Source organism: Papio anubis, chromosome 8 (assembly GCF_008728515.1).
Source record: "Papio anubis isolate 15944 chromosome 8, Panubis1.0, whole genome shotgun sequence".
In the NCBI taxonomy this organism is placed as follows: Eukaryota; Metazoa; Chordata; class Mammalia; order Primates; family Cercopithecidae; genus Papio; species Papio anubis.
In genome coordinates this window covers 121,272,972-121,417,150 of record NC_044983.1, presented here as the reverse complement: position 1 = coordinate 121,417,150, position 144,179 = coordinate 121,272,972, and the positions used below count along the sequence as shown (strand labels likewise).

General features: G+C 37.8%; 4 long non-coding RNA genes, 1 other non-coding gene and 2 pseudogenes across 7 annotated transcripts; 2 read left to right on the top strand and 5 right to left on the bottom strand.

Moving 5' to 3' along the window:
* Nucleotides 1–24,647: 24,647 nt before the first annotated feature.
* Nucleotides 24,648–47,688, bottom strand: LOC110744010. The gene is made up of 3 exons (XR_002523980.2): nucleotides 47,232–47,688; nucleotides 45,663–45,812; nucleotides 24,648–25,062 (listed from the first exon to the last, which is right to left on the bottom strand). It is a non-coding gene; the product is annotated as an uncharacterized LOC110744010 (long non-coding RNA).
* Nucleotides 47,689–49,316: 1,628 nt separating this feature from the next.
* Nucleotides 49,317–53,019, bottom strand: LOC108587363. Its single transcript, XR_002523979.2, has 2 exons — nucleotides 52,691–53,019; nucleotides 49,317–50,342 (listed from the first exon to the last, which is right to left on the bottom strand). It is a non-coding gene; the product is annotated as an uncharacterized LOC108587363 (long non-coding RNA).
* A 112-nt stretch (nucleotides 53,020–53,131) lies between these two features.
* Nucleotides 53,132–109,916, top strand: LOC103887109 (annotated as a pseudogene). Its single transcript, XR_002523975.2, has 6 exons — nucleotides 53,132–53,177; nucleotides 72,633–74,070; nucleotides 78,416–79,246; nucleotides 84,002–89,053; nucleotides 104,822–105,033; nucleotides 106,139–109,916. The product of XR_002523975.2 is annotated as a superoxide dismutase [Cu-Zn]-like (transcript).
* Nucleotides 63,814–70,743, bottom strand: LOC108587362. 2 transcript variants are annotated; one of them, XR_004185926.1, is made up of 4 exons: nucleotides 69,955–70,743; nucleotides 69,361–69,521; nucleotides 67,370–67,634; nucleotides 63,814–66,670 (listed from the first exon to the last, which is right to left on the bottom strand). It is a non-coding gene; the product is annotated as an uncharacterized LOC108587362 (long non-coding RNA). The 2 variants fall into 2 exon arrangements; XR_002523976.2 differs by having other exon boundaries at nucleotides 63,814–66,609.
* A 2,021-nt stretch (nucleotides 109,917–111,937) lies between the features above and the next one.
* LOC116276406 lies at nucleotides 111,938–112,330 on the bottom strand (annotated as a pseudogene).
* Nucleotides 112,331–116,152: 3,822 nt separating this feature from the next.
* Nucleotides 116,153–118,485, top strand: LOC110744009. The gene is made up of 2 exons (XR_002523978.2): nucleotides 116,153–116,445; nucleotides 117,485–118,485. It is a non-coding gene; the product is annotated as an uncharacterized LOC110744009 (long non-coding RNA).
* A 9,772-nt stretch (nucleotides 118,486–128,257) lies between these two features.
* On the bottom strand, nucleotides 128,258–128,360 carry LOC116268691. The gene has a single exon (XR_004175864.1). It is a non-coding gene; the product is annotated as a U6 spliceosomal RNA (small nuclear RNA).
* Nucleotides 128,361–144,179: the final 15,819 nt, after the last annotated feature.

Sequence of the window (144,179 nt, the reverse complement as noted above, 5' to 3'; positions counted from 1 at the left end):
CATCACTGGTCATTAGGGAAATGCAAATCAAAACCACAATGAGATACCATCTCACTCCAGTTAGAATGTCGATCATTAAAAAGTCAGGGAACAAGTGCTGGAGAGGATGTGGAGAAATAAGAATGCTTTAACACTGTTGATGGGAGTATAAATTAGTTCCACTATTGTGGAAGACAGGTTTTTCACTTAAAATTCTCTTTTACAGCAGGAACAAAGTTTAACTCCCCATTCCTGACACTAGAAACAATTTTATCTTCTTCTGGCCAAAAACAACTCCCCTCCTGCCTGGGCTTTGCTACTTATTTGAGTTTCAGTGTTCTTAACTATACAGGTTGGGGGAGGGTGATAGAATTGACTTCACAGTGTCATTGTGAGACCTATTTTACATGAATATATAGAAAACTACTTATGTATATTACATACTCAGTATGGATTCTCTCCCTTACCTACCTTATCTCTCACAAGAAAATCTGCCTGTGAGGCCTCTGTACTGTGCCTTGTCAATCATTCATGCCTCAGAATAAGTAAATGCAACATTCATGTCAATTAGACTGTCCTGCAATATCAAGGGTAATACTGTGGTCAAGGATGTGGAGAAATTTCCCACCAGGTATTGGTTGAAGTCTCATGGATTAATGGAAATTAATAAGGCAGAAAAGAGGAAGAACAATCTACATTTTATAGAGAAAGAGGTAGATACTTGGAACTAAGGAGAAAAAAATGTGGAAAAAAAATATTAAGGCATGCCTAGGACCTGAGTGAATGAACAGAAAATGGAAATGAGAAAAATTAAGATAGATTCCTCTCATCATGGTTTTTATTTATGACCTCTTACCCCAGGACTTGCTTACTCTAAATATATTCAACTCTCTAAGTGACTCTCCATTACCTAGGTCAATCAAAAAGGGGAAAAAGCATACACTTTTTTTTTTTTTTGAGACAGAGTTTCACTCTTTTTGCCCAGGCTGGAGTGCAGTGGCGTGATCTCAGCTCACTGCAACCTCTGCCTCCTAGGTTCAAGCCATTCTCCTGCCTCAGCCTCCTGAGTAGCTGAGATTACAAGTGCCCACCACCACGCCCGGCTAATTTTTTGTATTTTTAGTAGAGGTGGGGTTTCATTGTGTTGGCCAGGCTGGTCTCGAACTCCTGACCTCAGGTGATCCACTCGCCTTGGCCTTCCAAAGTGCAGGGATTACAGGCGTGAGCCACCGCGCCCGGCCAGCATATGATTTTAAGACAGAAATCCATCTTACTAAATTTTCTAAAGCAAGCTCTATTCTGAGAAGCATGATTAAATACTGGTTGGGAATTCTTTCGGGGCCTTTATGGGGCAGCCAAGTTGTCAAAATTCTGAAGATACTGCATCATTCTTAGACTGTGACCTTCAAGAAAATTAATTGTCACTCCTATTTATCCTTACTTGAAGACCTTCCAAGCCTGCAGGTTTTGTGGAGTTTTTGGATGCATCTACCTAAATTTTTAGGCTGCTAAATCGTACTTGAAGAATTTCAATGTGAAATGAGATTTATACCAGTCTGTCTAACAGGCCTGACACCCAGCTCAAATATTATTCCAACCTGGGTGCTCTCACATCCACCCAGCTGAAAATTAAGTACTAGTGATTCAAACTGAGCATTTTCAAGGCAAAATTTTCCTCAACTCCCATTCTCCCTCTCTATGTCTTCCATGATTAAATAATAAGCATCATGCTGAGAGAGAACATTTAAAATTCTAGGTAATGGTGTGCATAATGCAAAAACAAAGGGAGAATCATCAGATGTGTCATATCAGTCATTTTTATATTTCTACAATGCTCTTCTCTATACTGCTGTTCTCTTCAAAGCTGAAGTGACAATCCCTTAAAAAATAAATTCATGAGGCACATGCTAAGGTGCCAGGTACTTTGTTCAGTTTTGATAGTAACCCAGGATAAAAGCAGATATGATTCCTACTCTCAAAGTGGTATAACTAACAACTTAAGGTAACAATGGAAGACATTTGTCAGGGCAATATAGGAGTTATTATCAAAAGAAAGTAACAACAATAAATGCTCTAAATAGCCTGGGAAATGAGTGGCTGTAACATTCCTGGTCATGAAGGAGGGCTCTTTGTAAAAAAGGTGAACTTTTTCTCAGGCAGCAAAAGATAAGTCTCTATTTCTGTGTGACTATTATACTTATTATTTAATAGGCTTCAATTGATAAGAATGGTATTACATACATTATTGGGTTTCTTTGTTAGGTATTTTAGCCTTTTTGCTACCAGAAAGTCTTGACCCATTGTTAAGCTAGTTATATAACATCAGATAAGTCATTGAAACTCAGCTTATTTATGTATATAATGGCAACAATAACATAACCTTTTAAGGTAATTGTGTGATCTAACTTAAATAAGGTAACATCAGAAAAACTCTGCACAATGCCTGGCATATGGTAAATGCTCAGCTATCTCCAGGTTAACTCTGTGGCTTTGATTTTGCACTTACAGTCTTCATCACCACGTTTTTCTTTAGAGTGCAAAAAATGAGAATGATAATTTTAATCAGTCATTCCCTACAAAAGATCCCTCCATTCTGTTAGGCAAGGATAACTGTGATAGACTTTACTATTGTTCCCCTCAGGGTCTGAGCATGACTCAGTTTGGCCAATGAAATGTAAGCAAAAGTGGTAAGTGGCATTTCCATATGGAAACATCTGGTTGTTGATACTTAAACCTCTAGCTCATCCCACTCAGTTGAAGTGATTGTGAAAGTGTGGCTTGATATGGGGTTGAAATGCTGAGCCACAGCATGAAAAACAGCGCCCCTGGACAGGGGCCCAAACCTGTAGCAGACATTGCACAAATAAGAATTACGACACTGAGATTACCATAATTAACCCCCAAATATATTACATTAGCTTCTCTTTGGTATTCAGTTTTCAGAAGCAGTTAACAAGATTTATCTAATATTATTAATAAAGGGCTTCATGCTCAAGCTAAATTAAGGGAAAATATCTGGGTGATATCTGGAAACTCTAATACATTATTCTCCCAAGCATGAGAATAAATGCATAAAAACTCACACAGTGAACACTGATCATCTGAATTCTGTAATGAAATGCAAACTCCCTCTCTGATTGCAAAATTTAGATTGTAGTACCCCATTCTTGCCAAGGATGCCATCTGGCTTGGTGAATTAATTCTTGGGTGAGAAACTCATGGAATTTCCAAGATAAACTTCTTGGAAACGTTTGGCAACCAGGAAGTATCCTTGGCCAAAACTCAGGGCTCTGAGAAACTGCTCTAACAAACAATGTAACTTTCAATGTCAGTGCAATGGAGTGGCTCTGTGGCTTGGTCAAACCACTTTTCACTTCTCTGGGCTTTAGTTTCCCAGAAGAAAGTGTTGGATTAATGATATTCAAGGTCTCTTCTAACATCTTATTAATGTATAATAATGTAGTTTCAAATGAGAAAATTAAATTGCAATCCCCATAAACTAGAATTGTTACTCTGAAGAAGCTAAAACTCACGACAAAATCTCAAAATATTTCTCAATGTAATACTAACCAATAGCAAAGAAGTACTATGAATTAGCATTATTGTATAAGAAGTAAAAGTGTAAAAATACCCTCTTACATGTGACCATCTTGAAAACAAGTTCTGCTCCTTTCTCATCTTTGTAGGTCCATGAAAAATGGTATCTGGCATACGTAGTGGGCACCCAGAAATTACTCGTTGAATTGATAGATGTATTGATAAATTCATGGATGATTAAATGGAATGGATGAATAATGAAGATTTTTCTTGGCATTCTTTACCTTACGTATGTATAAGTGAGTGTGTAAAATTGCTCTTTGTGAGAAAAAACCTTTATGGTATAAATTTAAAATGCTTAAATAAGTAGCATACAAAGTGGACAGAAGTAGAAGTCAAAAGACCATAGTTGTAGAGCTGATGCATCATTCATTAGCGGTATGACTTTGAAGGAACCACTTCACCATGAACCTCAATGTTCTCATCAATAAAACGTCTATGAAAAATGTCTCATATCTCTTAAGTAAGAGTTGCTATGAAAGTAAGATGGTATGAGACATAAAGAGGCTTTGAAAAATGAAAATACATGTAGGATAATTGGTAACTAGGCAATGAAGAGCAGTTTATATTTATGATAGTGAAGGTTCTCAGAATGAACGATCCCAAGCACTTTCATTGGGCTGGAAATTTTTTATTCCCACAGTACCTTGAAACTTGCTTTTTACTGAGTCCTAGGTTTCCTGTCCTTTCTTAGAAAAAAATGTTTTTTAAATATCTCTGTCCTCAAAGTTGACACTTGTTTTATCTTTTATACCAATAATTTTTTTCTACCCTGAAATTCTTTGATCAGACTTGTCTTCCCTTTCCAAGCTCTAGATGTCCAGGTCCAATACATAGGCTTTTTCTCTATATAAACCCTCTCTCTAAATGAAGTCTTCCAGACCTATTACTGCAATAAGCTTATTACTCCTAACTTTAGGTCCATCCTCTACCTTTCCTTGAAATCTAGACTCTAATTTCCATCTGCTTGCTCAACATTTCCAGTTGTATCTTTAAGAGGTATCTCAAACTCAGCAAACTCTCAAATCCATCTGCCACTCTATGCCTTTTCTCATCTCTGTGGAAAGACTCCAGGCACCTATCTATGGCCCAAAACATTGGAATAAACATTGATCCTTCTTCTCTCTTATTGCACATCCAATCCAACCAAAAGATTTTGTCTACTTGCTCAGCTCCTCTTTCTTTTCTCCCTGACTATTGCAAGAGCCACCTAACTGGCCTTCCTGCTTGCACTTTCACTGCACCATGAAACTATTTTGGACATAATTAATAGCATAATATTTTAAATATATGAGTCAGATCAGAGACTGGACCTGCTGAACATCCTCCAATCACTCGCCGTCAGACTTAGAACAACACCTAAAGCCCCTTTGCTCAGTGCACTCCAACTCAGTGGCTTCCGAGTCAATTTCTAACATGCCAAGGCTGATGTCTGTCGTTGAGAGTTTCGCATACCATTCTTCCATTCTCACAGTTTACTTCTTCACTTCTTTCCAGAGATTCTCAAAAGTCATCACTTTGGAGAAGCCTTCTATGACCTCCATCTTCGGAATTCCTCTCCTTGTTATCTGTATCTTCTCACCCTGCTTTATTCTTCTTCATTGTACTATCACTATCAGTTTTTACTTTTATTTCATTTTTAGTTTGTTTTTTCTCGGTTAACCTAATAATATACAGACATTGTTTTTATATAAAGAAAAATGATAAACTTTAAGAAATCATAACAATTGAGATGTGGGTTATTCACTCTGAGGCTCATTCACAAAGCACTGAAGCTTAGGAAGTGAACAAGAAGAATAAGACAACCAGGCTCATAATTCCCTCTTATTGAATTAGAAAAACTAACACATTGGGTTGAAGACCTGAGAATTTCAGAACTAGAAGAAACTCTATTTAATTTTTTTTCAATTTAAATTTCTTAGTTGACAAAATAGAGATTTTATATATTTATCACATATAACATGTTGTTTTGAAATATGTATATATTGTACAATGGCTAAATAGAGCAAATTAACGTATGTTGTACCTCACATACAATTTTTTTTTTTTTTTTGCCTGATGAGAATACTTAAAATCTACTCTCTTAGCATCTTTTAAAAACTAGTTAATTTGTTTGTATGAAAAGAGAGAGAAAGAATTTTCACATTTTACAGAGGGAAAACCTCGGGGTGAAAAACGAAAGAAGGGATCTTATTTAGTGACGTTCAGTCAGTGAGATACAGTGTGTGGAGAGTGGGAAGGGTGTCTCTTGATGCTCTGTAACATTTCTTTACTCTACACAGCTGAATATCCATTACAATCAGTGTTTTTAATAATAATTAAAGATCACTGCAGTTCTAGAAGGAAGAGAAAAGAGAGGTGTCAAAATAAGCCTACTTTTCAGTTCGGGTTAAATTAGGCTTTATGGATAATTCTGAATAACAATGTTTTAAAATATTCTAAAATACCATCTAAATGCCGAGGCTACTGGTATTTTACAGTTTTGTTAAACTCTATAGAATGAATGATGTAGTCTAAAATGGTAAGAGTTAAAACAAATCTAGACTTGATTTTATTTATGGTTTCCTTTCTGTCTGAAATTCTTATTCAGTGAAATTTGCAATGGCATTAATAAAGAAAAGCCATTAGTTGTGTCAAATTTTTTAAGCAACATTTTGAGTTTAAATTTTAAGAAAACTCTGAAACTCTGATTTTCTGATAGATGGCCATTGTATCCACTAAATACTATATAAAGCAATGTTATTGAAAATTAACAGCTTTTAGTTTCCCTGCTATGGGCACTAATGCTCATATTTCTTACATTCATATTATTCTACTAATTCCATTAGACCTTTTATGCATAGCATGGGCCTGCTCTGCTATCATTTACATTTTTAATTTCTCATTGAGTTACTTCATATATTTCAATTGCTTATAATTGCAACTGTGATAATTTATAAAATACTAGTCAATCATATGGTCTTTAGTCAGCACACTTCTGTTCCTTTTATTAGAACTTGCAGTGGAGAGTCTGACTCCATTTTGATGTTTGACTGCTGACAGCTTGCCTTCTGCCCCACATCTGGGAAAGATGTCAAGAAATCCAATTCTCCCTCCTTTAGCACCAGTCTGAAAATCACATAAGCTCCAGCCTGTGGTGCACAGGAACCCCCTCTCCTACCACATTTAACTATTATAAACACCCTAAGCCAGCCTCTTTTCCAGCTTTCTCAAGCTATTTTTGGACGAGGTTTGGGAGCCTGCCTTGCTATCCTCAGAAAGCCTCAATATGTAAGGAATAAACTTTTCATGCTGTATTAGCCTGCTCTCACACTGCTAATAAAAACATACCTGAGACTGGGTAATTTATAAAAGAAATAGGTCTAATTGACTCCCAGTTCCACATGGCCAGGAAGGCCTCACAATCATGGCAGAAGGTAAAGGAGGAACAAAATCACTTCTTACATGGTGGCAGGCAGAGACCGTGTGTGTAGGGGAACTTCCCTTTCTAAAATCATCAGATCTCATGAGACTTATTCACTGTTATGAGAAGAGCATGGGAAAGACCCACCCCCACGATTCAATTACCTCTTACTAGGTCCCTCGCTTAACATGTGGGAATTATGAGAGCCACAATTCAAGATGAGATTTGGGTGGGAACACAGCCAAACCATATTATATATCCACTAGGTGTGTATGTGGTATCCTCATTCTCAACATCTGAACCAAACTTTGGGTTCAAATTTTGGGGTCCATCCTTATGCAGAGGGAATAAAAGAACTCTTCATTTTTGTATTTTACACATTATTTAACAATTACATCGATAATTTACCTACCTAGAAGAAAAGATCTCAATTGGTCTGAATCACTTTACCGAAGGAAAAAAAAAAACGGTATTGTGTTTAGACAAGTTAGATAGAGCAACCTTTTCATCTTATTTGCTTTAATGAGCAAGGAACTAAGCTAGACCAGGTGATATAAGTTTCCTTTTACCTGAATATGAGGAGGGCTTAAATAATTTATAACAATAAGTATGATTGGCACATGTTTTTACAGCTAAAATGAGCAAATTCTAATATAACTATCCACCCCAACATACACATTCTGTAGAATAAGAAATGGTACTTATTTAAGGAGGTTATATTTCTGGTAGATTAAAATTACCTTTGCATTTATTATTGAGTGAAAATAGAGACAAATAAGATCTTTTCTATACTTTCTAAAGTTCTTGACATAATAGAGTTATTTCCTCCCACATTTTTATAGGTTATCTTGTCCAACTATGATTTATATTTCTCAAATAATGTACCCAAATTGTCTATTTTGATTATTTATTCACTGATTAATTTATTTCCATCCCCATGTCCGAATTCAGTTGGCAGTTCTCAGACGTGACTGGCACAGAATCATTGTTGGTCTGTGTCTGGTTTCTTTCCTTCCTTCCTTCCTTCCTTCCTTCCTTCCTTCCTTCCTTCCTTCCTTCCTTCCTTCCTTCCTTCCTTTTCATTCCTTCCTTCCTTCTTCCTTCAGCCCATACCCTTCCTTCCTTCCTTCCTTCCTTCCTTCTTTTCTACTTTGTCATTCTTTCTTTTCGTACAACAACAACTTTTCCTTCTTCCTTTCTTCTTTCTTTTTTTTCACTCTTTCTTTTATATGTTATTGTTTCTCTCCACATTAGAGTTTCCAGATAAAATATGGAATGGCCACTTAAATTTGAATTTTAGATTAATAACATATTTTGTAAAAATATGACCACATATTTAGTATAGGTATATGCCATGCAATAGTTTGGACTCAAACAAACAAACAAACGAAACAACTACTGCTGCTTTTCCTTGTAAATCCTCTTGGGCTGGTCAAGGTTGAAATGGTGGCCCTCTCAAATGGTAGTCTTTTTAATCCAATATTATTTGATTACAATTAACTATTATTTGTTGTTCATCTAAATTTAAATTTAACAGCATGCCTTTCTCCTTATCCCCTGAACTTAATTCACACTTATATAAGCTCCTAGTCTTGTATATTTAGTATGTAAATATTTTCATTTATGTTTAATTATATATATTCATAAAGTATTATGTATGCATGTATATATTTAAAATTTAAGTAATTATTTGACTTCAAATCACATTCTGCTTTCTCTTTTAGCATGACTATTTTTATATTCTATCCAGTAGGCTAATACATAGTATTCTACCTAGGCATGGACTACAATTCACTCATAGTTTCCCCTAAGGCTAATACCTATGATGTTTTGGTTTTTTGCAAAAAGCAATGCTGAAATTATATTCTTGTACATGTACTCTTCTGTCCCTGTATTGAAATTTCTATGACATACACACAAGAGTGAAATCACTGACTTGGATATGCATTTGTTCTTCATTTAAAAATAAACTTCCAGATGGTTCTCTTAACAGTTACTTCAGTTTACACTCTCAACAAAAGCACATGAGATTTTCTTTCTCTTCGTCTTCTTCAGCAATTAATATCATTAAATTTTCCTTTTTTGTCAAAGTATAACATTTTAAACTATACTTTTAATTTTTACTTCTCTGATTACTAATGAGATTAAGCATTATAATATCGTACTTTTCTAGTACATCACATTTTTGTGCTTCTCTTTGTGTGTTGGGTAATTTTGGACTCTTTCCTGTACACTTTGAATGTTATGTTTGGGGCCTTTGCAATCAAAGACCCCTTTTTCCCCAAAGGAGTGTTATAGTCATGTGTTTGTTGCTTGGTTAAATACACTGTCCTACAAAATGCATTAGCTCAGATCTCTGTGCAATTGATGACATTTAGATTTTTTACTTAGCTAAGGTATTTACTCTCCATCCTGTTTATGTGTAGTTCAGTAATCAGACGGAGACTAGACAAAGTTTACACATACAACCTGAGTGGGGTCCACTTTCTCTGCCCCTCTTCCCTCACACATTGTTCTCTCACTATTGGGCATTTATGGTCATGACCCCAGCTTTTTTCTTTCTTGTGCAAGAAAGATGACATGTTTTCTCCCGGCGCTTCAGCCACCTACAAAATGTCATGACCAGGGCCCACTCTCAAGCTAAATCTACGAAGGTGGGGAACTCCCCCATTCCCATCTCTTCTTCTGAGTTTCAGTTTATCTCCAAAGTCTGAGTTTGGTAGTTGCCTTTTAAATTTTGTTCAGAGTTTATAGTTGTTTTCTGTAGGTGGATTGATCTACCATGAAGTTACTCTGTCACATGGAAGCAGAACTCCTCACTCACGAAGTTTTATACTGCATTATTTATCTATTTCACTTTTACAATTTTCATTTGGTCTATTGCAATTTTTTTCTGGTCACTGGAAAAATATTCTCTTGTTCCTTGTATATTTTGTAATATAATCTGTTCCATTTACTTTGTATGTGGTAATTCAAATATCTGATGTCTTTGAGGGTTTCACTCTTGTTTGCAGTTTCTACTGCTTTCTCTCTTCTTGTTTTCATGTGTTTTTTTGTAAATGTTTTTTCATTGTAAGCTCATAATTGGCTCAATGTAGTCTATGAGAATCTGAAGGGTCATAAATTGAGCCTGCTTTTCTCAAGATAAGACTTTTTATTTGCTTCTGCCGTATGTTTGGTCTTTCAAACATGCCACAAACATGGAACAGCTTTCTTTTTTTTTATTTTGTTTTAACCTAGTGATAACCTAATGAGAGGACAGTCAGTGCAGACGTTATGGGTGGCCGGACCTGTGTGGGCACACAGAGCCTTGAACTCAGAAAGGCATCACACTTGGTGTGATGCTCTGCTGTGGCCATTTACAAATTCTTAATAACAATTTTTAAACAAAGGTTCTCACAGTTTCATTTCACACTGGCCCCACCACAGCTGATCTTGAGGAGCGTATACCTGAGTTCACTGAACGAATATTCCTATAGCCATAAATTCTATGGAAATACTATTTTCTTGTTATTGTTGAAAGTATTTCCATGGTATAGTGAATAAATGAACTCTCTGTTGCTTCCATTTATAGGCAGCTAGACGTTCTTCTGTCTACACTTATACAGAAGTTGTATTTCTTTGAATGCCAAAGTTTTATTAAGATACTCCACTTCTGCTCCCCAACCGTAGCAGACAATGCTAGTGATGACACAGATGCCCTCCAATCCATTTCAAGCTAAATATCTTCAGAGAGCCTCCCTTAAGCTACTAGAGCCATTGTACTGGATCTGCACAGAAACTAGAAGTTCCTAGGAGTTTCTCCCTTCAACCTCCCCATATATACGGTTAGCCAATTACTATTAGGTGCAGGTGTGTGAAAACTCAGGATTTTTTTAGGACTGAATAAATAACATTACTATATAATATTATAGTAATCTATCATTATAATAATTACCTGCCAATATTTTAGTAATAGAATATATAATTTATGATAACATATATAATAATACCTCATAATGATAATAAACTATAATAACTAAATAACAACATTACATTCTGCCTGTGAGATCAGGTGATAATTACTTTAACAAGATTTCCCCTGAAAGTATAGCTTTGGTTGGCTTCTTATACGGTTTGGCTGTGTCCCTACTCAATTCTCAACTTGAATTGTATCTCCCAGAATTCCCCCATGTTGTGGGAGGGACCCAGGGGGAGGTAATTGAATCATGGGGGCTGGTCTTTCCCGTGCTATTCTCGTGATAGTGAATAAGCCTCACAAGACCCTGTGGGTTTATCAGGGTTACCTCTTTTGCTGCTTCTTCATTTTTCTCTTGCTGCCGCCAGGTAAGAAGTGCCTTTCACTTCCCGCCGTGATTCTGAGGCCTCCCCAGCCATGTGGAACTGTAAGTCCACTTAAAGTCTATTTTTCTTCCCAGTCTTGGATATGTCTTTATCAGCAGCATGAAAACAGACTAATACAGCATCTTTCCTTTCTTTCCTACTTCCTCCTCTTTTTATTGGTTTTATGGGTTTCCTGTGGTAGTACTTCCTTAAATGCCTGCACAAGAATTTTTATTTTTGGATCTGCTTCTAAAGAACCTATTGACTTGGCATCGTCTTAAAACCTTATTTGTATTCTTTCACATTGGACTAATACCTCAAATTCTGAGTTCCTGATAGTGGCTTAGGTCCTAGGGTATTATCTCTATAGTTTCAGACCTCTCTCTCTCCACAGAGGATTTCCCATACATTTGTTAATGAGTTCAGCAATGTATTTAAAATAAATGTGTTGTAAATTATTCAGAATGTGGATGTTTAAGGCAGCTGAGCTATTTTTAGAACACCTGGAAGGCCATACTCCTGGAAGTATATAATGTTTTGCTTTTTTCTTGTTTGTGTTGAATGCTTAGCTCATGTTTCAGTCTATTTTTTTCTAATCAGTGGATTAAAAGCTATATATACTTCTCTAAGAATTGTTTTATTCACACATATTTTGTTATTCCTTGCTTTCATTGTCATTTAGCTCAAAGTATTTTGTCATTTACTGTACTTTTTTTTTTAACACAGGCGTTTTCCATAAGTACATTTTTTAGCTTAAATTCATAAGTAATTTAACAACCTATTCTTTTGGAGTTTCATTTCTAACTTTATATTTTTGTGTGTCCAAGAGATGGTACAACGTTAATTCTTTTTTTTAACGGTACTATATTGATATCTGTTTAAAGATACGTTTGTAGCCTAGTACATGATACATTTTTGTGACTATTTTACTTGTTACAGAAAGTTCTCTATGTATCTCTGAATGACAGTCATTTATCACTACATACAAATCTATATCTTGCTTATTTTTGTCTGCTTGTTCTATCAATTTCTGAGAGTGATGTGTTAAAATCTCCAATTATAAGATTAATTGCTACATTAATCTGTCACTTTCTGCTTTAATATATTTTGAACTTATATATATTTACATGCATATATTTGGCTGGTTGTTCTATCTTCCAGATCTATTACTGCTTTTCATAGTAAGTAGCATTTCTCTCTGTCACTGATTATGCTTTTGCCGTAAAATCTATCTTGTGCTCTACTAAATTGCTACTCTGTATTTCTTCTGGTGTACATTTGCCTTACATTTTTATATTAACTTTGTTTTTAACTCTTGTGTATCCATTTAGAATAATTCTTACATCTGCTGGTTTTGTCATTGTGATGTAATACAATCTGACAAAATACAAAAGTATTGCTGTATTTTGACCAATGAGTTGAAATAGTTTTTATTTTAATTTAATTTAATTTTATTCTAAGTTCCAGGATACATGTGCAGGACATGCAGGTTTGTTACAAAGGTAACTGAGTGCCATGGTGGTTTGCAACACCAATCAACCCGTCACCTAGGTATTAAGCCCTGCATGCATTAGCTATTTTTCCTAACACTCTCCCTCCTTCTGCCTCCGATGCAGGCCCCAGTGTGTGCTGTTCCTGTCCTCCTCCCTGTGTCCATGTGTTCTCATTATTCAGCTCTCACTTATATGTGAGAATGTGCGGTATTTGGTTTTCTGTTCCTGTGTTGTTTGTTGAGGATAATGACTTCCAGCTCCATCCATGTCCTTGCAAATGATGTGATCTCGTTCCTTTATATGGCTGCATGGTATTCCATGGTATATATGTACCACATTTTCTTTATCCAGTCTATCACTGATGGGCATTTGGGTTGATTCCATGTCTTTACTACTGTCAATAGTGCTGCAATGAACATACGCATACATGTATCTTTATATTAGAAGGATTTGTATTCCTTTGGGTATGTACCCAGTAATGTGATTGCTGAGTCAAATGGTATTTCTGGCTCTGGGTCTTTGAGGAATCACCACACTGTCTTTCACAATGGTTAAACTAATTTACACTCCCATCAACAGTATAAAAGCATTCTTATGAAATTGTTTTTATTTATTAAAAATGATTTTATATTAAATGCACAGTACATAATATATATGTGTGTGAGTAAATATTATCCTTTATTTTTATCAATTAATTTTGTTTTATGATTACTAAGCTCTTTTTAATTTTTGATTTTCCTTCTTCTTTCTACTTTCCATTACAGAGATTGAATCTTGATTTAGTAATATCCACACTTAAATTTACTTTACGCTCTCGATACCTAAAAGTTTAGTAATATATATATTTCCCCCAAAGCAAGACAAGAATCTTAGCATTCTTATCTCCCACCATTGCTCTCAAATTTCTACATTATTAAAATATATGTTTATATATTACTCCTTATTTAGGATATAATATAGCTTACAAAAAAAGTTTGCTTATTATATTTCATGTACTTTATCATTAACTCTGAGATTTATCCTACCAGGGTATACCCAGCAAGAGATTTTTAAAAGAGGCTTTAGTTGAGTAAAATGTCTGAGACACTTTGCATGCACAGGAATATTATCATTGTATCCTCATTTTTAGATGATTAGTTAGTTGAATATAAAATTCTAAATCCAAAATTATTTTTTTCAACACTTTGAAGATACTAATCCACTGATGATTGCTAAAGCTTTGATGTTGAAAAATCAGGTATCATTCAAGAAATTAATTTATCTGGGCTTTCAAATTCTGTATTTGTCAAAGGAAAAGTCTTTAGTAGAGTGTGCTTTTGCATTAGTTAAAAATGAACCTGGCTATGACAGGCAAAAAAAAAAGCTTTATTAAATTGGTTAATAAATACACAGGAATTTATTTGTCCCATGTGAAAAGAAGTCATGAGGCAGACAACTCGGAATTAGCTCAACAAAACCATCAGGAACCCAGAGTTCTCTAATTGCTAGTTTTAAAGGAAAGTTTCAATTTCCCTGTCTTTAAAATAAAGGGATTTTGCTAGATGACTATTAAGATCTCTTCTAGCCACAACATTCTGTTATTCTGCAAACAATAATATCACACAATACAATCAGAGGTGCTCACAATAATGACCTTGAGTTTTTAAGAAATTAATATATCATGCAGCTTGATTGAGACTTTAATAAAACTGAAGGGCTTTTTTTTTTTTTTTTTTTTGCCTGACAAAGGCTGACAGATCATCCAGGCTAGTATACATAGTAGATGAAGTCTTTTGAAGGTTTATGTATTTCAAGATCTAATTTTTCATGTTCATTTTAAATAAAACTGTTAATATACCTAAGGGTAATCTGGCTCTTAGATATTGGCTTCTGTCACTGCATTCATGTGAGACTGACATATAAATACTACAATAATAATGTATTCAACTGTAGCAAAAATAAATAATCTAGTGAAATACTTGCCCAAAACTTCTGCTCACTGCATTCTCTTACTATAGATAATTTAACAAAGATAGTCATTTTTTTAAGGATGTAGCTTGATGAGCATGATAACAGAGCGAGGATATCAAGGTATGCATCCATTTATGTGTGCATTCATTCAAACGTACTGATTTAGAGCATACCATGTGGTAAAAACTTCGGAGAAATTTAAATCATGGTAAGGCTTTTATAATTTTAAGAAAAAATTACATACAGTATAATGAACAAACATTAATCATTTAACTCAATGAATATTTAAAGTTTGTTCCTGTGTACCTTCCATATCAGCATACAGTATTTCCAACAACTCAGAAAGTTTTCTGAAGAGATATCAGAAACAGCAGACTTTCAAGACTGGGTTATAGGCATGCTCTTATCTTCCCACAACTACTTGACCTTGTTGTGACTTCTATAATCGTAGTTATGTGGACCTGTTCTTGAACTTCATCTTCATGAAATTATGTACTCTATTTTTTGTGTCTGTCTTCTTTTGACCAAGCACATATTTTAAACACTCATTCAATACTGTTATGTATACCAGTAGTTTATTCCTTTTAATTTCTGAATAATATTCTATTGTATTGCATGAATATACCACAAAAATTTGCTTATTCTTCTCTTCAGACACATTTAATCTGTTTCCATTTTCTTAGATAAGTAATAAAGCTGCTATAAGTCATCTTATATACTTATTTTTATGGAGATATATATATATATATATTCATTTCTCTTTGATGTATACCTAGGAGTGTAATTTCTTGGTCACAGGGTAGGTACATCTTGAATTTCATTAGCAGTGTCTAAAAAGTTTTCCAAAGTGGTTTTGCTATTATAAATTCCCACAAGCAATGTATAAGAATTCCAGTTGCTCTATTTCATCTTCGAAACTGATGTTTCTCCACCAAAGGTTTAAGTCTGCAGGTTTAGGGAATTCAAACTCTGTACATTCCAAAAAGTCAACCAGTTCGTGATCTGCTCCTGAGAGATAACCTTTGAATCCTTGAAATATCCTGCATGATAACAGTGAATTTGTAAATGCGGGGCCTTCGACTAGGCCAAATAGTTTATGCTAACCGTATGATTTGTGGTGGGGAACTTGAGCCATGTTGTCAGTTTGACATTCAGAGGGGCTGAGTGCTAAAGAAACTAAGGTTGGCCACATGGCAGTTCATGCCTATGTAACTGAAGTCTAATAGAATCTCTAGACAACAAACAACTTGGGTGAGCTTCCCTGGTTGATAATATTCCACATTTTTCTGAAAGAATTGACATTGTTTACACAGCTTCACTAGGAGCGCACAACTGAAAATTTGCCTCTGGTCTTGCTGATTTTAACCTGTATCTCTTCACTGTAACAAACCATAACCATGAATATAGCAGGTTTTCTGAGTTCTGTGAGTCCTTCTAGAAAATCATTAAACCTGAGTGGTATTGGGGACACCTAGCACAACGCTGTCGGACTTTAAAAATTTAGTTATCTCGTAGTGTTGGGGAGGTTGCGTATTTCTCTAAAAACTAACCATGTTGCGTATCTTTCTATGTGCTTATTGGCCATTGTGATGTTTTCTTTTATGAGGTTTCTGTTTAAATTATTCACCATTTATTTTTTAAAACTGGGTGTTTGTCTAATTCCTTTTGATTGATGGAGGTTCTTTATACTGCAGATGAGTTATTTGTAAAATATATGTATTTCAAGTATCTTTCCCAAGGTTGTGTCTTGTATTTTTACATACTTAATAGTGCATTTTGATGAGAAGATTTTAATTTCATTAAGTCCAATTTATCAAAGCAATAAATAAATTTTTAAATTTTTTTCAAGAAACTTAACATTCACATTTAGATATGTATCCTAATTTAATGTTTACATATAGTGCAAGAAAGAGGTTAAATTTTACTTTTCAATATGGCTAGCCAATTGCTTCAAAACCACATATTAGAAAGACCTCCCCTTCTCCCATTGAATTCCTTTGGCACGTTGTTGAAAATCAATTAAACATATATGTGATTGTCTACTTTGGGGCTCTTCTTTTTTTCATGTGTATTTATTTTTATGCCAATACCAGGCAGTCTTAATTAGGGTAGCATAATAGTGAGTCCTAAAATCTGATAGTTTAGGTACCCCAACCTCTTTTTTAGACTTTGACATTGTCAGGTAGCCTAAGTTTTCCAACTATGTTCTTCCTTTTCAATATTGTTTAGGTTATAGGCATGATCATATCTACTTTAAAAGCAGCTTGTCCATAACTTTTTAAGTTTCCTGTCATTTGACTTTAATATCACAATTCTTGTAGGATTGTATTCAATCTATGAGTCAATAAAGAATAGTCATCTGATATAATTTGGATGTTTGTCCCTTCCAAATCTCATGTTGAAATGTGATTCTCAATGATAGAAATGGAGCCTGGTGGGAGGTGCTTTGGTCATGAGGGCAGAACCCTCATGAATGGCTTGGTGCTGTCCTCACAGTAATAAGTCAATTCTACTCTATGAGTCCCTGCAAGATCTGGTTGTTTAAAAGAGCCTGGCACCTTCTCCCTCTCTCTCTAGCTCCCTCTCTCACTATGTGACACACTGGCTCCTTTTGCCTTCTGCCATGATTGTAAGCTTCTTGAAGCCCTCATGAAAAGCAGAAGCTGGCACGATGATTCAGCCTGCAGAACCATGAGCCAAATAAACCACTTTTCTTTATAAATTACCCAACCTCATGTACTTCTTTATAGCAATGCAAAATTGACTAATACATCATCTTAAACATATTTTGTCTTTCAATCCATAAACATAATGTATTTCTAATTAATTAAATATTATTTCAGTATTTGAGGGGTTACTTTTTAGTACAAACATCTTTCATTTAATTTATTAATTATTAAATATTAATAATTTTATTAATAATAATTTTTATTAATTTTTAAATAATATTTACAAATATTTACTAAATATTTGATATGATATTTGATATGATGCTATTTTACATACTTTATTATGTTTTCCAAATGTCTGCTGCTAGTATATAGAAGTGTGATAGATTTTGTATACAGATTTTGTAACCAATTATTTTGACATGGTTTGTAAATTCCTTTGCATACTGTATGTATACACTCACATCATCTTTGATTGAAAACAAATATACATATTTTTCCAATATTTATGCATTTTGTTTCTTTTCCTAGTCTCATTCTACTCGTTAGAACCTCCAAGTTAATACTGAATTGAAACTGTGAGAGTGGACATCATTGCCTTGTGTATTAGTCTTCTCAGGCTGCCGCAACCAATACCATAAACTGGGGAATTTAAACAGAAATTTATTTCTTATAGTTCTGGAGACTGGGAAGTCCCAATCCAGGTGCCAGCAAATTCAGCTCCCCAGTGAGAGCTCTATTCCTGGCTTATGATGGCCACTTTCTCACTATGTCTTCACATGTCAGAGAGAGAGCTCTGATGTCTCCTCCTCTTGTGACATAAGAGTCCCACCATGAGTGCTCTACCAGCTTGACCTTATCTAAACTTAATCGTCTTGTAAGATCTCATCTGAGCATCTCATCACATTGAGGGCTTTCAGCATATGAATTTATGTTGGGGAGGATGGAGGAACACAATTCAATCCATACCACTTTGCTTCAAATCTTAGAGGGAAGACATTTAGTCTTCTATCATTAAATATGATAATATCTATAAAACCATATAAACTCTTAATCAGTCTGAAAAAGTTTCCTTTTATTTATAGACTGTTGAATTTGTTTTGTTTTTATCATGAAATAATGCATATATATGTATTTTTTCTCTCTCTCTAACTAAATTTTACAATTTACCTTTTTTCTCCTTTCCAAGGGTTTTGGCCAAGACTATAAACACAAAGATATAAGATAAGAGCAGTAATGTATACTAATGTATGTTAAGGACCTAGAATAGTGCCTAAATTACAGTAGACATCTAATATGAATATTTATTAAGTGAATGAATGAACTATGGCAAATGAAACAGATGTTATACAAGTACAGTGTTTCCCAATAAGAATTATAGAAAATAGTAGACACCCTAGGCACATGCCTGAGTAACTCCTCCTTTCCTTCTAAATTGGAAAAATATAAGCTAAAACAATAGGGCCTTCCTGGTTTAGTTACAGGCTTAAGTGCACAAAGCAGAGGCAGTTAACTACATGGAATCAAGACCCAAAGAACATAGTCCTTGAGAGAGAGGAGGAGGGAAAAAAGAAATAAAGAAACACAAAGGCATAGAGACAGACAGAAACAGAGACAGACAGAGAAAAATTGAGTCAGAGAAATCTGTTTCTGAGACCCCACTTATAACATGGATAAGTCAAAATTACCATTCATTCTTTTTAGGAGAAGAGCAAGTAAAATGGTGAACAAGAAGACAGAAGTGTATTTTTGCAATTCCTGTATGAAGGCAGGAGTATTTGCAGAGGGGAGAATGTGGAAGAAATAGAGAATAGTTATCTCTTACCAAATGTAATGGCTTTTCTTGTGTTTTTTCTTTTCTAATAAAATAGTGTTAGCTGCCCTTTTTGTTTCTGTTTGTCTGTCAAATATTTTCCTGTCATTTTCAAGTTATTTTTTATTTATAATTTTAAGTATTTTGTAAACCACTTGTGATGTGATTTGGTGTTTTAAACCTTATCCAAGCCTTTGTCATTTACTAAAATAACCCATTTACTCGTTTTATCATATAGAAGTCTACCTTTTAACTGACACTTTAAGTGATAGAAGAGTGGTTATTATAACTTAGGGTACAAATGATTTTTAACAATGTAGTAATGGCTAAATTACAAAGCAAAGACTCACTACTACAGAGCTCAGTTGAAAAACAAAATCACTCTACCATTGGTTCTTTCACATATTGAAAATATCATCAATCAAAAAAATAAACATCATATCAGACGGAACCAGAGACACTCAAGAAGAATAAACTGCAAGGAAAATTTGACCAACAAATTATAGCAACAGCAAGAGTTTAATACTTGGGATCTTTTTTTTTCTATTGAGAATATGTTGTGACCTTTCTGGGCTTCTGAAAATGATGTTATAATAGGTTTAGCTAAGAATAATAAGAGTTAACATTGAGTGGCTGTTTTGTGGGAGTCACTGTGCTAACAGTTTTACGTTTATTAACTTTTGTAATCCTCACAAAGATACTAAAAGGTCCTATAAGGCTCCTTACTATTAGATAATATGCACCCAGTATTGCCATAACCCTCAGAGAAATAGCAAAACCCTTTTGGGTTTTTCTGTAACATATTAGTAACCACTTTGCTATGTACCCTGTGTGTATATTTTGAAAATAAAAGAAAATATACTCTGATATATGTATTAAAATGGCAATACTGGTGAATATTATCTAATAGTAAAGAGCAACTCTTTAATTATTGAGACCACAAGTCACCAAATAATGTCACCTGGCAGTGGTCAGAGACAGATGATGGGGTCTAAGAGTGGTGCTGGCTCATAGGAAGAAAGACCTTGGTGACTGTTGAGGAAACTAAGGCTACAGAGAGGCCGTGGTGGCAAGAGCATATGCAGTGCCTACTGGCTGCTCCTGGAAAGCCCAGCACTGGCAGGGGCATCTGTCCAGGCGGCAGGACAGGTGGTATTCACAGCAGCATTGTCAGCATGAACCAAGGTTAAAGCAATAGAGTATGTATTCGCATCTAAATGAATACTTGGCTATGCCTTATAAGCAATGTGTCCAGCACCTTCTGGCTGCAACAAAACACCAGACATCCAGCCACCTTCTGGTTGCAATAAAGCACTAGACACCCAGTACCTAATGATAATGAGTTAAATGGGAATGTTGGAACATTTTGATGTGGTTCCTATGTCAAGCCATGACTCATCAGGGGTAAAATCGCAATAAACACTTTTCAGACTTAACAGGTGATTTGTGAATAAAATGATGTGATAAGGAGTTTTCTCTGTAACCACATTACTTCGTAACCACTTTGTTATGTACCCTGTGTATATATTTAGAAACGAAAAGAAAATGTATTTTAATATAAGTATTTATTTAAGTAATAATTTATATTACTATACCAGTGGCTGAGTATGTTGAATATTGCATCTGAGACCTATTTTCATTCCCTATTTTTCAGATGAAGAAACTAGACACAGAATAGTTAAGCAGCTTGTCCAACGTTATAAATATCAGCTCTGAGTAAATATCAGAGCTGAGATTCAAAAAGAGACCAGTTCTGGAGTTTATGAGCTTAAACACCATGTTTTACTGCCTGTCAAATTATTGCTCTGATAAATGATTTTTCCACCACTTTTTATTTAACACAACATTTTAAGATTATTGCCAGATGCTAAATTACCTTTTTTAGGAGAATTAGTGCACATTTGAAGTTCTGTTTTGTTGTAAAAATTGATAAGAAACTGCATTTATGTTCTTTTACAACTAAAATTGTTTTGGATTTTTTTTTTGTCCTATATTCAATCTAAAAGAAAAGCAATAACAGATACCTAACACATTCTCAAATTAACTACAAGATTATACTTGGTAACATGAAACCTTAACTTTGTTTTCCTTTTTAGATTCTAAATTTATTCTATGCCATATCTACTACAACACATTTTGAGGTTAAGATATCCAAACTCTAGAAAAAAATATTTTATCCAAAACAGGTCAGGTACTATATATTTCAGTTAAATTAGTTTCTATATCAACTGCTGTGAACGATATTTCTACTATTACTCTTTCATGCTTTCTTGTTTTTCTGCCTTACTGTTCTTTTATGTCATTTTCTATAAGTACGAAGTTTAATTTGCTTATATCTTCCCAGAGTTGTGGAAAGTTCATATGTCTTGTTTTTGTAACTATACATAGAGAAATTGCCAAGTTTTTCAAAAGCACCTTTTAAGCTCTTTTTCTAATTATCAGTGGCAAAGAAAGGCTACAATTTGTTTGTAAAATATAAACTATTAAAGAGTCAGTACATTTTTTTCCCTTTCACCATTATGCCATCCCTTATTATTCATACTTCAGAATGTTTGTAAAAGTAATCTGAAATTGTAAATTGGCATTATTAATGTCATAGTCTTATGTATTATTATATTAAGTACCTTGTGCTTACAAATAATATAAACAATAAGATCTCCAATGTGCCCATCCCCCAAGTTTATGAAATAAAGCTTAATGAAGACAAATTAAGGTTTTTCTATGACCACCAACATTAACTTCTATCCTGAATTTAGTATTTATCTTTCTGTGCATTAAAAAAAAGTTACTACATATTTAAATATCTCTACATTTTAAAAATGTTACTACATATATACCTTACTATATATGTATATTTATATAATATATAATTTGTAACCATGTATACAGTTTAGAACTATATATTACATTGTTTTGCCTGCTTAGGCTTTATGAATAGTACACATTCCATGAGCTATTCCGCAACTGGCTTATTTCATTCAATAGTATATTTTTGTGATTACTACATTGATATGTACAGCTTCATTAAATAATTTAAATGTGGTATTAAATAGATTGTAACCAAACTGATTAGTCTCCTGTAAGTGGACACTTTAAGTTCTTTCCAACTTCCTACTGCAGGCAAAATGGCTGTGAAGATTCTTATGCATGTATTTTTGTGAAAGGTTCTCCAGGATCCAAACCTCAGAGTGGAATTAGTAAGCCGTAGATCTGACTTTACATAGACTTTGGCTTTACTAGATATTGCCAAGTCCTTCCCAAATCAACTGCAGCAATTTACACTCCCACAGGCAATTAGAGTTTCCAACTCCATTCACATCCTTGCTAATGTGATTTTGTCAGAATTTTTTATCTATACCAGTCTGTTGCATGTAAAGTGTATCTCATTATGGGTCCTATTTTTACTTCCTTCGTTACTAGGGAGGTGGAGCATCTTTTCATTTGTTTACTGGCCATTAAGGTTTTCTTTTATCTGTACCTATTTTTTTTTTCTTTTTGATTGCCTTTTTCTTATGGATTAGTAGAAGTTATTCTCCTCTTTATTATGGACAGAAAGTGTCTTATCAGTTTTATGTGTTACTAAAATCTTCTCCCAGTCTACTGCTTGTCATTTTTATAATGTCATTTTCTGCAAAGAGGCAGAAAATTTTAAAATAGTGCATCCAATTTTTCTTTCATGATTTGGGCTTGGGGACATCTTATTTAAAATATTTGTTCCTTCCCAAGGTCATAATATTATCTTCAAAGGTTTTTGAAGTTTTACTTTACACATTAAGACTTTAATCCAGTTATAATATATTTTTGTGTATTATATGAGGTGGAATTATTATTATTACCTTTATATGTGGATAACAAATTATTCAAGCAAAATTATTAAATAGTCTACTCTTTTCCCATTGGCTTTAATGCTTCCTCTGTCATGCATCACATTTTCATGCCTTTGTATGGCTTTTTCTGGGTTCTTTACTATATTTCATTGCTATAGGCATATGGCTAAATTCTTGTAACAATATTTCACTTGATTATTATTACATGTCATAATATATTTTGATATTTGATAATGAGGCTTATCATAAGACTTACTATATAAGTTATTACATAACTTTGTAATTCAATAAATTAGAGGTATTCTTTGGCCAGGATTTTTACCAGACACTTTAAATCTGAATACCAAGTGGAAAAGTTTGTATCAGAAGAATTTCCTTCAATTAAGTTTTTGATTATTATGAGAAACAAACTTACCCATCCAAACCAAAGAATGAACTCAGAGCCCAGAGGACGGCAAAAAAGTGAGACTTTTAATGATGGTCTTGCAAGATTGGGGATCTGATGGGCAGGTACACGCAGCACAGTTACAACAAGCAATTTATTCCCTAGTGAGCAGGTCCTTCCCCTGGTTCCTCTTAGGCTGAGTACTATGGGGTCACAGTCTTCCTGGATGTCACCTATCAATAGCTGGGTAGGGGCTGTAGGTGCTTTCTTTAGGGTTGTCTGTCTGCATTTTGTTGCAGCCCACAATGCATTGCAATCCTAGTCAGCTCAGGGGTTTTTCAAGTATTTGACTTATGGCCTAAGTAGCTAGGCAGGCTGATAAGAACAGACAAAGCGAGATATTTTGGAGGCTTTCATCTTGGACGGAACTTCTTTGGTTCAGGTGAGGGCAACTAAGGGGTGGGGGTGGGGGCCTAAAAAGCAGGCATTGAACATCCAAGCAGGGGCCTACTATATCCTATTTTTTATGTAGCTTGCTGACCTAAACCAATTCAAGGCACTTTGTCTTGGAAATGGACCACTGTATACATTATTTCCTTCAATTCTGTCCTCTTTTTCTTTTTACTCCTTTTGCTCCCATTTCCACATTTATTTTTGTGTCCTTTGGTCCTCAAATCATTTCAAGAACTGTTGACTTTCTTGATTATAAGAAAGTAGATCTGATTTGATTTCTAGTAATAGTTGGTATGTTATGGGCATTTGTTGATGGCTGTTTCGATTAATTTTGGGGTTAACCCTCTAACACAGGCGATAATGCAACACCCTACAGCTGTTAGGATCTCAGCCACTATGATAAGGGAGATTAAAATAGAGGCTACCATTCCTTTCCATTTCCCAAACCAACTCTCTAGCCAATCAGTAAATGGGGCATCAATTCTGACATTTTCCACCAATTCATTGGCTAAAGTTGTTCACCCTTGGGATGCCTTTGTGATGTTTCCATCTGGGGCAATATTGTTAGGAATGAAGGTGCAACACTTTCCACCCAGCATGATGCATATGCTCCATTTTTCTGCTAAGATTATGTTTAGTGCCAAGTTTGTTCTCCCAGGCCATTTGGCTGGTGGCATCTAACTGACTAACCACTCCTTTGAGAGCTTTTTGAGTATACTTGATGAATCTTTGTTGATTACAAAAGATGTAATTAATTTAATTCACATTTTTATTAATAGTCGACCACCAGAAGAGTGCTGGTTTAAACCCAGTAGCTATTCAGTTTCAGGCCTTAAATTTATTAGGTATTCCTTTAGGGACTTCTATTGAGTCAATATAAATGTTGGGATTAAAATAATTTGTTAGATCTCTCTGACATCGGTGGCCATGTGGATTCTTGGGGATTTTATGGAATGCCAGGGTGAATCAAATGGCCGATTGAAGTAAGGTACAAGTCCCGGTCGAATTGAACAGTAACAAGTCACGGAGGTTCCTCTTTCCACGATACCACCAGACATTAGCTCAGGGTATATGAAGAGCCGAGTACTTGCCTTTGTTTGACTCACCAGTAATGTTTCAGATACGGGTACAAGTTGAGAGTTCTCCCATGGGCTTATTGAACTCTGCCCCCTGACAAGAGAGAAAAGAGGAGTGGTTCATATTCCCTATAAAGAATGAGGGGATTGCTCTAGGGTCTGATCTCTGCAAGGTGGGAAACAGCAATGATAGACTTTGCAAGCCTCATTTCCCCATGCATCCCTGTTCTGGTATAGGGCCAACCTGCAACTCATTCTATTGGGATTGGTATCCCATCCTAGGGGAAATGGAACCACCTGTGCCTGAGGCTGCGCAGCAGAGCATGCGTAACAGTTGCTCTTATTAAGAGCTAGTACTGAAAATTTGACCCGTTCAACCCAGGCATTTACATCCCCCAATCCAGTCTCAATTTCTAAAATCTGCCTCAAGTGAATTACCTTAATTATTTTTACTCTCTTAGGGTCATTGTCTGGTGGGTTAAAGGACAAAATGGGACCGGGAGTTATAGTAACCTGGGGTGGGCTCAGGGTGGAGTTGGTGACTAGCCTAAAAGCCAACTCTCCCACAGGATCCCTTCCTGAGACATTTATTCCTAATCCATGCCTCCAAGGTTCCTGGTCTAGAGTAGCTGGGTTGTTTATGGTAATTGATATAGGATTGCATTCTAAATTTCTACAGTTAGGTGGCATGGGGCCCTTATACAAATGTATTTTATTCTGTAAGGGTTTGTTTTTGGAAGAACGGCTCACCCAGCCTCCAAATTGAGTGGTCCACAAGACCTCATTCCAGCTAGAATGGGGCTTGCCCCAATGACAACCTGTTTCAGGATAGATATTTGTTTGCTTGTGACAGCTGTCTTTGGTTCCCTAAATTCCTGAAATGTAAGACTTGGCAGGCATTGAACTTTGTGGTCTGGGGGGTGGGGGTTCTAGTTATGTTGACTATTACTTTGACTGGATGTTATTCTTCTACCGGGCTCCATCCAATCATTGTGAACCCTCTCACCCCTGGTAGTAGGATTAATCCTAACTACATCCACCCCCAGTGACAGAGCCTGCTCATAGCTTCCTTCTAGGTTTTCCTTAGAGTTAGCTTTAAGGGTTTCTTAAGTGATCTATACACTTCCCATTCACACATTTCTCTTCTTTCTAGGGATTCTTTTACCAGTCACCTGACCTGAGTGTAATGTGTCCACCCCCATTCACCTGTTCCTACAGCTGTCTCAGAGATCAGGAGCACTTGATAGGGACCTTCCCAGCTTGGGCGAAGCTTGTCTTCTTTCCAAGTCTTAATTAGCACCTAGTCGCCATGCTGGAAGAGGTAAACCATGAACTCAAGAGGCAGGGTTTGAGTGAGAAGTCCTTTCAACCTAAGGGATGACAGGGTGGAGGATACGGCCAGTATATAATTTCTAACAAAGTGGTCTTTGGTTTCCATAGTAGGAAAGTCAATAGTCCTACCTAAATCCAGGAGTCCATATAATAACTCATGAGACAGTCCCACGTCTTTCCTTGGGGCTATCCTAATCCTAAGCAGTGCTATTGGGAGACATTTGGTCCAAGGCATTTCAGTTTCTAAGATTCGTTTAGTAATACACTTTTTGAGAGTCTGATTCATTCTTTCTACTTTTCCAGAGGAGGAGGGATACCAAGGGGTGTGGTAATCCCATCTAACGTGTTAACCTTCCATAATTCCCCTTAGCACCCTTGAGGTAAAGTGGCTCCCGTTGTCTGAATCAATATTTTCTACCAGGCCAAATCTGGGTATAATTTGTTCTAAGATTATTTTGATCACATTCCCGGGGGTGGCAGTTGGGAGGGAGAAGGTCTCCACCCAGCGGAGAGGTGGTTTACCACTGCCAGTAGTCTCCCTATTTGGGGCATTTCTGTAAAATCTACCTGAATGCTTTGAAATGGCTTTAACCTAGGAGGTTTTCCTCTGGTAGTCTGTTTTTTTAACTACATTTTTGTTTATTTTCTGGCAGCTCGCATACCCCCCCCCCCCACATTTGTTTAGCAAGGGTATAAATCTCTACACACTGATAATTCTTAAGCATTGTATTACACATCAGCTAGGGACCCCGATGATTTTCCCTATGCAGTATGGACATTAGTTTTCTCATTATGGGTTCATTTATCATTTCTCTCCCATCAGGGAGCACCCTCAGTTTGAGTGTCCCCTATCTTGCCCAGCTCTTCCTCCTCCTCTTTAGAAAACTGGGGTTTTAATGCCACCTCAGGGATACCTAGGATTGGTCCAAACAGTTTAATTTTTTCCTCCAGGGAGACTCGCTTAGCATTATTTGCAAGCCTATTTTCTACAGCTTCTATACTGTTTCCTTTCTGATGGCCATTTACATGAACTATGGCTACCTCTGCAGGAAGCAGGAGGTTTTCCAAAACTTGTTTGACTAGTTCCTCATGTACCAATTCTTTCCGCCTGCTATTTATTAGGACCTGCTCTGTCCATATTTTTCCAAAGGTGTGTACTACTCCATAGGCATATTTGGAATCAGTATATATAATGCCTTATTGGCCTTCTAGGAGCTTTAGGGCCTAGTTAAGAGCATATAATTCACAGGTTTGGGCTGGCCAGTTATTGGGCAATCTACCTTTTTCGTATAAGGATTGTTTGTTTCCATCAGTGACAGCAAAGCCATTATGTCTTTTACTGTTTATCACTTGGAATGACCCCTCCACAAACAGCCTTATCCCATCACATAGTGGAGTTCCTCTAAGGTCTGGTCTAACTTTGGTTTGATATTTTATGATATCTAAATAGTTATGATCTGATGCCTCCTCATTCTCCTCTCCTGTCCATAAGAAACTGACTGGATTCAAGCAAGTATCTGTTGTTAAGACCAAATTATCTTTTTCTAGTAATACGGTTTCATGTTTTAAAATCCGGGAATCAGTCAACCATCTCCCAGCTCTTTGATTTAATATATTCCTGACCCAATGCGGGGTGCTTACCACCAGGGCCCTGCCAAAGGTCAGCTTCTGACTCTCCTCTACCAGCAGGGCCGTGGCAGCTACTGCTTACTTGAGCTTTTGTCTCTGTCTCCCGTCTTTCATGGACTCTCTCTCTCTCTCTCGCTTCCTCTTGTACTTTTACTTCCTCTTACATTATCTTTCTTTTCAGTCTCACCTTCTGTGCCTCTCTTTGATCTCTGTCTTTCCCAGTCTCTCTCTCGCTCATTTTCTTCTTCTATCTCTTTGTCATCCCATTGTCCTTCTCCCTCATCCTCATTTCTTCCTCTTTCTCTCTCTCTCTGGCCCTCTACTTTTGCTGTTTCCTCTCCTTTATCTTTCCGATTTCCTTTCTTACTTTTTTCTTTTCCTCCCTTTCCCAGTTTCTCTTTTCTTTTTCTTTTTTTTTTTGACAAAAACCTTTGAGCTTCCCTCAGTAGTCCTTTAATCCATTTTTACTTCATCCATGAATCTTTTGCAGTTTCTTAGTAATATCAGGACAGCTTTTAGTCACAAAATTAACATTTAAAAGACTTTGCCCTGCTGGGTTCTCTGGATCTAACCTTGAATATTTTCTCATTTGATCCCTGAGCCTCTGCAGAAACAGAGAAGGAGACTCCTTTTGTTGTTGCTGTTGTCGTCGTTGTTGTTGTATCTCAAATGCTTTGGAGACATTTTGTGTCCCAGGAGTGGACTTTTTAATCTGTTTAATTATTAGTTCCCTTAGGTCCTGCATTTGGGTCCGATCTCTGGGGTTATTGTTATCCCATCTGGGATTTGCATTTGGGAATTTCTGCTCAGCTGACAGGACTCCTTGCCTGGGAGGATGCTGTCTCTCCCAAATGTTCATGGCTGCCCTTCTAGTCATTCCCCTGTCTTCCTCAGTAAACAGAATATTTATGATTGACAGCATCTCAGCCCAAGTGTAAAAACTGAATCCTAAAAAATTGATTTAGCTGCTCTGCTAAACCTAGGGGATCTTCCAAGAGTGGCATCATTTCCTTTTTAAAATTCTTAACCTCAGTACTTGTTAGAGGTGCACTCACAAATCCAACTCCTCCCTGTCCCATAGGGACTTCTCTAAGAGGGTACATGTTAGACATCTGCTGTTTAGAGGAGATAGGGAAATTCTCAATGTCCTTCTTACTTTGTTCTAATTCTTTCCTCAAGTTTGGATAAGAATTTAAGAGAGCATTGGGTTTACCTCCTTCATGACCCCCAGATTCCTCTTCCTCTGGTCTTCCTGTTACCCTCCGATCTCCATGTCTACTTGGTGAGATGTATGGGGGTGGGGTCAAGCGTGTTAGGGGATCCCAGGGCTTTTCATTGAGTGAGAGCTCTTTACTATGCTCTTTTTTTTTTTTTCCTTTCTCTTCTTTAAGGGGGAACATGGGAATTAATTCACCGATCCAACGAAGGCCATAACCCATCTCCCCTTGTGAGGATGGGGTTTTATCATTCACAGAGAGAATTAAAGCTTGGCACACTCAGTCCTCATCTGAGCCAAACTTAGGCCAAAAGACCAAGGACTGATGAATGGGCTCTTTGGGCCAGATAAAACAGCAATACTTTATCATCTTTTGTTTTTCCTTGTTACTGGCTCGAGGGTTATCCCTCCAAACCTGTAGCATTCTCCCCAGTGGACTATTTGGGGGAATTTCAGAGAGAGTTTCTTTAGTTCCCTCTTTCCTTTGTTCCCTAGGCCTAGAATTCTTATTTTCCATTTTTAGTTAGTCTCTGTGTCTGAGTGTTTCCCTGTATACTCACTGCCATGCCACTGGAGGTTTCTTGCACACTCAAGAATCACTTCATCCATCTCCAGCCGTTTCCCTTATGGGAGTAGGGAACCATGGATTGGGACTCCGCACTTGTTTTGTATCTTAGATACGTCTCAGTCACACACAGTCGACCCCCGAAAATGCCCAACCACGAAGGCAGTGCTTACAGTCCAATTTTCCTACCTTGGCTCATGCACAAGGTTACCTGGTTGCTGCAGTGCCTGCTTTTCTCCCTGTGTCACTTTCATTGTCTCCTGAATAACAGTCTCAGGTTTGTCTATGGCTTCTGTGGGGAGCTGGGACACCAGGACAGAGTGGGCCACCTAAATCAAGTGGGACGAGTCTCCCCTTTCAGCCAGAGTCCCACTGCATGCAGGCACAGAGCTCCCCATACCGGCCACCAAGTTGTGAGAAACAAACTCACCCATCCAAACCCAAAGAATAGACTCAGAGGCCAGGCGTGGTGGCTGACGCCTGTAATCCCAGCACTTTGGGAGGCCAAGGCAGGCAGATCGCGAGGTCAGAGGGTTGAGACCAGCCTGACCAACATGGTGAAACCCCTCTCTATTAAAAATACAAAAATTAACTGGGCGTAGTGGCATGTGGCTGTAATCCCAGCTACTTAGGAGGCTGAGGCAGAAGAATTGCTTGAACTCAGGAGGGAGAGGTTGCAGTGAGCCAAGATTGCACCACTGAACTCCAGCCTGGGTGACAGGGTGAGTCTCTGTCTAAAAACAAACAAACAAACAAACAAACAAACAAAAACAGGACTCAGAGAACAGCAAAAGTGAGACTTTTAAAGATGGTCTTGCAAGATCGGATGTCTGATGGGCAGGCACATGCAACACGGTTACAACAAGCAATTTATCCTCTAGTGCACAGGTCCCTCCCCAGATTCCTCATAGGCTGAGTACTGTGGGATCACAGTCTTCCCAGACATCACGTATCAGTTTTTGGCTAGGGGCTTTATGTGTTTTCTTTAGGGTTGTCTTGCTGCATTTTGTTGCAGCCCACAATGCATTACAATCCTACTCAGCTCAGGGGCTCTTCTAGTATTTGACTTATGACCTAAGTAATTGGGTAGGCTGATAAGCACAGACAAAGTGAGATATTTTGCAGGCTAGTAAACTTTTATCTTAGACTAAATTTCTTTGGTTTGGGTAAGGGCAACTAAGCAACAGGGGAGGGGAGTTGACAAGCAGGTGTCGGCTATCCAAACAGGGACCTAGTATATCCTATTTTTTTCTGTAGCTTGCTGACTTAAACCAATTCAAGGCACTTTGCCTTGGAAAAGGACCACCATATACATTATTTCCTCCAATTATTAATGATTCAGAATATCTATCAAGCTCAATCTCCAAAGTCTAATGTACTTTGTTTTCATCTATTTGTCTTTTTCGCACACATTTCTGGAAAGCAAATAATTTTATCCTTCACATTTCTGATCTGATATATTGTACTTTAAAATTGGCTTTCATTTTCTCCATGGTAGATTTTTAACCCCATCTCATTTGTATTTCCTGTGCCCTTCTTTACCCCTTCTACCTCCACTTTGCAATGTCTTCTCTTATAGTTTCCAATCAGCCTATTCTCTCCTAAAGCAAATAAAAGAAAAAAATTACCAATTTATAAATTCTGGGAATAAATTGCAGGAGACAAGCATGGTTTTTAATTTGAGGATTAAAATTCAACCTGAGATTTAGGTGGGGACAAATATCCATACTATATCACTGTCTATCATCTATCTATCTATCTATTGACATCTATTGATGCACACATCATATACATAATTAAAAATAAAAAAGTAAAGTAAAATTAAACATAAGAATAGGCTGAACTCTTTTATAAAAAGAAAAAACATGTTCACAATGCCTAATTGGATAAATCAAACCTATACTGAGCATAGTTCAGTATCACAACAAAATCAAGTAGAATGAAAAATTATTAAAGTTGTACGAGGACTAAACAACAAAATCAATAAAGTAGAATTGCCTAGTTATACATGAAGAGATACAGTTACACCTTAGAGAAATTGCAAGTTTGGTTTCAGACCACCAGATAAAGCAAGTATCACAATAAAGTATGTAACTTTTTGGTTTTCCAATGTGCATAAAAGTTATGTGCATACTATATTATAGTTTATTAAGTGTGCAATAGCATCATGGCTTAAAAAGTGCACACCTTAATTAAAAATACTTTATTTCTTAAAAAAAAGAGAGAGACAGAGAGAGAGAAACCTGCCAAGCCTTTCATTCTCAGTCATTAGTGAGTCATGATCACTTTGCTGGTGGAGTGTCTTGTCTCAATGTTCATGGCTGCTGACTGATCAGGGTAGTGGTTACTGGGGTTCGGAGTGGCTGTGGCAATTTCTTTACATAAAACAATGATGAAGTTTGCCACATTGATTAAATCTTCCTTTAATGAAAGATTTTTCTGTAGTATGCAGTGCTTTTGACAGCATTTCATCTAGAGTAGAACTTTGAAAATTATAGTCAATCTTCTCAAACTCTGCAGTTGCTTGATCAACTAAGTAGATGTAATATTCTAAATCCTTTGTCATTTCAACAATGTTTCCAGCATCTTCACCAAGAGTAGATTCCATCTCAAGAAACTGCTTTCTTTGCTCATTCATAAGAAACAACTCCTCATCCACCCAAGTTTTATCATGAGATTGCAGGAATTGAATCACATCTTCAGCCTCCACTCCTAATTCTAGTTCTCTTGCTATTTTCACTACATCTGCAGTGACTTCCTCCACTGATATCCTCAACCCCTCAAAAGCATATATGAAGGTTGGAATCAACTTCTTCCAGCCTCCTGATAACATTGCTTTTTGACCTTCTCTCATGAATTACAAATGTTTTTATTGGCATCTAGAATGGTGAATTCTTTCCAGAAGGCTTTCGATATACTTTGCCCAGATCCATCAGAGAAATCAATGTCTATGGCAGCTATAGCTTTATGAAATGTATTTCTAAAATAATAAGATTTTGAAAGTTGAAATTATTTATTCTTGGATCCATGGACTACAGAATGGATGTTGCATTAGCAGAATTGAAAATATTGATTTCCTTGTACATCCCCATTAGAACTCTTGGTTAACCAAGTTCATTGTCAATGAGCAGAAATATTTTGAAAGGAATCTTTTGAGCAGCAGTTCTCAACAGTGGGTTTAAAATACGGTTAGTAAACCATGCTGTTAACAGATGTGATCTCACCCAGACTTTGTTGTTCCATTTAGGGCATATGCAGAGTAAATTCAGTGTAATCCTAGAAATTTTGAAATGGCAAATGATCATTGGCTTCAATTTAAAGTCACCAACTAAAGTAGCCCTATCCTTTGAAGCTGGGCTTCAGAGAGGGTCAGCCTATTCTTTCAGAAAGGCAGCATGTCCTTTGAAACTTTGAAGCCAAGCCTGAACTTTTCTCTAGTTATGAAACTCCTAGGAACCATCTTCTCCCAATGTCAAGTGGTTTCATCTACACTGAAAATTTGTTGTTGGAGTAGCCATTTTCATCAATTATCTTAACTAGATGTTCTGGAAAACTTGCTGCAGCTTCTACCTAAGCACTTACTGCTTCACTTTGCACTTTCATGTTATGGAGATGGCTTCTTTTCTTAAACCTCATGAACTGACCTCTGCTAGCTTAAAACTTTTGTAGCTTCCTCACCTGTCTTAGCCTTCACAGAATTTAAAAGAGTTAGGACATTGCTCTGGATTAGACTTTGACTTAAAAAAAAAAAAAAAAAAATGTTGTGTCTGGTTTGATCTTCTGTCCTGGCCCCTAAAACTTTTTCCATATCAGCAATAAGGCTGTTTCGCTTCTTATCATCATGTGTTTTCCTTGCCTATTGGAGGAGCAATTTTGATTTTCTTCAAGAGTTTTGTCTGCATTCACAATTTGGTTAATTTTTTGGTGCAGGAGGCCTCGTTTTCAAGTTTTTCTTTTGTTATGCCTTTCTCACTAAGCTTAATCCTTTCTATCTTTCAATTTAAACTGAGAGACATGCAACTCTTCCATTTGCTTGAACAGTTAGAGGTCATTGTGAGGTTATTAATTAGCCTAATTTCATTACTACTGTCTCAGGGAATACAGAGGCTAGAGGAGGGAGAGAGAGATGAGGGAATGGCAGGTCAGTGGAACAGGAAGAACACACACATTTATCGGTTAAATTCCCTGTTTCATTTGGATGTGGTTTATCGCTACCAAAAGCAATTATAATATTAACATCGAAGATCACCGATCCCAAATTAACATAATAACGAAAAAGTCTGAAATACTGTGAGAGTTTCAAAATGTGACACAAAGCTACAAATTAAGCACATACTGTTGGAAAAATGGCACCAAATGTGGTCGATGCAGGGTTGCCACAAACCTTCAATTTGTAAAGAAAAAAAAAAAAATCTGTAGCACAATATTTACAATTGTACAATTGTATATGAAGCACAGTAAAATCAAGTGCAATAAAAATGAGTTATGCCTATATCTATATATAAAATCAACCCTACTAATCAAGAATATCTATTTTTAAATGCATATGAATCAGTCATGAAAATTGGCATTCCTTGATCTACCAAAAAAAACTCAATAAATTCCAGGCACTAGAAACAATACAAATACTATTTTCTGACATTATGCAATAAAATCAAAAGTTAGTTAAAATAAAAAGGTATTTTATATGAAAAAAATTTAGAACTCAAATTTTTTAAAAAAATTAAAAACTTTTGAAAGGGATGTCTAGGCCGGGCACAGTGGCTCACACCTGTAATCCTAGTACTTTGGGGGGCCAAGGCAGGCAGATCACTTGAGTCCAGGAGTTCAAGACCAGCATTGGCAACATGGCAAAACCCCATCTACACAAAATACAAAACTTAGCCAGGCATAGTGGCAGTCACCTGTAGTCCCTGCTACTCAGGAGGCTGAGGTGGGAAGATCACCTGGGCCCGGGCTGCAGTGAGCTGTGATTGTGCCACTGCACTCCAGCTTGGGTAACAGAGTGAGACGCTGTCAAAAAAAAAAAAAAAAAAAAAAGAGGGATTGTCTATTTAAAAACTCAGGACAAAGTTTATTTAAAAAAAATATTGGGCACTTTCTCAAAATCAATGATAATGGAAACAGTATATCCAGATGTGTGGAATATGACTAAAAGATCTATAAGGTGAAAATGTCTATTAAATACCTTTATTAAAAAATAGAAATAAAAGTAAATTAATCAAACTTACCACAGAGAAAGCTAAGTATGCAAAATAACAAATATTAATAGATCTAAATATTTTTTCTGTAAAGATAATAGCTAATTTAATAAACTAGAAAACAAAAAAAACTAGAATAAACAAATATATTCAAAAAGAATTTTTTTTTAAATCTACAAAATTAAAAAAAAAAAAAATACTGCCTAACCTGTTTCAACAGAAAAGGAGAAAGTCAAATACACATTTTGGAAATGACAGGTAAAAATAGCCATAAAAAACAGAAACTGAATACATCAAAAAACTACTTTACCTAGTTTTATATAATTTTTTTTTTATTTCAGTAGCTTTAGAAGTACAAATGGTGTTTGGTTACATGGATGAATTGTACAGTGGTAAAGTCTGAGATTTTAGTGCACCCATGACCTGAGTAGTGTACATGGTATCCAATAGGTACTTTTTCATCCTTATCCCTGCTACCCCTTCCCCACTTCTGAGTCTCCAGTGTCCATTACACCACTCTGTATGTTTTTGTGTACCCAAAGCTTAGCTCTCACTTATGAGTGAGAACATGTGGTATTTGGTTTTCCATTCCTAAATTACTTCTTTTAGAATACTGGTCTCCAGTTCTATCCAAGTTGCTGCAAAAGACATTATATCATCACTTTTTACGGCTAAGTAGTATTCCATGGTGTATGTATACCACGTTTTCTTTATCAGCTCATTGGTTGATAGGCACTTAGGTTGATTCCATATCTTTGCAATTGTGAATTGTGCTGTAATAAATGTACACATGCAGGTGCCCTTTTTCTAGAGTGATGTCTCTTCTTTTAGCTAGATACTCAGCAGTAGAATTGCTAGATTGAATGGTACATCTACTTTTAGTTCTTTGAGAATCCCCATGCTGTTTTCCATAGAGGCTGTACTAATTTACATTCCTACCAGCAGTGTCTAAGCACTCCCTTTTCACCACATCCATGCCAATATTTACTGTTTTTTGACTTTTTAGTAATGGCCATTCTGGCTGGGGTAAGGTACCAGCTCTTTGTGGTTTTAACTGTCTTAGCAAATAAATTTAAAAGCCTAAGTCAAAAGGATAATTTTTTTGAAAAATGTGACTTACTAAAATTGACCCCAGTAGAGACAAGACTAACTAAGCTAATTACTGCACCTCAGGGGGGAAAAAAATCAGAAAGTACAGTAGCTAATAACGCCTCCACAAAAATAAATGAATAAGCACCAGGTCCATAATTTTTAGAGACAGATCATTCTGAAGCTCTGTGAACTATTTCAAAGTATAGAAAAAGGATTTGTTGATGAGACAGGTATAACTTTCATCCCAAAATCTAAAAATGATAATGTTAAACAAAGAAAACTAAAGACCACTCCTACACATGAATGAGTATAGAAATTTCAAATAAAATACTAACAATGAGAATTCAATCAAATTTTTTAGAACTTTTGATCATGTGAATGCAAGGGAGTGTCAACATTTAGAAATCAGTAAATATAGCTGGGCATGGTCGCTCACACCTGTAATCCCAGCACTTTGGGAGGCTGAAGTGAGCAGATCACGAGGTCAGGAGTTCAAGACCAGCCTGGCCAACATGGTGAAATCCCATTCTACTAAAAATACAAAAATTAGCCAGGCGTAGTGGCAGGTGCCTGTAGTCCCAGCTACTTGGGAGGCTGAGGCAGGAGAATTGCTTGAAACTGGAAGGCAGAGGTTGTATTGAGCCGAGATTATGCCACTGAACTCCATCCTAGGTGAAACAGTGAAATGATCAGAAAGAAAGAGAGAAAGAGAGAAAGAGAGAAAAAAATTGGTAAATGTAACCCATCATATTTGTAGAGCTATGCAGAAAAATTATGTAACATATCCGTTGATGTTACTAGGTTGGTGCAAAAGTAATTGCAGCTTTTGCCATTAAAAGTAATGGCAAAACCTAATATATATATTTAGCACCAACCTAATATATGGAAATATATTGTATAAAATTCAACACCTATTTATAATAAAACATTAAATACAATATAAACTGATGAATAAATCTTTAACATAATAATATTTACCTTAGTCCCCAAACCAGCATCTTAATAGGAAACATTATAGGGTGCATAATTTTTCCTCTGAAATTAGAGAAAAGATAAGGATACTTACACTCTCCCCTATTACTTAACATGACAGTGAAGGCATCATTAGCCAAATAAATGTGACAAAAGGAAGCAATTGGGAGAATAAGTTTTGGAAAGTAATATGTAAATCAATCACTATTTACTAATGACATAGCTATAAATTAGGAAAATTCTCCTTGTCTCCTTTCCAGCCTCTGCTGCTCCTGTCCAGTGCCGCCAGCACACCCAAGCTCCACTTTAGGTTTTAAAGCAGACTCTCTGGATTTGGCTTAGCAGTGACAAGATAAAAGGAGCAAGAGCCCCAACTTGGCTGTGAAGCCCTAACTGCCTGCCAGAACTTAAATTTGTTCTCCTAAATTATAGGAGATCAGGCATTTCCCTGATTGTATAATCTGGCAATTAACCCTTACAAGTATAAATTTTCCAGTCAATGTAAAGGAAGGAATGGTGAGTGGTAGGATTTCTGGATCTTCACCCAGAAAACTTAGTCCCAAGTACATCACAATTAGCTCTCAGAGCTAATTGTATAGCTGCTGTAACAAACTGCCACAAACTCAATGGCCTAAAACAACATACATTTATCATCTTACAGTTCTGGTGGACAGAATCCTGTAAAGAAAAGCCTGGGCTAAAATCAAGGTGTAGGCAAGGCCATATTCCTTCTGGAGGCTCTGAGAGAGAATCCCTTTCTTTGCCTTTCACTGCCCAGATTCCATGACTTGTGGTTTCTTCCTCCATCTTCAAAGTCAGCAAAGGTGGGCGGGTCATTCTCACAAGGCCATCTCTCTGGTTCTTTCTCTCTTCTGCCTTCCTTTTCTGCTTATACGAACCCCTGTGGTTACACTGTGTCTACCTGGATCATCTAGGCTAGTCTCCACATCTCACGGTCAGCTGCTTAGCAACTGTAATTCCACCTGCAACCTTAATTTGCCTTTCCATGTAACCTGACACTCACAAATTTCAGGGATTGAGATGTGGACATCTTTGGGTGACCATTATTCTACTTACAGCAAGCTTTTAGAGGAGAGAGCCATAATTTTACAAATCAGGAATCTGAGATCAATAAAAGTAAAATGATCCACCTAAAATCACACAGTTAGCTCTAATCTTGGTTGAATATAGATTAGAATCAAATATTCCTATCTTTTAAACCAGAATAATATTCCCATAGAAGACTCAATACACATTAGATACTACAGCCCTCCTGCAATACAAAAATATACTACTCCATTTACAGTATATAGAACATTTTAAAAGTTTAACACACAAGCAGATATTTGACATACACTTAGTTTTTAAATTGAAAATGTAATGCCTCATTAGTGTTTTCAGTATACTAGGTGACAGTGAAGATGACAGCAACACAAATTACGGAATTGGGATTGTAATGAATATTCCTGCTAGCAAAACTTGAAAACCCGAGCCCTGATATAGAAAGGAAGTTGTTCTTTTATTAAACATACATTGAATTTGTGCATCTAAAGGGACTTTCTATCACAGCACTGAAATTCAATGTTTGATCTTTAGGCTCAAACTTAAGTTATTATACACTGCACTTACACATACACACACTTGCTTCTTCTACGTGAATAAATGTCTAGCCTTCTTTTTCTTGGAAAGGTCAGCATTTTTCACTTTGGGAATGTCATTAGAGACACCTCTCCCTTTTGCAGTGAGGTGGCAGGGAATATTAGTTCTTGGAACCACAGAAATTAAAGAGCAAGGGGGACCAGGGAGGTCATACATTCATATTCATCTTCATGACACTCAAGGACTGCCTTTTACAGACCTCTTCAGTGAATTGTTCCCTTCTATTTTGACTGCAGAAAAGAAAGGGTGCTGTAAACCTCATTTAGAAGGTTATTTCACGTTTCTACGTGTTAGGTGCTCTTTTCTCTCGATGTCTTCCTTCTTTTATTATAACCCCATGCTCTTGGCGATTACCTTTCACTCTCATTCATGCATTGCCTCATGAGATTGTCTGTGTAATTTTCATCCATGAAGAGAACCAATTAGCTCTGTGTTCTATAAAGAGGTCTTTGGCCTCTTTGAAGAAAGACAAGGCTGGCAGAGAAAGGGAATTAGACTGACTCCATGGCTGAGTTTGGGGCCTGAGACTAAGAATCAATGATATTGTTCTCTCAAGAACAAACTGTTCTTTCCTGCTCTGGTGTTGACTGAGGTTGGATACCTACACATCTCTGAAAATTTCAGGCTCTCTGAGCTCTGGACATTATCCAGGGAAAAAAACACTGTGAATACGAAGGAGTGAAAAAGACTCTATGGGCGACCAGGAAAAAATTCAACATAATTCTACTGCAGATCATGAGGTACTTTTCTAAGCTCTGAAAGGACACCTTTAAGTTTAGAAGAAACAAAGGAAAGAACACATTAGTTCCAACATGAGTAAGAGGAAGAGATGAGCAGGTGAGACGCTTCGTGAAGGAGCAAAGTTCTTTAAGGGTAGCCACGGGTTTTTCATCATAATACCAGCACCACAGAGGGTTGCAGAGCCTTGAGTTTTGTAAGCCTAGGAAGTTTGATTCCCTCTCCCCCATCTCCATCTGTGGAGAGAGTAGGTTTAATACAAGGAAAAAGGACTTTGTAGTTATTTAAACCTTGGCTCGAAAATCACTCTAACACTCACAAGCTGGGGGATCTCAAAAGAAATTTAACCCTCCTTAGTCTCAGTTCTCTCATTAAAAACAGCAGCAGGCAGAGGTGTCCCACTTCCAGCTTGTTTTTCTGATGAGAAAATATGCAGGCACTTGGAATCGCCACACATGAAATCATGCAAATCTTAGGATTTCAATTTTAAAAAATAGTAATTCTATTTCTTGCTCTCTTTCTGCTTCCTTTGATTCTCCCCCCCTTCATAACAGGTCATTATTAAAGGTAATAGAGTTAATGGAAGCATAGTTAAGACGATAATATCCTGTAGACTACTGTGGAACCTTCCTAACTCTTGCTACTGCCTCTGTTCATTCAGTTTCCATCAAGATTGTCCACTGCTACTTCCCACACTTAACTTTATATTCCACATTACCATATCAAACTTGATAAAAATGTTTCTCAGCTCAAAATAAAAGCTCTTCAGCATGAAATTCAAATCCATCTACAATCTGGTCCCTGTCTACTTCTCCAGCTCAGAGATAACAAGGTTATTTATTTTTTCATTCATTCAACAAATATTTATAGGCTACCTAGTATGAGCAAGGTACTATAGCAGGTGTTAGGCAATTAAATTTGAAGATGTTGACAGAAAAAGAGAGATGAAATGTAATTTTACAGATTTAAATTTCCATTATGCTCAGCTTATTTTCTAAAATAAGTATGTATCACTGATATAACTATTTTTAAAAGCCATATCAGGTCTATAACATCTCTGTTTTATTAATGAGAGCATCAAGACTCTGAAAAATTAAGTGAATTTTCCAAAATAAAACAGCATTAAAAAGCCAAGTAGAATTTGAATTATATAATTTTAAATTCTGCCATTTTTGTTTGTGTGGTCCTTTGGCCTTTAACTTACTTTAAAAATGCTTCTCATCTGTATCTGCTCTCATGAATTTTAACAAAGACTTTCATGTTTTCAGAAATAATTTCTTTTAAGTGACAATGAATCAAACATTTAAAGATGCTTTTTCCTACCTTCTGTATCCCAGTAAAGGAATTTCCTACCTTAGCCAGAAACCATAGAATGACAGAATTGAGCAATGCAATTCTTGCATCTTTACAACTATTTTCTGGCCTAGAGTTCTTTTATCCTTGGGAGATTCAGAAGCATTATTTATATATGACATTTTGAGGTTGGTAACCCTCTTCAGAAATTTTCTTTCCTTCCAATGCAAAGGAAATGAAACTCTCTTTGCATACATTTTTCACCTCAAAAACTCTCAGGCTTGTAATCAATTTTGACCCATTTGGGGACCGCTACATACAGTGGAAAAAAATATGGCCTCAATGATCTTGGTAACAATTGCCATATTTTTCGACCAAAACCAATGAAGGTTTTAGGGATTTGAATCTCTTGTCAGAATGTTATCACTTATTACGTTGGCCAGGCTGGACAGTGACCAAATTGTTACAGAGTTTGTTTTGTTTTGATTTGTGTTCTTTGCCTCCTCGGGTTTTAGGGTAGGGTAAGAATGTCATTCTCTTGCCAAGCAAAGATGCAAATGACAAATCATAGGATAGCACTGTGACCTAAGATATTTTAAGGAGACTGCCTTTCTCTTCTAGTAGTCTTTCTACTTGGGGACATATTTTCATAATTCTCTCTCTAGAGGACAACATCTGACTAACACCCAAGGCTGCTAAATCTTCTGAGCTCAAGTTCGTCTTCTGCCTTCCTCTGGTGTTGGTTTTCCTTGGATGTTTAGCTGTTCCATGTTGTGTGTTCAGTTTTTGGATTGGTGCTTCCTGTCAGACTACCTGATACATCTCCGCAGTGTCAGCTTGAAGGTAACCACAGAAGGTGCTGCTGAGGCTGTCCTCACTGGGAAGGCGAGGCATCTGGGGATGGCGGCCCACCATTTTCTCCCAAAGGGACCAGCCATCTAGGATACAGTCTTTTATATCCAATCCAAGCTCCCACAACCTCTGCATCCACCTAGAAATGCACATCGAAGTGAGGATACATGAATATACAGTCAAGTGCTGAGCTATTCCTAGTGGCAAAACCAACGAATCACTTTGCTGGTTGTCACAGAGTTGTTTTCTGCTCTGAATATAGGCCATTCCCAGGGTGCAAGCATTTTTCTGCCAACTTCAATTTTGTTTTCACACCTTTTAGGGTAGTTTTAGGCTGTGGTTGCAGTCTTCAACTCTATGTCTTTCATGGATTTCACACAGTTCCTGGTCCATAGAATGACTCTTTTGTGTGCATCATGTACATGGATTTATTTATTTATTTACATGCCATTTTTATCATTTTGTATTTGGAGCAAGAGTGGGATGCTAGAGCCTATTTCAGTCTACCATCCTCAACAAATGAATTGAACATATGCTTTCAGCTGTGGTGGGTTGAATATGGATTGAATGGTTTTTTTTTTTCCTCCAAAACCCATGTTGACATTTAATCCCCAATGCAACAATGTTGGGAAGTGGGGTCTAGTGGGAGGTGTTTTGATCATGAGGGCTCTGGCCCATTAATGGATTAATGCCATTTTAAAGGGCTTGAGGGAGGGAGTTTGCTCTCTCTTGCTCTCTTGGCCTTCCACCCTTCACCATGGAATGACAAAGCAAGAGGGCCCTTGCCAGATGCTGGCTTCTTCATTTTCAACTTCCCAGCCTCCAGAACTATAAGATATAGATTTCTGTTCTTCATAAATTACCCAGTCTGCAGTACTTTGTTATAGCAGCACAAAATAGACCAAGGCAATAGTGTCCCCTAAAAGCTCACGTTCACCCAGAGCCTCATGATATCACTTTATTTGGAAACAGAGTTCTTTACTGATGGAATTAAGGACCTCAAGATGAAATCGCCCTGGGGTTAGGGTGGGCATTAAATCCAATGACTGGCATCCTTGTAAGAGGAGAGGACCCAGAAAGACTTAGATACACAACGTGGAGGCTGCTGTGTGAAGTGAAGGCAGCACATTGAAGTGATGTATATACTAGCCAAATAATGACAAGAATTGCTAACAACCACCGGAAACTGATGTATGGCAAACCCCAAAATTAGCTTAGTCCAGGAGGGTCCTTGGCTTTATTCAGGAAAGAATTCAAGAGCAAGACAGTGGTAGAAGAAAGCAGGTTTACTGAAACAGCAGCACATAACAGAATGGCTGCTCCTTGCATAACTGGGATAACCCCTTGGCAGTGCGCCTACCGTAGCAGTGTACAGCGAAGTGGCTGCTCCATAGGCAGAGCAGCCTGGAGTAGTAGTAGTAGTAGCAGCAGCAGCAGCAGCAGCGCCAAGCAGCAGCAGAAGCAGTATACATCAACAGTAGCTGTCTGGAACAGCCGTTGGGGCAGGAGCAGTGGCCGCAGCTGAAGCCACAGCTGCAGAGGCAGCCCCAGCATGTATTGCTGGCTAGCTATATTTATACCCACTCTTAATTATATGCTAATTAAGGGGTGGGTTATTCATAATTTTCTAGAAAATAAGTGGGGAGTTCCTGGAGCTATATAAGGTCACTTCCTAGTTGTTGCCATGGCTTGTTGCCATGGCATTTGTAAACTGTCATGGCACTGGTAGGAGTGTCTTTAATTATGAACAGTGTGGGCACCAGAAGTCACTTTTGCGACCATCTGCTGGTTTTGGCAGGTTTCTTTACAGCATCCTGTTTTTGATCAGCAAGGTCATTATCAGTGCTCAGAAAACAAGTTCTACTGATATCTCCACTTCAAAACTAGAAAAGAAGCATGAAAAAGACTTCCTCACAGCCTGCAGAAGGAACCAACCATGTTAGTATCTTTATTTCAGACTTCTTGCCTCTTAAACTGTAAGAGAATACATTTCTGTTGTTTTAAGCCACCCAGCTTTCAGTACTTTGGTACTTTTGGTACTTTGGTACAGCTGAGTAATTATACCCTAGGAAACTAATACAACAGCTCTCCTCATTCACGTAAATTTCATAAAGATACAATAAATTATAATTTTTATAAGGTAAGGGTAAAATGATCTCTATTTATATATCTTTTCCATTATTCTTTTCATGGTATGGCTAGAAACCCAGAAAAGTCTGAATCCTGCTTCATGATTTATTCCTACTTTTTCCATTCTTTCTTCCACCTCCAATCCCCATCCTGTAACCCACCCCAACCAAAGCCAGTTTCCTAGAGAGCTACATATAAGAACAGAGGTTACATGAAAAACAAAGTATTACTTTATTTAATGGAATAGCACCATTTAACCTTTAAATCAGAGCAGTGGTAAAAATTACATTGGAGAATATAGATCAAGCCTGAGGCGTAAATGGGATCCCCTAGGTCCCTCTGAATTTAAGTCCTAAGATGAAAAGAGGAGAGACATAGCTCTGCATCTAGCTCAGGGCTATTGACCTTGCTAATGCCTGCTTCCTATATGAAAGGGAGAAGCAGAAAGTGCAAGAGAGTGCCATCCGCACCTGTGCATTCTATCCTTTTAATGTCACCAGACTCCAGTCACCAGACTCACTAATAACTATTAGCCAATCCAAACTCAAGACTCTGATTGAATTAGCAGATTCTCTTATCTTGGAGCGGGGTTTGGATTAAGCAAGAAGAGGTAGAATCTTCCTGTTAGGGCAAAGAGTACAACAGTATTTTCTTCCCTCTCCTCTCCAAATTGATCCCAATACTTTGCATACAGCTAAGCAGTCAATAAATGTCTATTGAAATAAGACATTCAGTTTAAATAATACATATTAAATACACTACAGCCATCAATTTATTAGATCCAGTTCTGACTTGCTTTTTTTCAGACCGAAGGGAAACCTCAACGTACATTTGCTTTTAAATCTATTCATTTATTTCAAGCCTATATAAAGTAACTATTTAATGGCAGTTTTTCTGGTAGGCACTTAAGATCAGAACTAATGAAATAGTTCATGAAGCTCAGAATCCAATGAGGATATGTATAGAAAAATAAGCAAAGTAGTATGATGCTCATGATAAATGTCATTGCACAGACGTCCAGAAAAGCCCAGGGAAGATACAGCTAACACTGAATATCAGGAGCTAGAAGATTAGGAAAGGTGATACTGAAATGAGTCTTGTTTGTTTGTTTGTTTGTTTTTGAGACGAAGTCTCACTCTGTCACCAGGCTAGAGTGTTGTGGCACAATCTCGGCTCACTGCAACCTCCGACTCCCTGGTTCAAGCGATTCTCCTGCCTCAGCCTCCTAAGTAGCTGGGATTAAAGGCATGCGCCACCACACCCAGCTAATATTTTTTGTATTTTTAGTAGAGACGGGGTTTCACCATGTTGGCCAGGATGGTTTTGATTTCCTCACCTCGTGATCCACCCGCTTTGACCTCCCAAAGTGCTGGGATTACAGGCATGAGCCACTGTGCCTGGCCGAGATGAGTCTTCAGTGATGAGTACAAAGAAGTACAATCAGAAGGTTGGCAGAAGGTAAAATATTTAAAGCAGAGAAGAAGGTTTACATAAAATTCTGCGAAGATGACAGAGGATTGCGTAGAGATAGGAGCCACACACACACACACACACACACACACACAAGCAATTTAGACTGTCAGTATCATGGGGTGTTGATAGGTGGAGAAAATCAGTGAAGTTAGAAAGGCAGTTGGAGGTTACGCCCTGGTGGGTCAGAAGGGACCAAACTGCATGTTTAAAACTAGAGATTCTGATATTCATGATGATGATGGCATCTTCAAGCAAAGGCAAAATGAAGTCATGTTCAGCATATTCTAATAGAAGAGATTCATGTAAAGACTGCAGTGTCACTTACCTAGGAAGCTAATTTATCATAAAATTTTTATTATAAATATACAGGAATGATTCAGATATTTTATAAATAAAATTTATAATAAAACGAATTTGTATTAACTACTGTTCCAAGCACTTAACAACATATTCTCCCTCATAATACAAAATCCTCCAAGGTGAGAACAATTATCACTCTGTTTCACAGATGGGAAAACTGAGGTAGGGAGAGGATATCTTACCCAAAGTGGCAGGTCCAGTCAAGCCAGGATTCAAACTCAGGCTGTTAAATCAGGAGCATGTTCTCTCACATCAGCGCATTACATTGTGATGATGGACCACCAAAAATATACAGAATGTGGGTGCCCCATGGGTTTTCCTCTCAGTTAGTCCTGAAACCCACAATACAAAATCAGGGGCAGCTCTACCAGGACCTAAGTAAAAGCCTCACTTGAAATAAGTTGTATTCCTCTGGCATCTATTTTTTTTTTTCATTTTTTTAATGTAGCCTAATTCAAATATTATTCCCTTGTCATATGATTTGCTCCTTACAGGCATTTGTGTCATGGACATAACCTTATTTTTTCTGCTACTAACCAATAGGTACTTGGCTTTTCCAATAAGTTTATGCTGCTTATGAATTGCGATCTCATCGTTTCCTGGAGTCAAGCCTGAGTTTTCATAGCTCTTATAAACAAACCACTCTGAGTATATGACTCACACGTGAACAGCATCTGGCTGAATCTGACTAGGGGATATCATTTGTGGCATTATTGGTATATTAGCCTACTAACGCCGCCATAACGAAATGCCATAGTCAGATGGCTTAAACAACGTAAATTTATTTTCACACTGTTCTAGAAACTAGAAGTCCAAGATCAAAATGTCGGCGAATTTAGTTCCTGCCAAGGCTTCTCTCTTTGGCTTGCAGATGGCTGTGCCCTCACCTTGTGTTTTCTCTGTGCTTGTGCACCCCTCGTGTCTCTTTATGTGTCCACATTTTCTCTTTTTATAGGGACATCAGCGAAATTTCATTAGGGTCCATCTTAAAGGCCTCATTTTGACTGAATTATCTCTTTAAAGGCCTTATCTCCAAATAAAGTCACGTTCTAAATTACTGGAAGTTAAGGCTTCAATGTATGAATTTGGAGGCCAGGACACAACTCATCCCACAGCACTCAGTCTAAAAACATCAACATTGCATAATTTGTAGGGCACATACCAGCTCTTACGTGTTTACATGAGCATCTAACAATGTGTCTTTCAAAAGATTCTGCAGATGCAATGCCCTCATATGCAATATCTTCCCTTATAAATGACCAAGGCAATAACAGAGAAATTGAGGCTGAAAGTCTTGTGAAAGTTTGCTTGGATACAAATTTCAGCTTCACTACTTGCTGGGTATTAGCCTTAGGCAAGTCACTAATGTGACTAGGCCTCAGTGACTGCATCTGGGGATAATAACAGTGCATATCTCATAAGGATTTTTGAGGATCAAATCTGATAATGCCTGCAAAATACTTAATATAGTCCCTTGCATATCATAAGCGCTTCACAGACATTAGATATCACTATTATTATTATTATAAATGGCTAAAATCTACACAACCCCCCCCCACATATATATATATGTAGTTCATCAGTAGTCTGAACTTATAGAGATGAAAAAGCAACATAAAATTTTACAATAATGGAGGTTCCCAAATTTCCAAGTAAGCAGGAGAAGTGTTTATCGTGATTTGGTTTGAAAAATTACACATGAAGTAGTTGCCTCCCTAATAGGGGCAAATCTCATAGGTTGGTTCACTTACCATCTATTCACAACAATGCTCTCCTCAATCACAAGGGTAGAAGGAGCCAAATACTTGATTTTCTGGGTCAGCTTATGAGAGAGAAATAAAGTCTTCTGGAAAGAGTTCCCCTTCCTAAATAAAAAGACGAAGTCCACTTGGTACCAATATTTGTTCTTTTAATGTCATTCTCCAAAGAAAGGGACCAGGGAACCTTAAAGAAATGGCTCATTCTAGAGAACATATAAGGTGAGGAGGGAGCACATTGCCAGAAAGAAAGGAAGTGCTCAAAACAAAAACAATGGGTGTATATCAAAGGGACCCAAGAGTCAACTGAAAAAGTTCCCAACAGCCAAAACTGAAACCACATCAACAACGAAAATAAATAAAGTAGTATTGGGTAATAATCCAAAGCATAAAATAAATTTTCATGAATACACACACACACACACAAACACACCTGTGTGTGCGCGCACACACACATGGCATATATACTTATATTAGAGACAGGATCTTTCTGTGTTGCCCACGCTAGAATGAAGTGGCACGATTATAACTCACTGTAACCTCAAACTCCTAGGCTCAAGTGATCCTCCTGCCTCAGCCTCCTGAGTAGCTAAGACTATAAGCCTGCACCAAACACCTGACTAATTTAAAAAAAAATTTTTTTTGTAGAGACAGGTGTTCTGTGTTGCCCGGGTTGGTCTCAAACTCCTGGTCTCAAGCAATCCTCTTGCCTCAGCCTCCCAAAGAGACTGGATTAGAGGCATGAGTCACCATGCCCACCCTATAGAGATATTAATAAAGGATTGCCCGTATAAATAAACTGAAGAAACACACCTCTTGTGCAGAATTTCAGTTAACACTGCATGTGCCTTCAGAGATGGCCTTATATTCCATAAGTATCTGTGGATTATTATTTATGACAATAACAATGGTGCAGGACTGAGACTGGCCCCTGTTTGAGCTTGAGATTTCTCAGATTGTATCTGCTCTGCTCTGACCATATCACAGTTTCAGGGACTTTTCCTTCCATATATTCTCCACCTCTTAATCTCTTAATAACCAGGACCCACCTTCTCTTTTGTTAGTGAAGGACGAAGGCAGTGAGGGTGGTTGTTTCACAGGGTAAACAAGGCAAGGACAAAGCAAAGGCCTAAGGCAGACATGGGAACCACTCCTACCCAACAGTTCACAGGCAATGTCCAGCTGTGCTATGGACACTAGTGATGGCATCATCAGTGCAGCCCCTCAAGATGCAACAAGAACAGCACTCACTCATGAGAAGCCAAGCTCTCTGTGGCTGCTTACTCTACTTCTCCAAGAAAGTCTGCTCAGTTCTGGTCCCTCAGTTGGGGCCACACATTCCCCTCAACCTTCGCACATTCTACTCCCTCCTTCCCTTCAACGAAGCCTGGGGAAATTATCTGCTCTCATTATAGAAGCCTTTCTCTTGTCTTCACATATTCCAGTTTTATTCTTTATGCCTCGGATTTTTATTTATTGGCAACTAAGTTTTAAGATCTTGAATCTCAAAACCATCTCAATGCTGCCATATCCTTTATTGGAGGCACTTAATGAACAGTTTAAAGAGAACCAAATGATGACAGAATTGGGAAAAAAAAAAAGTTAACATTTTGAAAATATTCTACTTCATTCTCTCTCCTTTTTCTCCTCCTCTCCCTCCAGTCCTGAAGCATCCATGTATTCCAGTCATTATATGCAACGTAGAATTTCCCCAGTGCTTTACAACACGTATGGATAAGATGAAGAGGCACATGAGAGAGTATGGTCAGCTTATAGATAAGCCTTGAAGGATGGGGAGCTAGGCACACAGGACGTGGGAAAGGGCATTCTTGGAAGAAAAGGCAGCCTGGAACTAAGCAGGTGGCAGAGGAGGGCCCATTTGTAGCAAGAATAGCTTGGTCAGTTCGTTTGAAGTACAGGCTTATAATGCCAGGAAAGCTAATTTGTACTTTGCACCCTTGTTAGGACATGCTGGAGTCATGAGAGGAGGGGAGGGGTATGGTAGGAACAGGGCCGAGTAAGACATACTGCTGATCATCTGACAGGCAGATGGACAAGAATAGAAAATAGAAACAAAGTCTGGTCCAACAACTTTTATAACTATCAGCTGAGAGACAACAAGGGCCCAATCTGGAAAACAGCAATGAAGAGAATGAATAGTATAATCAACACAGGACCACAAAACAGTCAGAGCTCATCCAGCACCTGCCACTCTATGCCAGACATAGGACCTCAGGTTTCACCAGGATTACTTCATTCAATCCTTACTGCAGGTCAATGAAAGTTACCTTATTATTACCCATATTTTACAGAAAAGGAGACTGAGAGTGAGGTTGGATGGCAGTCCCTGGGGTAATCCTGGGTTATGTATTTTTTTCCTAATGTAATTATTGAGGTAGCTCCCCTCTGTGAGCACCACCACCAACTCCTTTCCTCTTGTATGAAAGTATCATTCTCCCATCAGGAAGCATTGTCTATTCATCCTGTGGACGCCAGGCTGTCCTTTGGTCAATATAATTTTGTGGAAGTGATACTGTGCCAGTTCCAAGCATCACTTTTGGAGGACTTGTGATTTTCACCTGTGCTTCTTATAGAGAATGCTTGTTGGTACGGATATCCTTCCTCAGAACCCAGTGCCACGCTGTGGTTAATCCAAGCCACACAAAAAGGTCACACATAGGTGCTTAGTCCCAGTTGATAGCCAACACCAAATTCCTGCCGTATGAGAGGGTCATTATAGAGATATAATCCAGGTGAGTCTTCAGATGATACTGTGTCCAGAATTGGTGGGTTCTTGGTCTCGCTGACTTCAAGAATGAAGCCAGGTACCCTCGCAGTCAGTGTTACAGTTCTTAAAGAGGGTGTGTCTGGAGTCTGTTCCTTCAGATGTTCAGATGTGTCCACAGTTTCTTTCTTCTGGTGGGTTCATGGTCTCACTAACTTCAGGAGTGAAGCTGCAGACTTTCCTGGTGAGTGTTATAGTTCTTACAGGTGGTGCGTCTGGAGTTGTTCATTCTTCCCAGCGAGTTCGTGGTCTTGCTGGCTTCAGAAGTAAAGCTGCAGACCTTGGTGGTGAGTGTGACAGCTCATACAGGCAGCGTGGACCTAAATAGTGAGCAGCAGCAAGATTTATTGTAAAGAACAAAAAAACAAGGTTTCCACAATCCGGAAGTGGACCCCAGTGGGTTGCCACTGCTGGCTCCAGCACCCTGCTTTTATTTCCTTATCTGACCCCACCCACATCCTGCTGCTTGGTCCATTTTACAGAAAGCTGATTGGTCTATTTTACAGAGAGCTGATTGGTCCATTTTGACAGAGTGCTGATTGGTGCATTTACAATCCTGTAGCTAGACACAGTGGTAGACAGAAAAGTTCTCCAAGTCCCCACTAGGTTAGCTAGATACAGAGTACTGATTGGTGTATTTACAAACCTTGAGCTAGACAAAAAGTACTGATTGGTGTGTTTACAATCCCTGAGCTAGACACAGAGTGCTGATCGGTGTATTTACAATACCTGAGCTAGACATAAAGGTTCTCCAAGTCCCCACTAGACTCAGGAGCCCAGGTGGCTTCACCTAGTGGATCCCGCACCAGGGCTGGCGGAGCTGCCCGCCAGTCCCATGCCCTGCGAGCCCGCACTCCTCAGCCCTTGGGCAGTCGATGGGACTGGACGCTGCAGCCCACGGGGGGCACTGGTCAGGGAGGCTCAGGCAGCGCAGGAGGCCACGGTGGGGAGGGGGTGGAGTGCGAGACTCAGGCATGGCGGGCCCTGCCCCGTGGGGAGGCAGCTGAGGCCTGGCGAAAATTGGAGCGCAGCTCCAGCAGGCCTGCACTGCTGGGGGACCTGGCACACCCTCTGCAGTTGCTGGCCCAAGTGCTAAGTCCCTCACTGCCCACAGCCAGCGGCCACGGCCGGCTGCTCCCAGTGCGGGGCCTGCCGAGCCCACGACCACATGGAACTCGGGCTGGTGCAGCCTTGGCTCCCACCTGCGCCTCTCCCTCCACACCTCACCGCAAGCAGAGGGAGACTGCTGCGGCCTCGGCCAGCCCAGAGAGGGTCTCCCACAGTGCCATGGCGGGCTGAAGGGCTCCTCAAACGCTGCCAGAGTGGATGCCAAGGCCGAGGAGGCACGGAGAGTGAGGGCTGCTAGCATGTTGTCACCTCTCAATACCACTCCCAGCCAACAACCACACAAAAGAAGACGAGTGAGAACCACCCCTTGAGCCAAGCCTGATAAACACAGAGAGAATCATAGGTGATAATAATAATGCCTGCTTTAAGCCGCTAAGTTTTGGAGTCTTTTTCCACAGCAACAGGTAACAAAAGCAATTATTAATAATGTTCCCTTTGTCTCTCAAAAGAAGTCTGCTGTGGACAATATATTACATGACTTACCTAGCTAAGTAAGTGTTGAATAAGTATAAATGTTGAATTAAAATGTTTAAGTGAATAATTAAATAAATGAATGGGTTTAATGGATACATTAGGGTCGACTGCCCTTAGTTTGTTTAATGATTGGGGAGACACTTCTCCACATTGGCCAGCAGCACCATTTGCAGAAAAAGAGACAGTGGATGCACTTACCAGGTCACAGCATGGCCTCATTGCCTGTTCTTAGCCTAGTCTTTAACCACCATGGGGAAGTAAGGGTAGCGGGGGGATGGGGGGGCAGAGGGAAACCTAAGTATGAGACAAAGTCTATTACGAGGTCTTAATAAACTCTAGCATGGACACTTTAAAAAATGATCTAACTTTTTTTCTAGAATAGAAATTCTGTCTAGCTTTTATAATGGCTCAGGCTTTCCTCAAGCACTTTTCCCATAAATTTTAACATTAACATCCGTGGTAATGCTTAACTGCAGGTAATGTATTTTTTAAACCATATTTTTCTCCTAGAGCTCATTAAAAGTACTCACTCTGCTAATGATTTCTGAGTCTCAAGTTAGACTTAGTAGTACACAAGGAGCAATAGATGCCTAAATGTCAGGCCTGTTTACCAGATCAAAGTGTGGTTGCTGTGGTGGCATTTGTCTCTTGTGGGACATGCTGACTGTGGTTAGTTCATTCTATTTTTTTCCTGGTGGGAAATGATCCTGAATCCAAAGCTGTTTCGTTCAACCAAGCTTCAGCACAGAGAATTACACTCTGAATCAGCACCTTGCCACTGTGGATTTAACTGAAGGAGTTATTGCTGATGCTGCCTTGGAGTCTTCCCTGCCTTCTGGGCAAACTCTAAACCTGCAATTTTATTTATCCTTTTGTTAGTAATGCTTGTTATAGTGCCTAGAACGAATATCCAAACCAATAAATGTTTGTCTGCCTTAGTTTTGCCTCTTTTTCCTTCTTTCTGTATCATCTGCTTCTATTTGATCAATGTTTAAAAATTTTAGATTCAACCTCCTTAATAATTCTCAAACCCAACCCCTCTCAACTCCATTCTTTCACTTGTTACCTGAGTCCAAGGCTACATCATCCCTCAACTGGAATCTTGTGCAGTCTTCTAATACCTCCTCCTCCATCCATTCTCCACATTGATGCCAAAATGACAGTGAGCTTTGTTCCATTCATACTTAAAGCACCTCAGTGACTCCTCGTCGTCCATCTCTTATCACAGGAAAAATTGAAACTAATCTTGGTACGTAGTCAAGGCCCTTTTGATCTATTCTCTCTGTGAGCCCAGAAAATTTGAGACAGGTCTCAGTTAATCTGGAAAGTTTATTTTGCTAAGGTTGAGGATGCACACTCATAACAGCCTCAGGAGGTCCTGACGACATGTGTCCAAGGTGGTCAGAGCACACAGCTTGGTTTTACACATTCTAGGCAGACATGAGACATCAATCAACATATGTAAAATGAACACTGGTTTGGTCCAAAAAGGCAGGACAACTGGAAGCAAAAGCAGGACAACTTGAAGCGGGGAAGGGGCTTCCAGGTCACAGGTAAGTGACAGACAAGTGGCTACATTATTTTGAGTTTCTGATTAGCCTTTCCAGAGGAGGCATCACATACGCATTTATCTCAGTTAGTAGAGGGGTGACTTTGAATAGAATGGGAAGCAGGTTACCCTAAGCAGTTCCCAACCTGAATTTTTCTTTTAGCTTAGTGATTTGGGGGTTTAAGATATTTTCCTTTCATGTCCCAATATGTTCTAGCTTCATTTCTTGCTCAACATATCTAGGCAAACTCTGGCTCAATCAAGCCAGACTCCTCATTCTCATAATATTTCATGCACTTTTCTTCATTTTGTTATATTGTATGGTTTTCTTCCAGAGCCTAGAATATTCTTCCTGAGCCTAGAATATTCCTCCTGCTGTCTCAGCATGTCAAAATTTATGTTTTCTTTACAACCTAGTGAAAATGCTTTCAACACCCTCAAATTATTTTCTACCACTTTCTTAAGACCCTCACATTTAAATATAATTACTCGCTTCTCTGTCACCTCCACAACCTCCCATACTCACATCCTGTTTGTGCTATTGAAACTCAGCAGGAAGGCAGCAGAGGATAGGGGTGACAACTCAAATTTGGAGGTTGCCTGCTGGGTTTAAACTAAAGCTCTGCTGCTCACTGGCCTTGTTACCTTGAGCAAATTATTTTATCTCTCTCAGTTTCCTCAACAATAAAATGGGAATAAGGATGGTGTCAAATTATAGCATTGCTATGATAATTAAATGACTTTATTATCTGATCCATTGAAAGTGCTACGTAAGCATTCTTCAATAAAATAAAATTCTCCTGAATCACTGATCAGAGGTTTTCCAAGCATGTCTAGCAGCATCAGTCTCACCTAGGAAAGTACTAGAAATTAAAATTATCAGGTCTTATGTCCGGGCTACTGAATCAGAAACTCTGAGCATGGGACCCAGCAGCGTAACAACCTCTCAGAATAATACTGATGCACCATCGAGTTTGAGAACCACTCTACAGATGATCTCTAAGATGTCTTTCAGCTCTCACCACCTATGGATTGATTACAATCCTCCTATTCAGTCATTGAAAACTGGAATATCCCATCTGAAGGCAATTTTAAATGATTGGAAAGGGAAGTAAGAACTTAAGTCAAGAAATTAAAAGTGAAAAGGGAAGCAATGTATCTATTTGCAGGAAGGAACAAATGAGGCAAGAGGAAAAATAACACTTACAGGGGAAAAAAGCCAAGGGTGTTTTTTCTTAGTTCTTTCTTTTCTCATAAAAGCAAGAAGCCTCACATAGACTACTGATCTAAAGATTTATTGATAACTTTTTTTTTATTTCTATACTCACATTAACAAAACTCTCTTTCCTCCTTAACTTTTCTTGACTTGGGAATTGTATCTTTGGGGCAAGAACATTGAAAAAACTTGTTTAAAAATGCAACCAACTTAGTGTTTATCACTCAACATAAATATGTGTGAAAAACTAAAATAAGACACAAGATGGGTTGCACATAGCACCAACCAGCAAAATAGTTCTTTGCAAGGCTGAAGTCATGCAGCAGAAACTGTTGCCAAAAGAAAAGGCATTCTGAAATATTTTAGACATACAAAAAGGTACAAAATATATATCTGTGCATCTAACAAGAAGCTGAAGAACCTTCATGCACCCAGATATTCCTACAATTGGTTTTCAAAGGATGAAAAAACATTTATGTATTTAAAATGGTGTGTGGCTATTAAAAGTAATTTTAAAAGCATAGCACAGGGCTTATCACAATAAATGTCCACTCCCTCCTTGTGACCCCTCCTCTCAAAATGTGCAAGCAAGTTGTCTGGCAGTGGGACTTCCAGACTGAAATATGCCTTTGTGGGTAAATTTTGGGATGGTGAAATTGTTACAAGTGAATAAAAACAATTACTGCTGTTGTATTCTCCAAATGAAATAATGTATTCTTACAGGAGGTGTATTTTACCCTTTAATAAATAAAGATTTGTGCTAAAAATGCTTTGGAAAACTCCTAGGGAGAATTCCACTATTCATGTGAAATATTACAGATTCTGAGGGTGAAAAAATGAATGCTATTTAACTCTGATGATTGTGAATGTTTTTGTAAGCAGGAGGGAAAAATATGGCCATGAAAGCCTACAGAGAAATTACACAAACATGTAAAATCAACTAAATATAACTTCCACGTGCTCTTTATTGATTCCCCTGGAACTCTGGCTTGCTAAGATAAAACAAAATGTAAAAGGTTATCTGGATTTTCTCCCTTCTTTTATTGGTTCATCTTGCTATTCGTCTATCAATTTTATCTTTTCTCAGCAAAATCGGCATACAAAGGACATACCTCAATGTAATAAAAGCCATCTATCACAAAACCACAGCCAACATAATACTGAATGGGGAAAAGTTGAAAGCATTCCCTCTGGGTACTGGAACAAGACAAGGATGCCCACTCTCACCACTCCTCTTCAACATAGTACTGAAAGTCCTAGCCAGAGCAATCAGATACAAGAAAGAAATAAAGGGCATCCAAATCGGTAAAGAGGAAGTCAAACTGTCACTGCTGACAATATGGTCATTTACCTTGAAAACCCTAAAGACTCCTCCAGAAAGCGCCTAGAACTGATAAAAGAATTCAGTGAAGTTTCTGGATACAAGATTAATGTATACAAATCATATAGAAGTAGCCCTTCTATATACCAGTAGCAACCAAGCAGAGAATCAAATCAAGAACTCAACCCTTTTTACAATAGCTGCAAAAATAATACAATACTTGGGAATATACCTAACCAAGGAGGCAAAAGACCTCTACAAAGAAAACTATAAAACACTGCTGAGAGAAATAATAGATGACACAAATAAATGGAAACACATCCCATGCTCATGGATGGGTAGAATCAATATTGTGAAGATGACCATACTGCCAAAAGCAATCTACAAATTCAATGCAATCCACATCAAAACACCACCATCATTCTTCACGGAATTGAAAAATACACACACACACACAATTCTGAAATTAATATGGAACCAAGAAAGAGCCTGCATAGCCAAAGCAATACTAAGCAAAAAGAACACATCTGGAGGTATCACACTACCTGATTTCTAACTACACTGTAAGGCCACAGTCACCAAAATAACATGGCGCTGGTATTAAAATACACACATAGACCAATGGAACAGAATAGAGAACCCAGAAATAAACCCAAATACAGCCAACTGATCTTTGCCAAAGCAAACAAAAACATAAAGTGGGAAAAAAACACCCTCTTCAACAAATGGTGCTGCGATAATTGGCTAGCCACATGTAGGAGAATGAAAGTGGATCTTCTTCTCTCACTTACACAAAAACCAACTCAAGATAAATTAAGGACTTAAATCTAAGACCTGAAACTATAAAAATTCTAGAAGATAGCACTGGAAAATGCCTTCTAGACATTGGCTTAGGCAAGGATTACATGACCAAGAACCCAAAAGCAAATGCAATAAAAACAAAGATAAATAATTGCGACCTAACTAAACTAAAGCGCTTTTGCAAAAGGAACAGTCAGCAAAGTAAACAGACAACCCACAGAGTGGGAGAAAATCTTCACAATTCTCCCATTCTGACAAAGGACTAATATCCAGAATCTGCAATGAACTCAAACAAATCAGTAAGAAAAAATAAACAATCCCATCAAAAAGTGGGCTAAGGACATGAATACACAATTCTCAAAAGAAGATATACAAATGGTCAACAAACACATGAAAAAATACTCAACATTACTAATGATCAGGAAAATGCAAATTAAAACCACAATGCGATACCATCTTACTCCTGCAAGAATGATCAGAATCAAAAAAATAAAAAACAGTAGATGCTTGCATGAATGTGGTGATCAGGGAACACTTCTACACTGCTGGTAGGAATGTAAACTAGTACAGCCACTGTGGAAAACAGTGTGGAGATTCCTTAAAGAACTAAAAGTAGAACTACCATTTGATCCAGCAATCCCATTACTGGATATCTATCCAAAGGAAAAAACGTCATTTTTTTAAAAAGATACTTGCACACGCATAGTTTATAGGAACACAATTCGCATTTGCAAAATTGTGAAACCAGCCCAAATGCCCATCAGTCAATGAGTGGATAAAGAAATTGTGGTATGTATACACGATGGAATACTGTTCAGCATAAAAAGGAATGAATTAACAGCATTTGCAGCGACCTGGATGAGACTGGAGACTATTATTCTAAGTGAAGTAACTCAGGGATGGAAAACCAAACATTGTATGTTCTCACTGATATGTGGGAGCTAAGCTACGAGGACGCAAAAGCATAAGAACTATACAATGGACTTTGGGGACTTGCAGGGAAGGATGGGAGGGGGTGAGGGATAAAAGACTACAAATAGGGTGCAGTGTATACTGCTTGTGTGATGGATGCACCAAAATCTCACAAATCACCACTAAAGAACTTACTCATGTAACCAAATACCACCCGTACCCCAATAACTTAAGGAAAAATAAAAGTAAATAAATAAACAAGAAAACGTAAAAGAACATAATAATGTTTACTTTTAATGAGCAACTTTCAGATGAAATCATTGTGCTAAGTACTTTATAGATGCTAATTTGTTTAATCTTTATAATGATTCAAGTTGGTAGGTATTGTGAGGCACTTCTTCTAACTAAGGAAATCGGTCATAAGAGAAGTTACGTGACGTGTCCAGAGTCAATGTTAGGAAATGGAGGCGTTGGGGTCTAACTCCTGTATTTTAACCAGTAGCCACTCAGAGTATATTGCCAAAGACTGAGGACCCCTAGTCATTTAGGAAGCAGTTGACCAATAGATAACTCATTTAGTCCAATCTCTTCATCTCACGGGTAAGGAAACTAAGGCTGCAATGGGAAAGGCACTTCTCCAAGGTTGCAGAGCTGAGGCTAGCATGTAGGATTCCTAAATTCTCACTGGTCCAAATGAAATGGATCTTCTTTCCCTTCAAAACCTGGTTATTTGTTCAGCCATATTCTAACTCCAGAAAGGAGTGTGTGTATTTGTGTGTGTACACATAACATGCATAATTTTAAAAGATCATACCTTCCAAACAAGAACCCACACTGAGATGCACACAGTAAATGCATGCATTTCTCCATCTAACAAACATTTACCCAACATCTGACTCAAACTGTTCCAGTTGTGTCTGACTGCACCACAAGGTCATTTGAGGAATTAAAAAAAATACCAAAGCCAGAACACCACTCAAGAAATTTTTATATATTTTGGTCCAGGGTGGGGCCAGGACTCTACATTGCCTCAGTTTGTACATATTATAGGGTTCTCAAAACTAACATGGACACAATAGCTCCCTTCATTCTGTCTCCATAACTCAAAGAAACCCAAGTGAACCCTACTGGGATCCAAATCTTTTGCATCTCAGTAAATAGCACCACCAGGTTGCCCAGGCCAGAAACTAGCATTTATTCTTTATTCCTCTTTTCCTTGTCCATCTATGTCCAATCCGTCAGCTTGAGTCAGGTGTTGGGTAAATGTTTGTTAGATGGAGAAATGCATGCATTTACTGTGTGCATCTCAGTGTGGGTTCTTGTTTGGAAGGTACAATCTTTTAAAATTACGCATGTTGTGTGTACACACACACATACACACACTCCTTTTTGGACTGTTTCTCCTGTCATTCCTTCACGTGTTTGAGGGCTCGGAGCTCCTCTTTGAGTAAGTTGAGCTGCAGACAAATTATTGGACTGCTTTTTGAGCTCTCACATTTTTCAGTTATATTCTTCCCTTCTATGCTTCATGCTTTTCTCATAATTGGCCTATCTAAACAAGCATTTTTGTGGCCCTAGAGGAGAATGTTCTGCTCTGGAAAAAACTGATAAAGTTTCATTACTGTATAATCTCCATCACCTTTTAGCCAAACAAGAAATAAGTAGTTTCAAGATTGAAACAAGCAGAGGCCTCTGATAGGTCATGAGTCCGATCTGTCTGGATTATATTGTCACAAAGAAAGGGCACCTCTTTGGCCTCCCATACCTTAGCCTCACTTGCAGTGGTGTGAACAGACCTCACGTTCCAGGGCTGTGACCTCACATGTTGGGAAGAGTCAATGACCAATAACAATTTAAAAGTCGGAAAGCCATAGATGATTTTCTTCTTTCTGATGATCACACAGCAGGTAGAGTGCTTCAAAGTTTGGACTTTGTATTTTAACCAAGAAATAAAAGTATTCTAGAGTAGTGCTGTCAAATAGAAATAAATATGAGCCAAATATGGAACTTGAAATTTCTAGCAGCCACATTAAAAATAGTAAGAACAGATGAGATTAGTTTTAATATTTTATTTGTCCTAATATATCAAAAATTATTACTTCTACATCTAATAAATATAAAAATTGTTAATGAGATATTTTACTATTTTTTCATACTGTCTTCAAAATCCAGTGAGCATTCTATGCTTATTGCACATCACAATTTGGATGCTAGGTTTATAATAGTTTAAGTGAAATTATACTTCTACCAAAGCAATAAAGTTATATTTAATGGAAAATAATTAAAATTAAAATTTAGTTTCTTGGTCACACTTTCCACATTGCAAGTACTTAATAGTGCTGGGTGGCTCATAGACACCATATTAGACAATTCACCTTCAGATGCTAGAATATGGCTTTTATGATTTTTTATTAATAGTATTAAGGACCTTGTAAAGTATCCAGTCTTTATTAAATGTTATTGAATTCTTACTAATTGATAAAATTATTTTTAAAACCACTGAAACAAAAGAAAGAAAAATATTAAGTATGGAATCAGAAACAAAGACAAGTTTGTTTTACATCTCACAACTCAAATGTCCTTATCTGTCAATGAAATGTTAAGTTCTTCAGTACTACCCAAAGCGTATCTGTGGACAAATGATTCAAGAGCAAGCAAATTTGGGAAATGCTGCATACAAATCCATCTCACCAGATATTCACACAACAGACTACTATTATCTTTTACATTCATGGATCAGAGATTCAGAGCAAGTTTTGTCTTATGCTATGTGCTCATCTTTGGTCTACAACTATCTTTCTTCTTTCTCTCTCTGTTTCTTTTGTCAATGTAATTAGCAAATATGAGCCCAAAACAATATAGAAAATGCAGAACTTTAAAGTAGCATACAACCTTGGCCTAAGGTAATCATTATTCCAGCCAAATCCTATGCTTATGATTATGATTTCCTTACTTTCACTTGATAAATATTTATATCACATATGCTTTAGCAAAATGTGATATATAATTTATTACATACACAGAGTCATACTATAGTGAGTTATATATAATTTTGAAACCTACTATACACTATACAAAAGCTTCCAGCTTTTGCCCATTCAGTATTATATTGGCTGTGGATTTTTCATAAACAGTTATTATTTTGAGATATGTTCCATCAATACCTGGTTTATTGAGAATTTTTAACATGAAGGGATGTTGAATTTTATCTAAGGCCTTTTCTGCATCTATTGAGATGATCATGTGGTTTTCGTCATTGGTGCTATTTATGTGATGGATTAGGTTTATTGGGTTTGCATATGTTGAACCAGCCTTGCATCCCAGGGATGAAGCCAACTTGATCATGGTGGATAAGACTTTTGATGTGCTGCTGGGTTCAGTTTGCCAGTATTTTATTGAGGATTTTTGTATTTATATTCATCAGGGATATTGGCCTGAAGTTTTTGTTGTTGTTGTTGTGTCTGCCTGGTTTTGGTATCAGGATGATGCTGGCCATATAAAATGAGTCCTTCCTTTATGGTTGTTTGGAATTGTTTCAGAAGGAATGGTACCAACTCTTCTTTGTATCTCTGGTAGATTTGGGGTGTGAATCCATCTGGTCCTGGGCTGGTTTTGGTTGGTAGGCTCTTAATTGTCTCAATTTCAGAATTTGTTATTGGTCTATTCAGGGATTCAACTTCTTCCTGGTTTAGTTTTGGGAGGGTATGTGTCTAGTAATTTATCCATTTCTTCTAGATTTTCTAGTTTATTTGCATAGAGGTGTTTATGCTATTCTCCTTCATTTTGACCTTGAAGAATCTGATGATTATGTGTCTTGGGGTTGATCCTGTCGTGGAGTACCTCACTAGTATTCTCCATGTTTCCCGAATTTGAATGTTGGCCTGTCTTGCTAGGTTGGGGAAGTTCTGGATGATATCCTGAAGTGTGTTTTCCAACTTGGTTCCATTCTCCCCATCTCTTTCAGGTACTCCAATCAATCATAGGTTCAATCTTTTTAAATAGTCCCATATTTCTTAGAGGTTTCGTTCATTCTTTTTCATTCTTTTTTCTCTAATCTTGACCGCATGCCTTATTTCAGCAAGACAGTCTTCAAACTCTGATATCCCTTCCTCTCATTGGTCAGTTTGGGTATTGATACCTGCATATGCTTCATGAAGCTCTTGTGCTGTTTTTTTCAGCTCCATCAGGTCATTTCTGTTCCTCTGTAAACTGGTTATTCTAGCTAGCAGTTCCTGTAATCAAGGTTCTTAGTTGCTTTGCATTGGGTTAGAACATGTTCCTTTAGCTCAGTGGAGTTTGTTATTATCCACTTTCTGAAGCCTGCTTCTGTCAATTCGTCCATCTCATCCTCCGTCCAGTTCTGCACCCTTGCTGGAGAGACTTTGTGATCATTTGGAGGAGAAAAGGGATTCTGGCCTTTTGGGTTTTCAGTGTTTTTTCAATGATTCTTTCTCATCTTCACTAATTTGTCTATATCAATCTTTGAGGCTGCTGACCTTTGGATGGGGTTTTTGTGGGGACTTTTTTTGCTGTTGATGCTATTGTTACTGCTTTCTGTTCGTTTCTCTTGCAACAGTCATGTCCCTCTTCTGTAGGGCTACAGGAGTTTGCTGGGGGTTCACTTCAGGCCCTATTCATCTCATTCATTCCCGCTCCTGGAAACGTAACTTGAGGAGGCTGGAGAACAGTATAGATGGATGCGTGCTCCATCCTCTGGGATCTCTGACCTCAAAGGGCACCAATCTGATGCCAGTAGGAATGCTTCTGTATAGGTTGTCTGACAACCCCTGTTGGAGGGTCTCACCCAGTTGGGTGGCACAGGGAGCAGGACCTGTTTAATGAAGCACTTTGACTATCCCTTGGGAGAGGGGATGTGCTTTACTGGGGAGAAACCCATTCGTCTGTGTTGCCTGGATTCCTCATAACTAGCAGGAGAAAAGCCTAAGTCTGCTAGTCTGCAGAGACCACAGCCACCCCTCCCCCTAGGGGCTCAGGCCCAGGGAGGTTCTGAGCCCCTGGCTGGAGTTGTTTGAGTTCTTCTTGGGAGGCCCCACCTAGTGAGGAGAAATGGGTCAAGGTCAGGCCTGAAGAGGCACTCTGTCTGCAGTATGTCACAGCCAATGTGTTGGGCTGTGGGGGATACCTCTTGGGACCAAGTCATCCAGCCTTCCCAGCTCCAGCAGGGGAAAAGTGCAGACTGGAGCTATAGAGATGACTGCTGCCTTTCCCCACCCTGGGAGCTTAGTGTATTAGGAGGCTATCAGTCCCAGTGTCGGCTGTCACCCCTTCTGCAAGGAGCTCAAACAGCTTAGGCAGCAGGCAGCTGCAGCTGTGGTGCTGGTCACCCCTCCCCATGGGAGCTTGAAAGGCTTAAGCAGATTCTATATCCGTGGCTATTGGGAATCTGCAGGGCTTCGTGGTTGGGACCCTAGGCCCGGGTGGTGTGGGCTCACGAGTGGGATCTTCCGATCCATTGCACAGTTCCATGGAAAAAGCACGTTTTCCCAGGCTGAGTAGCATGCTCACTCACCGCCTCCCTTGGCTTGGGGATGGTGGCTCCCCTGCCTCATGTGGCTCTCAGGTGGGCCACTGCACCACACTGCTCTTCCTTCCTCTCCGTGGGTCACACCAGCCACCTAGTCAGTTCTGATGGCAGAACATGGATACCTCAATTGCTAATGCAGAATTCGTGTGCTCTTATGGTTCTTTTTGATGGGAGCTTCTGATCGCTGCTGCTTCTAGTTGGCCATCTTGGCTGGCCCCCTTGAAAATGCAACTTTTGAGGTTAGGTTTAAGAGGCTTTGCATTTTCTGATTTTGTTCTCTTGGAACACTTCCCTGAGTCAGTCATGAAAATAATCTTAATTCACCTACTGAAAGATGAGAGGCCATGTGGAGAAAAACCATGCTATCCCAGCCGAAGAACAGAATCAGTGGCCAGAAAGGTCATCTTGTACCTGCCAGTCTAGTCAAATCTCTAGCTATAATGAATCACATGAGTGAATCCAGAAAAAATCTGTACAAGACTCTCCTAATTGACCCATAAAATGATTAAAATTTTTTTTAAATAATGATTGTTTTAATTCACTAAGCTTTGAAATGATTCGTTACGTAGCAATGGATAACTACAAAACCCTTTATTAAGACTTTAGACATTGAAGATTGTGCCTGGTAGACCCTCTCAGACAAAAAGGACTTCTAATGATCTGTGCATTTTCACAGACAACAGAAGTAGATGGGGGCTTTACTTAAAAAATAATTATGGATATGTTTTTTGAGGCATAGAGAAAGTCGCCTATCAGATTCATGGAAAATTCACAGAGCTTTTAAGAGAATGTTCATCAGTAAAAATACTGGCAGTTTGAATTAAAAAGGACAAAGATAGCTTGAAAATGGTTCAAATTTACTGTATTCAGAAAGCAGGCAATCAAAAAGCTTAACACCTGCAAACATGGGTCATTTGTTTTCTTTTTTTTTTTAACAAGTATATTGAGATACAATTCACATACCATACAATTCATGCATTTAAAGTATATAATACTGTGGCTTTTAGTATATTCATATATTTTGAATCTATCATCATAGTTTTAGAAAATTTTTTTACCTCAAAAAAATTACCGTTTAGCTATCATTTCCCACACTACCCACTAATCCTTCCCATCTCTATGCAATTATTAACCTACTTTCTATACCTATAGATGATGAAATCTATAGGTTGCTTATTCTGGACATTTTATATAAATAGGTCATAAAATACATGGCCTTTTGTGATTGACATCTTCACTTAACATAATGTAATCAAGGTTCATTCATGTTATAGCATGTATAACTACTTGATTTCTTTTATGGGCAAATAATATTCTACTATATAAATATATCACATTTTGTTTATTCACTCATCAGTTGATATGCATGTGGGTTGATTTCAACTTTTAGCTTTTATGAGTATTGAATATTAGAGCTGTAAACATTTATTTACATTTTGTGTTTTTATTTCTCTTGACTATATACATAGGTGGGAAATTTCTGAGTCTTATGGTAAATCTATGTCTTATCATTTGAGGAAACTGCCAGATTGTTTTCCAAAGTTCTTGCACTATTTTACATTTCCAGCAACAGTCTATGAGGATTCAAATTTCTCCACCTTCTTGTCAACTCATATTATTATCTGATGTTTTGATTCTAACTGTCCTTGTGGGTATTGTGGGTATACTACTTTATCTCATTGTGGTTTGGATTTGTATTTACTTGATGAGTAGTGATGCCATGCATCTTTTTATATATGTGTTGGCCATTTATTTATCTCTCTTGAAAGAATGTGTCTTTAAATTATTTATCACTGATAAAATTAGGTTATTTGTCTTTTTTTATTATTGATTTGAGGAGTTCCTTATATATTCTACATACAAATTCCTTATCAGATATATGTCTTGCAAGTATCTCTATAGTCTGTTGGTTGTTTTTTGACTTTCTTGATAATATTCCTTGAAGCACAAAAGTTTTTAATTTTGATAAAGCTCGATTGCTAGATTTTTATTTTGCTGCTTGTGCTTTTGGTGACATATCTAAAAATCTATTATTGCATCTAAGGTCATGAAAATTTACTCCTATATTTTCTTCTAAGTTTTTATAGTTTGAGTTTTTATATTTAGATCTTCAGTCCATTTTGAATTTTTCAAAAAGATATTGTAAAGTAAGAATTCAACTTAATTATTTTGCTTTTGGCTCTTCAGTTTCCCCAGAACCATTTGTTTAAAAGACTACTTTCCCCCTTGAATGATCTTGGCACCTTCATCAAAAATCAGTTGTCCACAAACACCTGTACACATGAATCTTACTGGAGTCATGAGAAAAAGTAGACAGGAAGACTTATCTAAGTCGTATGAAGCAGGATGTTTTCACTGAAGTAAGTCTTTCTCAGGAACACAAACGATGGAGGGATTTCTTAATCATCAGTGTCACTGTTTTCCAGGAACACAGAGCTCAGGTAAAGTTCCACAGTGTCAGGCTCTTCTTTTGTCCAAGATGAACAAATATAATAGATTGCTGAGCAAATAAAAGACAAATATAAACCTCCTGAGTGGGATGAAGCAGGATCTAATAAACAGTCTCTCCAGGGCTTTTGTTGGTGTTCCTCCTGCAAAATAAATTGAACCATCTGATGAGAAGTGTTAGAAAAGGTCAATTATTTTAGAATCCTGAAGTGCAGGTGTCTTAAACAAGCATTCCTGAAATGAAAAAGAGAAATGTTAATGTAAAAGATTGAATTAAAGCAAATAGCCAGGAGTCACACCCTGAGGGCGACAAGTCGAGTGGATTGAGTGGGTTGCAAGAGGTTGGTGAAAAAAAAATCTTTTGATACAAGCAGCACTGGTGTGAAATTACCAGCTAACCAGAGAGGTTACATATTTGGATTTCTATTTGTCTCTTTCAGATAGCAAGTATTTAGCCCATTGCCCTCAGAAAGTTGTTGAATTTAAAATTAGAATTACATAGTATCTGATCAATAGATTATAACAATTGAGTTTTTTTTCTAGGAAAGGTGGATATTAGTAAAGTCACAGACTGATTTGTTTAAGATCATTTTTCCATGAAGGTGCCAAGTAGAAAAACTGTCAATTATAATTTCTTATGGTCTTATTTGATAAGGCAGGAATTTCCCAGAGGCTTTTATAATAGGATCAGGAGATGAATAAAATATCTAGCCATCAGTATGACTAACAGCAGTGACTACTGTTTGGGATAAACTAGGAACAACATTAGGATCAGTATGTTGTGACCTAACAATTATAATAAAGAGGAAAGGTCTATTATGAGTAGATGACAAGAAATGGTCTATAGAAAATAAGAACAAAAATGATTATGAGCAAGTAGATAAACAAAACAGAAATTAGAAAGAGGTCTTGGTTCCAGCATCTTGAGCAGAATCTGTCCACTGTCTGAAGTCATCTGCTTGTTCCAAAGGTCTTGGGTCAGTCATTGCTTTCAAAGATCAGCTGTATCTACAGGATCACCAAGCATCCTCATATTGAAGTCCCTGTTAGAGCAGTCTTCCAATTGTACAAAAATCTGAATCACCAAACATTGACTCACTACTGTTTTTGTTGTTGACAATACCTGACAAGGTCTCTTCCAATGAGAACAAGAGAAGTTTTCCTCTGATGCCTCTTCCAATAGATGAAGTATACTGTTCGAAGATCAGAAAAAAATGTACTTTAGGAAAACGTTCTGCAAGGGTATCCTTAATCCTTTAGATAGGACAGAGTATAGTACGTGAGCCACTTACAATATTTTGCCATGCCACCATGCAGTAGGAAGTCTAGCAACAGACGTAAAATCCCTAAATGCATAGGCCTTCCGGTTACCAATTCATAGGGAGATAACCAATGTGCTCCTGAGTGAGTGGTCTGTATGGCCCTGAGAGCTAGGGGGAGTATCTTTGGCCTAGGGAGCTTAAAGATTTTTAAAAGTTTTGCTAATTTTAATTTTAAAATGTAGTTGGTCTATTCAACCTTTCTAGAAGATTGTGGGTGGTAAAGACAATATTGTTTTTTGAGTAAGAAATATTGTTTTACAGAGTTCTTTTATAATGGTTTTTGTTAAGGGAGTGCTCAATCACTTGATAAAAAATTTGGGCTGTCCCAGTTTGAAAACACAAAATCCAGCAGCTTTTTTGGTGTCTATAAGGATTATAGCTTTTTAGCAAGGACATGCTATAGCCACTCCTGAAAATAGATATACAAAAACTAAAACAATTTAAATCTCACAGAGGTTGTAAGCTGGATAAAATTCGTTTGAAGATATTCAAAGTGAGACATTGGGTCCTGGCCATGTTTAATCTTTATAATTTTTTCCAGGATTATGTTGCTGACAGGTGACACATAACCTGAAAATAGCCTCAACTTCTTTTTAAAGTTTTCTCACTAACGGTGATTAAAAATACTAACCAATTTTTATATTCCATGACGAGTAGTTTCATGAAGAAATTTAGTTAATATCCACTTGAAATGATCTGGTGCCATAAGCAACCACCTTGAGCATTTCAGAGATTATATCAATGAAGAGTACAACTAGAATTTTTCCACTCTTCGTTTTCACAGTTTCACCAGAGATTTATCCTTTGAGGGTTTAGCTTGTTGAGCATAATGATCTGCTTGAGTATTTCCTTTAAGTGGTCTCTCTTTCCATAAGTTCCAACATTTATAGTCATCTCTGTAGGTAGTAGGAGTGCATGTAAAAGTTACTTCACTTATTGTCCATTTTTAGAAAGGTCCAAGCAGAGATAAGAAACCCCCTTGTCATGAAAGCATACCAAAGTCATGTACTACTCCAAAAGCATTATCTGCTATCTATCCACCTATTCATCTATCTATTTATTTTCTCTCTGGAATTTAGCTAGTTGACAAACACTAGTAAGTGTAAGAAGTTCTGCAATATGGGATGATTTTAATTCTAGTAGAGGACTATATTCTAAAACCTCTCTTCTTAAATTATTGATGGCACATCCTGTTTACTAACTTCTAGTTTCAGTTTTGAGATATGATTCACCAATTAGATCAGGTTTCCCAGGAGGATCTTTAATGTATCGGAGTGAGGCAAATAAAGTTCCCTAACCGAAATTAGACAATCATGATGTTGCACTTATTTCAGGTGGGGCAGGAGAGCAGTAGGACTCAGTGTGTCGGAGTGATAAATAGTAATGTGAGAGAAAGATAGAGTATTAGATGCTAGTAAATTGGCTAAAAAGTGTTACATATACTCAGTCAATAGTAATGTCTGTGCTGCATGAGGAACCATGAGGTCAAGCAGAGAGCCTAGAACTAGTTTAGCACAAGCATTGAAAAGTTTTGTAGCTGTTACCTGTTGTCTTAAGTCAAGAAGGATAAGCCACCACAGCTGAGTCAAAATTGAGGCTATGGTGATAAATAGGATTTTCATGAATCCCATGAAACTAAGCTAAAACCCTAAGGGCATGTCCATAACACTCATGCACAAATTAATGGAATGACTTTTTATATAATAGTTAGGGATGACTAAGGAAGGAGGCTGTTGAAGGGCTGTCTTCAGATTACAGAACACCTGCTCATGTTTGAGCTCCCACATCAGAGACCGGGATTTAGCCAATTTGTAAAGAGATATTGCAATCACAGAAAAAATTTGGTCCCCATTGTCTGTAATATCTAGTCATATCTAGAGGAGCTCTCTGTTGCCACCTTGAAAAGGGTCTAGAAAGAGTTTTGATAATCTAAAAGGAGATAATGCTTTTTCCTCCTTAAATGGGTCATGCCACAAATAATGGGCTGTGCTCTGGAAAATTTATAATATATCTTCGAAATACTATGTTATTTTTCTGCTAGGGCTGAGAGCAATTAAGTGGAATCCTTTTTATAGGTCTCCTTGTTTAGTGAACAAAGTAAGAGATCATCTACATATTGTATCAGAAGAGAATCACAAAAGAAATTTATGAATCATGTAAATTTGGATTGAGGATCTGGGGAAAATAGGAGGGGGCTTCAGTGAACCACTGAGGTATGAATGTCTAGGTATATTGTTGCTCTACCCAGAGGAAGGCAAAAGGGTATATCCTGATCTACAGTCTACAGGCACACTCAAGAAAGGCCAAACAAAGATCCACAACAGTGAAGCAAATGTTGTTAGGCAGAATGGAGGACAAGATGGTAGTTGAGTTAGGAACTAAAACTCACTGGTCTCTGAAACTGGCACTAACAATAGTCTTAAAAGACCCATGCCAGTGTTCTACCCTGTGATTCTCCTTATGACAAACTACACTTTTAGGGAGCATAACACAAAAGAGTAACACAAATGAGGGCAAAAAAGGGATGAAAAGAAGGGCTTGGTTTTGCCAAAAATGCAAACAAATGGTAAAGAATAACAAAACCAGGGTATCAAACACAGAATAAATAGTCAAAGAACTCACCACAAAGAGAGTGGAGTTCAGACCTGGTGCTGACTCGACAACATCACTGTGGACTTGATAAGTGGCAAACAATAAGGCACAAGGGGTTCTGCCCCAGTTGAAGGCTAGGGTCTGTGGTGATAGGCAGAGCAGATCTTATCTTGATGGAATTTCAAAGAAAACTGTGAAATAAATAAAAATCACTCAAATGAGAACAAATGTTATTTATTCAGTTTGCTAAACAAAAGAGTCACCAATCATTTATGTTTGGCAGAGACTAAAATGCAGGAAAAGTGATAGGAAAGCTGTACAGTGGAAAAAGGGAAGGTATTAGGTATGCCTAATTGGAGGCTGTTGGCATGGGGAAATCAGAAACAGGCTAACTAGAAGTGGATCAACCTATGTGATTTGTTAGGAGTGCATATTTGGCTTCTTATGATTGGTTCTAAGTTAGAAATACAAGCAAAAGGGAATCTGGCAATTATTGACCAGGTCCTTACTGATGTTGAAGAGGTTGTGGTTGGGCTTCACAGACTGGTTGTTACAGAAGTTATAGTCAAAGTTGTATATTTACGTATGGCTTGGCAATTGTATATTCACTTTCCCACCACTTACTGAGTTTTTGAAGACAAGATGTTGATCATATTGGTAATGATGTCCACAGTGTTGGTTACTTCTCCAATAAGGGCGTGCATGACCTGAGCGTTTTGCCAGACTTTCTAAGCAGTCCAAAAAGTGGCTTATCCAAAGAGATAGTTGGACCATGAATGTTTAGCTGGAATGGTAATAAGTTCTTCTAGGCTTATAACAAATCCTCAGACTTGAACTTGCAGTGATTCTTCAAATCCTAGGGGATAAAGACCAGCAACAGGGCAACCTAGAGTCCTAATAAGTATCTAGGCAGTCAGATTTTAGTTCTCAGTGACTACAAGTCTAGAGGAAGAAATAAAAATAGAATCGTTTTTAAGGCTGTTAGTTTGTAGCCAGATGCTGAAGGAAACTGGAATAATTGAAAATCTAGTAAAAGTTGACAATCTGTGCCAGGTTAACAATCTGTGCAAGGTAAATACCAAACTGAAGTTTCCACAATGATAGAGAAAGCTTGGCTACAAAGTTTGCATATTGATGAGTTACTAGCAGTTTACAAAGAGGCACTAAATAGCTCAAGCACAAATAAACAGAATCAGAATCTGATAATCCAGAAAGATGTGCTGTGATTTCCCATGGAAACACAAGTTTTCTTTCTACAGTTACTCCTCCCCTTTTGATCAAGGACAATCTCAAAGAAAGATTATTCTTGATCACAAATTAAAGTTGGTCTCATGAGATTTGGCCTTGTTATTTGCATAGGTGCAGCAAGAGTACAATTTACATATTGATCATATTATAGTTGCTTTGCTGGAAGTTTTCTATGTAAAGCAGCACGTCAAATTGACTTTTTCAAAGCCTTCTTGAGGATAAGCAGCCGCTCGCAACAAACCTTAACGACGCACATGCAGTACCTATCGATTTGGCAGGCATTCTTTTCATGAGATCCACAAATATCCGTGATCTCTGGTTCTGCTGAAGTGATATCTTGCTCACCTACAAAGCTGCGAACCCTGCAAAACCAGGCCGCCAGTTTTCACGAGGAGCTTTGTAAGCATCGGCCCCATAAGGTCAACCCCAGTCTGCGCAAGCCTGGTCATATATCTGATCAACAAACGCCATTCAAATGTGACATCCAGGCAGCCTTGGTTGTATTAACAATGCTTTTGTGCCCTGTTAACAAGAGGACAGGACTCTTTATGGAATCTATGCAAATAACCATATTGCCATGAAGATTCAATCAGAGTTTCCAAATTTTGAATGGATGAGTCAGGGAAGAAAAGAAAGAAGTTTCATTTCTGTTTACAAGAAATTAGCATAGCTTTATGCAAACAGTCGGAGGATAGCTTAAGAGAAAAAAGAAAAAGAAATTGTTATTTCCGGAAAATAGAACAATAAAACATCAACAATATTTCAAATAAAAATCATAACCATCTGCTCATTCAGTTCTATAAAATTAACTTTTCTTCCACCTGATCTTGTGTTACTTGTTTCATGAATGCATCCGCTTCTCAATTAGAAGTCTGCAACTCCTGACTCAGTCCAATGGTATGGTTTCATAGTCATTTGAACAATGCCATCAGAAATCTGTTCCCCAGAGTGTATGGCATGATCCTTTTCCACCAGACTCTAAGATTGTTCTTTTTTGCTGAAGATAGAAAACCTTAGCCTATAATTGATTGCAAGGATTTTATGGAAACATCAGTGTAAAACAGAACAAACAAAACTATCAGTAGATGACAAAAGTCTAAAAATGGCTATCATGTACATATTATTGATAATTTTCTTTATTTATTTTATTTTTATTTTTTTTTTTTGAGACAGAATCTTGCTCTATCGCCCAGGCTGGAGTGCCGTGGCGCGATCTCAGCTCACTGCAAGCTCCGCCTCCCGGGTTCACGCCATTCTCCTGCCTCAGCCTCCCGAGTAGCTGGGACTACAGGCGCCTGCCACCAGGCCTGGCTAAGTTTTTGTATTTTTAGTAGAGACGAGGTTTCACGGTGTTAGCCAGGATGGTCTCGATCTCCTGACCTCGTGATCCGCCCACCTCGGCTTCCCAAAGTGCTGGGATTACAGGCGTGAGCCACCGCGCCTGGCCTATTGATAATTTTCAAAAGTGAATAATCTGAATAGAGTTCATTATAAGAATAACACAATTGACAAACACATCTGGTTGTTTCTGTTGTACAAAATAAAATAAATTCAATCCAAAAAACATTTTAGACAAAATATCTATAAATACAATGTATTAGCAATATTTTCAAAGAGGTTATATCTAATTTATAAAAATGCTTATATATAACCTTACAAAGAAAACATTTTCATATATAACATAAAAATACTGAAACATTAGATGCCGCAAATACCTAGCACTTCATTAGAATTTACTAAAAATATATCAGTTATCAAGTAGAGTCAGTAAATCTGAAGTAGATTCTGAACATTAGAGTATTAATAAAAATGCAAAGATAAGTGAAGTGAATCCCCAGTGTAAAACTACCAGCCTAGCATATATTGGTTCCAAATAAAAGAAGTAAAGTTTTAACCAAGTTACATTTTGAAAATATAATGAATTATGACTGATAACACTATACTGCTTTTATCTAACATGAAGCAAAGCAACACCAGGAGTCCGATAAATAGAAATATATCATGGACAGTGAAAACATTAACAATTCTGGGGTTTGTGTTGTCATCTCTTACAGCATTTCCTGTTTCCCTGGCAATCCTCAGAACTCAGACAGGAGGGTGGCCCCATCAGTGCATGTTGAAGGGCGAAGGCCTGGTACAGAGAATTATCCATTTCAAGCAGAAGGAAAATGGACAAGTTGTGGTGTTGGGACACATTACAGGATTGCCTGAAGGACAGCAGATTCCATGTTCATCAGTTTGCAAATAATATACAAGGCTGTACTAGTGCCGGTCCTCACTTTAATCCTCTATCTCCAAAACATGGTGGACCAAAGGATCAAGAGAGGCATGTTGAACACCTGGGCAATGTGACTGCTGGAAAAGATGGTGCGGCAATGTGTCTATTGAACATTCTGTGATCTCACTGTCAGGAGGCCACTCCATCATTGGCCACACAATGGTGGTCCATGAAAAACCAGATGACTTGGGCAAAGATGGGAATGAAGAAAGTACAAAGATGGGAAATGCTGGAAGTTATTTGGCTTGTGGTGTACTTGGGAATTCCCAGTAAACGTTCCCTTGGATGAAGTCTGAGTGCCAGTAACACATTTGTTATCCTGCTAGCTGTAGAAATGTAACTTGATAAACATTTAACACTGTAATCTTAAAAGTGTTAAGAAAAAAAAAAAAAAACCACATTCACAATTCTCCAGAAACTTCTTATGTAGAATACAGTTTTAAACATGTTTATGGTAATAACATTTTACCCATACAAATTTAACCTGTGCAAATCTAAGCATCTCTTCTGATTGGACAATACTTCCTAGACATCTTGTCAATGATAACATATCAAATCATCCTAACTATTTCCAACTCTCGTCTTTTCCCACAGTAAAAGAACACATCTTTGCAACTTTCAGAGATCCTCTGGGAAATCTCAAGGGCAATTTTGGGCACTGAGGAGGCTAGGAAGACTGTGCTTGATTGTCAGCTGAAACAACTTTTGGCTGTTTTGCACAGGACTAACAGGCCCTCTGCTTTATGTGAATTTCTCACTTTAACTTGTTTGCTCCATTTTGGGTGCAGACCCAGCCCCATGTGCCTGACCACAAACCAACATTTCCTGTCTCAATTCTCCTATTCATATAATGTTTGAGGATGTTTGTTAAGTTTTAAGAATTCCCTCCCCTCCCCCCAGATTTAAGCAGGGTTTTGTTAATTTCCCCTCAACTTCCCACAGGTATCTTAAAAACTTTGCTCACTCATCCCTTCTCTGAATTAGGATTTGAGCATCTTTCTGTTATGCTGTTACCCCACTCTTATTGCAATACTCCCCTTCTTCAGAAAGTTTTTCTAGACTAATGTCCAGATTAAGCTTCTTTTCTTTGACAATAATGATGCCACGACTTGGACAAAATGCCCATTGCCCCTGGCTCCTGCTTTCTTCACCCAGTGCTGCCTTATTGGACTCCTTGTGCCTCTCCGTGACTGGGGAAATCAGGATCCACAGTGGTAAGTCATGATTTCTAATCCAGTGTTCCAGACATCTGTCTGTTGTAGCACAGTGAGAAGTTGACTTATATTTCTCTCATTTTTGTCATTTTCTTCTGTTTTTCTATCTTTCCCTTCTGCCTTTTTTGAGTGTGGTGAAAGCCCCTCATTCTCTCCTGAGAATCATACCTGAGTTGAAATCCCAAGGCCTCTAGCACTGGCAGGTGTCCCTTCCATTTTCATGAGAAACTGTCAATTTGGCTATTGTTCTCCAGACCCCTCAACTGTGGGGTATGCTCTGTGTTACTGTGGTAATAATTCCACCCACTTTCTTCAGGAAAAAAATGGTAATATTTTACAACTTAAATTTCAATGGCCTCTTTGGAGAATGTAGAATTTTTCTAAATTGTCTCATTCTGCAAAGGGTGATTGAATCCTGCACCACCAAGATCTCATCGAAGCAATAGATGCTTTGTTGATGGTGGTGGGCATTTGGTACAAAGAGGCAGAAAAAAAAATGCTCTCTCTCAAAAACTTTTCAGTGACCATTGCGTCTTTCAAAGACAGTCTTCCTTCCCCAACACCTCCTGTGACCTGTGTCTTCCATCACCTATCCCCCAATCTCTCTTTTCTACCATCTTCCATGTTCCCTTCAGCTCCCTTTAATTCTTGGATCTTCCTCTTTCAACCCTCTATCTCCTCCACCTTTCTGTCCACTCCTGCCAGACCTTTCCTCTCCCACTCTGGCCCCTCAATTCCTTATAATCACTTGAGCTTTAAGTCCTGTCCCTTCATAGGAGGCTCTAGAGGAGCCCAGGGGCACTGAGAGCAACAGCCTGAGGCTAAAAAGGCTCACTGGAAACAGGCTGAATGTTTTAACCACTCAGGTGAACTCTGAAGACACCAGATGACTGCTTGGTCTCTCCTCTATGCCTCCCTTAAAATTGAGTCCACAACTTCCCTAGAATTATACACCAGAGCCAAGGGTAGCTTATAGGTCTCCTACACAAATATTGGTGAAGCTGCTTCAGTTCTCATATTGAACATGTTACTTCAACTTGTCCATCTACCAAAAGTATCACCCTTATAAAAATATAAAGGCGAGGCAATGATGATACTTTGTTTCTTTGTTTGTTTTTTGAGATGGAGTCTCGCTGTGTCACCAGGCTGGTGTACAGTGGCACGATCTCGGCTCACTGCAATCTCCACCTCCCAGGTTCAAGTGATTCTCCTGTCGCAGCCTCCAAAGTAGCTGGGATCACAAGTGCATGCCACCATACCCAGCTAATTTTTGTATTTTTAGTAGACAGTGTGTTTCACCGTGTTGGCCAGGATGGTCTCGATCTTCTGATTTCATGATCTGACTGCCTTGGCCTCCCAAAGTGCTGAGATTACAAGCATGAGCCACTGTGCCCAGACAATACTCTGTTTTTTTATATGAATCAGTGAGTTTTGCATTTCTGTGATTATGCCTAAGTCATGGCTAAAATTTAAAAATTAAAGCTGTAAGTTGGCTATGTCTGCCTATATGTTTATGTATGTGTGTTTGTGCATGTGCACATACATTTCGTTTGTGTAATATTTTCCTACCTCCAGATGGTATTACCACATTAAATTATATTATACCTTAAATAAGCTCGTTTTGGGTTGACTTAGAGATGAATGAGAGCCTACATAAGTATTCTTGAACTTCCTTGAAATTAGGATAATCAAATTTCTAACATCATCAGTGTGAAAAAAGTATTTTTATAAAAGCTTAACAAAATGTTAAAAAAAATACAAGTTCACCAAATTTAGATAAACCTTTGGCCATTGAGAGTAGTTTGATATAATTGATTTAATAAATAAAGATAGCTATGTCTTCTGAGTTGTCCACATTATAAAAATACATTTTTGTTCTACTTGAGTATTTTTTTCCTAAACTTATACAAATATACTGAATCTCTGTGCTTGATAATCTAAATGCATTCTTGGTATACTCTAACTGTATGTTTGATATATTCATGACATATTATGTCTCATGATTATCATGTATTTCTTTTATTTTTATTTTATTTTATTTTATTTTATTTTATTTTATTTTTTGAGATGGAGTCTCACTCTGCCGCCCAGGCTGTAGTGCAGTGGCACGATCTCACCTCACTGCAACCTCCACGTGCTAGGCTCAAGGGATTCTCCTGCCTCAGCCTTCCAAGTCGCTGGGACTACAGGCGACTGCCATCACACCCAGCTAATTTTTGTATTTTTAGTAGAGACGGGGTTTTACCATGTTGTCCAGGCTAATCTCCAATTCCTGACCTTGTGCTTGAGATCCGCCTGCCTCGGGCTCCCAAAGTGCTGGGATTACAGGCATGAGCCACTGCGCCCAGTTGATCATGTTATATCTGAAAATGTTTTCTCTATAAAAATTATGCCCATCCACTTTCATAAATTTGATGTAATATCCACCCTTTTTTGAAAATAAAATTAATTATTATGTTTACACATATTTTCTCTGAAACTTTCTGTGGCAACTTTAAGTGCCATAATGACAATTAAATTTTTCTGCCAATTGTATTATTTTTATAGCAAACTTTCATCAGATCTTTTACTTTCAAAAATTATCAAAAACATGTTAACCACGGCAATTTTAAGTCTTTTGTCATCTATGGAGGACTTAGTTTCAACAAAAAAGGACTGACTCAGAGATACATGGAAAAGGATTATGCTAGGTACTCTTGTGTAAAAGTTTCTAATTACGTTGTTTAAATAACTTTGGGACCAAAACAATGAACTGAGTCAGGAATTCTAGAACTCTAGTTGAAAAAGAGATGGGTTCATAAGACTACTAATCTGTGATCAAGTGGGACAAGAACTAATTACTTAGGAGTGAATGAACTGATGATGGATAATTATGGGACTTTTTTGGAATAGGGCTATTCCTTTAATGTACTATTTTCCTATTTTCTCTTTTTTTTTTTTTTTTTTTTTTTTTTTTTTTTTTTTGAGACAGAGTTTTGCTCCTGTTACCCAGGCTGGAGTATAATGGCATGGTCTCGGCTCACTGAAACCTCTGCCTCCCAGGTTCAAGCAATTCTCCTGTCTCAGCCTCCCGAGTAGCTAGGATTACAGGTTAGTGCCACTACACCCGGCTATTTTTGTATTTTTAGTAGAGGCAGGGTTTCACCATGTTGGCCAGGCTGGTCTCAATCTCTCGACCTCATGATCCACCCGCCTCGGCCTCCCGAAGTGCTGGGGTAACAGATATGAGCCACCACGCCCGGCCTAATATTCTATTTTCTGGACATAAGAAAACCCCTCCTCTTTTTTTAAAGGTATTCATCACTCATAACAATTTCATAGACTATGCTAATTTCTAGTAAACAGAAATGAAACTTCTTTCTTTTCTTCCCTGACTCACCCTTTCAAAATCTGGAAATTCTCATTGAGTCTTCTTATTTTCATGGCAATATGGTTATTTGCATAGATTCCATAAGAGTCTGTCCTCTTTGTTAACAGGGCACAAAAACATTGGTAATACAACCAAGGCTTTGCCTGGATGTCACATTTGAGAATGACGTTTATTTGATCAGATATGACCAGACACTTTTAGGAACTAAGGTTGACCTTATGGGGCCGATGCTTACAAAGCTCCTCTCGTGAAAACTGGCTTGAAACCTGGTTTTGCAGGGTTCGCAGCTTTGTAGGTGAGCAAGGAATATCACTTCCCAGCAGGCTCTGGAATCTTAGGATATTTGTGGGATCTCATGAAGAAAGGAATGCCTGCCAAATCGATAGGTACTGCATGTGTAATCTGATGTGAGTTGTTGGCTTGGCTTCTTATCCTCAAGAGGCTTTGAAAAGTCCAATTTGACATTCTTTATGAAAACTTCCAGCAAAGCAACTATAATATGATCTATATGTAAATTGCCACTCTTGCTGCACCTATGCAAATAACAAGGCCGAATCTCATGAGACCAACTTTAATTTGTGATCAAGAATAATCTTTCTTTGAGATTGTCTTTGATCAAAACAGGAGGAGTAACTGTAGAAAGAAAACTTGTGTTTCCATGGGAAATCACAGCACATCTTTCTTATCAGATTCTGATCCTGTTACTTTGTGTTTGAGCTATTTAGTGCCACTTTGTAAACTGCAGGTAACTGATAGTTATGCAGACTCTCCCTTCTCTGGTAGAGATTTAACTGACTTTCTCTCACACTATGGAAAAACCAGTTTTTGTAACTACTAATAAATTGTACTTGAATCTGTTATCTTGCACAAATTGTGCACTTTTACTAAATTTTCAAACCTTCCAATTTTTCTCAATATCTAGTCATAAACCCCTAAAGTAACCTTCCAATGTTTCTCCTTTTTTATTATTTATAGTCACTGAGAAAACCTTACTATCCAGATCCCATTTGAGACCCTAGGTTGCCTTGTGGCTGGCCCCCAGGCTCTGAAGAATTACTGCAAGCTCAAGTCTGATGACTTGTTACAAACCTATGAAGATCCATCATTGCTAGCAGACTATGCATGGTTCTGTTTTTCTCTGGACAAGCCCTGACTGGACCACAAAAAAAGGATGGGGAAATGCTCAGGTCATGCATGTTCTGATAGAAGAGGTAACCCAGACTCTGGGCAGCATTACCAAGAGCATCAAAACATTCAAAGATCAATGCTACATGATCAAAAGGGCTCATCCACTAACCTCTTGAAACCTTCTGGAATGGATACCCTTGGGTTCAACTTCTGTCTTTCTCACATTAAGATCTTTTATATTAACATTTCTCTTTTTTCCTTTTAGGCATCCAACTTTTAAGATGCCTGATCTGAAGGACACTAAAACAACTGACCTTTGCCAGCATGCCAAACAGATGGTTTAACTAGTCCTCCAGGAACAACACTGAGCAATCCTGACCTGGGACTATTTAACTCTGCCATCTCCTACTTGAGATTCTCCTTGTCTCTCTGTTCAAGGACACTTTTTCTGAGCCTTTCTTGAACAAGAGTGGAGGATTGATAGGGCGATTAAACTCTGTCCTTGACACAACTTTAGGTTGGTTTGCCTAAACCACTAGGTGGTCAAATCTATATGAACCTCCTCCAGCATTCTAATTTGTTTTCTCTGTCTTAGACCCAGAATCCCACTCCATGTGCCTAACCATAAACCAATCTTCATGCCTTAACTTCTCTGCTACCAATATTTGATGTAGCCCAGTAAGTTTCAGCATCATCCCTCACCTCCACACAGTCTCCCACCCCCTCACCGCCCCCACCCCCTCACCGCCCCCATCCCCACACACATATACCAGCTCTTAGCATCAAACTCCCTTCCACTTTCCATAAGCATCTCTCCCAAGGTCTCTGCATATAATAGCTATGTTTGCTCACCCCATGCCTGAGACTTTCCTGGCTTAGATCTTGAGCATCATTCTATTGTAAGATTCTCCCTTAGTAATGTTTTCCTCACTTAACTTCAGATTTGTAAATTTTTTTTTCCTTGACAGTGCAAAAAGATACCATTTAGGATTTGATTTTCAGAAGGTAAAATATAAAACGTTGTCAGGAAATTTGAATACTTAATTAAGTAGGATAATGGATTACTGAGAAATAGTACTTGGTTATCTATTTAATCAAATGATGTAAAATAATTTTAAAGTAGATATAGGAGGTAACGTAATTGCAAAGAACTTCATCTCTTTTATATGAAGACTGTTCTCTTAAACAATCAAGGACTCGAGAAAGTCAGTACAAAGCACAGAAAATTATTCTGATGAGATTCTGAATGTTTATCTTCTAAGTAGATTACTCAGAAGGTAAAGAAAAATATTTTACAAACTCTTATTAAGAGAATACACTAATCCAAATAAAATATTTTAATAGAGAATAAAACAAATGCTAGTTTTGCATCTGCATATTTGATACTAACGCTTATATTAAAAATTTTGTAAATAAACCCATTAAGCTTTAGCCAGCTGTGATTACAAGAAATAAAATTTCCTATCCATGAACCTCCTACAACTTTATCTAGTTAGGGTTTTGTAGGGTTTTGCCCTACACTTTCCCATTTCTCATCCTGGAATAACTACTCATTTGACTTCAGAAAAAAATTACTCTTATTTTCCTTAACAAAAAAATATCCTGCATACCTTGCACTCAAAATGTTCCTTCCTGCCACAGTCACTTCTACTAGAGTCTCATTCATCTCATTGATATATATTGGTTATAACTTTTTTTTTTAATTTTTTTTGAGACAGAGTCTCACTCTATCACCCAGGCGGAGTGCAGTGGAGGAATTTCAGCTCACTTCAACCTCTGCCTCCTGATTTCAAGCAGTTATCCTGCCTCAGCCTCCTGAGTAGCTGGGATTATAGGCATATGCCACCACACCCAGTTAATTTTTGTATTTTTAGTAGAGACGGGGTTTCACCATGTTTGTCAGGCTGATCTCAAACTCCTGACCTCGTGATCCACCCGTTGGCCTCCCAAAGTGCTGGGATTACAGGCGTGAGCCACCGTGACCGGCCTTGATTATAACTTTTAACTACAGTAACTCCTATTGCATAGAGAAACCTTGGAGGTAGTATAAAAGAAAAGTTACTGGATATGTATTAAAACTGCCAGATAGATCTTATTCAAACTGCTGCAGTAGGGGAGAGAGGTTTCTGTATGGAACTGAGCTCAACTTCTAATACAGCAAAGACAGTTGTGGATTTATAGCCAAGGAGTACAGCAAGGTGGTAAGCAGATGGAAAATTAACTAGATATCCAAGGTAGAGGGATTCTTGCTAAACTGACTTAATAAAATTATTTTTAATAATAAAACTGTTAATTAATAAAACTATTAATAATAAAACTACTTTCTAAAACTAAGATATCCAGAGTGGAGAGTGAGAAACTTGATCAAATATCCAGTGGTCTAATATCAAGAATCAGTAAATTCTTAATAAATTCACTGAGCAGGAATCTTTGCTAAAACTGGACTGGGCAAACCAAGGTCAAAGTCTACTTAGGAAGAATGCTACAAGGAGCCTTACTCAAGTTTGGTCAAGGGAAGAGTCTTTTTCAGTGGATAACTGTGAACTATTTTCATACACACTATTTCGTAGGAGACTAACATCTTAGGAATATACATCTCGTAATTTTTGCAGTAATAAACATCCCTATAATACAACTCACTGTAGCAAAAAAATAAACATATTCATTAACACACCCAAATATATAGACTGTCTGTATTATATAAAAAATAATAGGCAAAAAGTCTATAAGCAGAAAATTATACTTAGTAATTAATGCTTCAGTATTTTATTCTAGTTAGATAATCCAGGTATCTAATGAATGCCCATTAATTTGCCAAATTTGGCATCAGTGTAAAGTTTTATGTTATCAAAAAATCTTGGTATTGAGCCAAGATGACACACTATAAAATGTAATTAGTTACTTTTGAATTAACATTTGTCAAAACAGTGATTCAATTTAACTAAGTGAAAATTTGTATTTTTATAATTATAAATATATAGTAACTAAAATGATAGATTATTAAACCAAGAAACCTGTATAAGCTGAGGAAGAATGTACCCAAGTAGATTAAATTGTGTGCTTGTGTAATACCTAATACTGAGAACTCAGAAGACATAACTGTTTTTTTTTTTTTTTTTTTTTTTTTTTTGAGACGGAGTCTCGCTCTGTCGCCCGGGCTGGAGTGCAGTGGCCGGATCTCAGCTCACTGCAAGCTCCGCCTCCCGGGTTCACGCCATTCTCCTGCCTCAGCCTCCCGAGTAGCTGGGACTACAGGCGCCCGCCACCTCGCCCGGCTAGTTTTTTGTATTTTTTAGTAGAGACAGGGTTTCACCGTGTCAGCCAGGATGGTCTCGATCTCCTGACCTCGTGATCCGCCCGTCTCAGCCTCCCAAAGTGCTGGGATTACAGGCTTAGACATAACTGTTTTAATTAAACCAACAATATAAAGCTAGTCTCATTTGCCAAAATTTACCTAAATTATGTGAACTTAAATTCTTAGAATATTTGAGCTAGTATATATAAGAATATTAAAAGTAGAAATGCAATTATCTTAATTTCCAGAAATTTTTGAATATTTTATGTATATAAGACCTTAGTAAGCTCTAAGTCGATCAGAAAATAGTACCTTTAAAAATTTTGATAGTCTAATTTAGTAATACCATCTGGAGGCAGGAAAATATTACATACCCACAGACACATAAATATACATACCAATCTAGAAGACTTATCATTTTAATTCTAAAATCTCAGCCATAGGTCAGGCGTAACACAGAAATACATAACTCACCTGTTTCTATATAAAGGGCTCTTTTTGTTCCACTGGGTAGAAATTCCTGATTGAGTTCAAAATAGAGAAAAAATAGACAACAAACAAAAATCACAAACCCAATTTTCTGACATCTTTCTGACCTAACAGAGACACAATATCTGCAAACCATTTAATTCATTTACAGAGATTACCAAGTGACCCCACACACACACCACACACACAAATTCAGCACTAGAGATCAACTGCATAGTCAATGAAAATTAAATTCCGACCATGCTACCAACAGACAAGAGTCTGGAACACTGAATTAGGAATAGGGCTCACCTTTAGGTCCTCGTATTGCCAGTCACAAATGGAGCATAAAGGCTCCAAGTGTCCTTATTACCTGGGTGGAGCAGATGGAGATCTGAAGGCATGGTCCCATTTTGAGTCATGGCACCAATCCTGCCAAAGAAACAGACAAGTTAAAAGATTGCTTTTATTTAGGCTATTGCAATAGGGAAACCACTCTTATATGAAGATGATGGGAATGGCTCAGCCTCTTAGGCAGTTTGGCTTTTATAGGGAGGGGTAAACACAAATGCAAATGATGTGGTTTAACACTGTTCAGTTTGCAAACTGCAGACGTCACAGTTTGCTAACTTTCCAAAACATTTGGAGATGTTTTTCTCAGTAGTGGTTGTGGTTTTTCTTAGTAAGCTTCGGAGAGCAGAGTTATTATCTCAGCTAATCAGCTATGAGACAAAGAACAGGATGTAGATTTTTTGCTTTGTCAGCAGGTTTTGTCAGCAGATGAAAGGGTACAGTTTGTGGTAGGTCTTGTCACACTTGACCAAAGATCTTCTAGAAGAGTTTCACACAGAGATAACATCAGACAGGAAAACCAGAAACAGGAAGGAGGTTGTGGTCGTTCCCACCCCCACCCCCCACCCCAAGTAAGGCTAAGAGGCTGAGACATACCTCCTTGCAGCGTAGCTCACTTACTTGCATGTGATGCACTTCCTTCCCATGCCTGCCTGCCCCACCCCACCCCACCTTCTTACACATAGCCTTTCTTGCCCTGTGAACACCCATTTCTACACCTCTCTATTTGCACTCACGCTGACTCAATCAGTGTGTCACCTCATCCCTCCAAGGCTACTGTACTACCTTCCAAAATGGCCGCCTTCCTTCCACTCTTTTTTCTCACAATTTAGTTTCCACAGAGAAGCCAGAATGAACAAAAGTGAAAATCTGATTTTGTTACTAACCTGTTCAAAATTTTTTTGTCTCTCCCTATTACCCTTCAAGGAAAGCCTATGCTACATAGCACAATATTCAAGCCCTTCATGTTCCAGGTTACCCCCTTTTCTTGCCAGCCCTTAGCCAACTCTACATTCCAGCTCTGCGGAACCTCCAGCTGCTTTCCTACACCCCCTGAGCTTCTCCGTGTCTAAGACTTTGCTTGCGCCTTTTCTTTCACCTCCAATGCCCTCCCTCCAACTGGCTAAGTCCCAATGTATGTATATAAGAATTTAGAGGATACCTCTTCTGAATTTATCCCAGGCCCCAACTTCAGCCCCCAGCCTTCCCTACCACCTTGAAGCTGAGTCTGGTTGAAATTCCTCTATTCCCTACCCTTTCCAGTCACAACACTTACCACACTGTTTAACAAGTTCCTCCTTCTTTTTCTGTCTCTGCAGCTAGACCAGGAGCTCCCTACAGGTCAAGACCATGTGTTCTCTGTTGTTTTTTCATGGCAAGGGGAGACATAGGGTTGCAGTAGTGAGTGGGCATCTGTTCTCAGAAGGCAGTGCCTAGAGCACTATAAGTACTTAATAAACTCTTGCGAAATTAAAAAGTGGGTGAAGTCACCGTATATGTTTAAAATTGTACAATACACTGGATTTACAGAACACATCTCAAATCCTGTAGAAACAAGACAAACTCACATAAAGCAATTAGCAAAAACTGAAGACTCTGAGAGGTAGAATGTGAAATAGAATGATTTATGTTAATCAATTGTGTTACATCTCATGAAACCTAATGAATGTTAGAACATAGTAACCAGCCACTCTGGGGGTCTGGATATTCACTTATTTCAGGATTGACTTCTTTAACTCAAACCCAGGAGAGAATTCCTCCTTAAAAGCTAATTCTTGGGACATCTTCTGAGCAAGCCGCATACTGAAATCAGTTTCATTCCTTTTTAATTAACCAATGTGAACATCCTCTTTGCTTTCATGACTATGGGACGTATTCCTCAAAGTCACATCCACACTCACAACTATATTGGTTCTCACACAGTACCCTAAGCATGCCCAAGACTTGATAGATACTGCCTGAATTGGTGACTTGCAGAATAGCTGTACACCACTTCTGGGATGGTTTATGATTTCCTTAATATGAGTCTTGGTTTTCTTTATCCCAAATGTATTGTCTGCAATATCACTCAAGATTGTTAAGATCATAGTCACAATTTAAAAAACAAAAGTATGTATCCTTACTAACTATATTCATAAATATGAGTTACAAAGTGTAGAATAACTTCAGAAGAAGCACACCCCAAAACTACAGAGTAGTGCCATAGGTAAATTGCCTCTTATAGATGCTGTATCTCAGGAGAGGGCACTCAAAGGAGTAGGAAAGCTCTGAGGTGGCTGCATGGTTTAATTTGGGTTCCCCCAGAGGTAGACCCTGACACAGGATTATTGCAAATAGATTTGAAATGGGATCCCAAGAAACATCAGTAGGGGGCTGGAGAATGAGAGAGGCAAGAAAAAGAAGCTAAAGGGGAATGTCATTGTAGGAAACAAGGTCTCAGTCTCCAGGAGATGGAGCAGAACAGCCTCAGAGATGACTCACCTGAGCAGTAAGACATCTGAAATATTTAATTTAACAATTCCCATTGGCTATTAGTTGACAGCTGTCCTGAGGGTATTAATTCCCTGCATTTCAGCCCACCTGACATCAGGTCAAGCATATTATCATGGCAGAGGGCGCCCTTAGGTAGAAAGTCATGGGTTCTTGTAGCACAAAGAACACAAACTCTATTACATTTCAGTTGAATCTAAGCTGTTGCATGTGTAATAAGTTGTCTCAGCTGATAGGCAGGCAAAAAAATAATTATGAATTTATTTAGTTTCATTAAGTTTCTGCAATACACCATCCAATAACTGGATTTCCAAACTCATTCTCAGACTTTCATTCACTCCTTTTCTACCTAAATGAGAACAGTTACCTCAAGCAAATTAAATGTGCTGATTCTGTCCTTTAAACTTTTGTTCAATCCACATCCAATGCATGTTTCTTGTAGGTCCAGAAGCAGATCCTGATGCAGGGATCCCAGTATAAATGATGTATTAAGGATGTTCTCTTACAAGAAGGCAGGCAGGAAGCAGGAGAGGGAAGGGAAGAAGCCAAGCTGACGTGTGATTTCTCAGGAAGCTCCAACTGCAGCCTGTTCTACAGAAGGCTCTGAAGTATAAAATATACCCTAGGGTGGTCATGACTTAAGACAAAGGAGCTGGGTTATTCTATTCCCAATAGACAATCAAGCATTGGAAACACTGCCCTGAAATGCTCTAGGTGGGGAACGTTAAGTTTGTCCCATCTGTCACAGATTCTTACATTTTCTCGTTAGTCACAATTTCTGGGAGAAAATTTATAAACAGAAAACTTAGTGGAATAAAGTAATCTGTTGTAGCATTTAGAGCTGAGGCCACAAATGATGGTCATCATCTCCCTTCTCTGACACTGTTTTAGATTCCTTGTGAAACTTTGGCTAGTGCCTCTGTCAGTGTAGGTGACCTTCCTGGAGGGGCTACTAAAATCACCCTCCCTGAGGAGTCTAGGTCGCTAGTTACCACATTTTATCAAGCCATAGCATGATAATTCTAAGAGATGCCCCAGTAGGTTTCCCAAGTGCAGAACATTATTTTGTGTGCTCACCTTATATAGCAGACTATTCTCATGGTCCTGGCAACTCAGCTCTTTCATGCATCTTCTGCTGCTGAGCATCCACTGAGTTTCAGCTCAAGATCTCACCTCTTCCATAAAACCTTCCCTGGTCCTTGCATTCCTCAGTGCCTTCTTGTCCCCATAACTCAAAGAAGTTACGGCTTATGCCTCTCATCTGGCCTGAATCTCATTCTGCATTGTAATTCCTCATTACAGAATGTTTATTGACCTTGGACAATGTAATTTGGTTGACTTGTGAGCGTATGTGTTGTCTTTTGATGGGAACCTGGGCACCTGAACAGGGTTCTGCCCCACCCTTCACGGGCTGTCTCCAGGGCCTGACACAGGTTGCTGTGTGTCCCCAGGCCTCAGGGAACTCACGTTGAATTAGCAACTGAATGGCTCACAGAATAGCATCTCTGCACCTTAGAACTACTTGTGATTTTTCTCATCATAAGTCTTGCTTCCAAGAGTTCTCTAACTTATTTGGTTATCAGTGACACTCATTATCATTCAGGCCACAATCATCTTTCAAAAAAAAAAAGATAGCTTTCAGAGGCTTAGCCTTATTACATTTTAAAACCAGCCCTTAAAAGCATATATTTCTAGATTCTTTATTATTAATCCAAATTATGTGCAAATGAATGCCATAACTTTCCCCTACAACGGACAGGGTATTTTTGTTCTTTTTTTTTTCTTTTTTGGCATTACTCAGACCTTGAGGTTGACAAACATACTTTGGGGATATTGGATATCTGTGGAGAAGGCATAGAAACATTTACATAAAGAAGCAATTCAACCTATATTGAACACCTTTTGGGTGCCAGGAATTGCCCAAGGGACTTTATATAAACTGCATTGTCCAAGGTTTTTTTCTTCTCTTTTTTTCTGAAGCACATACATTGGAATATTTTGAGGCATTTTATAGCCTCTTGTGGGAGCTTAAAGGGAAAGGAGGAAAACTCATGTCACTTCGTTTTGCAATTAATTACTTCTTCTGGGAAGACTTTGCCTTGTAATTGTAGTATTTACGTATTTATTATTTCTGATTGCTCCTGTCTTGTATTCTCTATTCAGAAGCAAAACTTTGATATAAAAATAGTACTAATCTTGACTATGTATCTCCAGGTATCTAATCTACTCTCCACAAATAATATTGAGATGAAATAAAATGTTACTATTAATAGAGGTTAAAATCTATTGAATGCTTGCTGTAAACCAGGCACTCTGCACAGCCCTTTACACACATCATCTTATTTAATACTCAGCAATTTTCAGAGGTAAGTACTACTATCATCTCTGTTTCATAGATACAGAAATTAAGGCTCAGGGCAGCTGAACAACTCCCCAAAGACCACGCAGCTAGTAAGTAAAGAAATTGAGCTTATGCTGCACAGAGGACAAAAAGCCTCCCTCCTTGGTTCTCTCCTTGGAGATGGCAAAAGAAGTTGTATTCTCAGCCTGTGATCTTGCTAACCAAGAGATCACAAACTCTTAGGGTCTCAGTTTCCTTATTTATTGAATTGATACTCTAACACCCACACTGCTATGCTCATCTATCTGTCCATCATTTGTCCATCTTCAAGCATTTAACTTTCACTGCTTTATATTTTGCTTATAGGAGTTACTGATAGCTCTCAAAGAACATAAAGTATGTCACATTCATCTTGATACCTATGGTTCCTCGGCCACTATGCTAAATGCTTTAAATATATTAAATCATTTATTCCTCATGATACCATAAGAAAGGTATTCTTTATATCCCCACTTATTTCAGACTTAAGGAGGTTATTTGACCCCAATCACAATTACATTAATGGTGTCAGATAGATTTGAACATAGATATCTGGCTCCAGAGTCCATGGTCTTAGTTACCATGCTATACAAGAGAGCAACTTAATTTTCTTCTCAAATCCAGGTGCTGTTTCAGAAGAGATTTTCATATGTGTTTTTATCTCCTTTTTCTCTTTATTCCTTAGCTCTTGTTTTTATTCCATGATCTGCATTTATTTTTGTATAACTAGAGATGTGATTTTTCACTGCACATTACTTTTAAAATCCCAGATATGAAATCTCATACGGACATTAATTTTAATTTGCCATTGATTTTTTTCTTAGAAACAATATTGGAAGAGAAAAATTTTCCTCTAATTTTCAAGTTTTATGACCTTAAATGTCATGGGTAGCAAAAATGCCACTTTGGCATAATAATAATTTTGAGTAAAAAAATTGTGAAGATATAGATACCAAAAAAAAAAAAAAAAAAAGGAAGAAGCAGCGCTCTGCCCTCCACCTGTTTTCCTAAAATTAGCAAGTAAATTTGCAAAAGTGCACCTCTTCACCTCTGTACCAGGAAAGATGAAAGTTAATCACTTTTACATAGAGACAACTTTAGATCCTTGTCAGCCTGGAGATGGGATGGTACCAGAAGGATCTGCAGAATAAGCTTTACCAACTACACTTCGTCTACCACTAGTTTTTCATATATTTGCATTTCCACAATTTACTATTCCTAGAGGTTAAAAGTCCCTTTCCTGTCTTGTCACTTCTCTAAAAATTTATTGTTCCTTTGCTATGTAAGTCCGAGTTCTAACCAAACCTTTAAGTTACTTATCCCTGAGTTTCTCTCATGTACATATGAGATATACACATTAGTAAACTTCTGTTAGTTCTTTGCTCATTAATCTATCTTTTGTTGCAGAGCTTCCACTGAGAATCTAGAAGAGAGTAGACAGAAAAATATTTTTCCCTTCCCTCCAAATGCAAGGATAATCTTACGTGAGTCCAGGAGGAAGGTAAGTAATATTAAAGATACAAGAAGATGAATAGCTTCCGACTTTGCCTTTTAGACTTTCAGAAGATAAGGGTTTAGATGAAAATCAACACAAATCTAGGATAAAGCAATTACAATGAGTGGTAGGTCTCAGATATGCTAATTTTGGTCTCTGCAGGTCATAGAAAACAGAATTAAGACATAGGGACTGAAAAAGATTGTTAACTAAGTCCTTCACCTTTAAAAATGAGAAGTAACAAATAATTTAAGATTCAAACTAAGCAGAACATAATTTTGAAAAATGAACGCTATGACGAAAAAATCAACAGCAGTAAAGTATCTAAAAAAAGAAAAAAGATTGGTCAGTTAAGCTATTCATTGTGAAAACCTTGAGGTATAACCAAGAATATCCAAAAGCATTTCTGCCATCAAAACATTACCCTTAAGATTAATATTAAGAAATAAAGGAAACGAAGCCTAAAATATAAACAGATTCATTTTTTAATGTGACTTTTATTATTTACTTAAAAATCTGCAGTCAGAAAACATAAAAAGAACATTCACTAACCAGAGCCAAGTGACTACTCTCCCACAAGTTCTTAACACTTTGCAGTAAATTGTTATAGAAATAACCAACATCACACACACACACACACACACACACACAGAGCACACACATTCTTCCCAGCTTTCTTGCAATTGGTTTGGGATCCATTAGTGACAGATGTTTTTGTAGCCACAAGTAAACAAATTTAGAAAAGAAAATAGAATAACATAGCATTTAAGCATATGACCTCAAACTAGGGAAGCAATAATATACAAAGTAAAGATAGATGATGATGGATAGGTAAATCATAGATAGACGATAAACAGGTGGGTGGATGGATAGATAGATAGATAGATAGATAGATACATACATACATACATACATACATACATAGATTTCAATTAATGGGCATTCAAAAAAATATTAATCACAATATTCACTCAGAATATTTAACTGTAGAAAGGTTATATTCCAAGGCCATCAACAGGCCAATGCAGGTCTGCAAATGTTTATCTCTGACAAGATGAGTACTGAAATTGAGAGTAAGTCTTTAGAAACTTTTATAGACGTTTGGCAAAGAAATTTCAGGTCTGTTGAATCTAATGATAAAAAAAGAGCTGCATTTTATGCCTTTTTAATAATTTTTGTAGTAATTGATTTTTATTCTATTTTATGAAACAATCAGCATTAGAAATTTAAAAAAATAAAATTATCCTTTTCCCACAGGTAGTTTGAGAAGCTTGGAATAAAATTATATTTGGTCTTGGGGAAACTAGGGATTCTTCCTTCTGTTGTGGTTATACAAAACATACATTTAACGGGCCTATCATTTTATTTTTGCGGAGATTGTAATTGCTCACTATCAATGTAAGATAAATTACAGGAGGTGAGTGAACTGAGAGAAAGGAAAAAATACCTTCCTGTTTAGTAGTTACAAGTTAGAACTGTAGGCACAGTGTAACATTAGGAAATACAGCTGCTGACACACCAGTAGTTTGCCCTTTTGTACAAATAGTCCTGAGGTTATTATTATTTTTTGTATCTATACAGTTTTTCAAAACTCTATTGTGGACTTTATTCTGTTATTCATAGACATGACAAGATAACTTGTCCCATTAACTTCTGGGCTAAAGCTACCTTTTAGACTAAAGGACAAGGAAAATGTAAGCATCCCTTTTAGGTTTTGGGGAATTCGTGATATCTGTGACATTAGCCTCACTTTGTTTTTGGTGGCACTTTTCATGTGCTGTGGTTTGCTGTCCATGCAGGGCAAAGCTGAGCTGGATGTATGTAAGCAAAAGGTGCCCAAGAGTATAAAGAACTAAAATCTTTATGCAAAAACAAAAGAAGATGTAAACCTCAAGCGTACCTCCACCCATTTACACTTCTTAGCTCCAAACCACAAAGAGAACAAAAAGGTACTTTCTCAGACTTGTTTTTTTGTCACGTTTTTTGAGAAAAGTCATGGTTAACTCTTAAATGTACTGTCCTGGCCTTACTCTTAGATGTTGATCTTTTCAAAAAATTGATAACAGTTGACTGCTCTTAGAGAGCATCTACCTGGCCCCCCCAAACCATATCCCTGTTTCTTGGTCCACTGGTCCTATGACCAGCCTTGAACTACGGTACCTGTAATGTACAAAATCTTTGCAAATTGCCAGATGTCAAGGCTATTTCACATTTAGACCAACCTTCATGCTAGCAACACATACTTTTTTTTTTTTTCTCACCTCTGTAACCTCTAAGAAGTTTTTGTAAAATTAGGGCACAGTCCGTTTTGCTGCCAGGCAGTTGTCTCTCCAGAATTCCTTCACGTGGACTGTGTCTATGGGTGAAAGTATATGGCTAATGTGAAATTCAATGCCGCAGATAACACTTACCTTGAAAAGGAACTCAGAATGGAAGTGATATTAACATGCCCTCTAGGTGTTAAATAGAACAGCTGGAAAACAGTTTAAATTATCATTGACTGAGCCCCATTTTCGAACCCCATTTTCCATTGATCTGGAGCCGGCGTGTCCATTAAGGTTGTTGGAAGGACCTAAGAACACCTGTAGCCAGATTTGCTAAAATTGACATCATCTGCTAACAGAGGGTAGGCCAAGAGGCTGCCTAGATTCCTGTTCCTCAAAGAGTAGAAGTACTCTGCTAATTTTAAAACAGAAAAACTTAGGAGGGAAAATATGAAGAGTCCTAAAACCCCATGTTGCTTTGTTTTGTTTTGTTCTGTTTTTTGAGATGGAGCCTTGCTCTGTTACCCAGGCTGGAGTGCAGTGGCACAATCTCTCCTCACTGCAACTTCTGCCTCCTGGGCTCAAGCAATTCTCCTGCTTCAGCCTCCCAAGTAGCTGGGACTACAGGCACCCACCACCATGCCCAGCTAATTTTTTTTTTTTTTTTTTTTTTTTTTTTTTTTTTGTATTTTTAGTAGAAACAGGGTTTCACCACATTGGCCAGGCTAGTCTCTAGCTCCTGACCTCAGGTGATCTGCCCACCTCAGCCTCCCAAAGTGCTGGAATTACAGGCATGAGCCACTGCAACTGACCCTAAAAACCCATATTAATGTTAATATGTTCAAGGATAAGGAAAATTAGATGAGTTACAGTTATCTTTCAAATCAGTTTAAAAGAGGAAGAGTTTAAAAGCATCTATTACACATAAAATACATAATAGAACATAAAAGAACTCTAGGAATAGCAACAGTAAACTTGTCAGATAAAAAGGAAAATCCAACATGTGTCAGAAATAACCATTTATTGTGGACATCGTAGTGGTTTCTATTAAAAAAGATCTCCTCTAAATTTCAAAATAAAACACAATAAATTGTAGCCTACAAAGATATGTTTACAAAGAAAAAAACAAGCACACAATACAAAGTAGTAGTATTAATTGAGTAATCACCCAGCAAAAAGAATATTAATTTATGCTATTACTATTACTAAGGAAATGCTAACACAATAAACTCACCGTCAAACTAAAATACATACTAAATAAATATTTAAAGCCATTAGAAGAGAGAAGGAAGACAACAACACAAAATCACAAATAAAACAAGGAAAAGATAAAATAAAATAAATTTTTGATAAAATAGCAGTAATATTAAGAGTACTTTGGAAAAAAATAGTGAAATTTATGCATTTGAATTTAAACAATTTATCAAACACTGAGAAATATGTTAATAAAATTTGGAATAAAAAACTAAGAAACCCAGCAATTTAGTTGTGTTTATATAACATTTGTTATTTTATTCAATCTTCAATGATTTAAACCAGTGTCCAAATCTCCTAGGAAATTGAGACCTTCAGTGGGATGGAGGGTAGGTCCTGTTCATGTTTCAGTTACCTATATAATAAGTGTTCTGTAAATGTTTTTAAATGAAAGAGAATGTTGAGAGAGTTCTAGGTTATAGGAAAAGAAAAAGAGATTTAAAACAATACAAAAAGTAAATAATTACTTAAAAATAAAACTACCTTACTTTGGCATATTTACTGGACAATTTTTCCAAACACTGAAAGAGGAGAGAGAGAGAGAGAGAAAGAGAGAGAGAGAGGTGAAAATTATAACAGAAGACACTGATTTATCAATGCTTGTGAGTAATAAAATTATGACACTAGAAAATAGGATAAAAGTAAATACTAAAACAAATTAAGCTCTTTTTGTTGTAGAATCTAAGGAAACCCCAAGCACTGCAGTTAAATTCTTAAATACTAGTGACAGCTAGAGTGTGAAATGAATGGATTCCATTTCTGGCAGCAAAAACTGAGTACCTACAAGTCAATGCATTAAGAAAGAGATGCTTTTTAAACACACACATACCCCACCCTAAATGTACAAGAACACACCCATCAGTGGAGAGGGAAAGCCTCCATGAGATTGAAAAGGCTTTAAAATACCTACATTATTCTAAGTAGCAACCCATGTCAGTGGTATTATTTCTGAGTCCTGTCAACCCCCATCCACACTCCATCTTAACTTCCACCACTAGATTGAATTATCCTAAAATAGAAACCCCATGATACATCCAAAGGTCTAAAACCTCTTCATCCCCCAAACTCCACCCTTGCCATAGCACAGAAAAGATCAAATTCCAAAGTCATACAAGTGGCCCCATCCATTCTTGATGTATCTCTACTTACTTTTTAAGAAATTCGTAATTATTTAGTTTTTGTTGTTATTTATGGCAGTAAGAACATTTACCATAGGACCTGTCCTTTTAACAAATTTGTAAGTGTACAGTATCGTTAACCATAGGCATGATATTGTACAGCCAATCTCTAGAACATACTTTTCTTGCATAATTGAAACTTCATATATATTGAACAATAACTCCCCATTTCATCCTCCTCCCAGCCCCTGGAAGCCACCTTTCCACTCTCTGCTTCTATGAGATTATTTTAGGTATTCGTGTAAGTCAAATCATACTGTATCTTTCCTTCTGTGACTGGTTTATTTCATTTAGCAAAATGTCCTTCAGGTTCACCCATGTTGTTTCACTTACTTTTTATATTCATTTTCTGTTATCCTCAAAGTTGCTCATTTATTGACCTCCAATGTCTATGTCATAGGCTCCCCAACCCTGCACTTTTTTATTTGTGTGCCTTTTCATGAAGCTTTTCTACATTTTTGCAATTTAGATTACTTATCCTTTCATCACAGAGCATTTAGTCTTGTATACTGCCATTTATTGAAACTTTATACTTCATTTTGACATTTCTTGTTGGCTTTGTTTATACTGCAATTTACGAGTCTGTGTGTTTCTGTCTAAAGTTTCCAATTAGGTTAAACACATATCTTACACCATATTTATATCTCTCATAGTATTTAGTACAGTCTCTTACACGTAGTAATTGTGCAGTAAATATGGTTTAATCAATTGAATGGTTGTAAACTCCTTGAGGGAACATTTTATTTGGTTTACTATCCCCAAAGCCTGGGAAGTACTTGACATGTAGTAAATGCTCAGTAAATATTGTGTTGTGCGTGAGGAGAAACCAAGGAAATTCGATGATTCTGCTAAGACCACACATTGCTGAATACAGGGGTCAATTCTCAGTTCTCTTCTTACTTGACCTAAATGCTTTTGATCCAGCTGATGACTTCTTCCTACTAAAAATGCTTCCTTTGCTAGATTTCCAGCATATTCCTTGTCTTGGTTTTTCTCCTGTGTCACTGACTGTTCCTTCTCAGTCTAATTTGCCAACTTTTTGTCTTCTCCCAGTTGCTTTCTCTGCAATGTGTTAGGGGTCAGTCAGTCTTCTTCTCTTCTCTTAACTACATTCACTCCCTAGGGGATCTCATTAGTTCATGACTTTAAAAATCCCACGTGTTGCTGACTCCTGTATTTACACCTTCAACCTTGACACCTTTGCCAGCTCCAAAGCTATGGTGTCCTATTGCCTACTTGATGTTTCTACTGAGATGGCCAACAGTGTTTCTAATGAATATACCCCTGGTCTGCCTCCTTGAGCCTGCCCTCCAACAGTATTCTCCATCTCAGTTCAAAATGGAAACATCCTTTTCTAGTATCTGAAACATTATTGGCAATCTCATTCTCTTATGTCTCAATCCATGAGGAAATACTGTTGTGCTCTACTTTCAAAATATTTACAGACAGCAACACCTTCTCACCTCCCACCCCTCTACCTGTCCAACCTGAAACATAAATACCAGCAAGGTGTTATTTACCTTGTTTACCTGAATTTTTACCAAAGTATCCACAGTTTATTCCCCACATGGCAGCCAGAGGGGTCCTTTTAGAATGGAAGTCAGATCATGTCACTCCTCTTTCATAACCCCAGAACAGTTCTCGCTTTCACTCAAAGCAAAACTCAATGTTGTTACAAGAAAATATCCAATTGAACTTCCCAAGTCCTCTCTGACTTCATCTCCTGCTAATTTCCCTCTTGCTCACATTCCTCTAGCTACCATGTTCCTCTTTTCGTTTATTTTAGTCATCTATTGTTCCATAACAAGCCACCCCAGAATTCAGTGGCTTAAAAGGATTTGTTGTGTTCTCTATTGGGTCTGTGGATTGACTGACTTCAACTTGGGCATTTGTGCTTTAAGACTTCTTGTGTGGTTACAGTCCAGTGTCAGCTAAGTCTCAAGTCATCTGAAGGATCCATGGGCTGACGTCCACAGTAGCTTGATCACTCCAGTGACTGACAGTTGATGCTGAGAGCTGAGCTGGGATTGTGGACCAGAGTACCTACATGCCTCTGGCCATGGCCTTTCCACATGCCTTGGGCTTCTCATAGCACAGCAACTATGGCATTCAGTGTTCTGAGGGTCAGAGTCCCAAGAGCAAGTGTTATAGGAGGCAGGAAGTAGAAGTTACCAAGCCAGTTAAAGACTATGCTTAGAACTGGCCCATCAACACTTCTACCATATTCTACTGGTTAAAGCAGTTACCAGACCTGCCAGAATTTGAGAGCATGGAGTAATAAACTCCACTTCCTCATGGTAACATGGCAACATCGCATTGCAAAGGAGTAGGTGGAATAGAAGATATTATCAGGGAAGTCTTTGGGAAATACAGTCCATCATCCTATTCTTTAAACACAACAGCTGCACTCTCACCTCAGTACTTGCACTAGCCTTTCCCTCTGCCTAGAATGCCTTTCTCTTGATATAAGTATGTTTTGCTTCCTCACAGCTTTCCAGTCTTTGCTCTCTCACTTACTTCAACTCTGCTATTATGTCACCTTCTCGATGAGCTCTTCCTGGACCACTCTACTGAACATGACACATAAACAGTCTCCTTGGTGACCAAGGGCTCACCATTACCCATGAACTTTGGCTTGACCGAACTTCAGCAAGACTTCTCCCCTCCCTGCAGGTCCCTACGTTTTGACTTGCCCTCAAGTTTACATAAGCACTAAGCACCTCAGGTGCAGAATATCCTCCTCAACACTCATTCCGAGAATCAGCCAACCACAAAGAAAAACAATTTCTCTGCTGAAGCAACCTGATTTTGCCACCTTCTTACACTGCCCTCTTGCCTTTTGCCCCAACAAACTTCCCTGCCAGTTTTACCTCTCCCCCTCTCCAAAAGATATGTCCCCTTCTGTTTGATTTTGAGACACTTGAGATTTCTGAGATGGAAGTGTTCTCCCTGCTGTTTAAGTTTCCATTTACCTAAGTCTGCATTGATTTTGATTGAACACCTAGCACTCTCAATACTGTTTACCCTACCCCCGTTTTTCACATTACACATTACCTTTTACATACTACATGTCGTCTCTATTTAACTTCAACTATTTATTATGTTTATTATCTCTCGCCTTCCATTAGGATATAAACTGCCTGAGAGCAGGATGCCTTTCTGTTTCATCTACTGAATTCCCTTCACCTACTACAAACATGATAAGTACTCAAAAAGCCCTTGTGAATCTAATGGATAAACTTATTCTTACCTGTGATGTGATAAGAGCAGGTTTCGTCTAATACATAGATACAGAATAAAGAAATATTTGTTACTGGTTCTGCCAGGATCTCATTCTCCACTCCAGTTAACTGAATCTCTGACATGTTCCTTGAGCTTGTTTTAAATTCTTGTTTTAATCATCTAACTCCTGTAATACTGTCCTGTTCTTTTTAGCCCTTCCTAACTTCCTTTCCTCTGCCCTTCAACTCAGCTCAGAAACTGGGGCCTCATGATTTGTGGACAGTTGTTCCTGATGCTGTTAACCCACAGGCTTTTCAATCATTTCCTCTGAGTAGATTCCAGTGCTTTTCTGTTGAACTCAGATCCCAGCTGTACCAGCCACCTGTCTAGCCCTTCCCTATCAGATCCCAGGTATACCAGCCATCTGTCCACCCCAGCTTTCCCTCCTTCCTTGGGCAGGTACCATTCCTGTTTCTGACACCTCCAATCATCCATGTCCTACGTTAGTGAACAAAGTGCCTTATAACCACATCCTAGACAGAAGAAAAGAAGTATCATTGCTTCACGATCATGCATAGGTAATATTTGTGGAGTGAATTTGTGTCAAAAACATCTGGAGGCACAGTGGTTTAACATTCTAAGTTATTCCCCTATTCCAAGGACTTTGGCAAAGGGAGGGGAAAGAATCAAAAGTTTTATGATGATTATAATGAGTTTCAGGTCATGACCACATAATTCACCTTGTTATTACACACTTCTGATCCTTTAAGTAAAATACCAGAGCCCCAGTAAAACGAATGAGATACCAGTGCCTAAGGATTTCACCCAAGCATCGCTAATTAAGGGTTATCTTCAAATGCATTCAAGCTACACAAGTCTCTTGAGTTTGCATAATTGAGCTGGAAATCAGTTGAAGGAAATTTATGGGATTTTTAGCCCAGGAGAGAAAGCAAGAAAGTTGGGAAACTCAAAACCATGGGGAAACAAAACAAACACACACACACACACAAAAAAAAAACTTCCTTCACATTGAAAAATGAAGGTTTTGTTTCTGACAATTTTTTTGATGTTAAAAAAAAAAGATGTATAAAAGATATATCTTTTATATCCTCTTTGTCTTGTTTTCCAATTTTTAGACCTCCAAATGAGGTAGAGGGTGAAAGAAAGAGCCTAAGAATCCAAGTCCTAAGTCTTGGGTTATACCTTCCCCTATTCAATATCTGAGTCTCATACGTGAAATATAAATAAAAATTACTGTATCTACTCCATGGAGGATAATGTGGATTAAACAAGAGGATGAATTGAAAATACAACAAGTCCTCAATGTCATCCACAGGTTCTTGAAAACTGTGACTTTAAGTGAAAGGATTTATAACAAAATAGGCTCATTGATACAAGCAAAGTTAAGTTCCTACAGCATATTGTTGGTCACAGAAACATCACCGAACTTCTAAACAAAAACCAAAGCACTTCTAATGGTAAACATTGAAACAAATGTGAGCACTCTCTCGCTCTCTCTGTCTCATATATACTTTATATATATATATATATTTTAAAAATATATGAAAATTATTTTATATATATAATCTTCCATATATGTGAAAAATCTTTCTCATATATACATATAGTCTTTCATATATATATATATGAAAGATTAACAAAAACAAGATAATTATTTACCCGATTATTTCAGTTCAGGGTCATGGGTGGCTGGAGCCTATCCCAGCACTTGTGACCTGGACATAGAAGTTCATGGTGGCCTGCAAGCTTGTTTGGAATTAGAATATGGAGCTGATCCCATTGTTGGCCTCAAGGGAACCTTGGATAGCCTTGCGAGTGAGGAGGCAACAATGAAAGTGGAAAGTTGGGGCTCTAGAAAGCTCAAGGCTCTCTATTGGAACAAAGAGAGCAGAGGGATGAGATGTTATGAATTAAATAGGATGGAGATATGATGGTAACTTTGACAGCATGGCCTGTTGTATTTCAAAGAACAAAGAGCCTTCTAAACCTTTGCACAGAAACACAATCAAAGGGTTTAAGCAGCAAGGGTTTTTTCTCTGTATAATAAGTATACAAAGGTTATACAATTGACAACACAATCTCTATAAAAAGCTTTTTTAGCCACTCCCATCTTCAGTCTCTTCTATGAACTGTCTACATTATTTGCCCAACCATTAATTTTTTACAAAACTTCCTTAATTTTTTCCATTTAAAAAATTTGAGTTGTCATTTAATTTTACATGTAACTTTGCCTGACCTTTATCTATGTTTTGAGCAACTTGAGCACTGGAAATTTGTTTATTTTGTAACCTCCAGAGTATGGAGGATGATTATTTTCCCTAAAATCGTAGCACTTGTGATTTTAAATTCTATCCGCTGGATGAATCAATACAAGTGAATAGAAGATAGAATAATACTTCATCTACAAGAATTCACTGCACTAGCAGTCTTATCTATTAGAAATACGTGAAAGAATCAATGAGTAAGAAAAAAAAGCTTTCAAATAACCGAAATAAATGTTACTAAATCATTTTTGCCATCTTAAATGAGTATTAAATAAGTAAAGGCAAAACCTAAGATGATTACATCTAGGAATTATTTTACAATATGACACAGGAATTAAGTATAGCATCAATAACCTTTGACCAAGTGAAACAGGCTTTTTTAAAGATAACATAAACTTGTATTATTTTTTCATCCAAACCCTAGCAGCCTAATCCCCTCTCCTTGCTATAGAGAGAAGCCATTCTCAGATAACAAGAGCTTAAGCAAAGTAATTTTTACAGAGTATACTTTGAAGGAGGGAAAAAAGTCCTTTAAATTTCAGCATTTTTATGGATGAATGCAATAGGCAATAGAAACAAAAATAGCTTTTGTAAAAGTGCAATAAATGAAAGCTGTTCATAATTGGTGTTCTATAAGGAATTACAAATGAAGAATTTGAGAAGTCTCTGGAGTTACACTTTCCACACAGATACAAGGTAGTGACTTATCTGAAACAGAATTATTTGGCACACCTGGCATGGACAAGCATGAACCACAGAAGAGATTCAGCAAAATGTGTAAAATCAGACATGAATTAGTAAGAACATCTAATCAAGCACAAGAGAGCAGTATTACCCAGAATATGTTACTAAAGTACTCACTGTCACCTGAGTGGGCTCAGACGGGAGGCATCGACCTATTAGAGATTTATCAGGATATCATTTCACTGTGAGATGATGACATTGTGCTTAAGTAAACCAATTAGTAAGTCATTCACAGTTGATCTTATGTATTAAATTAGTCATTTGTAACTAGTTCTTTATGTTATCTTTAAAAAACGTCAAGTAAAAAGCACTGTTCAGATATTGTTAGAAAGAGGTTTTATATAGCAATTGCAGGCACAACTTAGTTGCTCGAAATGATGGAAGCTCACAAATGGCAAAAAAGATGATTTAATAATTTTTTCTTCAAAATGTATAAACAGAAATAAATCACAATTAGATAGGCAAAGAAAAGTTACATTAAAAACCTAAAAGATGGCCCTGGCAAAAATAAAATAAGCACACTTTGGAAATTTAAAAATATGCATTTTAAAACCTAAACTTCCAGAACCCACCTGGTTATGTCAATATTAACAACTTAAATAAGATTAAATTAAAAAGTAATATTTTGGGTTTGGCTGCAACAGAGTATGGGTGTTACCTAGACTGTTCTTCCTCCCTTCACAAAGGTAAACAACTATGAAACAGAACAAAATAGGTGAAGCATTTTTTGGAGGAGGACTGCAATGCTAGCAAAAAAGCAAACACGTGTGGTGAGATCAATGTTTCTCAACTTTCTGCCGTAGGGAATTTTCAGGGATCTGCATGTCACGAGGAGATGGAGCCCAAGGAAAGCACGGCAGTGTTGCTCAGCTGGGGTGGCAGAGATTAAAGTTGAGGGCTGCGAATGCAAACTGGAATTTGCAACGCAGATTAACAAAGAGAAGGGCACTATTCAGACAAGAGTCCTCAGAATGCTGGATGGGGAAATCTCAGTGGATCCTTGGCCCAGAGCTAGGTTGTACATATATAGAGCCAGTCTCTTCGAGAGCTCGCAGGAAATACCACAGTGCTTACCAACTCTATTTCTGAGTACAAAGGAAATACATTAGAATTCAATAACTAAAAACATAAAATATGCAAATATTTAGAAATTAAACAACACACTTCCAAATAGCACATAGGTTGAAAAAGAAATCACAAAGGACATTAAAATATTTGAAACAATCATAGTAAAAATACAACAAATAAAAAAATATTCACAGCTAAGGCAGTGCTAGAGGAAATTTTACAACTTTATAAAAATAAAAGACTAAGAGTGGTTCATGTTTCCACCTTCAAAGGTTGGAAAAAGAAGTGCAAAGTAAACCCAAAGTAAATAGAAGGAAGAAAATAATCAATATGAAAAACTACATCAATAAAATAGTATACAAACATTTTAGAAAGTAAGAAAGTCAAAAGCAGAATTTTTAAAAGAACATCAAATATTTTCAGAGCTCATCTTATGCACCACGCTTTCTGCCACGTGTTGATTACACAGATTAAGATATTGCAGTCCATCTGCTCCTGTCCCCAGGTTCACCATATTTGAACTTTCAGTCATGTATTTCACAAAAATGATTTCAACATAATGCATCTGAGAGTTCATCTCTCCAGCAGTGCCTGGAACACAGTAGAAGCTCAATAAATGTGTGTTGAATGGATGAATGAGCTTTTTGCTTTAACATATGGGGAAGGCCACAGAGAGGAAGGGACTTTCCCTAAGGTCACTGATGTCTTACTTGGTACAGCCTGGATTCTGTCTTCCATACCAGACAACATTCTCTGCCTTAGCCAACTCAGACTTTAGTCTCAACTCTCTTATGCCATTAGAGAGCCTTAATAACTAGTTCTGTGTTTAAATTGCCTGGCAGCCCATCTTGGAAAGGCATTTCATTAGCATTCCTGTTTGTGTAATGCCAGCTTGCCAGCTAAGGAGCCCACTGAGAGATCAGGGGAGAGTGAGTGAGCACACAGACTCACATTGAAACTTGCAGCTCCACTTAGCACAGGGGAGCTGAACTGTATTGACTGTTCATTGCTGGTATGAACCAGCAAAAGCCACCTTTCTCAAGCTCTCCCCCACTAGCATTGCTCCTGTTGCCTGATTGCACCTGGTCAATCAAATTTTCTTGGGGCAGAGCCCAAGTATAATTGAGACAACAGGACCATTTCCTACTAGTGGAGAACTAAGCCTTTGCAATGGGAAATAGAGGGGAAAAGCAACCAATATTGTCATAAGCCAACACAGATTACGAGTAAGACACCCTCAATTTTTAGCAACTCAGATTAGAAGGGAGGCAGAAACAGCTATAGCTACTGGGGAAATGGGAGGATGCCTAGGAAGGAAGTGGTTATAGGGGCTGGCACTTGAAAAGGCATAGCATGTGCCATCTCCAAAAAAAATAAAAATAATAGAAATTACTTATATAGCATGTACTATATGTCAGGAACTATTATAAACACTTTGTAAAATAAATATAAATTATTTAATCTTAACAACAACCATACAACATAAATACTGTAATAGCCCCCACTTTACAGATGGCAAAACTAAGTCAGAGACAGGTTAAGTAAGTCACTTAAATTCACAGAGCTAATAAGTGATAGAATCCCGGCGGTCCGGTTCCAAAGTCAATGCTTTTACCAATCCCGCAACTCCATACTACATGAAGAATTGATTTTACTATGAACATGGGCTCCTAGTTAGATAGGTAGACCAGCTCTGGAATTCTCCTCCAGAGGTCAAAAACTCACAAAATAACAAGAACTCTGCAGCTCAAGTCTTTTTTTTTTTTTAATTTATTTATTTTTTATTATTATTATACTTTAAGTTCTAGGGTACATGTGCATAACGTGCAGGTTTGTTACATATGTATACTTTTGCCATGTTGGCGTGCTGCACCCATCAACTCGTCAGCACCCATCAACTCGTCATTTACATCAGGTATAACTCCCAATGCAACTCCCCACTCCCCATGATCGGCCCCGGTGTGTGATGTTCCCCTTCCAGAGTCCAAGTGATCTCATTGTTCAGTTCCCACCTATGAGTGGGAACATGCGGTGTTTGGTTTTCTGTTCTTGTGATAGTTTGCTGAGAATGATGGTTTCCAGCTGCATCCATGTCCCTAAAAAGGACACAAACTCATCCTTTTTTATGGCTGCATAGTATTCCATGGTGTATATGTGCCACATTTTCTTAATCCAGTCTGTCAAGTCTTACAGACAGCTAAGCAATGATAAGACCAGTTGTGTCTACTCCTTCCTTCTCCATTCATTCACTATGACCAATTAGAGTTTGTACTCTGAAGAAATGGCAAACAGTTTTTTGAAAGTGAATCACAAATTTTGATTTGCCAACCACCATAATCTCGTTTCACACAGAATGGAGGCTATCTGGGATTCAGAGAGGGCAAGCAAATGTTTAGATAGTAGCTGCCTGTGAGTAGACAACACGATCTGTGCCAGCCATGCTACGCTGTCCCTGCTCTTATGGAGATTCCAGTCTAAAAGGAAAGACCAATATTAATTACCGAATCCATTAGCGAATGCTACCTGCAAAGCAAGTGAGGTACTCTGAAGGAAAGGAAGACCGGGACTCACAGCGGAAGGTGAGCTGGCCCTGGGGCAGCAGAAGGGCTTGCCTTGAGAAACGCTTGGGTTGAGAGCTAAAAGATGAAAAGGCTTTATTTCAGGTGGCACAAGAGAGATGAGAAGAGAGTTCTAGGCAGAATAAACAGCACTTGCAAAGGCAAGAGAGAACAGGCTCTGAAGCCTCCTGGTATGCCCAGCCCCAAGGCAGGGAGCAGGGTATGGAATGAGTTGAGGCTGGAGTGGGAAGGAGAGGCAGGCCATGCAGCAACTGACACAGTCATGATCTCTGTGCAAAGAGCACTGGGGAGCCATGGAAGGACATAGGCAGAACAGTGGCATTAAGCAAGAAATACCCAATGCATCCAATAGGTGACTAGACTAATACTCAAACTTAGATCCTTTGCCCTTCTTCCCCCCCATCTCCAACCTCACTGCATTTTGCCAGCCCAGGAAGTTTAGCCAGTAGAGGTCATCACCAAGTCACACAGATCACAGAACCTCAGGGTTGGCACGGACTTGGCTATCTTGGAGACACATCCACTAGCTAAGCACTCCCATGTCCTCTCTGAATCCCAGCCCATTCCCAGTCTGTGTGAAACTAGACATCTGGACTCAGCATATGCTTAATAGCTGGGTCATCTCTAGCAAATTAAATCACTTATGTGGGCCTCCCTTTCTACACCTGCACTACGGCAGTGCTAGCGTCAATTGGCTATTAAGATAATGTAGGTCATGTTTTCAGGACCATATCCAATCTTTAGTAGATGCCCAAAGAGTGATGATTTAATCTGAATTCAGCCATTCATCTTGAGCTATATCTTTCTCCCAACTCAGCTGTGACAGTTCCAAGACATCATTCTGCATATCAGACAGACCTTATCATTAAGTCTAGTAGTCCACTAAATAATTATGCATGTTATAGCAGCCCATAGCTAACGCAGAAATAAAAGAAAAAATCATAAACTTACCCACAGTGGAGAAAGGAGGAAGTGAAGAAATCTCATCTTTCTGGTATAATTTTCCATTGTTTTATTCCTTGGAAAATAGCCAGCATAATTTTGCATGGTGTTCAAAAAATGAATGTCACCTCACAAAAAGACAATGAGTTCAATATTTCTGTTGAAAACAAACATTTGAAAACAGTATCTATTTTTATATTCATGTATATTTATTCATCTATTCAATTTATAATTTCAGGCTCATTTCACACTAAGTGTTCTGAATCAAAAAGATGAACAAAATACAGTGCCATTCTTCAAGGACTTCACAGTCTACAGGAAAGGGATATAGTTAAACAAATAACTGCAGAATTGGAAATTGGAGCTGATGTGCTTAGAAGGGTTTTGAACAAGGGGCATGACTGTGACTTTCTCTGCTTTTGCAAACTTCAGGAAAACCTTTACGCACAGGTGAGTTCCACATGAGGCTAATTTGAAGCTTGTGTTCTGATTTTGCCAATTAAGATAAGAAGGAAACATATTGATAGCAAGAAGAATAGCCTGTGCAAGAAAATGAAGGCCCAAGAAGGATGTGTTTTCTCAGAAGCCTGGAAAGGCATCTCCTCTCAACCTCCAGGGAAATCAAAATAGACACTCAGTGATGGGTCCTGAGCATTTTCAGATACAATGAAAGTTCTAAATTACTGGCATTAGATATGTTAAATCAAGACTATCATGACAAGCTGACTTCAAGTCTTATTTGCTGAAAGTGCAAAGTAGAAGAAATGACCATTCTGTGTGTGCAGCACCCTTGTGATCTCACAAGGACGATGCTTAATGACATATGGAAACCCATTGGGTAATTGAATAGTCTGAGGCTAATTGCATCTGACTGTGTTATTCTAATGTGATGGGTTGAGATGTGCAATGGATAGGAGAAAACAGATTTCTAGAATTGCAATGGGTGACTGTTTGCTCTGACCTTCATTGAATTTGAACATGGGGAACAGGATGCAGTGGGGCACAAGTTGACAGCCAGCACGTGAGGAGTGGGGCAGACTAATTTGTCAGTGTGGCTCACAAAGGTGTCTTGTATTCATTTCAGAACAAATTCAGCAGCTGTGATTCTGCCTTGTCCTCCAAGTAAAGGCTTATCTTCTTCTTCCCAGGCTAAATGCATCTGCAGAGCCCTCCAGCTCAACATCATTATTTATATGGAACTTTTATATAATTCCTTCTAAAAACACAAATATTCTCATTTGCTTCTCACAATTGTGAATGGTTATTATCCCTCATCCAACCTCATTTTGCAGATGAAGAAATCAAACTCCAGAGAAACTGAGTAGCCTACTGGTTACAAAGTGATAGAATCATGACTCATGTCCATGTCATTCTACTTGCAAATGCAGTGTCCTGCTGGACTCTGCTCTCACATTTTAGTTGGGAGAGGCCTGGGAGAACTGTTTGTGCCTTTAGGCAGACACACAGATCCTGAGGTGGCCCAGGCTAATGAGAGCAAATATTAAGAAAATGGAGATGGTTAGACTTAATGACTATTATCATTTTCACTTTACAGTTGAAAATACAGAATCTCAGAGTGAAGCCCTAACTTCCCACAGCAGATGGGGTCTATGAGGAGGAAGAAGTGGATGCATGGACCAGTCCTGTTTTGAAGACAAGTCTCATGGTGCTACTGTGCCTCCATGAGCTCCTGATGCCCAGAAGCTGGCATCCTGTGAGTGGGTAGGCTAATGATTATACCAACTAACCCTGCAGGGATTTGCACTGATGTTGAGGCCCATTCACACATTAGTACAGCTCCATAGGTTGTAGGACATTTTCCAGGCTGGAGCAAATAAGTTATTGCTTTCAGTAAATCCCCTCCCTCCTTCCTCTCCTTTTATCTCAGATTTGCAATGATGGAGTGGGTTAAGTTTTAAGACTATTATCTGTCTGTTTATAATATTCTCTGGGTGACCACATCTGCAGAAACCTCTTGCAATATTCAAGTCCAAATCCAACACAACTCTATCACCAATCTATAAGCTCCATTTACCTCCATATCCCTAGTGAGTACATCATAACATCAGAGATATACAAAAAATTACTTACAGAAATAATATGGAATTATTTTATGAAGTCCAAATAATATATATTGGGTTTATTGCATGGTGTTATGTTTACAAGCAATTACTTGACTCGCAAAATCTGCTTGATATGAAGTGTGTTGTAATGGTTTTCTGCCGCTACTCCTCTGAAGTCTTGAGTGTTTCCACCCTCCAGGGGGAAGCAGCTAATATCTATCTGCCTGTTCTAAAACATTGCGTGCCAAGTACATACACACATAATCCCCTTGCATCTTCTGAGATTTAGCAAATGATTAAATGCTGAACAATTTAGCAATCTATTGAGTGACTTTTCATTTGCTATCAAAGTTGGCAGATGTATGGTCCTAGGGAATGTGCATGGACTTTAGTGGTATATCATGGTACCTACAATCTCTGGCATGTTAGGTAAGTTACTTAACTCTGAGGTTCTATATTTTGAACTGTGAAGTGAAAATGATAATAGTCATTGAGTTTCAAGGAAAGAAATTACAATGAAGTCATGAGGGGTCAGGTTTCCTGAGTTCCAATGCTTCTTTCACCACTGTAGTGGATGCTGTGGTGCTGCACTCAGATTCCAGAACTGAGAAACTCATGCCCACGGCTGCTGGAATTATGGGTTGTTGATATCTCACAGCCATGTTGCTTCTCAGGAAATGTCCTCTCTTGGCCAAAGAGAGCTCCTCTGTCTAATGCTACACCCTTCTCCTGGGGACAGTCTGCAAGGCTTCAAAGTCTTGGCATTCCTTCTTCAATTCGGCCCTGAAGGGTTATTCCAACTCCAGAAATGCCTGGGAAGTCACCTGCAACCAGTATGACCCAATCCTGCTTCTCTGACCCCCTGACATATGCTGCTCCAGAAAACACCCCCAATAAACTTTACACAAATATATTTCCAATTCAGAGTCGGCTTCCTGGAGTCTCGGTAGTTCCATGAAATTTACTGCTTATTGTGTATAGAGGTCACACAGATAATTACACATGGTAGAATTGGAATTGAAATTCTGATAAGAACCCTGTGATTTCAAGTCCAGGTCTCCTATTGGCCTCCATTGTTCTATTTCATTCTGAAATAGATTGGAGGAACTCACAACACAATAGATCCCATATTTCAGCTCGTTAATAATCAACATATTCTGGTCTTAGTGGCCATTATTTTTAAGAAGTTGTACACACCATTATAATTAGTGTGATTTAGTCAGGTTTTTCTACTACAGTGGGGCAGTCTGGAACTCAGTCAGATATACTTGACTTCCTCAAGTCTTTATGAGATTCATTTTTATATTTTTAAAATTACATTTTGAACTGACACAGAGTGCAATGTTGAAGAGGTGATCCTATAAACAAGCAAAGGTCACTGCCATTTATTCCTTCATTTATGCTGTTTTTATCCATCCAACCAGCCACCATATATTGTGTGCTTCCCATGTACCATGACACATTCTGAGAACTTTCCACACATGCTCTCCTTTCATCTTCACATCAACAACATGCATCTTAAGCTGTGCTGAATTTTGTCCAAAATGACTCAGATAGGAAAAGGCAGAATAAGGAATACATTCCAGTTGTCTCCAAATTCCATGCTTTTCTAAGTGTCACATTATATTGTCCTTCCCACTGGCACACAGCTTAAATAAAAGTCAAACTATGAGAAGCAATAGAAAGTAATATCAGAGTAGAGGTGAGAAGATGCACTTACATAAATGATCATTCAAGACTTCCTGGAAAAGGCACGAGTTGGCCTTTGGAGTGACCTAGACTCACTTCCAAGTAGAAAGCTCAGTAATTTTTCTTGAGAGAGAGCGCGGAAAGGGCCCAGGCTTCAGTGTGTGGCTGACTTGAATTTGAGCTCTATCTTTATCTATTACTACCTATGTGGCTCTGGACATCTTACTTAACCTCTCTGAATCTTCATCTTGTCATTGTGAGAGACCTCATTGACTTGTTGTAAAGATTAAAGAAATCATGAAACACATCTAGTCCAATAACTGATACTATAGTATTTAACAAGTGATGTTTGATTTGAGTTAATTCAAGTCTCTAGGTTATAGCAAGAAAATGGCAAAAAAATTAATTAATCAGCTTCTCCAGTTTGTGCCTTTGAGAAGGGTAAGCCAAAGGAGGACTTTGTTCTCATATCTCATGTTACATCATTTGTCATAAAAATTACACATTCACACAAGCACGTGTGCGCACACACACACACACACAGGCACAAACACTCAGACATGAGCCACAATCCACAATGGAGGAGAGCTTAGAGTGCTTAGACACCATAATAAACTTTCACATAAAGTACAGCAGTAGTGTTCTTAATTAAAATCTCTAAAGAACTCTTGTTGTTGACAATATCACCACCCAAAGCCATATTTACCTTGTTAATTATTCAAGTTGCAGTGAATAAGAAACAATGCCCAGGCTTCCCATAAAATTTCCAAAAATTAAACCAGGGAAATGGGCAATAAATGTCATTTGAAATGGAACTGATGCCAGTTAATTACAAGACAACTGTAAAATAATAGGGCATGAGGTGCTCCAACAATGCCTAATTAGTAACTATATGGGTATTTCCTTGGAAAAAAATGGCAATTACATGGTGCAAACACTTAGCAGTCATCATCAAAGGCCCTTAACCGATATTAGCTAATTAATCTTCCTTACAACACTCCGGCAGGAGGCAGCACAAGTCCTCATTGAAAGCGGTAGAAGGGAAGGCCAAAAGGTGAAATGGAAAATCTTCTTCTGCTCACCATCTCTAAAGAACCATTTGACACTCGCAGCCTAGAAGCACTCAAGAGAGATTCCTAGGCCAAGAGAGGTAGATTGTTTTCTTGATGAGTGACTTGCCCAGGTGATGCCTAAGGTTAATGTGGTGAACGCCAAGCTTCCTCCTGATTTTCTGCCATGGCTCACATCCTGGCTGTCCTCCAGAACTCCCTGCACCAAACTGCTGTTGCAGGCACACATGCACTCTTGCACTTATCAGCCCTTTTCTCTTTTTCTCAGCAAGAAGGCTTTTGACCTCAAATATATAAAACCAATGGGGGAAGAGTGAAGCTATGCCTCTTTCCACAAAGCCAAGCTCGTTATATTATAACGTGATCCACAGCCTTTGATTTCAACTTAATGTATGAGATCAGGAATCATTTCAGAAGTATGATTGATTTTGATTAGATGAAGGTATTTTAAAAGGAGTGAATTACCTCTTATGTGACTTAATTTAATCCACATTAAAAATCTGTGACAAAATCTCATTTGTGTCTAATTTTGTATTCTTTTACCTAAAGAGGGTCCAAAATTTGTATAAGATCCAGACCCAAGACAATCTAAGTCTGCCCATCTATCTGGTTGAGTTCTTCCAGCTCTGAGTCAGGGGCCATATTTTGTGGGATTCTGAGGCTTCAATGCCCTTTTGAAGTAGACTTAGTTTCATAAAGCAAAGTTAGGCTACATCACAAAATGAGGCTTGCACGAGTTTTTCTCCACCTAATTCCATTTGTCTTATAATACACCTGATTCTTCCCATTTAAAAAGTTACAAGTTTTAATTAGAAAATGGATAAGAAGGAAGGGGTATAATTACTCCTGCTACTCCATTTTATAGATGGTGAAACTAGGCTATGCAGAGGTTAAGTGACCTCCAAATATGGGACTTTATTAGCTATTCCTATAGCTAATGCAATAGTGAGCCTCGCCCGAACCCATCTCCATTTGATCCTAATTTTTCAGTTCTTTGTGAGTTTCCTTGTCACCTCTAACCTGCCTCTGAACTCATAGCTAATTGATACCCAGAAGGCATGCATAAAGAGCATTTGGAATGGTCCTATCCTAACAGAGTGTTGGATGAGCCGAGATCCAGTGACAGGTCAAATCCAAATATAATTTTCTTAAAGTAACACACACACTTCACAGAAGAGGAGTCATGATTTGTTCCTTCGGTATCCCCCAAAATGTTCTTGCTCCTTCAGTGTCTTGTTCTTCTTCTATTTTGGGGGATACTTGTTCCTTCAGTACCCCTAAAAATGGAAGAAGATCATATAACATTTGGAGGATAAGTTTGACAGTCTGATAAGCCCAAATCCAAAAATCCTAGACTCTATTTGTTATCTGTAAAATGGGCACAATAATAGCACCTACCTTGTGAGGCTAATGTGAGGAATAAATGGACAAATGCTTAGGACCTGGCATATAGAAAGCATGCAATAATTGTTAGCTATATTTTAAAAATATTTTACCCTATTAAGGATCACTCCTTTACTGAGACTATACTGTAATAATGAACTGTGTTGGCTTCGGAGTCACACAACCTAAATTTAAATCTTGTATCATCGAGTCACTCTCTGTGTAACCATGGGGGAGCTACTTGGTCTCTGCATGCCTCAGTTTCCTTATTAGTAAAAAGGGTGTAGTGAGAGCATCTACTTGATCTTTTTAAGAGGGTTGGTCATAGGGATTGAATGAGATAGTGTATGAAATCCTGGCACCTAGCCAATAACAAGAATTTGATAAATGTTAGCTATCAATATATTTTGAGTAGGCATACCTTACACCCAGAGGGGACTCGGTCCAAGTTTGAGCAATAGAATTAACAAAATTAATTTGACATTCACTCAACAAACATTTGTTGTATACCTACTCTATAGTAGGCAGTGTCCTATGGGCTAGGGATTCAGAGAAAAATAAATACATAGTCTCTGCCCTCAGCTGAGATAACAGTGTCTTCTGGCACAGACAATTCAATCAGAATTATAGATACCTGTGGAGAACTATTATTTTTAGTGCATCCAGGAATGTTGAATAAATAGTGTTCTGTAGTTTCACAAAATTTCAAGAAAATACATTTTATCCAAATTCCTACATTAGAGTTTATTTAATCTCAATTCTTACTCAATAAGGACGAATGATGAATGAATGATGGCTCCTCCTCTTGAAGTGAAAACCTGTCCCTAAACATCTCTACAGACTGGACTTATTGTAAAGCAGCTATTTCCACTGTTCAGTAGTTCTAAAGTCCCCCCAGCTATTGATTATACTGAAACCTGGTCCCCTCAACATATCCACCCTTGGTGATTTTCCTTCCTCTAGTGCTGGGTGAAGAGAGTCTAACCCTTCTTCTACCTAATGGGCCTTTCTCATATGTCCACTCCCACTTCTGAGTCATCATTTCTTTAAGCTAAACTTCCAGATGCACCATGATAAAAGTCTAATAGACATAAGCATCTCTTCTTTTTTTTTATTTAATAAAGTTTTATTTTTCCAAATGTAGAGTTGGTTGGACCTATTCATTCATCTTTACCAGCAGCTGGAGCATCTCCGCCCTTGGTATTTCTGGTGTAAATTACTTGAGCTCTGTGCTTTGAAACCAGTTTGATAAGTCCTTTACTAAGGAGCTCCTGAAGGGCTGCCCTGGCCAGGGAGCCTCGAATCTTCAGTCTCTCAGAGGCCACAGCTGGGGTTATAAGTTTATAGTTGGAAACTTCCTTACAGAGTTTGTCATAGGTAGCTTTGTCAAACAAGACTAAGTTATTGAACTTGTCTCGAACTTTGTCTTTGGACCACTTCTTCTTTTTGGCCTTGCCCTCAGATTTGTTCACTGGGTCTTTGTCTTTCTTGGCCGACTTTCCAGCATCCTTCTTCTTCTTGTCGTCCTTGGGCGGCATTGCGAAGCTCCGAGAGCAGCAGCGGACACTGCAGCCTTGCTAAGATGTCAGCATCTCTTCTTAAAGGTGAGCTTCCAAATGGCAGGAGTGACAACTAGGGCCAAGCTGTGGGTACTTGGCACCCGCAGCTCTTAGTTGCAGAACCTCCTCCTCCCCAGGCTTCATATCAGCCTTTGCCATGCTTGTTAATTTGGACCAAATCTACCAGAGTCCCCTCTCCTAAGTCCTAACTGTTGGACTAGGCAGGGATCGGTCTCAGCCCCTGGATAAAGGACTGCTATCACATCTGTCTTTGAGGCCTTCAAAGAGTTGCTAACTAGAAAAATGACTAACACAAGGATTTCAGGGCCCAAAACAGGGACAGTGGGAGTCCTCAAAGTATTCCCTGTTGGCATAAGGCCAAGGCCATTCTCTTCTAACTCATGGGTCCAAAAATTACTCAGTTGGCTCCCAAATTCCCGGGTCTGCTGACTCTTGCGACTGAAGGGCTTTCCTGCTGAATTTTGACATTCTTAACATAGTGTTCTTGAACACTTCTGAAAACAGGGGTTTTGTGAAGCAACTGCTTCTACTGCTCAATTCTAATGTTCTTCCATATCAAGATAAGCTGGAATTTTCCCCCTTGTCACTTCCATCTCTGGTCATTTTCCTTCTCTCTGGAACTGGACAGAACAAGCGTAACCCCCTTTTGCACAAATAGATGTTTGCACATTTGACTTTATTGTGCTTGCATTTGCATTTCTGGGTCTCTGCTGCTTTAGGTTAAAACTTCACAGCTTCTCAATTGTTCTTTAAAATGATATTCACATTCGTCATATGAATGTTTTCTGCTGGATATATTCCAGTTGATTCGTGCTTCTCTTACGCTATGGCACCTAAATCTGACAGTCCTAATAAAGCTGAGCATTTAGGGAAAGGACAGACAATTCCACAGTGCCATGGTGGGATATTTAGTAAGAGTCTTCTGTATAATAGAGAGGCCATGAATCATCTGGAAGTCAACCACTGAGTGGATTCTCTGCTATTGTGGGAATATAAAACCTACAAGCTACCCGGGAATATCTTCCTATGCTTATTGACCCTAAAGGATGCCCATATCATTTTGGTTCTCCACACAAGGAAGATATTCACCCATGCTTGACTCCCTCACGAGTCAACTCTCCAAATCTATCATGAGGTTAATTCTTAAAACATGTTCATGATCAACTATCTCATGTGCCAGTCCTAATCCAGATGGTATTTGGCTTCACACTCTATTAGCTGAAAGAATGGAGATCTCTGAAAAATAAGACTCGTATGCCTTCTTTACATACATTTGGACTAATTTTCACTCCCCTCATTAAAGCTCTCTGTGATTGACAGCAGTTGATGACAACCAGATCTGCTGATAGAACTAAATGTTTTCAGTTTTCTCTTCACAGAAATAGACATCCAGAGCAATTTTAGAGCTCACCATTTTGGTGAAAGTTAGAAGGAGAGCATATAGAAAGAATATATACATTAAGACTGGAGCAGAAAAGGCCTTTGATTAGGTGGAGGAAGTATCTCAGGAAATATGTAGACAGAAATGATCTTCTCTACTCACTCTCTCAGAAATAAAATCTCCAAGACAAATGCACAAATATACTGTAAGACAAATACCTTCACTTATGCATTCAAAATCGACCACTCTTTTCTGAGCCCCACGCCTAGCATAAATGAGGCAGTAAGCACTGATCGTAGAGTCCCTAGGCTTGGATATGATGACTTATTCTGCTTCATATTGGCAAAGCATGTTAGTCTCCTCTCTGAACTTCAGATAATGATAGCTAGCTGCTTGCAAATCTCAAGAATTATTGGGTTATATAGCTTAAGTTATATAAGTTGGTTAAAATGTTTTGTGTTACTGTGAAATGTTATAGAAAGGTAAAATATGAATAATGCCACATTCTGCCTCATCTGATACTAAGTTGTACACACTGTCCACTAGAATATAAATGCTAGGCAGCTGGAATTGCTCTCATCTCTGCCGTTTCAGTATCTAGCACAGTACCTGTCATGTTCTAGGAGCTTGATAAATGTTTGCTGAATTGACTTCCATTAAATTGAATTACTTACTTGCAAGGTCTTTGGGGGCAATTGTAGAATCTCATTTTACATCATCACCATTTCCTTGCTCAAAGCTGACATGAGGAAGTATGCAATAAATGGTGAGTGAATGAATGAATGGACGGAGAGGAACTGAAAAGATGATTCTCAACCTCGAATGCCCTTTAGAATCACTTACAGTGCTTTCAAAAATTAATCTCTGGGCCCTTATCCCAGAGAGTGATTTAAAAGTTCCCCAAAATATTCTAATGTAAAGTCGAGGTTGAGAATCAATGACTTTGAATGACAGGAAAATATAAGGAAGAGTCCACTCCCTCCTTTTTTTTTTTTTTTTTTTTCTCACCAATGTAGGTTTTACATTCTTAAGTGAAATAAAGCATTCTGAAAGCTTTTTTTTTTTTTCTGAATAAAGTACTCTAAAATGGAAGAGTGATGTTGCTACTGCTTTTTAGAAAATACTATCAAAAATTGGTTTTCTAGACTTCTAGAGGCTGGTGGACCTCCCAGTAGCTATCACTTGGCAGACACTTGACCCTATTATCTCAGTATAACTGAGCTATGAAGCCCAGTTCAACCGCCAAGGCCAGGACCCAGTAATTCCGCTGGCCTAATGTTCTGAGACGCTGCCACCTTGTGGGCACTCTGGAGCGACACTTACACCAGCTTCCTTAAAACAGGTATATCTCAGATGGCCTTAGGTTTTCCTTGTTATGTATATTCTGATATTTCTGGAAAATAAATATTTATAAGGAAAAGAGAGTTCTGGATGCTCCATGAAGACGATGCTACAGATACAGACATAAACAGTAGGTATGGTATGGAGTTTACATGAGCAGGATTGATTTGTCTCTGTTGAATAGCAAGTGACAGAGGCCATGAGAGGACAAGGTACTCAAGGACAAAGAATTGGTTATGTCAAATCCACTTATAATGGAAGCCATCATCCTCAGCCAACTAACACAGGAACAGAAAACCGAACACCACATGTTCTCACGCATAATTGGGAGCTGAACATTGAGAATACATGGACATAGGGAGGGGAACAACACACACCAGGGCCTCCCAGGGAGGTTGGGGGAGGAAGCGCATCAGGAAAAATAGCTAATGCATGTGGGGATTAATATCTAGGTGATGGGTTGATAGGTGTAACATGCACATTCTGCATGTGTACCCCAGAACTTCAAATATAATATATTTTTTAAAAATCCACTTGTAAGTCTTTACTTCCATGAGAAAAAAATATATATAAAAACAGTAATACAGCTTTCCTTCCCATTTTTTAGGTGGACAACTGGAGGGCCCAGGAATTAATTGTCTTAGTCAAAGCCACAAGGCAAGCTGCTAGATAAACTCAAATTGAAAACCAACGTTTTAAATCAGTATCTTCAGAAAATGAAATTCCTTTCCATCCTAAAAGAAAAATTCAGGAACAAATATCAAATTTCAAGACTGGACTTATATGTGTGTATATGGGAAACAAAATACCCACATACATATATTATACAAGCATACACTTTTTTTTTTTTTTTTTTTTTGAGGCAGAGTTTCACTCTTGCTGCCAGCTAGAATGCAATGGCGCGATTTCGGCTCACTGCAACCTATACCTCCTGGGTTCAAGCAATTCTCCTGCCTCAGCCTCTTGAGTAGCTGGAATTACAGGCATGTGCCACCACGCCTGGCTAATTTTGTATTTTTAGTAGAGACGGGGTTTCTCCATGTTGGTCAGACTGGTCTCGAACTCCCAACCTCAGGTGATCTGCCCACCTCGGCCTCCCAAAGTGCTGGGATTACAGGCATAAGCCACCGCACCCAGCTGCATATACATTTTTTTAACTTCATAATGAGGATGAATTGGCTGATAGAAATTTTTACTTCATGAAAAATTGGACTTTGTGATACCATTAAAGAAATACATTTTCTTCAAAGACACAAACTAATTCAGACAAATATCTTAATTTCCAAGTCTTGTCAGGTCGGCTATAATGAATAGATTAGACTCACTGGTAAAGGCACCTGGAATCTAAATATCAGGTATGAATCTATGAATCACATTCTTCACATACGTCTGCTTTTTCAACTGGATTAAATGTGTGTTAAGTTGAAATATGTGTAACTGGGGCCAGAGAGACCTGGTTTTGTGTGCCAACTCTACCACTATATGCTGTGAAGTCTTGCAGAATTTACGTAAACTCCCTACACTTCAATTACCTTATCTACAAGGAAGGCTAATAATGAAAACTCACTAATAATTTTTATTGCTGTAAAAAATGTGCCCAGACAGAAGTTCTAAAACAGCACCAAAATATTAATTTAATGAGTGGAGATTAGTTTTCTTTATCAACACTACAATTTTCTTTAAATGTTCAGCTAATTGATCAAATTGCTCATCAGTGAGTGATCAGTGGGGCAGAAATTATTTTGGTACCACACCACTCTAGATGTGAAGGATTTTATGAAGGTACAAAAAATCAGACTGTTCAGACCATTAGAAAAAAGCATTAAAAAGGATCTTTTAGGCAGCTAAGAGGAGTTGGCAACATTGCGCAATGGACCAGTGCAGTCATCGTGGTGAGTTAAATGGTACATTTGGGCACCACTTTAGGGTGTAATTGATTGGACTACAGCTTTAGACAACAGCCCTGTACTCAGCTCTCAAAAAGGCTCTGACCTTTGATTCTTACTTGACTGGGCGATGAGCCAGCTAGGGTCTAGAAAGCCAAATCTTGATGGAACGGAGCTGGTCTTCAATGATACAGGTCATGTACTCAAATATCAATGTTCAAGCGAAGGCCAGGGTAGAAGGATCACTTGAGGCCAGGAGTCAAGACTGGCCTGAGCAGTATAGTGAGACCTTATCCACAGACACACACACACACACACACACACAAATACTGTTAAAGGATTGACTTCAGAAGCAGAGATACAAAAATTTCTCCCCGCAAAAAATCTCCAAGCCAGACACCAAACATGAAAGAGAGAAATTTGTACTGAAACTAGGATACCGTTCTAAGGGCTACACCCCAGAAAACGCATGCCGGTGTTCATCTTGTTTCTTTTTGTTTTCCTACAGTACTACTAGAAGGAAGTGTGGTGTTCCTGCAGTGAATGAGCACAAGATTTAAAGAAACTATTGTGGTGCAGATGCTATCTGTATTTACGTAACTCATGGGAATGGGGGACTAGAAATGGATGAGCAGAGCTGGAAAAATGAAATTGTTACCTGTTTTTAGAATACAGTCTGTATTAGTGTGTTCTTGCATTGCTGTAATAAAATACCTGAGACTGGGTAATTTATAAAGAAAAGAGGTTTAATTGGCTCATGGTTCTGAAGGCTATACAGGAAGGATGATGCTGGCATCTGCTTGGTTTCCAGGCAGCCTCAGGAAAGTTACAATCATGGCCGAAGGCAAAGTGGAAGTAGGCACATCACATGGCTGGGACAGGAGCAAAAGAGAGAGGGTTGGGAGGTGCTACACCCTTTTAAACAACCAGATCTCATGAGAACTCACTATTGTGATGACAGTACCAAGAGGGAAATCCACACTCATGATCCAATCACCTCCCACCAGGCCCCACCTCCAACATTGGGGCTTACATTTTGACATGAGACTGGAGGGGGACAACATCCAAACTATGTCAGAGTCCCATCCAAGTGTGGTGGCTCATGCCTGTAATTCTAGCACTTTGGGAGGACAAGGCAGAAGGATCACTTAAGGTCAGGAGTTCAAGGCTACAGTGAGCTGTGACATCATACCACTGCACTCCAGCCTGGGCAACAGAGTGAGATCCTTTCTCCAGAAGAAAATAAAATAGTAAAAGCTATTTGTCTTAAAACATATATCAGATTATTTAAAGAGGGTAAGATATTACTATAGCAGATCAAGAAATATCAACATCAATAATAATGGTGATGCTCAACTAGGCCTGTGTTCTAAACTGGCAGTGAATAATTATCCACAGGTGTGGTTTGAGGGACACAAGATAACCACTTTAAGCTCAAAGGATTTTCCCTACCAGGATTCTACAGAGCTTGAAATTCTTGTTTTCCAGTTTAGACTGCCCCAAAAAGGATTCCATTAAAAAGCACATATGTTTCCTTGGAATAATAACACTAGGAATGCCATTTGGCCTAGATTACTTTATCATGTAGACAAAAAACTTGAAGTAGAAAGAGGTGAGGAAAGTGGGAAGAAAGGGCGATAGAGAACCAGGCTACCCATATATCTCTACTCAACTTGTAGACCTGCACTGTACAATATAGTAGGCTCTATTCACATATGGCTATTTAAACTTAAATGTAAATTAAGTAAAATTAAACATTCAGCTCCTCCTTCACTGTAGGCATATGTCAAATGCTCAATAGTCACAGGAGGCTAGTAGCTAACATAGTGGTCAGTGCAGACACAGAACATTTCCATCAAAGTTCTATTGAACAGTATTGCCCTGGTAAGTGACTCTCTTTGAAGGAACATATCATATACTTCAGAAGTGCTGGACTTAAAAAAAGAGCTAAGCACATTGTGCTAGAGAGAGAGAGCTGTAGTATCTTGCAGGCTTTTTAAACTGTGACATACAAAGAACTAAGAAGCAGGGTTTTTGTTACCCAATAAGCTACATGGAAAAAGAGCAAAGTGGGTCACAGAGAAAAAGATTCAGACAGAACAAGCCAGCAGCCTCTTCCTTAGCAACCCAAAATGAAACAGTTCACCGGTGGGCACTAAATGAAAACCAATTGTAAAACACGTTTTGTTCTGTAGAGCTATTGACTATAATCGTGTTGTACGCTTTATAAAGTTCTCATGGCAGAGTGGGATCAGTGTCTCACAAATTTCCTTTGTCATCTTTAGTGTTTTGCTTGATGGTGTCCTATAATTCCCACAGGCTTTCTTTACTCTTTTTTTTTTTTTCCTTTTTGTTCCTCTGACTGGGTAATTTCAAATGACCTGTCTTTGAGCTCATTGATTCTTTCTTCAGCTTGATTGAGTCTACTGTTGAAGCTCTCTATGGAATTTTTTAGCCCTTTGTCATCTTTATAAGCTCCAACTGGTAGAAACCCTCCACGTATTTTATAGACAGGAAAGTCACTACCTGATCATAAGAATTAGATGAGCATCAAGATTATGGAAGTTAGTTGTTGTTGTTTTCAGTGTAAGTAATCCAAACTTAAACCGACATCTATATAACCCAGAAGTCCATATTTTTAAACCATACCATGTCATCTCCATAAGGAAGAAAAAATATTATGAAGGGGTTGTTTTAGCCAGAAATATGTTCAGAGAAGGCTGCTATGATGTTACATTGGGGAACACACGGCCTGATCATAGTTAACCATAGGCTTAGGATATTTATGATTTATCTGAATCTCAATACCCATTTCTATAAGGTGACGTATTCAGACAAAATTATCTTGGGCCCCTTTTACTCTTGCATAATTGTTTAATTCCCTAGGATTCTGTAAAGAACTCAATATGAAGCCTCTGTAAGTGAGGATTACTTTATTATCCACTAAAATAGTTCTATTGGTACATATTATTTTAGTGTTAAGAAAGGACATCAGTGCACATTAGCTGGCCGCAAAATTGATAGTTAACAAATTGACTCGCTAGCCAACTTTTTCAGTGCATTGAATGCTAAAAGGTATTTTTTTTAATTAAAAAGAAATTACCAGAGAAAAAGGACTATAGTCAAATTTTTGCCAGATTCATCACCAGAATAATTTTTGCATATGTATGTCATCACGTTTGCATTGTCTTTGCCCCTCCCTTTCCCCCAAGCTAGACATGTTTATGCTTGAAGCTGTTTTGTAAATCCCAAGAAAGCATTTGAAGAAAATTAAAAATCTCTGCCAAAAACTATAACCATCTCTGAGCTTGGTTATAAAGTTTAATTGGAAAACTGATATTAAGTATGCATCTTCATTACATTTTGAAAACATGAATAATATATATAATCATCCAAAGACTGTGCTATAAATGTTGCTGCATTATTCAAACACAAATGGAAGTACACTGTATTATCAATTAGTGTCCAGTTTCTTTGGAAGAACAAGAAAAAAAAAATCTGTTGAACCTCAGCTTGTGATTTACATTCTCAAATATGTTTATTCACAAGCCTAAAAAGCACGTTAGTAACAGTTGCCAAAGCAGTTGCCAAGACAACTCATCCCTGGATTTAGTATTATTGCATCAGGAAAAACGCCTACAAGGAATTTAATTAACTAACGCCTCATCCTCCTTGGCCAAAGAAGGATGGATTTTCTTTCAACCCAATGTCCCTAAAGAATGAGATTCAATGGAATCAAGGTAGACACAGACACGCAAATAGACTCACATACACACACACACACACACACACTCACAAATGCTGGATGAGTGTACAATAATGAGGCTAGTTTCCAGATATGGTTTTTAAAAAATTTGCCTCAGTAGTTCCTACATGTTTATTGAGTGAATGTGGATAAATATGTAGCTAGGGTTTTCTATGTACATATATATGTACATGGAAATATACATATATACATGTAATATATATACAACATGCAATTACACATATATTTATAATGTGTATACATTATTTTTTCTCTCTTTTCAATAAGAAATAGACAGTTTATAAGAAATTTAACTGAAACAAAAAACTAGCACCAAAGGAAAGATACATCAGATATATACACATCAGATACATACACATCAGATACACATCCAAACCACCAGGCTTAATCTGGATCCCTCCCACCAACAACACAACCTGGAAATTCTCTCAAAGCGCTTAGCTGAAATAATTGCAGGGCTCACCTCATTTGTTTTCTGTCTCTCAGGAGTTATTGCCTTCTGTTGTCTGATATCTACTGTTTTAAAAATTATTGTGTCATGTTTTGTCTAGTTTTTTAGTTTCCGCAGCAGAGCTAATATAGTCAGATATAAAATTGACAGGTATTTTATAATTATAAAGAGTATAATTCATCATTGACTCTGAGCTTTCAGCTAGCCACAGCAGCAATGGAAATAGAACAAATCGCATAGCTTGCATTATTCTCCACAGAAAGAAATGTTTCTACAATACCAAATTCTAAAAGAAACCATGACTTGGAGGAAGGGGGGTGCTTGAAAACCATGTATATTTTTTACTAGCATTACAAAATTCCCAATATAAGTGCCATACTTTGTTCCTCATTTTCTGCGCATGCTTCTATCTCATTTAATAATCAACACTCACCACTAACATCCAATATCTACAGAGCTAGTAGAATATGCTGTGCAAATTTTAAGAATATTATTATATACTTGAATATATTATTATATTCTTCTTCCCACCTGCTGCTCCTAAGTATTTCATGTTTATATGCTGTTAATAATGATATTTATTTCAATTTCCAAGTATTTATTGCTAACATATTTAAATACAATTGAATTTTGTATGTTAGTCTTCTATCTTGCAACTTTGCTAAACTTAATTATTAGTTCAAATAACTGTTACATAAACTCCATGAGATTATCTACTTAAAAAATGAGGCTGCCTGCAAGTAAAGACAGGTTTACCTCACCATTTTCTTTCTTCCTTTTTTTTTTTTTTTTTTTTTTTTTGGTGTGTAGTGATATCTCGTTGTGGTTTTATTTTGCATTTTCCCATGGCTAATTATGTTGAGTATCTTTTCACATGTTTTTTTACTATCTGTATATCCTTCTTGGTGAGATATCTGTTTGTCATTTGCCCATTTTCTGATTGGACTGTTGCTTTTTACTATTGAATTTGAGACTTTTTATTTTATTTTATTTTTATTTTACTTTAAGTTCTAGGGCACATGTGCACAACATGCAGGTTTGTTACATATGTATACATGTGCCATGTTGGTGTGCTGCACCCGTTAACTCATCATTTACATTAGGTATATCTCCTAATGCTATCCCTTCCCCTTCCCCCAACCTCACGACAGGTCCCAGTGTGTGATATTCCCCACCCTGTGTTCAAGTGTTCTCATTGTGCAATTCCCACCTATAAGTGAGAACATACGGTGTTTGGCTTTCTGTCCTTGTGACAGTTTGCTCAGAATGATGGTTTCCAGCTGCATCCATGTCACTATAAAGGACATGAACTCATCCTTTTTTATGACTGCATAGTATTCCATGGTGTATATGTGCCACATTTTCTTAATCCAGTCTATCATTGATGGACATCTGGGTTGGTTCCAAGTCTGTGCTATTGTGAATAGTGCCACAATAAACCTACTTGTGCGTGTGTCTTTATAGCAGCATGATTTATAATCCTTTGGGTATATACCCAGTAATGGAATGGCTGGGTCAAATGGTATTTCTAGTTCTAGATCCTTGAGGAATCGCCACACTGTCTTCCACAATGGTTGAACTAGTTTACAGTCCCACCAACAATGTAAAAGCATTCCTATTTCTCCACATCCTCTCCAGCACCTGTTGTTTCCTGACATTTTAATGATCGCCATTCTAACTGGTGTGAGATGGTATTTCATTGTGGTTTTGATTTGCATTTCCCTGATGGTCAGTGATGATGAGCGTTTTTTCATGTGTCTGTTGGCTGCATAAATGTCTTCTTTTGAGAAGTGTCAGTCCATATCCTTCGCCCACATTTTGATAGGGTTGTTTGGGTTTTTTTCTTATAAATTTGTTTAAGTTTTTTGTAGATTCTGGATATTAGCCCTTCGTCAGATGGGTAGATTGTAAAAATTTTCTCCCATTCTGTAGGTTGCCTGTTCACTCTGATGGTAGTTTATTTCGCTGTGCAGAAGTTCTTTAGTTTAATTACATCCTATTTGTCAATTTTGGCTTTTATTGCCATTGCTTTTGGTGTTTTAGTCATTAAGTCCTTGCCCATGCCTATGGCCTAAATGGTATTGCCTAGGTTTTCTTCTAGGGTTTTTATGGTTTTAAGTCTAACATTTAAGTCTTTAATCCATCTTGAATAGATTTTTATATAAGGTGTAAGGAAGGGATCCAGTTTCAGCTTTCTACATATGGCTAGCCAGTTTTCCCAGGACCATTTATTAAATAGGGTATCCTTTATCCATTTCTTGTTTTTGTCAGGTTTGTCAAAGAGCAGATGGTTGTACATGTGTGGTATTATTTCTGAGGGCTCTGTTCTGTTACGTTGGTCTGTATCTCTGTTTTGGTAACAGTACCATGCTGTTTTGGTTACTGTAGCTTTGTAGTATAGTTTGAAGTCTGGTAGCATGATGCCTCCAGCTTTGTTCTTTTGGCTTAGGATTGTCTTGGCAATGCGGGCTCTTTTTTGGTTCCATATGAACTTTAAAGTACTTTTTTTCCAATTCTGTGAAGAAAGTCATTGGTAGCTTGATGGGGATGGCATTGAATCTACAAATTACCTTGGGCAGTATAGCCATTTTCACAATATTGATTCTTCCTATTCATAAGCATGGTATGTTCTTCCATTTGTTTGTGCCCTCTTTTATTTCATTGAGCAGTGGTTTGTAGTTCTCCTTGAAGAGGTCTTTCACATCTCTTGTAAGTTGGATTCCTAGGTATTTTATTCTCTTTGAAGCAATTGTGAATGGGAGTTCACTCATGGTTTGGTTCTCTGTCTGTTATTGGTGTATAGGAATGCTTGTGATTTTTGCACATTGATTTTGTATCCTGAGACTTTGCTGAAGTTTCTTATCAGCTTAAGGAGATTTTGGACTGAGACGATGGGGTTTTCTAAATATGCAATCATGTCATCTGCAAACAGGGACAATTTGACTTCCTCTTTTGCTAATTGAACATGCTTTATTTCTTTCTCTTTCCTAATTGCGCTTGCCAGAACTTCCAACACTGTGTCGAATAGGAGTGGTGAGAGAGGGTATCTCTGTCTTGTGCCAGTTTTCAAAGGGAATGCTTCCAGTTTTTCCCCATTCAGTATGATATTGACTGTGGGTTTGTCATAAATAGCTCTTATTATTTTGAGACACGTCCTATGAATACCTAGTTTATTGAGAACTTTTAGCATGAAAGGCTGTTGAATTTTGTCGAAGTCCTTTTCTGCATAGATTGAGACAATCATGTGGTTTTTGTCTTCGGTTCTGTTTATATGCTGGATTACACTTATTGATTTGCTTATGTTGAACCAGCCTTGCATCCCAGGGATGAAGCCAATTTGATTGTGGTGGATATGCTTTTTGATGTGCTGCTGGATTCAGTTTGCCAGTATTTTATTGAGGATTTCTGCAACGATGTTCATCAGGTATATTGGTCTAAAATTCTCTTTTTGTTGTTGTTGTTGTGTCTCTGCCAGGCTTTGGTATCAGGATGATGTTGGCCTCATAAAATGAATTAGGGAGGATTCCCGCTTTTTCTATTAATTGGAATAGTTTCAGAAAGAATGGAACCAGCTCCTGTTTGTACCTCTTTTCAATCTGGATGCACTTTTTTTCTTTTTCTTGCCTACTTGCACTAGTTAGAACATCCAGCACAGCATCAAGTAGAAGTGATGAGAGCAGATAATCCTTTCTTGGTCCTGATTTTAAAGAAAAATAATTTTTCCATTTTTAAGTATAATGTTAACTATAGGTTTTCACAAAGGCCCTTTAATAAGTTGAGTGTGTTTTCTTTTTCATTCTGGTTTGCTGAGAGTTTTTATCAAGAGTTGATGTTGCCTTTTTCCTTGTCCTTGTATACTTTTCTACATGTGTGCAACCAATCAGTACTCAAATGAAGACTAGAGGGAGAACTCTGCAGTTTTTCAGAGTCCTCTCTGTGTACTACTTTCTCTTCTCTGGTACTTTACCCTGTAAACTCTAGACACTTCAGCTTCCTTATATTCCCAAGTCGACTTCCCCAATGTGCAGAGACCACCAGGCTCAATCTGGATCCCTCCCACTAGCAATACAACCTGGAAATTCTCTCAAAGCAGTTAGCTGAGATAATTGCAGGATTCACCTCATTTGTTTTCTATCTCTCAGGAGTTATTGCCTTCTGTTGTCTGATATTTAACATTTTAAAAATCATTGTGTCATATGTTTCATGTAGTTTTTTAGTTTCTGCAGAAGAGTTAACATAGTTTCTGTTATCCCATCTTGGTTGGAAGCCACAATCTCTTCTGGACGATTTTTATACATGCACGTTCCTAGGGCTTACTTCATACATAAATTGTGGACTAATCATTCTTGAGAATCTGCATATTTTCAAAACTCCCTACTGAATTTATTAATAATTCCAGCTTGTGAAGTATAGATTTATCCACTATCTTATATCTAACAAAATCTGTGGTCTGTGAGGTGAGTTTTAGGACATGACAAGGATCATGGACCCAGGTTCTATGACCCTGTAGCCACAACACTTTCCACTCTCTCCCGTGTGTACAACCAGTGTGTCTGCTACATTAAAGCCAATGCTGAGAAGCCAAATTTAATTTTCTATACGTTTCATTAATTATTAATCATCTAAATATTAGAAAGACTATAACAGAAATTGGGATACTCAGTAGAAACTGGATACTTCTTGCCCTGTTGTAAATATCACACACTTGTACCAGAGGACAAAGGAAAAATGACAGTTTTACTGCATATGTAAGATGTGATCATCATCCTAAAGAGAAAGCCATCAAAGTTTTGATGCAGTGAATATCCACCAAGATTGTTATCATCCTTTGTTCTTTAAGTGTTACTGGATACTTTTCCAAGGTAGCACCACTTCAGTACTGGTGTTTCCTAGTAGTATTGGATAGTCTTAGAAATGCTTTAAAACACAGCCAAGTAATCACCTCCTCCATGTTATCTTCTCACAAAATTCTGGGCAACTTTAATTGCTCTCACTTCTGCATGTTTATTGTGGAGGACATGTAGCATTATTTTAGCCTTCTTCATTGTATACAGAGAATTTGTATTTGTATGAATAATACTTGTATCAGTACACAAGTAAAGTTTTCTATTGCATGAAAATTATTGATTGGTAATCCATTCCTCCTTTTCAGTTATTCTAGAAATGTTCAGAAAATTAGAAGATATGATAATATATATTACATAATGTGAATGTATAATTATGAATAAATTTCAATAACATAATTTAACTATGTATCATATGAATATAGATTTATTTCTTCTTTTCTGGAATTCTGCCTGGGAATATCTGAAAAATATATAACTGGGTTATATTAAATTTAATTAATATTAAACAGCATTAAGTTGGCAAGCTCCCTGTCTGCTGTACTGCCAAATTTCTGATCTCATGGGTATCTAAACTGGCTTACAATGACTACGTATGTAGAACATTGTTTCCGCTTGGGATTATTTTATCCTAAGCATGCCCTGACACTACAGCTAAAATCCCCAGGATGTTTCAAGTTCCCTCTGACACCACTGATTTTTAGGAAGTCAAGGAAAATAACCCTTGGCAGGGCTTAATAACTCCACACAAATGTTGAACTTATAATAAAATGTTATTCCTTTGTTCTTCAGATCATCTTCTAAATTATTCATAGCCTGTCAAACTTAATTTCTAAATAAAGTAATAAAGTTTTGTTATCATTCAGCAGTTTGATTTTAAGCCCCAGTGCTATATTTTACCTGTAAGCTTTGACTGACTCTGAAGATGAAAAAGGATAGGTGGGCTATGTGTACATGTGCAGCCTACACTATGACTGTCTTACCAATCTCAATAAGGACCCTGATGAGGTACAAACTCAGCTGACAATGAACTCAAGCTCCTGTAACTGAGGTTCATGAATATATTTTCTCTGCAAAGGGCTTTCTAATATTATATTTCTTATATTAGTTGAGGGAGGGGTGATGGTGGTAATCAGAATTACCTGGGATAGTGAGGAAGAGAATGGAGAAGACTTCAGCATATATAGTTTGACAAGACCCTCAAGAAGATCATTTTTAAACTTCCCAAAGTGACAAATCACTGACCCAACCAATGCCCTATTAGCCATGGCTACAATTCAAGCTCCAAGGAGCTTTCAAAAATCCTTACTACCCAGGTCACATCACAGGCCAGATTAGAAGATTTGACTTGGACCCAGCACCCATACTTTAAAGAAGGACCTTGGAGAGGCAAGATCCACAGAGAACATGGGACTTGCTAAGACTGGAGTTAGAATAAATAGCTGCCTCCCATTAGAGTGGCCACAAGGAGAGTCCCTCTCCACTTCTCTCTAGACATGTTTAAAACAAAGGATTGGCTATGCCCTACAGGGAAGGTGTTATCTTTACATAAACCATTTTTAAAATTGTGATAAAATACACACAGTGTAAAATTTGCTCTCTTCATCATTTTTAAGTATATAGTTCTGTAGTGTTAAGTATATTCATATTGTTTTGCAACCGATCTCTACAACTTCTTCACCTTGTAAAACTGAAACTCTATAACCATTGAACACCAACTCTAGTTTTCCGCTCTCTGCAAACCCTGGAAACAACCATTCTACTTTGTGTTTCTACGAGTTTGCCTATTTTTGATACTTTATATGAATGGAATCACACAGTATGTGTGTTTTCTGTGACTGGCTTATTTCACTTACTATAATATCCTCAAGATTTATTCATGTGGTAGCACGTGCTACACAATAAAAAAGGATGGTATTTCCTCTTTCTAAGTTGAATAATATTTCATTGTATGTATATGCCACATTTCTTTATCCATTCACCTGTCATCGAACATTTAGGTTACTTCCACCTCTTGGTTATTGTGAATGATGCTACAATGAATATAGGTGTGCAAATACCTCTTCAAGATCCTGCTTTAATTTATTTTGGATATATTTCCAAAAGTAGATTGCTGTGTCTTATGATACTTCTATTTTTAATTTTGGGGGGAACCTCCATAGTATTTTCCATAGTGGTTGCATCATTTTATGTTCCCACCAACAATGCAGAAGAGTTCCAAACAACAACGAATGCTTCGTGAATTTCCATGTCATCCTTGCACCAGGGCCATGCTAATCTTCTCTGTATCATTCCAATTTTCATACATGTGCCGCCAAAACAAGAAGTAATTAAACAATTTTTGATGCAATTTTCAGAACTTATTGACAAATCCCATGCTGTTGACAGACATTAAAAAAAATAAATCTGTATGATTTTTTTAAATGCATGTTTGAATAATTTCATTTCATTTTAAGAGGAATCAGGTCAATGGTCAAGAAAGTTACCAATAGGAAGCCCTCACAGGGTGGGCCCAGACAGCAGCATTGGCCTCAGCTAGGGACCTGCAAATTCTCAGGCCCCATCTCAGACCGACTGCATCAAAAATTCTGTGAGTGATGCTCAGCAACCTATGCTATAAAAGCCTTCCAGGAGATACTGATGCAAGCTACAGAAAAAGGATTTATTTCTTATAGTTATGGGGGCTGAGAAGTCCAAGACCAAGGAGTCGCATCTGGTGAGGGCTTTCTTGATGGTGGGGACTGTCTGCAGAGTCCTGAGGTGGCACAGGGTATCACATAGTGAGGGGACTTAGCATGCTAATGTGCTCACTCAGGTCTCTCTTCCTCTTATAATAAAGCCACCAATTCCCCTCCCATGATGACCCATTAATCCATTATCCCACTAATCCATTAATCCATGAATGGGTTAATCCATTAGTGAGGGCAGAGTCCTCATGATTCAATCACCTCTTAGAGGCCCCACCTCTCAATGCCACCACATTGAAGATTTAATTTTAACGTGAGTTTGGGAAGGCACAAATATGCAAACTATAGCACAGCCCTACCAAAAAAAAAATTACAGTTAAGACATGAGATGCAATACATTTGACATCAGTGTCTAGACAACCTTGATTATCTCATCTAGTTCTGTTCTTTTCAAATAGTTTGTATTCTAAACACTATCAATTCAATGAGGTACTCTGAAGTTGTAAGTTATCTGTGAGCTTAGTTTCCTCATCTACAAAATGCTACTAATGTTACCTACCTCCTGGAGTTTCTAGGAAGTTTAAATGAAATAATATATTTGAAGTAGCTAGACCAGTCCTAGACACAAAGTTTTAAAAACATCCTTAGTTTTAGACCTTAGTTTCTGCATTCTCTTCTCTTCTTTACATTGATTTTCTAGTTTGTCTGTTTGTTTTGTTTTGTTTTGATTGTTCATCTTACACTGGGCCAGGGCCAGGGCCAACCATAGCTGAGCAAACTCAGTGCTGCTCTGAGAAGTACGAGTGCTCCTGGTATTGTCTGGGGAGTCATGGGAACTGACTGATTTCTCAGTCAATGTTTCTGCTGCAGCATTTGTTTTCCTCATCACCCTGTTTACCAAGTCTACACATTTGTTCAAACTAGTAACAGGTGCATGAAAAGGGAATTTTTTCCCTTGTTATTTAATCTGCTCTCACAACAGCAAAATCTAAATAACCATCTTCCCTTGCACAAAACTAAGTTCTGCATAGATATAACGAATGTTTTAGTGCTCCCCTAGTAAGGCATTAGTGAAGAGGTTTCCATCTAGATTAGATGTAAATAGGTTAAGATTTAGTGAGGACAAATCTTTTGTGCGCATGTACAAAAGCTTATTAGCCAATTTGCTATTCTATCTGATTTATTCTTCCCAAGAACACTTTGAGACATGGATAACTGTATTGGCTCTAATTTACAGATGTGAAAACTGAGGTCCAGAGAAATTAAGAAATGTAACCAAAGTCCTAAACTTATTAGCAGAACCAGCTAATTCATTTACAGAGCCCAGTGTAACATAAAAATGTAGGACCTGGTGTTCAACAGATTATGAAGAATTTCAAGACAGAAACAGCAGAGCATTAAACCAAGTACAAATTTCTCGGGGGCAGCATCATGGGCAAGTGCATGGCTTGTAAGCCCATAAAGCCAACCCTGCTTGTGTCAAAATTGATTCCAAAGTCTATGTCTTTTTTCTATTTCATCACATATGAGAGCCAACAGACTTAACAGAAAACATATATTGGATCTCTGGCTTTGGATGAGAGTAAAAGGTACAGGGAATAACAGTGAAAGCCCAAAGACAACTCCATCAACTTCATGGTTTTGATAAGGGCTGGTTCTGATGCTGAGAAGCAGCCTGCAGTCATGGAAGCAGCACCAGTCTTGAGTCAGAAGACCTGGGTTCAAACCCTGGCTTAGCAACATTCACTTGCATGACCTCATGCAAGACATCCAGGCCTTCTTAGCCTGCGTCTCCTCCGCTAAAATAATAATAATAATAATAAGGGCGCTGCCATTTTTTCTTAATTTACTGAATGAATTATTACATGGATAGGAACATGTAAATGTATACAGTATGCATGCATGTTTCCAAAAATACTGACTGTAAAGCTAACCTCAAGGCCCTACCTGCTAAGCCCTACCTGAACTATAGCCTCAAGGCCCTACCTGCAACCTCTCCCTAACTTTGTTTGTATCCACTGATTTAATAGGTGCTAAGAGGTCTCTAGGCAGAAGGAAAATCTGAGCTGTGTCCAGAAATGGGATTCTGACATAGAGTCACAGATAGTTGAATTACAGGGAGGTCAACCAAAGACTTCAAAGACCCTATAGAAGAATTACTTGAATACTTGATAGGTCTTGGTTCAATAGTTTGAGAGCAAATTATTTTAATATTAACAATGAATGACTCTGAGATGATAGAGCATCTATTTCAAAAATGTCTTTCTTCACCTTCTCTTCCTCCCTCCCATGATCACTCTAAGAACCCCATAATCATGTTGGGGAGAGAGAATATAAGGGCTGTCCAGTGTTCCAGGACATCATCTTCTCCTTAGCTACTGTTATTGCCTCTGATCTATAGCACGTCTTGCAGTTCAACAGTTCCTTGCTGTAGTAGTGACTGAGACACAACCATTAACGTTGGTTTAAGAGGAAGGTGTCCTGTTTCAAAGAGCAAGCCATTCTCTCTTAATATAACCTGCTATGGTCACATAAGATGGGTGTCTTTAAGTCCAGTGCCACAGCTCAAGTGCTCATGGCCTACATCTACACACAGAGGAGCACACACTTATGGAGATTCTTATGAGATTCATCAATAGGACAGATTGGCAGGATTAGAACAGATTCCAGCATCAGCCACACCTTGTACTCAGAATCTCTCCAAGTATCTCCGTATCTCTCTAAGATAGGCGTGGGCAGCAAGCATAACACAACTTCATTCTGCTCCAAAAGGTCAGTCCAATTTCTTCTTACCATTTCTTAGCAAGGCAATAATAAATAAAGACTTTCCTGTAAGAAGCTGGGGCTCTACCACATGAGGGCTTCTGCCACTACGTGCTCTGCCACTGCACTCAGCTGGAGGTGGCTCTGCTCATCTTTGCCTGTCTCCATGAGATCAAGGCTTTGAGATCACCTGCCTCTGCACGGTGTGCAGACTGTTTCTTGACTCAGTCTTGAACAAGCCTCTCTGGCCAATGAAAGAAGAACTGCGTATAAACCAAAGGATGGCAACAATGGGACTCAAGCAGCAAAGTCACAGAATCCTTCTCAGAGTGTGCAATCTATTGGATCAAATTAAGTGATAGAATCCATTATTTCACTTTCTTTTCCTCCAGCCCACAGCAATTCCAAGAAGCCCAGCTTGGTTCTTTTAGCTTCCAAAATCAGTGAGGGCTTAGATTTGGATGAAAGGATTCATCCAAAAATCTATTCAGTGATGATGAAAAAAAGAAAGAACCTTGGTGGCAGGAGTCCTGTGACCCACACATAGAGAAGCTACAACAGTGGTATGGTCAGAGCATAGAGCATGCTGAAGTTAAGAGCTTAGGAGCTGAGAAACAGCAAAGATAGGAATGATAACCTAGGGGGAGCACTGAAAGTAGAAATTCAGACAGATTCCATGAAGCATTGTGAGTTGAAACCCAGCCTGACATGATGAGTCTATGTGAGAACCTCCCGCCTTCTCATCCCACCATGAGAAATCCAGGGGACCAGACAAAGAAGACAGTAAGAAAAGTGGTGAGGACTCTACAGTTATGCAGGTTATGGTTGGGACCTAAGTTGCAATTTTGAAATCACAGTGTGATCTCACCACCTTGAAGACCATAGAGTGACAATTATTTATGTAGCCACAATTATCCTGTATGTTTTGCCTTAAAAGCCTAGTCTTTTCTGCCTCTGCCCTTCCGAAAACGATAGAAACTCACTGAATCATTTGTGGTTGCCTCAGTTTCACAAATGCCATTGTTACTCTGTTCTCCAAGTCACTCCACATTTTGTTCTACTTGGTGACTGGTGGATGAGTTGTAGCTGACAGAAGAATTTAAATTGCCATCTTGTCAAACACAAATTTCAGTAAGTCTATATGACTTTGCCAGTTTAGGATAAAGCTTAAGAAATATCTAATTTTATCAGATGGAAAATTGCAGAGGTGGTAACAGGCACAAAATCCTTATTACTCAGCAAAGGGTCTGGGTAAGACATCAAAAACATCTCAAGGTTTTAATATATTTTTAAAAATCACTTCTCTTCATGTTCAGGTACTGTCTGATCTTATTTATGGTCAAACTGACCCAAAGTAGCATCTCAACTTTGCCACTAGCCATGTGACCTTGGTCTACTCATGCATCTTTTCTGAATTTTAAATTTCTAAATAAAGAAAATAATAACTATCTTTCAGGGCCAATGTAAATATTACATAAAAGAATACAAGTACAATAATTTCAGAGTCTATGGTCTTTTGTGGCTTCTCAATAAATATTTGCAATGATAAATGATTGCATAAATGGGCAGTCAATAAACAGCCAAACCAATAAATGTTTGTTTTCTTTTCTTATGCATTCTCTCCCCAGAGTCATCTAAGACATAAAAATGGAAAATAAACACTATATTTATACTTATATAGGAATTTAATTTATAAAATGAGACATTATCTGTCTCATGTGATCCTCATAAAATTCCTTGAAAGACAGTTCAGACAAGAGCTGCCATTTCATTCTAAAGAAAAGTGAACCGAGGTTAAGGGCAATACTTTGAATTATCGAAATCCATATAGTAAAAAATAAATAAATAAAGGGAGATAGAGAGGGAAATAGGGAGCTATGAAGGGAGAAAGAAAGGAAGGAAGAAAAAAGAAAGGAAGGGAGGGAGGGAGGGAGGAAAGAAGGAAGGAAGGAAGGAAGGAAGGAAGGAAGGAAGGAAGGAAGGAAGGAAAGAAGGAAGGAAAGGGAAGGGAAGGGAAGGAAGGAAACAGAGAAAGAGAGAGGGAGGGAAGAAGGAAGGAAGGATTCTTAAGCCAAAGTCTTCTAATTCTAAATTCTTTCCATTTTAGAAAACCATCACTCTACATATCCTTGGACGCTGAACCAACCCATCTGCAATCATTGGACTAGTTATTAGCACAATCAAAATAGACATTTCCTTCCTGACTAAACCTGATTAATGGCTTAATCTGTCTACAGTATCATTCCTGGAAAACTCAAAAGAGGTTATTCTATATTAGGCTGTCAGAAAAGGTTCAGGCTCAGAAAAAGCAATCTTTTAATCATTTTCAGTTGGGCTATCTCCAAGATGACTTCTAGTAGGGCAAAGAGTAGGATACATAGCCATTTCAAAAGTGTCATTCTCATCATTCTGATCTGCCAGTCAGAATCTAGAACAATTACAGATGAAGCACTTGTTCTAGATTCTGCCAGTCAGAATCTAGAACAATTACAGATGAAGCTCTTTTTCATGTGATGAAAAAGAGCCTTTGTATTAGACACTAAAGAGGTGGAATAACTCAGAAATTCCAATGATGTCCTGAAATCAAGCAGAAAAATTAAGGAATAACTGGGCGCGGTGGCTCACGCCTATAATCTCAGCACTTTGGAAAGCTGAGGCAGTGGATCACCTGAGGTCAGGAGTTCGAGGCCAAGCTGGCCAACATGGTGAAACCCCATCTCTACTAAAAATACAAAAATTAACCAGGCATGGTGGTGGGCACCTGTAGTCCCAGCTACAGGAGGCTGGGACTACAGGAGGCTGAGGCAAGAGAATCACTTGAACCCGGGAAGCGTATGTTGAAGTGAGCCGAGATTGCACCACTACAGAGTGGCAGAGTGAGATTGCATCTATAAAAAAAAAAGAAAAGAAAAATTAAGGAATAGAGAAATATGCTAATATTTATTGAGTGCTAATATCATATTATTATATAATAAATAATATTAATGAAAACTGCAAATACAGTATCCCATTTAATCTCCCATATATACCTGAAAAGTAGATATTTTTCTCCTTGTACAAATAAAGGATTTGTAGCGTATAGAATTTAGGTAACTTGTCCATAATTAGTGGCTGAGTTTCCATTTAAATCCTGGCTTGTCTGAACCTAAAGGCTTATCACCTGACCAGAATTTCTCTACGAGCAGTTCACAGATCAGTGCAGGGCTGACCAGAAAGAAAGAATACAGATATCCATGTTCCATTCTACCACCAATACTATGATTCAGTGCATCTGGAGTGGAGCCCATAATTCTGTATTTTAACAAATTTTCTGGGTTATTATAAGAGACAGCTAGTATGAAAAATTATACCATGTTGCCTACCCAGAAGACAAAGACATATTTCTTATAGCAGCAGTACTTGGCAATTCCCTGGTGTAATAAATATGGATTGTTCCTTGACACTCAAAGTGCAAGAAAGATCCTATTTATTTATATTTGCAAATCAAATTTGTCCTATTCAAGCTCTCAATTATCTATGCTAACTGGCCACTTTTTATGACCTTGGAACATGCTAGGAGTTCTCAGGATTACTCAAAAAGTAGGAAGGACTGTTTTCTTCAGGTCATTTACCATCATCACCATTACTCAGTCTACCAAACAACTTTGGTTCTCTTCACCTGCACAAGCCACAGAGTCCCTGGCCCTTCACATAGACTGTCTATGACTTCCCAGGCTATAGACTTGAGCTCCTATCCTTTTACAACCCAGACTTTCTCTGTGTACTCTTAAGGGTAGTTCTCACTAACTCAAAGAAACTGAAAGTCCAATCATTCCTCCCAATCTCAGGGAATGTCCCCTCATCTCCTCCTAATCCACCAAGCAAAGCAGCCCTTACTTTCAATTTCAGGACCCCTGTCTACTTGTCTTTCACCACATTTTTTTCTTTAATAAGGAGGTTTAATGGTAACCAGAATGCATAAAATATTTTAGGTCCAAAAATTATCAGATAACTTTTTTGTCTTTTGAGAGAGTAAAATCAGCCTAAAACAATGCATGAATTAATTTTTCATCCCCAAGGATGAACAGCTACTTCTTCAAAGCATGAAAAACAAAACACAAGTTTGAGTGTTCATATTGTACTACATTAAATTCTCATTAACCCACTTTGTCACACTGTTTACAAACTTAAATTCAAAATGAGATGGAATTCAAATCAATGTGCATATGCTTGGCCATACAGGTGTTCAATACCAAGTCAGCAAAACATGGGGGAAAAAACATGGTCCATTCCCCACAACAAATTTATAATCCTATTGTGAAGTGGAGTATATGTTAAAAGGAACTTGGACTCTTATTCATTGGGATTCCTTTCTTTGTTTTATTATTCACAACCTTCAGTACTTAAATCTAGGCTTTCTACTCTGACCAAAATAATTATTATTAAATATTTAAATAATTTTTACAATAATGATATTATTATTGTAAAACACTGACACCATAGTTATTCTTTTTAAGCAACAAAATAAGGTGTGTCAGCATACTTTGAAAACTACCAAATGTTATCTACGGTACCAGAAACTCTAAAAGGTAAAAAAAGAATCAAGAATTTTATCACTACACTATGCAATAACCTCTCCTCTGGCTTCATCTTATCTTCTTTCCCTTAATTTCTTCTTTGTTCTACTATCTTCATCCACTTAGGCTTATCTTTAATTTTGTGTTATCTCATTGAGTTTAATGTATTCAAGAAACATGTCTTAAATCTTATCTGTAATAAACTGAGATATTTTACAAACATAAAAACATAGAGTGTTATTTACAGAAAATCTACAAAGCAGTGCAAATTCAAGTGCTGCATAAAGATACAAACCTTTAAAGGAATCCAAAGAGAGAAAGACTGAAAACTAGAAAAGGAAGGGCTGGATGGAAGAGATAGGACGAGGGAAAGCAGATTTACAGAAAGGGGTAGGATTTGAACAAAATGGATATATAGTAGACAATGGGGTTGCTTGACCAGATCAGAGTTCATATTGGTGAGCAGTAAAATACAAAACTGGAAAACATAGTTGGCTAGTAGAATTTAAAAAAGTATATACAAAATTATACATCATGGCCAAGTGAGATTTATTCCAGGTAGGCAATTCTGATTCAACATTCAAAAATAAGTGTAATCTATCACATCAACATGTTAAAGAAGAAAAAAATTATGTGATCATATCAATAAATGATGAAATAGCCTTTAACAAAATATGACACACATTTATGACAAAAAATTCTAAGCAAACTAGGAATAGAAGGCAACTTCCTCAAGTTGATAAAGAGCATCTACAAAAAAATAGGTAATTCATATCATCCTTAATGGTGAGAAACTGGATTCTTCCTCCATAAGATTAAGACAAGGCAAAGATAATGTTCTCATCACTTCTATTAGATATTGTACTAAATATTGTACAATAAAATGAGAAAAGGAAGTAAATGATATCCAGATTGGAAAGGAAAACATCAAACTGTCTTTATTCACAGATGACATGGTTATCTATATAGATTTGACCCAAAACAATAAAGAAAGAACCTCCTGGAACTAATAACTTATTATAGCAAGATCACAGAATATTGGGTTAATGTACAAAAGCCATTTGCTTTCCTATATACCAGCAATAAAAACTATATTTAAAAAAGAAATAATAGATAACACAAACAAATGGAAAAATATTCCATGCTCACAGATTGAAAGAATCAATATTGTTAAAATGACCACAGTGGCCAAAGCACTCTACAGACTCAATGTAATTCCCATCAAATTTCCAAGATCATTTTTCACAGAATTAGAAAAAATAATTCTATAATCTATATGGGACCAAGAAAGAGTCCAAATAGCCAAAACAATCTTAAGCAAAAAGAACAACTTCAAATTATGCTACAAGGATCTAGAAGCCAAAACAGCGTGTTACTGGTATAAAAATAGACCTATAGACCAGTGGAACAGAATAGAGAACCCAGAAATGCAGCCACATAAGTACAACTAACTAATCTTTGACAAAACTGACAAAGATATACAGGGGAGAAAGGACAGCATATTCAATAAATGTTGAATTTATTGAATTCAACATTTGAATTCACCTGCACAAGCCACAGAGTCCCTGGCCCTTCACATAGACAAATGGGATTTAATTAAACTAAAAAGCACAGCAAAATAAATAATCAACAGAGTAAACTGAAAAAAAAATACAGAATGGGAGAAAATGTTTGCAAACTATGTATTCAACAGTGGACTAATAATCCAGAATCTACAAGAAACTAAAACAACTCAACAAGAAAAACAAATGACTCTATCAAAAAGTGGGCAAAGGACCTGAACAGATATTTTTCAAAGCATACATACAAGTGTCTAACAAACATAAGAAAATATATTCAACACCAGTAGTCATCAGAGAAACAAAAATTAAAACCACAGTGTAATATTATCTCACCTCAGTTAAAATGGCTTATACAAAAAGACATGCAATAACAGATGCTGGTAAGGATGTGGAGAAAGAGGAACCCTCATATGCCATTGGTGGGAATATAAATTAGTACAACCTCTGTGGCAAACAGTGTGGATATTTCTCAAAGAGCTAAAAGCAGAACTATCATTTGATCCAGCAATCTCACTACTTGGTTATCTACCCAGAGAAGAACAAATAATTATATAAAAAAGACACCTTCACTAGTACATTTATCACAGCACTATTCACAATAGCAATGTCATGGAATCAACCTAAGTGTCCATCAATAGATGATATATATTTTTATATATATATATACATACACAAAATTTTATACTTTGAAAACTGCCAAATGTTATCTAAAATACCAGAAACTCTAAAAGGTAAAAAATATCAAGAATGTTATCACTACACTATGCAATAACCTCTCCTCTGGCTTCATCTTATCTTCCTTACCTTAATTTCTTCTTTGTTCTACTATCTTTTTCAACTGAGGCTTATCTTTAAACATATATATTTGCCATGAAATACTACTTAGCCGTAAAAAAGAATGAAACTGTGTCCTTTGTGGCAACATGGAGACAACATGGATGGAACTAGATGTCATTATCCTAAATGAAGTAACTCAGAAACAGAAAGTCAAATACCACATGTTCTCACTTACAAGTGGAAGCTAAACAATGAGGACATGTGGACATCCAGAAGGAAATAATAGACACTGGGGACTTCAAAAGGTGGGAGGGTGGTGAGGGATGAAAAATTACTTACTGGATACAATATACACTATTTGGGTAATGGGCACACAAAAAGCCCAGACTTCACCACTACACAATATATCCATGTAACAAAACTGCACTTGTACCCTCTAAATCTATAAAAATTAAACATTTTCAAAGTTTTTAAAATATTATTTACAATAGCACACACAAAATAGACTTAGGTATAAATCTAAGACTACAGCCAAAAGAAACTATATGTAAGCACTATATCATGGCTGATAAAGATTTTTCCCATAGGCTTATGGGTTAAAAATTCTGATACCATTATCATGTATATCGGAATGGAATAATTGAGGAAATGGATGATGAATTGTAGGAACCATGTTTCTCACTGTTGGAATGAAAAGTTACAGATAAGCAAGGAGAAAAGTCTAGAATAATCCATGTGATAATGAATTAGAGGTGGAGACACCCATATGCACTCATGCTTAGCTAAATATAGACACCAATCTTTACATATGAAAATATTTAAAGATATGTGCATATACACTGATTACTAAACATAAATATTCCTCAGCTCTATCAGCTTAGTCATTGCCTAGAAAAAATAACACCCAGGGGCAACACCACAGTAGCAACAATGTCAAAGCAACACAGAAGCCAAATGAATAAACTTCCAATGTCCAACCTTAGAATAATTTAAGCAGCACAATAAAAACTCTAGTAAAATTATAACTCAATTATAAAACACATATCTATGAGCAGCAAAGAAAGGAAGAAGGAAGGGAAGGGAGGGAGGGAAGGAGGGAAGAAGGAAGAAAGGAAGGGAGGAAGGAAGGAAAGAAGGAAGGAAGGAAGGAAGGAAGGAAGGAAGGAAGGAAGGAAGGAAGGAAGGAAGGAAGGAAGGAAGGAAGGAAGGGAGGAAGGAAGGAAGGAAAAACTACAATGCAAAAGAATTCCAAATAATTAATGTAGATAATCTACCTTCAAGACAGTGGCACACACTTCTTCACACCTTAAGTGTGGGCTGCAATATAGTGAATTCCTTCCAAAAGGCACAGTACAGAAAGCAGGAAAATAGAGTCATTTTACAGTGGAGAAACTTGACAAGCCATATCTCAGCCAGATAATCAAGGTTCACCTCAAGAGTGGTAAGTCACGTTTATAGCACATACTGTGGTATGCACTAGACATACTAATGTGATGAGAATGGCACTTTCCCTCTGTGGTCTTCTGCACAAAGGCCCATAACCCCAGTCTAATCATGAGAAAAACATCCGACAAATCTGTTAGGAGGTGTGCTACAAAATACCTGACCAGCACTCCTCAAAACTAGCAAGGTTATTAAAAACAAGCAAAGTCTGACAAACTGTCAGGGCCAAGTGCTGCCTAAGAAGACAGGAAAACTAAGTGTAATATGAAATTCTATAAATGGGATCCTGGAACAGAAGAAGGGTATAGGATAAATAAAAACTAAGAAAATGTGAACACGTGGACTTCAGTGAATGAAAATGTATCAGTACTTGGTTTGTTAACTGTAACTAATGTACCATATTAATGTAAGATGTTAATAATTGGGAAAACTGAGTAAGGAGTATGTAGGCACTTCTTGTACTATCTTCACAATCTTCCTATGAATCCAAAACTGTTCTAAAATAAAAAGTTAACCAGTAAAAAACAGACATCATTTTTTAAAAGATGTAATCCAGTGGAGTAGAGGCCATTGAATGTCAAAGAAAATTGGAGGTGTCTAGCCCAAGGTCATCAGCTAGTTATGGCTAAGTTAGAATCAGAGTTGAGATTGTTTAAAAACCCCTGGTGTAGCCGGATAAAGTAAAAAAAAAAAAAAAAAAAAAAAAAAAACTGAAAATAGGATAAGATAACGAAATACTATGTTTAGAATATCTTCTTCCAAATGCAAGCATAGAACTCAGCTTACCCACCCTTATGATATTTGAAGAATACTAATGAAGCTCAGACAATGACAATGTGCTAACTGATGATGATGCTAACAGGAAGAAAAGTATCCGGAATGTATTTCTTTTTCAAGTTATATAGGTTTTCTTGAGTTAGCTTAATATATATTCAACATTCCACCCCCAAACCCTGCTAAGAAAGTTATGTTACAGATATAAAATCTTTGTTCTTGCAATCATTTAAATGTTTCAAGATTTATAAGGAGTGTTGACTTGGCCAGAGCACAGGTTTCCTGAGTCTGACATTGGCTCTGATGATGGTTCCCATATGCTGGGCCTGCCAGGGGCCACCCACATTGTCTGCGTTGTCTGATTCAACCTCACAATAATACTATGAAGTCAAAATCATCAAGTTTTCAAGATTGAGCAAACTGTACTTCTAAAAGTTTAAATTACCTGCCCAAAATCATACAAGTGAACCGGAATTGGAACCCAGGTATGTTTATTCAGAAACCCATACTGCCTTTCCAATTCTGTTAACTTAAACAAGCTATTACATTTATTTTTTAAACACTCTGTGGTGTTTTCACGTGCTGGGCACAGTTCTAAATTCTTTACAAATATTAATTTATTTAATACTTCTAATCAAGTACTAGGTAGGCATTACTAATGACTCCGTTTTGGAAATAAAAAAAACATACTTTGTCTCTCTGAGTCTGACTCCTTTTCAAAAAAAATAAAATGGTTTCTAAGAGTCACTGTCTTAATAATAAGCAATATGTCCCCCAAGTTGAACTCCCCAGCCCTGTGCCTGAGACAAGGGCCCTTTGAAGACTAGGTAAAACCATAAAACTCAAGTCAAAACAATGGGGAAAAACAGTCATCAAATTTAATTTTCCTTGGGAAAGTCATTTAAATAGAGAGATGTCATCAGCTGACACTTGTGCAAGTTGCTATTTTAATATACATTTATTTGAAAAGGGTGCCTGAAAATATAATGAAGTGAAAGGATCCAAAACTTCTGTCAATAGTACTCAGTCCTTCATCCTCTCACTCAACAAAATAAGAAAAAGAAAAAGCAGAGAGAAAAAGGAAGAAGGGAAGGAAGGAAGGGAGGGAGTGAGGGAGGGATCGAGACCAGCAAGAAATGCGGAGAGACAAAGAGAGAGTGGGAGAGAGAAAGAGAGAGAGAAAGAAGGAAAGAAAGAAAATTACTTGACCCAATAAAACCCTTCTAGAAGCTAAGTGTGATATAATAGACTTGTCAGCTACACCTGGGATGAAATCTTTGTTTCAAGTCTTAAGAATGGAGTGACCAGTGACAAGTAGTCTCTAAATATCAGACTTTTGTGCTTAAAAAAATCAGAATTATATCGCTTCATTGGATTTTTATGGGATGACTAAATGAAATAATATATGTGAAGAAGATAGTACTGTGCCTAGAACATAACAGGTACCAAACATAAGTTCACTGTTTCTATTCACTCTTCTTCCCACATGTCTCAAATAGTGGTACATAAGCCCTGAGACATGACTGTGCCTACTCCAATAAAGTGAGGCTTGAGAACATAATAAAAATGCAAATGGAGAACCTTACCTTGAACCATGACAACAAAAATTGTACTTTGATGTCCATTCTCAAGACCAGATGGAACCAGATGATCTCTGGAATTATAGAAAAATGTACTTTACTGCACTGAAGTAAATACTGGCAACTCCCAGCTGACCTATCCTAACTATTTGAGATTCCCAAAGACAATGATCAGAGTAAAAAGCGGCTAAGACCAGCACATCCTAGTTATTCTAAACATTGTCAGTATACATGAAAATAGTAAGTATGTCTTAAGTTTTCTCAGTGACATTTTCCAGAGTCACATAAAGTGCCAAGAGCAAAGCCTAAAAATAATGTCCTTCTTTCCATTTGTAAGACATAGCCTGTCTCCTAAGTGAAGATGCCTGAGACTTTATCAATCATTCGAGTATTAATCTATTTATTCAAGAACATTTCTTCTCTCTGTGCATTCTTCAGCCAGCATTTCTTTCATGATCACTATATTAGAAAAACTTTGCTACTAAAGTTTGGTGTTCAAATTCTAGCTCTTTTAAGCTATTGAGCTTAGACACATCATACTCTCTGAGCCTCAGTTTTCTAATTTTAAAAATTTGGAGTTAAGGATATTCTCTTCATAGGGAGTTAAATAAGCTAATATAATGAAAATGCCCATCAAAATGCCTCTGCTCACATTAGTTACTCAGTATGTGTCAATTACTGATTTATTGTTTCATATTATTATTTATTGTCATCTCTGAGTCTTACTCCTTACTGATACTCTTGAAAAACTTCACTCTGAATTCATAGTGCCCCATGCCTTAGATGCTATGTCTAAAACCCCACCTTCTGGGATGGTTTGTAATTTCCTAATCTAGAAGACTTCTGATCAAGTCCTTCACCAACTCTGAACTTGGAAACTCTTGGGAAAAAAAAAAAAAAAAAAAAGCCCTGAAGTCCTGTCATGGATTTGAGCAAGGCTAAGAGATAGAAATAAATGTGCTCTCACTAACCTTGAAAAGGAAACATGGCTCTTCAATATATTAGTTAATGATCAGGAAGAAGATGCCAGCAGCCAAGAGGGCTGATTTTCAACAACTAACAAATTACTCAAATTAATCAAGAAGAAGAATGGCCACAAGAAGAATTAAGAAAACCAATATTGAACAATATGGGTAGAGGTGATGTGTAGCACAGAAATGAGCTCCTCAGGTCACTCACATTGTCAACAATAACTTGAATGACATGGACATTCTGAATATCGAAGAGATAATGATTCTGATCATGCATTCTAATAAAATCCTTGAGATAATTAAAATGTCTCAAACTGAGTGAACTACCAAAGCAGATAACTCTACAGAGATACCAGCTGTCTGTATTATAGTGACAACACAGTGTCAAAACAGTGATGAAGATTTTAGACTAAAACAATTCTCGCTTTCCTTGGCCAATAGGTGGGATGACAGTGACTTCTGACTAGTGTGTGCTCAATAAGGTGTAGGCTTGAAAAAGACAGAGGGGACATGAGGAGAGGGAAGCTAAGCTGCTGTAAGAACAATATCCCAATAAATTCTACCTTGAACTATTGCACAGATCCAATTTTACCACTTTCTTTGCCAGAAATAACTGTCAAAAATGCAAAAGGGATGCATGTTCTTCCCCTAACTAAAACTTCTCAGAAAGGTCACATTTCACGGAATGCATGGCTTTTTGTAATCTGAGCCCTCCCAATCATTCGATCATGAGATTTGCAATTTGTCATGAAGCTTGCAGGCAAATTGATTGATCTCTATGCCTCTATCCTCTATCCATATCTGTCCCTAGCATTTCTCCAGGCTATCTTTGAAAACTTTATGCCACAGTAAGCTTATTCTTACAGGTTAAACCATATATGATGACACAGTGGTTAAGAGCACAGGCAGGCCAGGCACGGTGGCTCATGCCTGTAATCCCAGCAATTTGGGAGGCCAAGGCAATTGGATCACGAGGTCAGGAGTTTGAGACCAGCCTGCTCAATATGGTGACACCCCATCTCTACTAAA